The sequence below is a fragment of the Stegodyphus dumicola genome, chromosome 3, assembly GCF_044657685.1.
Source record: "Stegodyphus dumicola isolate Sdum_Otavi_A_Nest chromosome 3, ASM4465768v1".
NCBI lineage: Eukaryota > Metazoa > Arthropoda > Arachnida > Araneae > Eresidae > Stegodyphus > Stegodyphus dumicola.
Window position 1 is genome coordinate 115,216,331 of NC_140770.1, and position 101,295 is coordinate 115,317,625.

Below are 101,295 nucleotides of genomic sequence, written 5' to 3' on the forward strand. Positions count from 1 at the left end.
TCTCTTCTATAATTGAAACAAAAATACAAAGTAAATTGATTCGAGTTCCATTGAACTTTATAGTAAAAAAAATAATATTGGCTTTTATAAAATATGGGTAACCCGTTTGTCCCCTTAAAATTAACTGGAGTCTTATAAACCTCCCTTTCTTTTATAAATTGTCTACCTATTTCAGTTATTTGACAGGCCTGTGGACCACGGACTTTTATGAATTTATTAATGTGGCTCTCGGGCATGATAGAGAACACCTAGTATAGGACATAGTTTGAGTATGAAAAACACCTAGTATAGGACATAGTTTGTCAGAAATTGCTTTGGGTGAGACATTATCATTCAAAACGCTTATGTTGGGGATTCGAAAGGCTTTGCATTTCCCTGAAGTTATTTCAAACGTTTTGTGCACGAGAGCCTCGTAAATTCTAACTCTGGCATTATAACAAACGTCGTTGAAGTAACAGCACATATTCGCGAGTGGCACTCATAATTATGTTCTCAACTTCATGCGGTGACATTGTGAAGTATGCGTTATATACTCGTATAATGAATTTCCGTCGAAATTTACGCATCATCTAATAGTTCAAAAATGAATGCATTTCATGTCCTTCATAATTAATTTTATTATTAATTGCATTTATAGTATTCTAGTTATCATAGAATTGATACTGTAATGGTTAACCATTTTAAATGATAAACTACAGACTTTTTATTATTGCATTGATATCTTCATTTTGCTAATGCCTATATATGGATAGTCCCATTGTTTTCATGTTGTGTATGCACATATGAAATTGAATTCTACTGCTTGGGTCGAATTAATTTATTTAAATAAATATGCTTTATTTTAAATTTTACGTTATACTAAAAGATCCATTAAATGTGTTGTTTTGAAATGTATTCTTCGCAGCCCAATCTGGAAAAGTATCAAGATTGAACACGAAGCTGCCTATGGAATTAATCATGAGAATTTGGATGATGCAGCACATAATATTCATTATTATACCCGGTTTAATCTGTAAAAGATAAAAAAATGTGTTATTTCAATATGATAAATCATACATACTCTCTCTAAATATCCTAAAATTTTAAATTTAATGAGGTTCTAATTATATAAAAAGAAACTTCTCAGAATTTAACAAAACTCTTTTAATATGATAGCTTCACATTAAATTAAACCCTTTCCCTAATTTCACAACGCCCAATCAAAAGTGACTTAAATAAAAGTAACTTAAAAGCAGTAAAAATCGTATTGAAGCCAAAATTATAATGAAGCAAGCATAAAATCAAACTAAAAGAAAGAAAATTGTTAAAAATTATTAATTGTTTTTATATTTTTTAATGGGATATCGTCTCAAAATGAATGAATCATAAGCGTTAATGTAATGTCTCATTTATGAAATTCCCATTTATCTGACAACTTTTTCTGTTAAACTGTAAAAATTTATTTGCATTGTTTCTTAAACCTAAATTTGAATTGATTCATTATATCAACTAAAAGCATTAATATAAATATATTTTATCAGCAGAAAGTGTAATGTTTCCTATGCTTCTCCGCATATTATAAACATTAGTTTATTCATCTGTTTTAATATTCCATTGGATAATAACAGTAATTTGATTACTTGTACAGGAAATAGTTTCTAAAATTCTATTTCTAAAAATAATTCCAAATACTCAAGATCTTCCTGAATAAATTTCTTGCAGTTCCAAGCAACTTCGTTTGCTATTGAGTTCTTATTAATTACAGTTATTCAGTTAGAGTACCAGGGACCGGACCAAAATGTTGCCAAATGGTTGCCAAGTTTGGCGACTTTTGGATTTTTCTTCTCGCCAAATTTGGTGAGAAAGATTAATTTCCAATACCGTAAGCAGCTTGGTGATATCTTGCCAATTTATTGAGATAAGTCATTTACCTCAATGTAAAATAACATTAAATAACAATTCGTTTTTTAAAGCATTTCGTGCTACATTACGCAAAAGATTCTACAGTTTCACATACAATTTCACTAAAATTATTTACATATATCTAAATTCACAAAAGTAAAATATAAATTATTAATCAGTTTCGAAATGCTTCAATATAATAGACAGTTCACATTTTTGTTATGTCTGCGTCGTTAATGTAATCCCATCTTCATAATGATTCATATTCAAATTTAGGCTTGAAGAACAAACTGCGGTGTCAATTTTTAATAAAAGTAACCCGATTTCCTTCAGTTCTAGCCCTGCGGTTGAAACTGACGGACAGCTGTAAAACTGCGTAATACGGGAATTTGACACTATGAGCTTTATTATATTGAGACAATATTCCAATCAGAAAATTAAGCATAGAAATTAGGCTAAATAATTTATATCTGAAGATTTTTCTTATTTTAAAATCTCTATTAATGATTCATTCTCTATAACTGACCTCAGCAATTAAATTTATTCGCAATGTTTTAATGGAAAATAGGTCGAAACTTTTCTAAATGTAAACTTTTATGAATACTTCATAATACCTATCTTGTCTTAATACGAAATTCTTTTAGTAAAATATTAAGGCAATATGCTATTAAACCCTCAGTTTTATCACTGCCCTTTCCATGGCTGATAATAAATTTAAAACAAAATAACTTCCAATTGCTACCTTTCGTTAAACTTGGAAGTTTAGTCATCTGTTCAAAATACTCATTAAAGAAATAGTAGGAATAAATTTTGTATTTTTATTATTTCGTTGATTGAATGCTTTAAACAGACGAATAAACGAATTTAACAAAGTAGATATGAAAACTATTTCTGAAACCTGATTAATCAACATATTCTTTTGCTACAATTTATGTTTTAAAATCAATATGCTGAATATTTTGATTATTAATAACTAGACATTAATTCCCAAATTAGGTTATATTCATGCTATATGTAAATGAACATACCATTTCAACAGTTTTCATATGCCCGGTTTCAAATACTATGGCGTTAGGTCCTCCAGCAACTGGCAACATGAAAGCGTACGAAGAAGATATAGTGACAGGTAACATCAGATACAGGGGATGAATACGAAAGGCAACAGCCTAAAATGTGAGAATATTTATGTAAACTTTTAAATCATATTTTTAAGAAGTAACGTACAATTTTTATTATTATGCAGAGGTCATATATTTCAATAAATTTACCTTGTATTTAAATGTTGAAAAAATTACCTGTAAACAATGACTTATATAAATACGAGGAAATTTCCGTAGAAAGGGACTCACGAAAGCATCTGTGCAGTGGGAAAGAGTGTTTTATTTTTCGGCTACATAAAATCAACATAGTTTATGTGATTACATTAAACTCTTATATGAATTTAATAATCTTAATGCTGATTTTAAATTCATCAGATTTTATGAATTTAGATAGATTAGAATTGTAATTATTTACTTATAAACATATGCATTTTTATTTATGCGTCGAAGATAAATTTAACAAATAAGAGAAAGAGATTAAGTTGCCTTAGTTTAATCTGACGTTTTGTCCCACTTAGAAAATTCTCTTTGGAATCTTAAAAAGTTTTCATAATTTCTTTATTTTTAGTTTAAATCAAAGTAAGTTATTCTAAACATGTTAGAACTATTTGAAATAAATGTTAGTCGGAATATTTAATATTTAGCTATCAATATATTTCCATAACAATGTAGCAAAGAAAAATGTTTTGCAGGTACATAACTTTAGAATAGAAGTACAGATAGAAAGTAAAAATTAAGTTTTCTCCCTTTGCGATATAATTATTTGTAAAGTTATTTAGGTTAATTAACCAGTTATTTTATGTTTTGATCTGTACTGTCACTTCTCCCTTCCGTTTTCCGGCCAGAACGCAAATTAGTTCATGTGTATTTAAAATGAAGTTTTTAAACTGGAAGACGCAGCCTGTTCTGTTGGTTTTAGACTTTGCGATAAATCGCTTAACATCTACCAAGAGTTTGGTCACCATTGAATGATCGCAAAATACACCAAACATCATACATTATTATTGTTTATGTACGTTTTTATGAAATTTAATAAGCAAAATTTAAAATTTATTAAAAATATATTTTGTTTTGTTAGCAAAATGTCTCCATTTGACTTATCAAAAATTGAGTTATCAGTTGTTTTTAGATCGTGCATTCGGCCCACATGTAATTTGGGTTTGAGACCACAGAGTTAAATGATTGATTAATTTTAAATATACATGTTTAAATCTGCATATCAACATAGATAATGAACAACATATTACTGAAAGTAAAAATGAGATTTTCCGTTCAGCGTGAGCATAAGGTTAATTATCAGTAATAATAATAATGCCAAATTATTATTTTCTGCACGGGAAAACTGCTCTTGAATAAGAGTCGAGTATAACAATGGAGTATTTTCTTCTAACACAAAGTAACTGAAAACCTCATTACTTATTTCAACTGCAGTAATTTTAAACTTTTGCATTTGAATAGAGTATTATTCTTAGAATAACAGAAGGTAAAAATATTACCATCTCGTTGACAACAGGTAGCAAGATCGTTGTGACAGTTGAATTGCTGATGACTTCTGTGAGAACAGTTGTGCATACACAAAGGATTACCAGTACTGTAAGAGGAGAAAGAAAGGATAGTTGAATCATTTGGTCACCAAGCCATTTAGATAAGCCGGACTCCTAAACAAAATTAGGCATGTTTATTTCATATATATATATATAATTATATTTTCCATAATAAATTTAAATTTCAGCAAAATAAATTTCACCATGTTTTTAAACTATTATTTCCCTTTGTATAAAGGATTTAAGTCCCACTTCGTCCACTCAAAATATTAACGGGCGATAGTTTGGAAGATCTAGATATTTAGAAGATTTTCCTTTAGAAACTTCAATTCTTTCATTTTGGTGATTATATTCCCTCCTTCCACCGTGCCTTTGTGGTATAACGGTATTACACTCGGCGCATATTCGAGAGGTCCAGGCTTGAATGCAGGAGAGGCCACTGCATATTTTTCACATCTCCTGCTACAACCCCCCCTAATTACTTTACAGTGGCGCCCAAATTAAAAGGTGGTGGACAATAATTCGTCACCACTAAGATTTGGCGATTGGATCTTCTAATCCTCAGCCGCCAGTTAAAAGGGGGAGTATATAAAGTATTTTCTCCCTCCTTCCAGCATGCCTTCTTGGTGTAACGGTAGCACACTCGACACGTATTTGAGAGGTTCACGTTCGAGTCCTGGCGATGGCATTACATATTTTTCACGTCTACTGCTTCGAAACCCCTTTGATTATCAATGGTTATAAAAAGCCATATTCATATTTTAATAGTTTTATATCATACAATAAGATTATAGCATCATTGCGTATGAACACATGGAAAGATGTCTCAAGTGCAGAATGTACAAAATAGCTTGATTTATTGAGCGCGAATGCCGGAGTTGGCGAGGTGTTACTCATAGTATCACGTAAACATTCCGTTTAAGGAATGTTAAAGGATCAATGCTTGGTGTGGATTCTGGATGAAAGAGTTCACCAGGTAGAAGGAGTGTTGCACCATAGACCATTTCGGTACAGATACTATAGATGCCTTTTTTAAATGATGTACGCGCGAGCAAGACAAGAAGTAACACTTCTGTTCAATATATGCCATTGTGAGAGTTCAGAGATCAGAGCTTGAAACAATAGAGCTTGTTTCAGGGGTGAAATCGTTCCACTATCCCATTTCCAGATGGAGGTAAAGTGTTGTTCAGATATGGCGAATGTCAAGAAGAGAGGTGACTGCTGAGAACAAATGAGATTGAAATTGTCGGCCTTGGTCGGTAGTAATAGTAGTAGGCATACAAAATCATGAAATCCCTTGGAAGATGAATGCCCGAGCTACGGTTTCAGCAAAGGAATTTTGAATAGGAATTGCTTTGGGCCATCGTGTGAAACGGTCGATGCAGGTAAGAAGATAAGTATAACTATTTGAAAGAGGCAATGGGCCTGCAAGATCTATGTGTATGCGATAAAAACGCTTTGATGTAAGGTTAAATTGTTGAATAGGACTATGAGTATGGCGAGAGATTTTATAGCGTTGACATCGAATACATGAACGAGTCGAATCTGTGATGTCTTTGTTTATTGCTGGCTATACAAATCTGAAATAAGCTTTTTGGTGGCACGAATTCCAGGATGTGCCAAATTGTGTAAAGCACTGAACACTTGACGTCGAAAATTGACAGGGGTATAAGGACGTACCTTATTGTTGCGTGTGTAACATTAAATTTTAAATGTTGGATCAATGTAGAGTGGGTCTAACTCAAGGGAGGTTTGTGGATTTGATATCAGGCTCTTGAGTTCCTCATGATGCAAGCGGGATTTTGAAATTTCAGAAAACTCTGGAGCGGTGAGTTGCGTATCCTAGATAAAGTGTTAGCAACACAATTATCAGTACCAGAGATGTCTGATGTCTGTACAAAACTGAGCAATAAAATCCAACTGACGAAGCTGATGATAGGAGCATGAATCAGTTTTTTATAAATGCAAAGATTAATGGTCGATGTCAGTGAAAATGATGAAGTCATGCCCTTCCAAAGTTTGTCGGAAGTATTTAATAGCACAATACGTAGCAAGAAACTGTCTGTCGCATGTGTTGTATTTCCTTTTAACAGTGATAAGTTTCCTTCAGAAGAATGCCATTAGACAAAGTTCTTTAGTCGTGCATGCCTGAAGCACAGCTCTTATGGCCGTGTCAGATGCATCTACCATAATAGAGAACTGATTATTAGGTGAATGATAAGACAGTGCGGCTGCATTTGCCACATCATTTTTGCATTGTACAAATGCAGCAGATGCTAATTCAGTTCGCGGGACAGCTCGGTTATCATTTTTTTGCTATCCTTCAGAAATTCATAGAGAAGTGCTTATATTTTTGCAGCATTTGGTAGAAAGCGTCTGTAGAAATTAAGCATTGCAAGGAAACGCCTCAGTTCGGAGAAGGGTTTTGGTTGAGGCAGGTCATTGATTGCTTTGCCGTTTTCAGGTAGAGGTTTTACGCCATCCGGAGTAATAAGATATCTAAGAAAAGAAACTGAGGACTGGCCTAGTACACATTTGAATGGGTTTAGTTTTAATCTGTGAGCTTGAAGGCGGGTGAAAATCTGATGCAGATGTTGTAGATGTTCTGCCGCGTCTTTAGATGCAAGCAGGATATAATCAAATTAAGGAATACAGAAGTAGAAGTCTAGACCAAAAAATACTTGGTGTATGAATCGCTGGAATGCTTGGCCAGCATTACGAAGGCCGAATGACATATGCAAGTACTCATAGAGCCCAAATGGTGTGATCATAGCAGTCTTGGGAACGTCTGCAGTATAAACAAGGATTTGATGATATGCTTTTGCAAGATCGAAAGTAGAAAATATGTGTTTACAATGAAAGAGCTAAGTTCAGTCTTGTACATGTGGTACAGGATATCTGTTGGGGACAGTATTAAGGCGACGGTATTCCTCGCAAGGCCGCCAGTTCGGTCGCGGACACTTAGCCGACAACCACTTAGCCGACAGGACACTTAACCGACACCAGTTAGCCGACGAGACATTTAGCCGACAGGGACACTTAGCCGACATGGACACTTAGTCGACAGGAAATTTAGCCGACAAGGACACTTAGCCGACATGACATTTAGCCGACAGAACATTTAACCGACACGAACACTTAGCCGACAGGACATTTAGCCGACAAGGACACTTAACCCACAGGTCATTTAGCCGAAATGGACAGTTAGCCGACAAGACACTTAGCCGAAAGGACATTTAGCAGACAGGACATTTAGCTACGGAACACTTAACTGTCAACACATTTAGTTGACAGAACACAAAGCCGACAGTAACTTTTAGCTGACACGCACCCAATAATTATTCAAACTTACTATCAATTACAAAATTTCTCGACTTCTCCATAAGTTCAATATTTAAGTTATTTTTTCATTATCAGTAAAATTCATTTTTCGATTCTTAAAGATCTTATATATACTTTTAATTATTGTGTTAATTTAGCATTGTTTGATATGTATCCTTGGATCTCATAAGAAATAGACCAACCCAAATGGGTTTTCTCCCTTGCCTTGGCGTATTGCCGGTTGTCACCTTGACCACATCCGAAGGAGTAGGGACTACTTGCAGAAACTTAACAATAGTTGGCTATTGCAGCGCGTACAATTTTCAAGAAAAAGCTGGTGATAGCGCCTCATTTCACAAATTAAAATTTTTAGATATTTTTATTTTTGAAACTGAGATTGATTTTTAAAAATTTAGCATATTTATCAGGCATAATTAATGTTCTAAATAATTATAAAGCTGTTGCATGCTTTCAGGTCTGGGTATTTTTTTAACTTTTCCTATGCTGTAAGGAAATTCGTAGCTCCTTCTATTAAAAAATAATATTTTAAATCAGAATTAATAGAAAAATTCAAACAAATAATTTTCTCTTACAATTTTTATGCTTTTTATTGGTGTAAATAAGTAAAAATTACTAAAATAAAAAAAATGTATTTTTGAAAGTTTTTGCTTAAAATTCTTATTTGTACTGCTTTTTTAAAATTATATCTGAATATTATAGCATAATATTCTACAAAGAAGTTTTATTTCAATAATATTTCATAATACATCATAGTCATTAACACTTCTAACACTTTAATAATTTTTATGCATATACTCTAATGTTAAAAATTGTATTTAATTGTAATAATTAATTGTACTAGTATTTTATAGTGATTATTTTTTTATTTATGTCTAGTTCTGCATAAGTTTTCTTATTTATTGTTAATTTATTTTATTAGCCCAAAGCGGCGGCAGCTCAGAAAAGCTATTAGTTTCGAAACGACATTTTGCTTTGTTTCACTATAAATGTTCGTTTCACTTTGCAAACTGTTGCCACCAAATATTATCGACCTATATTATATTGTTACAGATTTGGTATTTAAAAAGCTCATGTTAGTAAACCTATAAATTAAATTGTTTTATTTCCCGTGCAGTGCAGCGCGTGACGAATAGCGCCGACAGGTCATTTAGCCCGTGGCGGCTAAGTGTTCGTGTCGGCTAAATGTCCTGTCGGCTAAATGTCCTGTCGGCTAACTAGTGTCGGTTAAGTGTCACGGACCCGTTTCGCACAACGTGTTCCTGCGATCACTAGTTTGACGCCTAACAAATTGATATTTATATAATCATGTCAATATGATTTTCAGTTTTAGTGGTTTTATATTAAAAATTATTTGTGTAAAAAACGAAAATAATAATAAAATAAATTCACAAAATGCTTACAAAAATTCGTATTCATACGACAGTTTCACCGACTCAACTCATGCGCAGAAACACTTAACGCAATTAGGAAAGCTAAGCCGGAAAGTTAAAAATACAAGAGCACGTGCATTTAACATTTAATAAATAAATATCTCTTTTTGATTTCGAGAAAGTTCCAGAAAATTCTCGCGCGCGATTTAAAATCTTATAAAAGGAGGAAATCCTCTTAGTTCGTTGGGATGTTAGTTAGTTTCTTGTTGTTTTAAGAGTTTGTTTAGAAAACTGCTCTTGTTGATTGTAGCGAATTCGCGGATTAGCTTTCTTTCGGTGTTTCGAATTAAGTTCTCTTGAACGTTTGAGTAGTTAAAAGATAACTACTGTGAGATATTGTAATACTGCACGAATATCTCAGAAAATTTAAGCATTTTTGTTGTGATAATAATAAATTTTGTTCATTTTTCATCGGACTTCTGCATTCATTTCATAACGAACCCGTACGCACGCAACAATATTTAAAGAAATTAAATAATGAAGAATCTGCATGAATGAATGCATGTTTTTCTCGCACTGTGGAAAAAAATAACAGAATTTAGAACCATACAATTTTGAATAACGTAATCCTCCACCCGAACATGGGCACGTGGAAGGCCTAATTTCGAATTTGTTTTATCCATTTCATATTTTGTAACTTTAACGAAGTTTTGATTAACAAACTCAACGAATTCAAAGCAAGCAATGGCAACCCTGTACAGAAAATAACATTTTTATCTCCAGCGCGGAAATTCTAAAGATATGTCATTTTCAAATATTTTGTGATATTGTTCTTGAATTGAATTTTATGTGGTTTACTTGCGAAGAACATGATGTTTAATAAATAAAAGTAACACGCAAAACGATACAAAAACGCTCCTTCCGGCGTAATATAAAATTATATTGCTGAGTGCTTCCAGAGTTTATCTTTTTTCCTTCATTAAACTCAAAAACGTTTATGCTCCGAATTTTATGAATTACTAAAATAAATAGTCATGTTGTAATGTTAATAATTAATGATCATATAATCAAATAAATGATCGTCTTGTTATCTTATAATAATTTTAAAAACTACTGCCTGAAAATGCTCATAAAATCAAAGAAAATTATCAGATCTTGTTTAATTCTACGTTATTTGTTTCAAAGAATCGTATGCTATCAGCATTATTTAATTTTACTTTATTTATACACAAAAATAAGTTCATAAGTTTTGCGTTTAGAATTTTTACCGTTTTACTAAAGTAAAGAAATTTATACAAGAATTACGCTTGCAAAACACGTGCAAAATGCAGTAAAAAGTGCTTTTATGAGATATATTAAATCTTGTTTGCAAAAATTGCGACTTTCATAATCCCATCACTTATACAACGCATCACATTTAATAATTAAAAACAGTTATGTGATACAAACGCCATAGGTTTCCGCGTTAAAGCAAGCCAGATCGTCCCTAGTCTTTCTTGCGGACATGTGGGCGACACACGTTCCGCCCACTGGGTTAGTCTATCTCTTGTAAGGTCCATGTATGTATCGTACCGTTTGCTGTATATTGGCGAAATTGATAAAGCGCTGAAATTTCTCGTCAGGGAATATGATTGAAATTTCGAAATGAAAAAAAAAAACTTTTTAGCTAAGTACGGCGGTCACTTAATTACATTTTAATGTGAGATCTTCAAAAAATTATTCATAAAGCTTCTTCATTTAATTAAGACACAATAACACGCCGAATAAATACTAATTCAGAAGTCACACAACAAAAGTCAGCGTTATACCTACAAAATTTTCACAGGACTAGTTTCGATGGTTTTACCGAACCATCATCTTCAGCTGCAAAACCGCAAATGAACAAGATAGGAAATAATGATTAGATAAGATAAGAAAGCCTGGACAAGAATAAGCAAGTGGCGCCATCTGTTGGCGAAACCAGAACTAAAACATAATTTCTCTAAAAGCCGAAGGCAAATTTGGATTGGAATTAGGATCGTTAACTAGAACAGAAAGATTTTTATGAATGTGAAATGCCTCTAGAAAATCCAGTTCTCCAATGGAAGATGTTTTTTGAATAATTTTGGCAGCAGAAAAATTGAAAGTGTGATTTTCGGACCAACAATGTTGAGCAACAGAAGACTTCTGTGTTTCCTTTTTTCTAACATATGCCTCATGTTCTTTGACGCGAAATTTTAAGGCTCTCCTAGTTTGGCCAATGTAAATTAAACCACACTGGCAAGGAATCCTATAAATACCCCAGGAATTCATATCCGGAATGGGGTCCTTGAGTATAGAAGTTGGAATTTTATTGATGGGAGAATAAACAACCCGAAAGTTAAACTTCTGCAAAATATGTGCAACTTTATAGCTAATTGATGGAAAGAAGGGAATGAAAACAGAATTTTTATAATCTCCTAAAATAAGAGTGTGGCTTTTAGTGTGTTGAGATGAGAATTTTTTAACTGCTTGATTAATAATGTTGGGTGAAAAGCCCCTGTCAATAGCTATTGCTTTTAAATAATTTAGTTCTTCATCAAGGGCTAGTTTGGAGGAGCAAACTTGAAGAGCACGGAAAACATAGGAATAAAATGAAGCTAACTTTTGTTTAGTCGGATGACATGATTTAAAGTGTGGTGGAAGGCAAACCGATGAAGGTTTACGGTAAACTGTAGTACTGAAGTTGGATCTGTTACGTGTGACCAGAATGTCGAGAAACGGAAGAGAATTGCAAGTCTCAAGTTCAAAAGTGAACTGAATAGCAGGATCAATAGAATTCATTGTTGAAAGAACTTTATTTAAATCATCTTTATTACCTTCAAACAGGGTAAAAGTATCGTCTACGTAGCGGAACCATGCCGGGAAGTTTAAAGTTTCAAACAATTTTGATTCATAATAATGCATGTAGATATCAGCCAGGATGGGACTGAGGGGGCTTCCCATGGCTAATCCCTCAGTTTGCTTGTAATATTTATTTTGGAAAACAAAATGTGTTTGTTTCAAACAGAGTTGAGTGAGAGAAATTAGCTCATCAATTTCGATGCAAGAGAAATGAAATTCGCGAAGTCTGGTTTCTAGACATCTTAATGCACCTTCCACTGGGACATTGGTGAATAATGATTTTACATCAAAAGAAACCATGAGTAAATTACTAGAAGAAATGTTTTTAACCTTTTTTACAAACTCTATTGAATTTTTTATGGTGTAAATGTTATTGTCTAAGAGAGTGGAAAATCTAGAAACTAAATATTTAGCTAAAGGATACGAGGCAGTACCTAAATTTGATACAATAGGGAGGAAAGGAATACCACTTTTATGAATTTTGGGAAGAGCATATAATCTGGCACAATTCGCAACAGATGGGATAAGCGAATGTTTTAAGTTGCTTGAAATGATTTGCGAAGATTTGATCGCAGTTTTTATTTTGGATAAGTCCGAAGGTGAAGGATCTTTAGGGATCGGATTATATGGTCCTTCGTTTAAGAGTTTAGTGACACCATCGATGTAAGTGTTCTTATCCATGACGACTATCTGGCCACCTTTGTCAGCCTTTGAAATGATAATATCCGGGTTAGAATGAATTTCGCGCATTGTAGCTCTTTCTCTCGCAGTTAGATTTCGTTTCAAAGGTTTATTATTGAATTTCACATTATGAGCGATAAGATGCCTAATCATTTCTTTCTGTGAATCTGAAACTTTACTGAACTTGAAAGCTTTTTCGATAGGAGCCAAAATCTTTGGAATCGAGGGTTTACAGGTTTGTGAGAAGTTAAAATTATATTTTAGAATTCTCTCTTGTTCTTCTGAAAGACTAACATTAGAAATATTAACTATTGGCTTGATGTTTACAATGAGAAGATTTTTTGAACTACTTGAACTGGAAGACCGTAAAAGAAGTTTTTCGAATTTAACTGCAAGGGTGTTTTTATGAAGGTTAACTGCATTCTCCGTTCTAGACCAAGACTTTTGTTCAAGGGCAGTGAATTTTGGATATGATTTAGCGAGTTCCAGATGAAGCTTATAGAGTTCATGTTCAATTTTGGACAATTGTTGACGTGTATCCCTTATCACGGACCGAAGTAAGGCAAGCTTGCAATTTAACAGAATTCTTGAAACGCGACTCGAAGGTTTTTGATTAGATTTGATTTGAATAAAATTAGGGATCAATTTTTTACATTTACATTTAAGTAAAAAGTCAAGATGATTCAGGAATTTTTGCCGTTTCAGGCGTAATTTAGTGAAACGATTAACGGATGAAGGCATGATAAACAATGCAGAAAATCAAACCAAATTAACTGAGCAATAATAAAGTACACACAAAACAGGAGAAAAATCCCTCGCTGAAATGAATAGAAAACAAAACGTTTGTAAGCAAAATGCATGAAATCAGACAAGCAAAGCACAATATCCAAATGTACAAAACATAAACACTTGAAAATTGCAAAAATGTACTCACCGAAACTCCTACAATCACAAAATGGCGGCCACACCACGTGCAAAAAAGAAAGCAAAATGTAAGCCTGTTTGGGGCTTCTATAATTAAGACACAATAACACGCCGAATAAATACTAATTCAGAAGTCAAACAACAAAAATCATTTTTGCGGTTTTGCAGCTGAAGATGATGGTTCGGTAAAACCATCGAAACTAGTCCTGTGAAAATTTTGTAGGTATAACGCTGATTTTTGTTGTTTGACTTCTGAATTAGTATTTATTCGGCGTGTTATTGTGTCTTAATTATAAGACTTCGCGAATTTCATTTCTCTTGCATCGAAATTGATGAGCTAATTTCTCTCACTCTGTTTGAAACAAACATATTTTGTTTTCCAAAATAAATATTACAAGCAAACTGAGGGATTAGCCATGGGAAGCCCCCTCAGTCCCATCCTGGCTGATATCTACATGCATTATTATGAATCAAAATTGTTTGAAACTTTAAACTTCCCGGCATGGTTCCGCTACGTAGACGATACTTTTACCCTGTTTGAAGGTAATAAAGATGATTTAAATAAAGTTCTTTCAACAATGAATTCTATTGATCCTGCTATTCAGTTCACTTTTGAACTTGAGACTTGCAATTCTCTTCCGTTTCTCGACATTCTGGTCACACGTAACAGATCCAACTTCAGTACTACAGTTTACCGTAAACCTTCATCGGTTTGCCTTCCACCACACTTTAAATCATGTCATCCGACTAAACAAAAGTTAGCTTCATTTTATTCCTATGTTTTCCGTGCTCTTCAAGTTTGCTCCTCCAAACTAGCCCTTGATGAAGAACTAAATTATTTAAAAGCAATAGCTATTGACAGGGGCTTTTCACCCAACATTATTAATCAAGCAGTTAAAAAATTCTCATCTCAACACACTAAAAGGCACACTCTTGTTTTAACAGATTATAAAAATTCTGTTGTCATTCCCTTCTTTCCATCAATTAGCTATAAAGTTGCACAAATTTTGCCGAAATTCAACTTTCGAGTTGTTTATTCTCCCTTCAATAAAATTCTGAGTTCCATACTCAAGGACTCCATTCCGGATATGATTTCCTGGGGTATTGAAAGGATTCCTTGCCAGTGTGCTTTAATTTACATTGGCCAAACTAAGAGAGCCTTAAAATTTCGCGTCAAGGAACATGAGGCATATGTTAGAAAAAAGGAAACACAGAAGTCTTCTGTTGCTCAACATTGTTGGTCTGAAAATCACACTTTCAATTTTTCTGCTGCCAAAATTATTCAAAAAACATCTTCCCATGGAGAACTGGATTTTCTAGAGGCATTTCACATTCATAAAAATCTTTCTATTCTAGTTAACGATCCTAATTCCAATCCAAATTTGCCTTCGGCCTTTAAAGAAATTATGTTTTAGTTTCGGTTTCACCAACAGATGGCGCTACTTGCTTATTCTTGTCTTGGCTTTCTTATCTTATCTAATCATTATTTCCTATCTTGTTCATTTGCGGTTTTGCAGCTGAGGATGGTGGTTCGGTAAAACCATCGAAACTAGTCCTGTGAAAATTTTGTAAATATAACGCTGATTTTTGTTGTTTGACTTCTGAATTAGTATTCCTTAAGGTTTTGTTTTATTCATTTTCGAGAAATTTCATCTCTTTTTTAATTTGGCCAATGTACACCAAACAGCACGATACATATCACACAATGCTAAATTAACACAATAATTAGCATTATATGAGATCTTTAAGATTTGAAAAACGAATTTTACTGATAAGTGAAAAAATAACTTAAATATTGAACTTATGGAGTAGTGAGAAATTTTGTGATTGATAGTTTAAATAATTTTGGTGTACGTGTCAGTTAAAAGCCACTGTCGGCTTAGTAACCTGTTGACTAAATGTCTTGACAGTTAAGTGTCCCGTATCTAAATTTCCTGACGGCTAACTCTCTGTGTCGGCCAAATGTCCTGTCGGCTAACTGACCGTGTCGGCTAAATGTCCTGTCGGCTAACTGTCCGTGTCGGCTAAATGTCCTGTCGGCTAAGTGTCCTTGTCGGCTAAATGTCTTGTCGGCTAACTGTCCGTGTCGGCTAAGTGTCCGTGGCGGCTAAATGTCCTGTCAGCTAACTGGTGTCGGTTAAGTGTCCCGTCGGCTAAGTGGTTGTCGGCTAATTGTCACGGACCCCCGCCAGTCACCATTTGACTTTTCTGCCATGTGTAGGGATTGTTCCAGGTGCTTTTGGATGGACGAATGGTCTTTGCGCTAACATGAACTGAAATTATTTGCAGGCAGCTGGAAAGAGGAAGGCACAGGAAGAGGAAGGTTTGGAAGATACAGGAGAGCCGTGTGTTTCAGTATGATGAAACACTTCAGAATGAGGAGTGTGCTGACAAAGCTGCGATGTATTTGAAATGCCGAGGAATTTCGCTAATCACTGATCGAACTGTGCCGAGACAACAGTTGTGCTCATAGGTACACTTGCTATGCGAGAGACTTGACCCTTTGATGTAAGCTTGGTTGTAGCATCAATTAAAGAATTATTTCTGACATCCGCTAAGAGGTGGAAATGGATCAAGAAATAAATTCGAATGATTAGTTGTGTGACACCTGCTATAACAAAAAGCCAATCGAAAGTTCGGCGCAATTAAAAATCAAGGGTTATGAGTTTGATACCGTAGGTAGCAAATCGAGTACCATTAGCTGCATAGAGCACAAGTTTATTAAAACAAATAGCTTGCAAATAGCTCCAAAATGCTTTGGAAAATGAACAGCATGAGACTACGTCTTTAACCGAAGTTGTCCAGATGATTAACAAATGTAAAAAAAATACTTGTCATGTTTGGAGAAAATTACCCATCACAAAAGGCTATTCATAAGCGCTCCAAAAAAGGCTGTTTATATTCATCATTTTATTCATTTCTTCAAGATTCTGAAAATGTGTTAGGTGATTAAGATTCAGATCAGTTTTGGTAACTGCTAATACCGCGAACTCAGATGGAGGAACAGCTGCGCGCATACTCACTTTGCTGCCACCTGTCCCATACTTATAGGGACAGACTCTAAAGAGATCTCTCATACCCATGGCTGAACCTTTCGACTGGGGGTCACCACTGCCGGGGACCAGAGACTATCATGGGCGCAGCGCAAGGTCCTGGTCAGTTGAAAATAATTCTTACACTTGCGGGAATTCTGGAGCAAGAGTATGAATGCATGAAATAGGATCGTAAAATTCAATTAGAATCACGACACAATATGAACAGCTATTCATGAGGAGCTGTGACACAGGAAAGATTGTACATGATGCCAAAATCGTTTAATTCATAAAATGATCTTTGAATACATTACAACATTTATTGCAGTATCGACTAATTTGACCTACCTTTCCGGATTACGATAAATACATATGGTAGTAAGTTTTTACTTAACTAAAATTTTTGCAACTAAAACCCCATTTCAAGCAGCATTCTCATCTCATCTGTCATCCGACGTGTCATCGAACGTGGTTATAAAGCTTAACATTTAATGTAAAGGAGCTTAAAATCCATTATGGATCCAAAATGCTGCAAAAGGTTTACTTGTAAATAATGTAAACTAATGAAAAATAACGTGCTGCGTTTTTACAAGTTCGTCATCTAGTTAGATAAAACCTAATAATATAGGAAATTTTAATCACATTGCATTAAATTTACGAACAATTTAATTTGAATCACATTCACCATTTTGTGCAATACGAAACCCAGACTTTACTCAGAAAATAGTAATAAATTTTTGCACTTCAAAATGCCATACAAGGCATTATTTTTAATTCCCTTAATCAAAATTACTGTGTGACTTACTTGAGTACCATGAGCAAGAGCATATCCTCCTCCAAGTAGGAGGACTAGACCCCAAGGAAGTTTCTTTTGCACAGCTGACCAGACGAGTAGCGGTGGACTAATGTGGGGCTGCCAAGGTTCCGCGGGTAGAAAGAAAAGAAAGAATAATATCCCTATTACAGGGACTGCATCGCCGATTCGTCTGCAAATAAAAGATTAAGTTCTTGAAGGAAATTTATTTCAATTAGGAATTTTTATGAAGATTTTCTTAAAAGGGTTCGTTGCATACTTTGGAGCCTATGGAAACAGAAGGGCTGACAATTTTGATAAAAAGGAGTGCTAGCATAGTCCTCATTAAAGTCTTTGTTTATGCATCGGATCTCTTACTGGATGAATCAAAGATTGGAAAGCCTTAATCTACTTGTAGAAGGTTAAAAGCATCAAGGTGGCCATCTGAAAAGTGATCATCATGAATCTTGTAAAATATTTTATATTTTAATGGGGTAAGGAGTATATGATTCATAAAATTCAAATTCCTCTGCAAAAAGGACCTTATATATTTATTATTATTCGCAGGAGTGATGACCTATGAAGTTGACGATCTGTCTTCAGGTAGCTCAGCAATATTTTCCTGGTACTCACGCTTTAGAAACAACTTGAATTTATCCCTCTGGGGAGTAAAAAACTCTTCTTTATTGTTCATAAGATTCACAATATATATATCCTAACAAATCTAATATTACTTGCAGGGTTGTAGCTTCTTTATTAAAAACGTCCATTAAAACTTAATGGCTGTATCACTAATACTACAGTTGAAAAAATCATAAAACAGTCATAGCAAACCATAAAATATTCATTGTACATATTTTGTGCCTGATCTCATGAAGACTTCTAGGTGCAGAACTTCCATCCACTAAAATACGAATTTCCTGCATATCTCTACTATCATAAGAATCTATTAATAACTTCTTTCTGGAAAAGCTAAAATTTCTTACGTTTCATCATAAACATGCCTTTAACAGAGTTCTGTATTGAAACTTAAGTAAAGAACCTGAATGGCTTCCTTTGGCCCACTGCCGGACACAGCAATATCTCTTAAGATATGCTTATTATATGTCGTCCTGGCTTTCGAGGAATTCGATGGTATACTTGCCTCGCAACATACAGAAAGGTGTAGGCGGATGTAAAAGGAACATGACTGTAAAGATGTTTTGGGGAAACCTACTATTGTATTTAATTAAATTAATGGACAAAATTTAAAATTAATGGACTGATATGAATTAAATCAGAAAAAAATTATCAAGCAAAGATTGGTCATTACATTATTTATTTCGAAATAAAGCACAATGTTTTGAAGAATGAAATCTGGAGTCTTAAATCAGGAAAAGCATTCTGTTTGTTAAAGTAAGTATTTTAAATATATATGTAAGTGGGGAATATTCTTTCTACAAGTCCAATATTTTTAAATGGAGGTAAAATATTTTAATTCATTGCCAGTGTTTTCTTTATTATCTTCTTGAAATACAATAAGAGGTAATCTAACCTTTTGTAAGGACATTTTTTCAAGCATCAATCAGTCGAAAGCTACTTTAAGCTATTTTAAGAATTAAACAGAAAACTAATAGGGAAAATTGAAAAAGGGGTAATACCCTTTTATTCAGTGATAAATTTAAACTTTTAAAAATATTTCTATTTTCTAGCAGTATTTATTACAGTTTTTGTTGTTTCCAATCATTACTGATAATTTTTTCTAGTGCCCCTTATTAAATCGTCACCTAACCGCAGGGACACGCGTACTAGAATTTGGGAACCACTGGTTTAGAGGTTCGCTATAGATTTATAAAGTAATATTAAGTGTGTAAAAAATGGGATGTGGTTCAAATACTGTTCCGTTATATTCGGGAGTTCATTAGAAACCAAGTTCACTACAACGGTTTATTATTATTATAAGGAAAAACAATTTCCTTGTGCACCACAAAGTCTCACACGAGGCCTACAAAGTGTAAATAAAGGAAAACACATCAATTTTAATTAATACGAATAAATCAATCATATATTATTTCAAAATAAAATTTAAAAAATAAAATACAAATAAAAGTATTTACAGTATTTAAAATAATAGCTGACAAAGTCATTAAAAGCAAGGCAGAGAAATAAATTCATGACATTTCGGTGCCAATTCATTCCAATTAATTTGAATCTACATTTCAATGAATTTCTTACATAATTAAGAAAAGAGCAATCAAAAAGTAAGCGGAAGACACTTTGCTGAAAGCTGAGATCACAACAGCACAAACTGGAATAAGTCAGCTTAAACCGTTCAAGATAAACATTAAACTTTCCATGTCCGGACAAAAAATGCGCAACGTTAAAAGTGAGCAAGACGTCCTTATTTTTCAGTCTTTCAAAGATAGCTGGAAAGACCCTTTCTTTAATATCTTCCTTACCAAAAGTGATATAATCCATTTTTCCATTGTTCAATCATTTTAGCTTTGAATATTTTTTTAAAGTACGATTTTGGGTTATTTACACAAAGCTTGATGTATTTTCTAGTTGCATTCTTGGCAAGCCAATCTTCTCTCTCGTTTCCATACATCCCAGAGTTCCCAAGAAAAAATGTAAGAAACACTGAAAAATCCTTCTCCAGTAGATCCGACAGGGAATGCTCTCTATTAACAATAATATCGTTACATAATGAGGTATTTTTAGGAATTCCAGGGAAGAGAGGGAATCAGTGCATATTAAGTAGCTGGAAACATGTCTGTCCTGGATATGCATCCATTTAATTACAAAACTAATGAAGAGAAGTTCATAAAGCAGTACATTCATTTCTAATACGAAATTGCTGGAGCTTAATTTCAACACTATCCTCATAGATGACATAAGGAAAACCAACTCTGCCATAAGTTCTACTACCATCCGTATAGCACACAACTGCGAATGAATTTTGATCAATACCAATGCTATCTAAAATTTGTATTAGTTGTCATACAGAAGGATGAGAAAGAGCAGACAAAGGCATTAAACAATAAAAATAAAAACTGGAACAATTCGACAGGCTATCCTTGTAACCTATGCATTGCAGAATAAATATATCCAACGGGAAAAATCCGGCAAGAGCGAAAACAGCATTATAACTGATGTTCAATAACTCTTGATCACTCGCAGAAGAATTCGCCTCTGAACACGCTTTACAGCCGCATAAAATGAAGGTAACAATACTTTGTTTATAAATAATTGCCCTAAATTAGATTTGATGCCGAAACTATCACATGCAATGCTATGCAATCCACCCTGGAATCTCTCATATTTGTTAGAAATGTAGGAAATATGCTTTTCCTAGTTAAATTTGCTGCTCAGCAAGACGCCTGAATACTTAATGCCATTCCTTTATTCTTGAATTCCATCTTAAGGGTATATTATTAAAACGAGCTACTACCGATCTAAGTAGTATTTATTCTACCAATGAGCATCGTTTTAGATTTTGTTAAATTTCAACCTATAATTTGTCAGCCACTGACAAATTAAATTTAAAACATCTTGGACAAGGTAAAAAACATTATGTAACTCCTTTACCTGAATAAAACAAATCACCAGAAAAGGCGATAACTTCGCTACTGAAAAGATTAGCAAGTTTCCGCAGGAGATCGTTGATAATGATAACCACAAGCCTTGGATCGGAAAACGAACCTTGCGGACATCCATGAGTACGTCCTACATTGATGAGGTAGACGAATTCTTGGGGTGCCACTCACAGAAGGCAAGGCAATCCTACCCTTTAACAAATCAGTAACAGCATTAAACAGATTATGAGGTATTTTCATTTTCTTCAATAAATTGAGAATGGCAGGCAACCATGCATTATCAAAGGCTCCTGCAATATCAAGAGAAATTAAAATAGTATGCAAACCTCTAGTCTTGCTCCTGTGTACAATGCTGCCTAAATGTACTATAGCGAGCTTTGAATGCCATTAATTATTGAAGTTTAGAACCTCTTAGGTTTTAAATCTTTGAAAGCTCTTTCATTTTTCTTGCATTAACTGAGTGGCGTATATTTTAAAACATGCTTCCAAATAATGGGCAGAATAAATACCTATTCAAATATTTTATATTGGAATAAAAGAAATTCAATTTTAAGTTATATAATAAGGGACGACAGCGTTATTATGTGTTAACAGCAAAGTCTGATAAAAATGCATTTAAATTATGATTACTTATTAAAAACCCTTAAACGTTTTTCTTCTTATTCTTTTTTTAATCTCAATATAAAATAATTTATCGCACAGAAGATATAATGTTTAAGGGAGCCTACTGCGGTACCGAAGGGTCCGGGTTCGAATCCCGGATAAGATATGGATGTTTGTAAATGTATAGCGTCCATGCAGCATGGGGGCATTCTAAATATGCGGTGAGCCGAAAGTCCTCACGTGTGGTTTGCTGTAAGAGAAGAGGGGTGGAAGATCCCTGTACACCTTCCCGGAGGGCTCTTTCTCAAACTTTGGGTGGAAAAATAGAAGTCCAACCTCTCTTTGGAGTAGACCGTAGCAACCATTATTCCATGTAATATGGACACGACAACAACAACAAGGAATAAATTTTATATCAAAAGAGCTCGATTTCAAAAATACAATTTTGTTTAAATAGTGATAATGGTATAGACACAAACGTTTGTGCGTATACTCTAGTATAGTCATAAAACGTTATTGTTTAAATGTGTTGACAAGAAAAAGATTAAAATTGCAAATAGTTATGAAACAGACTTCTAATAAAGAGCCATGAAATTAATCCGTAAAACTTGAACTTACGTATCAGAAGCTAGATGCTCAGCCCAGCCAGTCATGAACTTCGGTTCCCTGAAAATCCACAGAAACACCAAAACGATGAAAAGGAAGAAAACAGCTCCTTCATGAAACCTGCCAAGCATAACGAAAAGTAATTATTGGCTTAACTTTTAAAACTCAGTAATTGTCTAAGTTAACCTTTTATTGTTACGCTCAAATGACTTATCTTCATGTAATACATGTTGATAATACACCAGGCAATCATAATTACAGCACCCATAGAATGCTATTCGCAGATGTGTTAACAGTTCTAAATTAAAACAAATTTCATAGGTTTACTTTGTAAGTTAAACAAAAACGGTATTCACGAAGGAAAATTAATTCTACTATTACACATTAATAAACATTTTATATCATTAAATTAAGACCTGTTTAAGCTATCATATGGATACTATGTCATTCCACTTATTATATCAGAGTTCTTAAATATCTTCATTACCTATTCGTATCATTCAGTCCACTAATCCCGAAGCTATTCAAGAAGAAAATTCTTATTGCTTCCCTTTCAGCTTGCGCTTTTCTGTTATTTTTAAGCATCTCAGAATGCAGTGCTTCAAAATGTTTATTGTTTCCAGTTCGGGTGTTGACAAAATAGAAATTATTGCTATTTAAAAAAATATTTATTTCGTGCCTTGTGCGCAGGCGATCCAATGAAATAAATATGCAATTATGTTTTGAGTAATTAAGAATTTTGTTTATTAAATGAGTATACAAGTCTCCATATGACATTTCTTACGACGAAATTATCATATTATTTTTTACCACTTGATTTTCCCATTTTGAATAACTTATTTTAGATATCAGATTTAGTGCTAAACACTTAATTTTGGAGGAACTATTCTTGTTGTAGTAATACTATATCTGCTTAAAATTATTTTAACTATTAAATCGAAATCTGAATTCCAAGTTCAGATTGCAGTTTATATTTATAACTTTTAAAATGTTAAAATACTTTTATTTAATTTTTTCAAAAAACTTTTATAGAAAACTTTTCTACGTTTCTACGGGGTAAATTAACCTTGCATTGCTTGTCCTCAATCCATAACAGAGAAATTATCCACAGAAGCTGTGTACATTGGTTAGCGAATAATCGCGTGGTACATAATTATTAACATGCAAGATAAAACTCAAAGTTAAAAATGTTCGATAAACTTTATTAGACACGACTTGTAAGTACTACAACTAAAATAAAAACAAGCTATGCGATTTCTCGTCAACTTAAGAATAATAACTGCTTACAGGTACACAAAAAATGAAACACAATTAAGCATCTGCACACTAAAGCACACTTAGTGTTGGCTTTGTTACTGTTCTTGTTATTTGTTCCTGCCAAAATAGACAGAGCAACAGTCTGAAGCCTGTACCAGTTTCAGCTCAGTCGAGGAGACGGGCCCTAAGTCTGTATGTAAGAGAGGAAGTCTTTAAGTCAGCTGGTCGTTCGGTGCTACCTGCCCGGTTGGATCATGAGTAGTAACCTGGTTCGTATATTTTATGTCTCCAGAACCGGGGCTATCAGAGTACAGACCTCAGACAGTAGTATAGTTGGCGTAGTTTTATAGAGTAACAGAATGAACAGCTCCTGCTACCCCCGTACACACATTAAGGGGTCATCTATACCAATGGTTTCAAAGGTGATGCAGACACAAGAAATGAATAGTGCATTCTGAATGACAAACATAATAAGCACATGGGTGAGAAAACTCAACCATAAGGACTCTTTCTTTCAAGTGGAACTAACTGTCCTGAGAGCGGCATCTCTGATGTTCTTATACATCAATACGGGACTCTGTATCAAGCCTGAAAGCAGTTCATGGACAATCAATGCAGAAATCACATCGTGATACATATTCCAACATTTCTGCTCTCTTTGCTTCACAACCTGAAACAGAAGTTACAGCAGATGTCTGTTCTTTATTGGAATTTTCAGCTGTGAAACAACGAATAAGGTGCCAAATTAAAAGCAACAGATACTAACATAAGCATTCTCATATAAAACTGCCAGCTACTTATATAAAATTAATGTCAAATTAAATCTTTATCTTAATCGATCTGGTTTCGCGAAGAGTGACATTTATATAGGAGTTTTTAAAAGACGCATACTTTTTCCCCCTTTTTATGTATGTGCGCTGGCGTATTCTTCCTAAACCATTTATTTATGAGTAAATGAACGGTATTGGTGACCATATTGCTATGTATTTGATTGCCGTTTTGAGAGTTGTTATGTGCGGGCAGTTAATGTTAACAAAAATAGGCCTCCAGTGTATTGCATTAAAGCCTGCACTTACCAGCCTCTCACCATCACAAGGGGAAAGGGGAGTAAACTGATTTTGTTTTTAGCGTCAGCTAAATTGCGTGTTGAGCAGGAAGGGGCAAAAGCCGATCCGCGACCAAATACAGCCTTTTTTAATTGCTTAAATCAGCCCGTTATGAAATTCTGTCAAACGGTATTTTCATCTCTTTTCTACTGTATTTTTAGGCAAACAAATGAAACCAGCAACATGAATGCGTATCTATTGTTACAGTGTATATGAGCTTAACTTATATTAACAATAAACCTAAGCTGAGAACATTAGACAAGCTAGATGACATGAGCAACCTCCGAAGTTCAATAAATTTAACAGCTGTAATTTGGAAATTAAACAATGAAATTTAATATATCTTATCAAGAAACGGAGCTAAGGAATAAATGCAATCCGTTTCTTATCAAGAAACGGAGCTAAGGAATAAATGCAATCCGTTTCTTATCAAGAAACGGAGCTAAGGAATAAATGCATTTTGCCCCTAAAATTTGTATTTAAAAATGATGCAGAAGCTCAGATTCAGTTAGAACTGACTGATTTGCAATCGCATAGTTTGTTAAAAAAAGTTTCCATCAAGCGAAATAAGTGTTTTTTATATTTCCCTGAATACGGATAAATTCAAAAATATTTCATATTATGTTACACATTATTTAGTTTTATTTGGATCGATATATTTATCTGAAAGAACATTTTCGTTAATGAAATACACGAAAAACAAGTTTCGGTCCGAAATTACTAATCAAAATTTATATTCGGTAAAATTGCTACAAGTGAGTTAGAACATAATTTGATTAAAATAATCGCAAAAGAGCCTTCGAGATATCGTATATGTATTAACAACTGTTTTCAAAACGCAGTGTTTGTAATAAAAGTTAAAATGCGAATAAAACTATTAATTTATGAACCTTAAGTGCCCAGTGTTTTTGTTTCCTGGTTTAGCAACAAAAAATTATTTACGAATTGGTTGTTGGTCTGGAAGAACGAACTGATTTCATTCATATTGAAATATTTTTTAGACATTTTCTTTTCAGGTGTGCACAGAACTTACAAATTTTGCTTTAGCCACAGCCTCTTACTATATATATAAAATGTGATAATTGGTGTTTAATGAATCATGGATGCCTTTTCTTTCGTCCTAGTCCTTGAAATTTACACATACGTTTTATTTTCCATTAGTTGATCTGCTTGCAAGGCCGTCGTGATGCTATGTTCAGCCGTGAAACTTATTTAAAATTAAAATAATGAAATGAAATGCATAAACGGTATTTTAAATTGTAATGCTTTAAATTTCTTCCGTGAAAAGGTGTTCTCCTCATCGCGTCCTGGCAAGCAATAGGGATACAGCTAAAGATCGCCATCCAAGCACCATTACACCTTCCGACGGCTTTAATCGCATAATATACTATAAAAAACCTTTTCGGCCCGCAGTTAGAAATACTTGCCCACCCTGTGCGAGAGAGTTGCTGCGTCAGCAAGATACTTTTAGTCAATGTCAGTACTTCCAATAACACAAAATGAGCAAATTTTCCAAATAATAACACTATGTTTTATCTCTAATTAAATACCATAAAATACCTTTAAATACCATAAATTACCATCCAGCTTCTTAGAGTACTGCATCAAGTTCTTCTATAATGGTATATCTTTAGCGTAAAAGCTTCAGAATTAATTCCCTCTGTGTATAATTTACAATAGTGCATAATCTGTGTATCTGAATCTATAGTTTTGTACAGCAAACCTGCATAACTGTTTGGACATTGCAATCGCAACATGCATCCATATATATAGTGTAGTTTTAATTAAATGTACACTATTTAGATCTACGTAGAACCTTTCCTGATAGGCCTACTTCGTTGAAATACGGTATATACGTTTATGGACCATGGGGTAAAGAAAATTGCAATAAAAGTACTAATTTAAATTTCGACCACAAAGAAAGAAGGGGGACGCATGAAGAACAAAAACACACATTGTAAACATAAAACTTCAATTAATCATAACACTTTTTTCAGTGTGCATTCCATTTGCGTTAACGACACACTCAAAGCGCATTATATCGCGTTCAAAAGTAGTGCGAAGGGTTTCTCGATCAATTGCAACAACATGAGGTGTTATGCTTGCTTTCAGTTCAGGCATAGGCCGTATGTTTCCTCCATAGACACGATCTTTCAGGAATCTCCACAGCCAGTCATAGAGATTCAAATCCATGAGAATCCAGAGAATGAGGAGACCAGAGAGTCGAAAAACTTCTCGAAATTGCCGCATCATCTTCAAGGTGGGCCCGAAAGTAACTTCATTGACTTTACCCGGTGGACCAGCTTCCTGTCGATGGCAAAAAGAGAGAAGTAAAAGCCAGTACAAAAAACAGTTATATACCATTTCAGGCTTTCTCCGTATGGAGTACTTTCAGAAACCGTCTAATTTCAGCCTTTTTAATGAGGAATAGGTAACAGAAGTTATCTATTCCTTATTAAAAGGAAAATAGGATGCTAATATATCCCATTTCAACCTTTCCGTTTAATGAAAGCCGAACCCGAAAATGTGATCAGATATGATGTAACAGTGAAATGTATGTGAAACTATGTTATAATGAAATTTTGTCCTCTAGACTTCATGTTTAGTCAATGCCTAGATGGAGTATTAAGCGTAGCGATATCACAGCTAAAATAATTTGAGATTTCTACCCTTTGAATGAAAACGAAAGGTGAGAACATTTGAGGAATATACTAGCAATAAATCTAACTTAAAAGTGCAGGGCTCGAACGACTGACCTTCAAAGACACTCATGAAAATCGTATGTAATGTATCATATTTCTTTATAAAATAGATTCATTTTTTTTATTGACAAATTTTTTAAAAATGTGTGTTTCATACTAAACGAGACTGTTGAGCCATGTATAGGGAAATAATTTTTTTAAGACCACTCGCCAAAACGGTTGCTATTCAAATTGAAGACGATGTCCTTTTTTTTACGGATGAAATAAATATTTTCAGTCCTCCTTAAAAAATTCTTTTTTTTCGATTTTTCTTGTTTCTCGTTCAATTTTTTTTGAAATATTTAAAACATGAAAATTTCTGCTTCTAAAGAAAGTAGTAATAGGGTTTTCTCGCTGACAGATATTCAATAACCGAGAAGCAGATCAGAATTAATGTGAAGTAAATAAGCCAGTTTGGCATGCACAGCTCAAGGCTATTTCGTACTTTTTTTTTTTTTTTTTTCAAAATGTGTGTTCGCAATATTCAAAATGGCGGAAAAAGTAAACTTTAATTTTTTAGCCTATTTTTTTTTAAAGAAGGAATTCTTTATTTACAAATAATACTGAAATGCCACAGATCTTGATGCCATCTCCAAAAAGCCTGAAGCGGGACATCATACAAGAGACGAGCGACTTTCAAGGCAATATTGCAGGAGAAAAAAAAAGTTTACATTTTAGCTTAAGTATGCCGCTTGCCATACAATTTGCATAAATGGTCTGAAGGAGTTTCGTGATAAAACAAGGAACACTGTAAAAACGTTAACCTAATGTTAACTGTTAATGAAGCTTGAGGTACTAAACAAAGGTCTAAAGTTTCCCAGATTGAAATTTTTGTTGAAAGGAAAGACATTTACTTTTTACAAAATCTATTCATTCGACTGTTTTGAGAAAACAAGAAACAGTATCTTAGAATCGGTTCCTTTATATGTTTCTTCGTTATACGCAATCAAAATCAGTCTTACAACATATATTAATAATACGAGAACTGAATTTTTTAAGTACGAATTCTAATTTTCCTCAGGGTTTTGCTCATTCTGGGAATTTTTTGCTGTTGGTCATCCCTTTTCAATTTTTCCCTGTTGGTTTTTAGTGGTAGTCATCTTGTCCTTAAAATTAAACTTTAAATTAAAAAAATAGAAAGGGGGAAAATGTTGATATCGAACTACAATGAAATGGCAGCATTTAAATTTCAAATTGAAACTGATATCTATTTCAAAATAAAGTAGAAGTGATATATAGGAAGTGAGGACATTGTTAATTCTTTTTCAAGTTTACATTTTGATTTTAATAAAAAATATTGAAGCAATTTGAATCACTTTTAATGTATTTGTTTAAATCTGCCTGCAATTTCCTTACAACCTTTTGATAGGGGTGTTTAGCTGTATTAGCGTAATGTAATGGTTTCGATTAAGGTTAGAATCCAGAATAAAATATGAAGGATCGTACCTATGTAATGATTTTTGCAATTAGGGTACTTAAAATCTTTGATATGAAAACATTTCGAAAGGTTTGTGGTACATAAAATGAGTATGAAACCCTTAGATTCTGTCTTGTAGTTTCATCCCGATCAAAATTGGGATGAAGCTAGAGAGTTGTTTGCTCATCATTGTGTTGACATAGACGATTGCATGGCATCCTTGTATTACTTTATATCGTTAATAATATTATCTACATTTTACTTCAAATTTTAAGAAACTTTAAGCAATGAACACTAAGCGTATAAGGTTTTCATTCAATCAAATAATTATCTCGTTATTTTTGTTGTTCTATACTTCTATTTTTCGTCAATTTCTATCAGAATGAAAAATAGTTTAAAGTATAAATAAGTGTAAAGTTTTAAAGTTTATCGCAGAGCAACAGGCAGATTAAGCTTACTGTTCCCTCAGACTTATAAATCTGTTGTTTTCACTAGCTTGCCACCAAAGATTCTCTTGCTTGAATCTCAACGTTAAGGTTTAAAAAACAGCTTTAGGGTTTAGAAAGCCAAGCAATGATTAGAGAAAGGCAAGCAATGATTTGAGTCAAACTAGGCTTAAATTGTGAATGCATCCAATTTAGTTTGAAATCTGTGTTCAGGTGTTTGTTTTTCTACACACGATATAGTAAAACTGTTAATTTGAAATAGTATAGTCACCGGGTTGACTTGTTAATATACTATATTTTACTTTGACTTGACTGTGGTTGTGATGCTTCTGATTAGGAAGTCAGACGTCTGAAATAAATGAAAATTCGTCTTTTAGTTTGCTTAGTTAGTATTTTAAGTTTAATAGCCTAACCGTAAAAGCGACATTGCTTTGAATAAATGTGATCGGAAATAAATTTCATTGCTCTGGTATTCCACTTTCACAGTATTTTTGATCAGATAATTTTTTTTTAACAAACAGTGTACAGCGACAGACATTAAAATTTTAAGATTCAGTTTTTTCAGAGATTTCCTTTATCTGAAGAGAAAGTTTTTTTCTCACCGAATAGGTCGCAGCGAAAGAGAAAATTTCGAACATCAGTAGGTAGAGACCGTTAGGGTTTGGAGCTGGAAACATGAGAAATTAATTGTTATCTCTCCAGAATTCAAACTACGAATCTTTCACTGGTTAGCTGGTGGTGCTAACCACTTAAATAATGAAACCATGCACGGTGAATGCGATAATTGCTTGGAAGTGTATAGAAGGAAATGAGTATTTATAACAAAAGATAAGAGATCTCGTTTCCTTTTAAATCGTTTTTACCGCTTTGCTGAGAAATTCCGTCCTGCGTAAACTTACGTAATAGCTCCAAGTTCATTGTATCTAGAGGTAATAACTTTCCGTATCCGTTGGCGATCGTCTTCACTTTGCTTCCACCTGTAAATATGAAAAAAAAAAAAAAAACCGCCCGTTTGAACTTTTGAAACAAAAGTAAAACTAATTTCAAAAAGAAAAAATTAAGCAAAAGGTTTATAATATATCAAATTTTAAAATATGAAAAAGTCTGATTATTCTATTTTAATACCTTATTTCATGAATAATGGATGTTAAAAGATATATAGTTTATTTAAAAACGCGGAAGATGGAGGGAGAGGGGATAGAGGACCGAAAGTTATTCATCAGACTTGCTATTTGAAGTTAGATGTATCTTTCATATAAAACGATATCATAAATTTCTTTAAGGTTGAGAATTATTATCTTGCTCACTTTCTAGATAATATTTCGTATATGACATAATAAATTTACTTAAATATCATGAATAAAGGTAGGAGTTTAATACATAAAGCACAGCAAGTAAATTTATGGTTTGTAATTAAGGATAACAATATATTAGGGCAAACAGCGGCCGAACGGTAAAAGCCGCTGGATACGGGAAGGTTGGTCTGAAATTGAAATTCGAGTCGAATTCGACTGCATGGACGTTTCGTGGTTTTCCCCTTGTGCAACATGGATGCAGCATGGCTCTGGCTTTTCAAGCCCATTGTGCCTGATCATGTCATGAATTGTAAAATCTTTTAATAATTTAAAATGTTACTTATTACAAAATTTGACAAAGACACTTTCGTGACGATATTATAAATATTTGTTTGATTCAGGCTTCAAAATATTTTTAAAAAAATGTTTGATTTGAGAACCGTTCAAGACCTTCAAGAAATTCATCTTTATTAGATGCATCAGATGAGGAAGATGAGGATATCAAAAATGAAGACTTTGATGGCGAAAGCTATATTGATTCCGAAGATGGCGTAGAGGAACGTGAAGAGGGATCAGAGACAGAACAATAGGAAAGCGAAGAAGACTACACTGAAGAAAATACTGGCTTTTATTTGGGACAAAGTTAGACCACAACACTCCAGTAATTTTGGTTTCAGTAGTGATGGTAATGTTTTGGGTCCTACGTTTCAAGAAATAACAAAAATGTCCTTCTTGTATCATCATTGCATGATGACCGATCTATTGATCTTTCTACTGCAAAAAACAGAAACCAGAAATAATCAGTTTCTACAATGAAACCAAATTAGGAGTAGATATTGTAGATAAAATGTGCGGTTCATATAACATGTCTCACAATGTAAAACGGTGGCCCATTGGTAATCTTTTTACAGTGTTAAACACTTCAATTAATTCTCACATCATACATGTAGGTAATGGATAAACAGCTCTTAAAAGGAGATTGTTCATAAAAGAACTGCCTAATAAACTTGTGCTTGGACAACTTGCTCAGCGAAGTCTGAAGTCTATTAGGATGCCACTACACCTACAACAAAAATTAAAGAGATACGCTCCCAACCAAGCACATCAAACTCAAAATTACTATGAGCCACAGATATCTCCAAAAAGATGCAAATGTGAAACATGCTATTTGGAGACTCGTGAGAAAACTTTAAGCTAACATCAGTCCAAAAAGTGTCACACAGCGCAACCTGCCTGTCATATGCTGTTTTCCTGTGTCAGCCGTGCTATAAGACAGAAGTAGAAGCACAAATATCTCTTAATAAATCAGATGAATGCTAGATTATACTTATATTCTAGTTTTAATTAAATTTAAATCTATAATTAGTCTTGTACAATAACTTTATAAAGTTATTTTGCAAAATTTTTTTAATATAAATAGTTTCCTTTTAAGACCACAAAAATTGTTTCATTCTCCCTTAAGTATTTTTATAACTTGTGGTAGTTTAATAACAATGGATGGAGTTTGATTTTTTAATAAAAAAAACTTTTTACGTATAAAAAAGTTTAGTACATCAAGAAGTGCCTCTCAGGCGCAATGCGCCCTGCGCCCGAACGTGTTCCGAAACATATTGCACCCGACGCAGTGTTAACCTTTTCAGCAACACAACACCAAGGGTTAACTGAAAGTCATACAAATATTATAATATGTCATTGTAAATTTTACTGTGTATTTTTGAAAGTCATCTAAAGTAGGAAAATCGTCAAATTTATTCTTCTGTAAACGGAGAAATCCAGAATATCAACTTATATCAACCAGAATATCGTTTTAACCACGCAGTTTCATTCGTTGCATCAAAGAGAGAGTGTTGCTTCTTATTATTATAAATTTATTTCGTTAAGCTTAGTAAATATATGTACTAAATTAGCAACACTCTTTAATCAAATAAGATTTGCTAAAAATTTCAAGAAATTTTATCCAGGTAGTTTGATGAAAAGAAAAGGAATAACTCACTACGCAGTATAATGTCGACGATGTTTTCCTCTGGGTAGCCTTCTTACTTCAGCGTACAATAAAAGTGCAGTATGGGGGCTAACCATTTCATTGGTTAACCATTCATTTCAACCATTCAAATATTATGGACTGCAGGAGTCAAGATTTTACGAAGTTGATTATTTTTACATCTGTAGCCCAAATACTTCTTAAATATATAAATTATCATTACTGTTATTATTACTATCGTAATTATTATCCGTCTGCTGAAAAAATAGTGAATTTTTTGTTGTACTTGTAGCTATTTCAAAATGAGCAACAGAGTTCTCTTCACCTTGCTCACCACTGCTTGTGCATTATCTGTTATAGTATGTGTACATTGATACCCTTGTTCTCCAAGTTTATCAAGTTTGGTTTTATAAATATAACTATTAATGCAATTAAATATATCTTCTCTTTCTTGGTGGTAATGGCAAAAAAGTAAACCAACATCTTAATTGCTAAGCACGCTGTTTTAAACCACATTGTTTTATATTTAATCTTTTAACTTTATTCAACAGATGTTTTAAATTGAGTTAAATACATTCAATTAGACAAAGTTTATAATTAGACAATGTTTTATAATTCTCTTAACTACAAAACAAATAACATATCTCTTTTATAATTTTTCCAAGAACCCTTAGTGATAGTTTGTGGAAGATTAGTGCTCCCCTGAACACAGTTTGAGATACACTGCATTAGACTGCTTAAATTAATTGAGTGAATTTTCCCGCAAAACGTGAATGAAATATTTGGTTGTTTTAATCAAATATTAAGATGTTTAAATGCAGTAAGAAAGTAGATTATTAAAAATGTAAAGCTGATGAAATGTATCATTAAAATTATATAATTTTATTTCAGTAGTAAATTTTATTCCATGTAGACATTATTTTTTTTTTCTTAGTGTGCGGGTTAATACACTGACAGATAGAAAGGAAGGGTGCTTGTAAAATAAAGCCATGCTTATATGTAACTTACTAAGTATTGCAATTTTTAGAATATAACTAGTTTAGACCAGTTTTATGAAATAATTTTAGGGTAATGGATATTTTTAGAACTCAAAAGAAGGTTAATAAAGGAAAGAGAAATTTTAGGATAGCAATAATTTAGACTAACAATCATTTGTTGCTTTTTTGATGACGTATAGTTTTCAGATAATCACAGTCATAAGAAACAGGATATTATTTACAAACCAGCATGGCACGTAAAGTAGTTGCAGAATTGTCCAACCAATAAAAACACATATTATCATGCCCGGCACGTTGTACAGCATCCAGCTGGCATAAGTGATCTCAGAACTCTCAGGATGTGTTCTGAAAATTGAGTAAAAATTTCAGTAATGTTTTTAGCGATAGGAATCAATGTAATAAATGATAAAAGCAAATAAAGACACTTAGTTTCATCTTTAAACGGCAGAACGGTTACCAAATATAATCTTGCAAAATGTTTGGTATAAAAAAAGATAACAGAATATGTGAAAAAAATAGAAGATAATTACAAGAGTAAACTCTAGGAAAAAAAATAATCATAGAAAATTTTTTAATCGTATCTTTATTGGATTTTTATTTGTTTAAATGCATTTTTTATTTAAATGCATATTGTAGTTTTAAGAATAAAACTTACAAAGTAAAAACTTAAATTACACTCAATAAGAAAAAGTATACCTAGCTATATAAGGTTCACCACCTAAAAAAAAGCAGACTTCCCAAAACTTTGGCTGAAGTAGACAGAAATCATGAAAACGCCACCAAACCTCTTTACAGCGAGAAACTGCAGAAGAAACTGAAGCCCCCCCCCTCCCGCAGAAGCAAGAGAAGCTTTGGACTGGCTTAACGACCGGAAAGTTAATAGTTTCCTTAAAACTATTATTTCGCAAATAGAAAAGATAAGATCGGCAAAGACGACAGCAGAAAAATTATCAGCAGGTTTCCAAGCTGCGATGACGCTAATGAAGATTGCAGAATCAGATGATTAAGTTGCTGATCGAGGAACTTGGTAATGGGACTTCGAATGACTACCTTGCCCCTACCACGACGGCCTACTAATGCAAAGACCTTCCAACGTTTAACATCTCACATAGATCGTATGCTCTGCATACTTGTATTTTTCGCCTTCGGGTGGGGACATGTAAATTTACATGTCCTTATTTTACTCACAACCGCGAACTGCCGTTCTTGATACGGCAACTTAGATCGATCAGGTTTAAACTTTTAGAAGTTGATGCCTGTAACGAAAGTAAAGCATAAGCGTAAGGGGAAAAAAAACTTTCCTGTTTAGAGCTATAGGCATGTTGGCCTGCTAAGAACGATCATTCCTCGTGTATAATGCGTTAGAGCATTTTCCTGTAAAAAATTCTGAAATTATGGGACTAAATATATCCAAGCCCCATATTCTCAAGATATGCAACTGTTAAGGTTTTCATCTTAATAAAATTCATTGTTAAAACTTGAGTTTGAAGTTCTTTCCAACCCCTTGTCACAACCTAATATTTGCGTAGCGGCTTTGGACACTACACCACAATATAAAGAACTAAACACTTATCGATCTTACGCTGATTTATTTTCAGTTCACTACTTGATGTTGAAAATGGCCCATTCATCATGAGATACGATTTGTTCAACTTATCGAATTGCTAATTTGCGTATGAAATGTATAGCTTCAGTAATAACATTATTTAGTTCTGAATTTTTTTTTTTTTTTTTTTTTTTTTACATGTGGTCAAAAATCTAAGAAGCAAGAATTTAAGGTCAAGCCGAATATTTTTTTGTTCTGACGAAAAGGTACCTACGTCATATCACCCTCGAAATCCATGGAAATTTATTCAGAACCTACGCCAAGCTTTTTTCTATTAAGGCCTAATTTTCTGACTTATATTAACTTGTTTTCTTTTCATCTGTACGTACGTATGTACGTAAAAATGTACATATGAACAACGAAATGTAAATAAAACCAAGGCATTATCAAAATTTCAATTAGTATTTCAAAATGAAATAATTAGCATTGTATATAAAGAAACTCAGAATGCATGGCAGAGACCGGCAACATGGAGGTTCCCCCAGTAGGCGTATTTTCTCCCTCCTTTCTCTATTCCTTCGTGGTGTAACGATAGCACACTTGGCGTGTATTGGAAAGGTCCAGGTTCGAATCCCTGCCAGAGAATTGCACATTTTTTACATCTCCTTCTTCAAAATAATATAATGTCTCTTGAACGGCGCCCGAAATAAAAGGTGGTTGATGATGATTCTTCACCACGAGGATTTGGCGACTGGCCCTCTAATGCTCAGTCGCGTTCTCGAAGAGGAGATATATAAGGTATTTTCTCCTTCCATTCTGCATGCCTTCATGGTGCAACGGTAGCACAATCGGCGCGTATTCGAGAGGTCCAGGTTCGAATCCCGTAGAGGGCATTGCTCATTTTTCGTGTTTACTACTTCAAAAATCCTAATGACTCTACAGGAGAAAGTTTAGAACGCTATACGTGCCGTGGATTCCTTGCTGAGCTGAACTGAGCTGGCGAGGAGCACTGTGACTTATGATGGATGTTGTGCTAGAACAGAAGCGCGACAAAGAAAAACCTGTAAATCCATAGGCGAAGTTTGGTGCTCCGTCCACTTTCCCTATCCCTGTTTTCTTTTCCGATTAGAGAACTGACATTGCTGCAGCAGCGCCAAATGCAAGACAGAAATGAAGAGAAAGATTACACTAGCCAGACAGCTACGAAAAGTTTGACAAAGGAAAGAAATTGAAAGCTGTGTGATAGCATTGTTGATATGAAGGAAAAAAAATAACATTCGACTGGGATAAAATAAAATCTTTGCATTGTAAAATTAATTTAGGATTTATTATAATTATTACCGCCTTCGTTTTGAGGTTATCTTCAGAAATAAGATCCTCGGCGGACACTAGTTTTGCTCATTCAGATATTGAAGAATTTGAAAAAGCAATTTCTACTTACTCTTCAAGGAATCCTTTCAATATCATATTAGGTGATGTCCCAGTAATTGTGCCGGTTCCTCCACAATTTGCGGAGTATGCAACACTTAGAAGCAGGGCTGAGCGTAAAACTTCATGTGTAACTTTCGATTCTGCAGTAGAGGACAAAATATTACAGCGAAATATAACAACTAATTTAAATTTAAATATTGCTTCTTCTACAAGATTCTTGAAAGAAGAAGATACACATTTCTTTATCTTAAATACTTATCTTAAAGACGGTATCAGGAGAACCGTTTGTGTGATTCTCGAAATATCAGTCAAAAAGGACATATAAATACGAAAGAAGTATATTTTAACAGTAGTGTCATAATACTATTATTATATTAATATTATACCCCTGCTATTATAAAATTTAATTTTACCATCCAGTTTTTCTTTGTTCAAAATCTTACCTATATTCTAAAAAAATTAAAATATTTCGTAAGTGATGTTAAACATTTTTTTTTAATATCATCAGTATCAAATTTTTAACACAGTAAAGAATTTTCTGAATTCTGGTAAACGAATGCATCTAAAATTTTTTTGTGGGGAGGGGAGGGGGGAATAAGCAAAAGTAAAACTTGCTGTTAAATTATTTACGTGTTTTTAATTTTTCATTCATTTATGTAAAATTTAGAAATAATACAGTATAGCACATAATTTGAGAAGCTGTTAAATTAATTTAAATGAATCACACCATGGTGATTATCTTATAATTTTCCGAAAATATATAGCCTATAAATATTACTAAAAAGGGTTTATAATCTGTATATGGAGCTACTGTTCATTATTTACATTGTTCACTTACATCTATTCTAATAAATTCTACGTTTTTAAAAATAATTATAAATAAATTTCATGCACGCAAGGAAATTTTTTCTTATAATATACAACCTAATTTTAGTTGGTTTCTTTGTGTGAACAGAAGAATTATTAATTTGGCTTCCAGAAATTAAAGACACAATGCAAAGCAGTTTCCGAAAGCATAGTTGAACTTGAGCGACTGAAAATCGCTGTGGTTACAGATGATAGCATGCTATAGCCAATCACAATGGATTGCCCAAACGTACTGTTACGAATTTTGTACATATATAAATAATTTTAGTGAAGTAATGTGTGAAATTGTTGTATTTTTTTACATAATGTAAACACGAAAAGCCGAGAGAATTGATGCTCTGCAGGAAAAATAAGAATACAAGGGCAAGTCTTTTTAAAATTGAGTAAATAGCTACCTCGGTAATTCGGCAAGAAATCGCGAAACTTGGAGACCATTCGGCGACAGTTTGGTCAGGTTCCTGTATAACTGTGATGGGTATTATAAGTAAATAACTATAATTACTCTCTATATATAACTGTAATCGTATTCGGCCCTCATATGTTTTCCAGTAATTTCGAGAAACAGAAAATACTGGATAACTCTCGGCGGCCGGATGAAAACTATATGACACGAGAGCATTAAATCTTCAGTTGTTGTTAGCTGTTAGGTTCAGCCTAATTTCGGAGTATTTGAATATCTCTGTGTAAGCTTCCTCTTTAGATGCGCTTTGCATTGCGTTGTGTTTAGTAGTTTGAAATGTAACTACTGAATGTATTCTATGACGCTGTGAAGAAATGTACGCCTATTTTTGTTGGAAGTTTTAGCGTTGTTAAGGGTTTCTTTTGGTAAAATAAATTTTAGCAAGCTGTCATCAATTCTGTGTGCATTCGAACTATTACGAGCCTGTACGCACGCAGCAATACATTAATTAGGCATTAATTATTAATTGTTTCTGGTTTCTTAATTCGGAAATTCTTATTTACTATTTAAATTTTATACGGTATTTTTTTTTAATCCCATCTGAACGGATTATAACTTGATGATTTATAAAATGATTAAATTTGTTTTAAAATAGATTTGTACTATATTGCATTATTAGTTTTTTAATTTTTTTAAAATAATTTTTTTTTTAAAATTCGGATACAGCCAAGAATTTGAGAGGACTCTTTACAGTACTTGAAATACTCTCATGTCACAGATACAGACTAACAAACATCCAAACCTTTTCTAGTATTCGAACCTGGGTTCAATGATACAGAAGCCAACATTGCTAATCACGCCGCCCAGACGGTATGGTGGTTAGAGCAGCCTGACTGCGATACCGAAGGGCTCGGGTTCGCATCCCTGAGAAGGCATGGATGTAACATTGTCTGTCCTTTCATAGGAGGCAAAAGTTTCCCACCTATTAGGTACCTCCATAATAAAGAGACCACCACTTCTGGCTACTTAAGAGTGGCCAATGGCGGCGTAGGCAAGTGCCTACCATTGGAGAGAGAAAAAAACCTTGCTAACCACTATGTTGATTAAAGCAGCTATTTTAACGTTTGTTAAAGAAAAATAATTCAAAACTACGCAGTGGCATTCAATAAATATTTAAACGTTCTCAAAAACAGAGTAAAATTATTGATTTTTTCCAGAAGTAAACATATGCAACATGCACGAAAAATGATAGTTTGAATTGTGGGTGATTTTTAGGTGTCCGTGACCTGCTTCTCCGGCATTTGGCCCTAAAAATCGAGAGTATACTGTAATTGCAGAATTTGTTTTACCGTGGACGATTAGTTTTGTCTGTACGTGCTTCTATTTAATATTTCGTACGAGAACTCTGTTTTATTCTAACAACCGATTCATATTTACCGACTTAATCTTGTGCTCAGTAGTGAGTGCTACAGTTACCTTATTAGTGACATCTACTAGTTAATTTAAATTTGCATGATAAAATCAATTATGAATGTAAACTTATAAAGATTCTTTATGCATACATTTTTTATATATGTCTACCATGCATCCGTTTACTTATAATCGTAAATTTTCGAAATCATAAGGGGAATTATGAACCATCCAATATTTTAACTTTCGTACTTTATTTATTACTTTTGGTTATATAACTCTTTGACTGAAATCCATAAGAATGATTTTTGAGTTAACTATTAAACATATAATTACAGTTATTTTATTTTATGAAATATTATTCTTTATGAAAACAGTTATTTTTACAGTTATTTTATTTTATGAAAACTTTATTTGTTTTTTTATTTTAAATCCTTACCTTTCAGTACATATAATACAGAGGGCCTTATGATGTTTTCGTACAGCTACTTTGTAAATAGAAAGCACTGTATTATTTTTATTAATTTCTAAAACTGCCTAGCTTTCTTCTTAATATAATTAAATTCTGAGCGAAAAATGTAAATCCTACTTGCTGAAGGCCCAGCACTGAAGAAGATTGTTAAACACTGGTACTTGAGTACAAAACCCGAAGGGCTGTGTGATTTTTCTCTTTCGTATGCTCATAAAGCTTAGTAATTTTCTTAGCTATCATGAACTGGGACAAAACAACTTTAGATTGACCGACAGCAAATTATCGCTGAGTCTAAAAGCTAACGACACAGACTGAAGAAAGTTTTAAAACAAACCTTTTTATTCAATCACAATCAAAACTGGAACATAAATTTACGACTCATGCTTACAATTCAGCCAACCACTAGTAGTGATGTAATTTAAACTAACAGTAAGTTCAAATTTAAAATAAGTTAGTAGTAGCAATTATACAATTCAATTTAACGCGAAGCTGGTTAAAAACTCTAACCGGCGTAGATATTCAAATATCGGCAATTATAATGCAAGGCCCAAGACTTCAAATCTTATCTAGCGGGAAGCTAGTAAAGTGCTCTCAAGAGGCAGAACACGTTCTGCCTTACAATATGAAAGCCTCATCTTAATTTTATGCGAGCTAATTTGCATTCTGCCGAGAAACCGAAAGGAGAAGTGACAGTAAAAATATAAAACATAAAATAAATACTTAGATTAAGACAATAGACCGTTACATGCTACAGTTTCTCTTAAAACGTCCTGCATGAAATTATAAGATATTTCTCCCGCCTTCTTAGCATGCCTTCGTATTGTAGTGGTCAGCACGCTCGGCGTGTATTCGAGAGGTCCGTGGTTCGATTCCCGGCAAAGGCATTGTTCATTTTTCAAGTCTCCTGTTTCCAAAAAATACCTAATGCCTCTACAGCGGCGCCCCAAGTCAAAAGTTGGTAAATGATAATTCTCCATCCCCAGGATTTGGCGATTGGATCCCCTAATCCCCTAATCCCCAGTCGCCCTTTAAAAGGGGGAATATATAAGATATTTCTCCTGCCTTCTTAGCATGCTTTCGTAGTGTAGTGGTCAGCACTCTCGGTGCGTATTCGAAAGGCTCGTGGTTCGAGTCCCAGCGAAAGCGTTGCTCATTTATCATCTCTCCTGCTTCAAAATACCTAATTTCTCTACAAAATCTCCATGAATTTTCGAGAGGGTATCATCCGCGTGGCGGGGAAGGGCGTTAATTCGGTGGACTTACATTTTAGTTGCTAAAATTTTCAGCATTTCGACTACTGAAATAAATTGAAAGAAGGGGAAAAAAGTCAACATAAAAATAAATAAAATATAAATTTTAAATTGCTAACCACTATGCTGATTAAATTCAAGATAAATACTTCTTACAAAAAGTATTTATCTTGAATAAAGTTGCAAAATTTAATTCAGCTTTTCAACGTTTTTCATAAAAGAAATAATAACATTTAGCTGAAATGATGTAGGATAAATCACATCTTACCAGATCATGGTGACAGCCATAGTCACGAAATTAAATAACATACTACCTGGGACATGAAACAGAACAATAAGAAGCTTATAATCTACTTTTACGAGATGCGTAACTCAGTGCAAAAATACAAGGTCAGTAATTCAAAATTGCATGCTGTCTATGAAATTCAAGGTAATCCGAAAAAAGCGAGCGTGTTGAATTATAAAGACTGTTTTTACAAATAACATTTTCCAAAGCATTTCGTGTATACGATGAGGATATATAGAAATTTTCCTCCTTTTTCAGATAACATTAATTTTTTGACACGCAGTTGATTTTGAAACAGCTCTAGAAAATGCTACAAAATATCACAGAATTATTCACACCCTGCTGTCATTAAATCAAAACAGGTGCAATCCTAAAATTTTTATTACATTAAAGCATATATATTTCTTATATATATATCCTTTCATGCATTTTATTTTAATTTGCAACGTTTCTTTATTGGCCCTTACCTTAAAGATTAAACTTTAAACACTTAAAAATCAAAAATAAAGCTACATTGAAAACTCATTTTTGATCTCTAAATTTGATAAAAGGTCATTTGTCTTTCTCGATAATATTAAAAAACTTTACATATCATTTACAAAAATTTTACATATCATTAAAATGAAATTTTTAACGTAAAACGTTTATATGTATGTCTGATATTGCAATACATGCGCTAAACAAATTTATGCAAGTAATTTATCTTGATCAGAAAATTATTCAATTCACAGTGTCAGGTATGATTATATTAGGAACTGAATGCTGTTTATAATGCATTTTAATATCAAATGAGCTCCATAGTAAACTTCCTTCTTCATAGAATATCAATTTCTTCGTCTGTTTTCTTTGTTCCTGTCGTCTGATTAGCAATACAGTGAATTCTGAATATATATTAGAAAGTATCAAAATATGAATCTTTCTTATTAATTTAGATGTACAATCTACTTGGACTATGAGGTCACTGTACATAGAGAAGCTAAATATATATTTTATAGTTTATAAAGTGAGCAGCATATTTGAGAGAAAGAAGCGTTTTATATATTTCTTTCGTCATCTGCTTTAGTTATATTACCTTCTTGAGTTATATTAGTGAATTAAACAGCTTTGACTCAGGTGGTAGTTGCACCTCATATTACATCGTGGTTTAAAATTTGTATATATTGGGAATTAACTTCTTAGGATTGTTTGATATATTATTTTAACCTTAATCATAAAATGACGAAAATTCAGTGATTATTTGAGTTAAAATTTGCTGCATTTTTACTTATCATTGGCGGAGGGAATAAAGCTGCTGAAAATTGACAGTGCAATAGCTTTCGAATTCCGATGAATGGACTATTACATGAGTATTTCAGTCATCAGTCTCCCGTACATCACTTCTAAAAGAAATCAGTATTTCCGAAAAATGTTAATGAACATCAGTTTCTAAACCGACCACTTCTGCAAAGGACCAAACTTGTCTGGTAAAATGGATACCCTTTTAGAGAAGTTTCACTGAATTAATCTTAATATAATTTTGTTGTTGTGACTTATCTCACTTATCAGATAGTAACAACAGAACAAGTCCACGAAATTCATCGTGGTAAGGAGTGCAGAATTGGGCCTGTCGTTGTCAAGAGCCTTGAGCACCAAACAGGTGACGGTACAAATTTGTTCAGTTCCGCTCGCCAGGTTTGAAGGAATGCATCCCGGGGAACGAGTCTGAGGGTCTCTCACCCCTCTTACCCCCTACCATTAACCTCTCGAGAGGACTTTCGGCTCGCCATATATTTAGAGTGTTCCCATGCTGCTCAGCCACTATACATTTACAAACATCTATGCCTTCTTCGAGATTCGAACCCGGTTCTTTTGGTACGGCAGTAACCACTATCCCGGTTAGGCGACATTAATTTTGATAAAAATACTATCACATATATAATCATGAATGTCTATAAATTCAATGGACAAAAATTTAAAAATTGAGACTTTTATCAGTGACATTGTTCAAATATCTCTGTTTCATTCAATATTTTTACAAATATTTGCATGTTGTCTAAGTTTTGATTTATTCTATATCACCACTATCCTAGAACGCATACTATTGGAAACAACATTACTTTTATTTTATTGCTTTTATAAAATCCATAGACAACCGAAAAATAAATTTGAAGACGTCTTAGATGTTTAAATGTTTTAAAAACAAAAAATTAAATAAATATGGCTCTTAAAGTAGTTCAAAGTACTGAGTTATCTAGCTTTAGCATCAAAGAATAAGTTAATATCGACAAAGTTCTCTTTTAAATATTCGCAATTTCAAGCAATTTTGCGGTCGAATGAGATGCAGGCGCCATTTTCAAAAATCAAGATATTGGAATTATATTACAATTCCAATGAACGAATCTTCTTCGGTGAAGCATAATCAGTGACATTTCTGGTTCACTGCTTCCGTTAGAAAAGCTTCAGCCATTTTGCAAAAATCTAGTTTCTCATGAAGGTGCTGTCAGCTTTAAACAAATTCTCTGCTTCTGACAAATGTGCTTGCACGTAATGGGCAGATATGGTGAAGTTATAAGGTATTTCTCCTGCCTTCCTAACGTTCCTTTGTGGTGTAGCGGTTCTGCATGCTGGGCCGGTATTCCAGAAATCCGTGGTTCGATTGCCGGCGAAGGCGGTTGCTAATTTTTCCTCTTGCCTGCTTCCAAAAAGTACCTCATATCTCGTACAAACAAAGTGATTTTCCATAACGATGTCGAGGATTTATTTTAACCTTCGCTTAATTAATGCGAACGAAAATCGGATTTTTATGACGATTTCCCAACATAAATGCGTATGCACTCCTATGAGAGTTGATGTTTTCAAGTTAGATGCTGATCTTCATAGAGATGCAGGCACACTTATGCCGGGTCACTTTTAAGAATCTTTAAGAACAGCGATCAACCTACATCAAGGAACAGACATCTCTATGACGGCGCATCATTAAGAAGCAGTGGGCACCAAATACCGGCCTAAAGATTGTACAAGGATCAGTTAAGCGCCATCTATAAAAAGGACAAAAGGCAGGAGGTAAACTGTTGAAGAACTCTCAGATGGCAAATCGATTATGATAAATTTAGTAGAAAAATTAAGTCTTAACGATGTTGATTAATGATAGAATAGAAATGACAAAATGTTTATTTTTTCCCCTTTTAGAAGTAAAAGTCTTTTTAGTTAATGTAAAATTGTGAGATTTTATGTTAATAAACCGAGAGGATGACCGAGATGATGATTAATTTTAACTTTCTTCGGCTCTCATCAAATCATTAGTTGGATTATTAAAGGATGCAAATTAGTGATTGTATATAACTGCTAAGTTCTTGAGTTCGAGAGACAGCCTTTAAATGCTATCGCTGAATCACTGTTATTTTTTTCCTCTTACTGGAATTAGCCTGAATCAGCAAATTATTATTTGAATTAGCTATTGCCTGAATTACTTGAATTGGCTTTTATAATTTCTTCATGAAAGATCGAGCCCAAGATGACGAGTAAATGAAAAGTTTTATTTTAAACCTTTTTTGAGTTTGTATATATTCTACTTAGCACTTACGACGCAATCATATGTCGTCTTACTGGTTTCAAGAGCTAATATTTAGAGTAGCGTGCAAAATTAATGATTTTTACTGTTATCCTCACCACATACCAAGCTGGTGCTTGAAATTCATCCAGCCTACCTTACATAAAAGTGCTAAATAACGGTTAGGTTTTGCCATTCATTAAAAAGTGGGATAAAAATATACAGAAGTTAGTGGAAATACGATCCGTTAAAGGAAATAAAAAAATAACTAAATAGATGAAATTTTAAGAATTGTTATTTGATAAAGAAAATCTGCAAATGACATAATACACGTGCTGTCCACGTGTGCCTTCATCATCATTGTATTTTCATACCATTTCTGTTGAGATTCTTGTATTTCTCTGCTTATGAGAAAGCAGAGATAAAAGAGTTAATTATTAGCATCTAATATATACTGGAAGTTACGTTTGCTCATACTGTGAATTTGTTCATGTTGGCAGCTCGCTCAAATTCCTGTTTCTCATCTACTTATTGTTATTACTTTATATGAATGTAATTAGTATTACCTTTCCAGATAAAAGAGGGGCAAAAGTGCTTTTTATTTTGCATTATCCAGACAAAATAAATAATAATAATTCCGAGAGAAATGTATTTTATAATTAATACGTATTTTCTATACTTATCGTGAATGCTTATAAATTCAACAGATTTTAGAGGCAACAGTTAAATTTAAATATCTTACAAATGCGAAATTATGAAAAATGTATTCATGTATAAAAGATTAAATTCGTACAACTCATTTAGCCATTTAGCATCTAATATAATGTTAAATTTGTTACAAAACTAAATGGAAAATTTAAATTCCTATAAAATCCTTAAGCTTACTGTTGTACTTCTTTTCTAAGAGATACAAACATCAAAATACAAAATTTATAGATAATTGTTATTTCAGAAAGCATGTTTTATGCATTTGAAAAGAGATTTTTATTTAAAAGAGTAGCAGGGTTCTTGCAAGTGTTGAAATCTTTTTCCTACTATTTAAGTGTTGAAGATATCACATTCAAAATGTCCTTGATATGCACTACTGCATATCAAAGCCAAGCAGTTTACGTTTTTGTAATTCAAGTCATGCAATTTACTTTCTTGAAGCTATAATAGTAGGATTCAGAGTAGTAATTATGGAATCTTTTATATATCAAATTGATTTCGTAGTTGTAAAATTTGTTTAGCTATTTCAATCAAAATACGTATAGGTGTTTTATTTTTAAAAATACCTTTAAACAGGGCTGTATACATCACTGCGACCTTCACGTCTACTGTGGTTTATTTTTATTTGTCAAGACAATAATTATTTTTTTTATTCCTAGAAAAGATGAGAGAAACGCTTTTAAATACGTAAAAAAGACAAGTTTAGTTTTAAGCAATGTAATTTTAATGTGATTTTATGATGAAATACCTAATTTATTCTTCAATAAGTGTTACAAAGTATGAGACTAGCCAGTATCATTTATGGCCTTTAGGAAGGCTTCTTCCTTAATTTTAAATAAATTATAATACGTATTTAAGCCATAACATAATTAAATATATCACATTGATAGTTAAAGAAAAACTAAAACCAATATTTAGAATATTTTAGTAGGCTGGAGATTTTAATAACACTTATTATGGTGGTTACTCATCAATGAGTACTTTTAAATTTCGAACTAATTACCAAACAGATTCCTAGAATTAATCATAAAAATAAATGATTCTTTAGCTAAAAAAGCGCTGGTAAGAGCAAGATGTTTATTTATATATGCAGAAGATTCGAAATTACTATAAAGTATAGTGTTCGTAATTCGATATATTATATTTACCTGTTTTAATTGGTGCTACATCATCACATTCCAAACTCGATTTCAATTCTAACATCACAGCTTCAACAATTGGCACCATCATGGCTGTGGTGGCTGTGTTACTAATCCACATAGAAAGGAACATTGTAGTCGACATAAATCCGAACATTAACCTGAAAATATCTGATAATATCAGTTCTTGAACTTGTAAGGTTAAACTTAATTGATTCTGAAACACACACTTTGTTTAATCTTCCTGTGCTACAGATGGCTTATCCCTCTTCTAACTTAAAGTCTAGTCATCAACTACTTTTTCATCTTAGTAAGTGGATGTAGATGCTTATATCCTGCGCCAAATTTACATCGATGATAATTAAAAATCTGTTTTTTGTTACTATGATATTTGATTTTAGTGATCATAAGTTTTTCATACATTTTACCAAGAGCAGAAGAAAGATCAGCAGAAAAGACTAACGATGTATAACGTGAACTATTATAAGTTATTGAATGTTTAAAGAAAAATTCATACTATGCCTTAAATGCTATTTTAATTATCCTGTAAAGCAAGCCATCTGATACTTTCTTCCTAAGAAATAGATACAAGTTTAATTTTGCCCCTTCTGAAAAGAAGATAGTTATTATAGTGAGTTACTTTAAGATATGCACTTCAAGGCCGCTCTCTGTCCCATTCGCGATCATAATTCGTGTCGTTATCCCGCACATTAATTATTTTATCCACGCTATTTGACACTGTAGTTCAAGTCTTCCTTCATTCGCGTTCTTTTCAGGAACCGAACGGAAATAAAGTGGAGGAAAAATTAGGCGAGTCGACCTTTATCTGCAGCTGTTGTTCCCATGGTTCCAAGTCAAATCTTGAAGTTCCCGTTTTAACAGAACAGTAACAGACTATAGCATTGCATGCAATAGAAGCTGAGTGCATTTCCTTTTGCTCTAAAAATTGTTTTCAGCATGTATATTATACGAAGAAAATGCAGTCTAAAACTTAAGTAAGTATATTGGATGTGAAATGTCATCTGTATAAATTTCAGTGTTATCTGGATTCAATTCAGTAGGAATAATTAATTTTTCTGTAGCTAAGTTGTTAACTCACAAAGAAGTGATATCTTCACAAGATTCAATTTATATAAAAATGATGATTAACCAACAGACGCCACTGTCCCGAAATATGAAATGGGCAGAAAATTCCATGCGAATCCTACATTTTAGGGGAGGTTTATACGCTATTTTCGTTCTAAATTGTTTAAATAACAAGCTAAATCAAGGACACAGGTGTGACTTGAAATTACATGTTAAATCAACATTGTAGCAATGAAGTTCTTTTACAATCACAAGGACTATCTCATTTCGAACTTCAAGCCTCAGTGATGCGATATATTAGTTAGAATGAAGAAATATATTACACCTTTACATGGAAACTAATCATTTGTATATACCATTTAACATTTCTCAATAGGAGACAGAAGAAACTGAATTGCACCCTGGCAGAGATTTGAACTACAGATCTTTCAATGTTAACCAGAATGATAATGTTAGCTTAGTTTGAACTCTATTGTAGAGATTATTAGATATTAAGCCATCGTCGAGCATCGAACCGTAGAACTTCCAGTGTTCACAGGATGTGCTAACTACTAACAGCATGACAGCATGGCACAAAAAACGAGATAATTTCTTGTGTATTTAGGTCAGATTCATTTATAAACTGTTGTTGTTGTGACTTATCTCACTTGTCTGACGCTAACATCAGAACAAGCTCACGAAATTCATCGTGGCAAGGGCTGCAAGACTGCTGCTCTTGTTGCCGAAAACCTTGAGCACAGCACAGGTGACAATACGACTTTGCTCCCTTCCGCCCCCAATTTTGATAGAGAGTACCCCGGGTGGACGGGTCCGAGGTTCACCCACTCCTCTTCCGCTACCATCAACCTTTCGAGAGGACTTTCGGCTCCCTGTATATTTAGAGTGCCCCCTTGCCGTACAGATAATATACATTTATAAACATCTATGCCTTATCCGGAATTCAAACCCGGGCGCTATGGTACGGCATTCAGCGTCTCTAGCCACAATCCCGGTTGGAAGGCATTTATAATCTTCTTAAATAAAGGTATGAAAAGACTTGTTTCATCATTTTGTTTTAGAGAAGCTGTTTAAGGTCAAGTGGCATAGTCCTCTTTTCCAGTTTGAAAAATTACAAGCGGAATTCAAGGGGTCTTTCTTCACGTTAGTGGTCATGATGTTCACATCTTCAGCAGATAGTGCTTTTTATCCGCCACCATACCCAATAATTAATTTTGATTTTTTTTTTGATTCGGAAAGTTAAAAGGTTTTTCAAACCTTTAAATCACCTTGCATAATCCATGTCAAGGTAAAATATGTGGCATTATAGTTCAATTGTTTAATGCTGTTACACATTTTTTACCTTCATATTCACAAATTTACAAAAACAGTGTAATCTAATTAAATCTGTTCACTGCATTATATAAAGTTCTATGCCTAACGGCTATGTCTAAATTCTACAAATTTTTATCCCTCTGTTCTATAGACAATTTATGCAGAACAAAGAATTATGTAAATCATATCAAATAAAAGCCAGGTCATTGTGATAAGGTTTTTATGTAAAAGCATACTCAGAACAGCGATTCTATTAAATTTTTCACTTTATACAGTAGCTGTTACATATGAAAAATTTACTAAAACCGGTAACCTTTCGAGCGCCTACAAATCATGGGCTGGTCTTTCATCACTTATGAGCCACAGTACCTGCCTATGGTTGTGGGCAGGGCATGCTGTTTTGTCCTGCCGATAGCCACAGGTAGGCTCATAATACACTTACTCATAATTTCAATCGTGGTGATGGATTCATATATCTGAACGCTAATTGAAATATACAGCCGCAGATATATCCTTGAAGCTTTGCTCTCATCTTTTCGTCTTCATAATGACGGTGTAGTTACATTATTCTATTATATTGGAGAACGAAGAGGATCATATAATCAGACGAATTTATTTATTTAATATATTCCGTGGATGCCTAATCATACGCATGCAAAGAATTATTTTTCATCTGGCTGTATTGTATGCGCAGAGAAAGAAAGAATGCTATACTTCACAAGGTCCGTAATTTCCGTTGTTATAGCAGACATTATAATTTCAAGAATATAATATATTTCATTTATGTAACACCCAAACTTCATTTACACAGTTTTCAGATTCGTCTGACATAAATTCAGTTTAACATTTGTAGATTGAGTACAGCATCATTTTACATTAGACTACTTTTGTCACACTTTGTCTCTGTTTTGATACCAAAGATTGAGACACAAACCGTTTGTTGAATATGTGCATCATCGGGTGTGAGTTCTTCCAAAGGAAGGCCTAAACCATATTAATTTTGAAGATCTACATTTGAGATGTGATATGTACAATTAAAAGTTTTTTATTTGTCTTGACTGATGCTGTGATAGGTCTCATATTTAAAAATTCCCATTTAAGTTATTTTCGATCAAGAACGAAACGGCCTCTTGCAGACGTCATATGTAGCAGAAAATTCAGAGAGTTACCTAATACTTTACATAAAGCAAGCATTACCTAATACCTTACATAAGTAATAAGGTACCTTACATACTCATAACTCACATAAAATAATGTTAATAACCTTTATATACATATTTATGATTCCTTAGCCTTTTGTACGCTTTTACAATATGCTCTCTATTTCAATTACAGCTATGATATATGGCATAGATACAATATTATAATCCCACATTTTTGTTTAATATGTTATATTATATTAATATGCTTGTAAATATGGTAATGATTCTTATTTTAAAATTAGGTTTCTTTCTGTTTTTGCTTTTTGTTAATTTTTAATAAATAAAGTATCTATTAATAACCTCTACTCTGGAACGTAACCTCTACTTTTCTGCATTTAATATCATCATCTGAGTGCTTGGCAGCTTACTATTATGAAGTTAGTAAACACAGTACTGCTGCAATGTTGGTAAATTACATTTTATAAAAAAATAACTGCACATAGACTTTGGATCGCTATCTGGTATTGTAAAGGCACTTAAAAGTCGAAATTTACCATTTAGTGTCTGAACCAACTGCCATCAAAACTTTCAGAGCTATCCTCTCGTGTAAATTACAGTGTTCTACAGCAACAGCTACGGCTAAACCTCCCAGGAACATCATCAGTACCTCCTAAAATACAAATATTTGATTTAAAAGTTTTAATCTACATTACGGAAAAAATTGCTTAAATAATTATTTTCTAATGTAATTAGTACTGTTTTGTGACAAGTAGTATAATATGCTTCCGACTGGCATTTAAAATTTCAAATTTTCGTTCTCTCTCACTTCTAGATGATTTTTATTATGTTTTTTTTTAACCTTCTGTGAAATTCAAACACAGTTAGTTAAAGAGAATAACGAAATATATTTGAATGATGGAGTAAGGAGGAAAGTCGTAGGAAGACTAGAATCAAGAAATTCTCAAACAGAGACTTGAATGTAACTCACAGCAGACTGCGCGACTAATGGAGATAACTTAAGGATAGCAGATCCGCAGAAAGACAGACTTGGGCAAAGTCGTCCAAGGGCCATGACGGCCAGTGAAGATCGATATTTAACATTTTCATCGATGCGTAATATGAGTGCAACAGCATTTCAGCTTTCCTGAAACCTCCATGCAATTACAGGAAGCCAATTTTCAAGGGTTATTGTTTTCAAAAGGCTACATAACAAAAGTCTGTCTGTTGTTTCAGAAGGCTGCATAACAAAAGCAAACATAAATGTTTGTGTCTAGCTTCCATCCTAGATAAGATATCTCCTTAAAACATTCTCTTCACAGATGAGTCCTTAGTTAACCTAATTACAGAATCTTCACTTACATTCATTTGAAGAAAACTAAGGACATGATATCTCTCCTCCAACATCAGAGAAGGGAACCAGTATGATAGCGAAGGTTTCATGGCCGTCTAGCAAAGGCACCATGCTAGACGGGAGCACAGAACTTTTTGATAAAAGAATTTTTTTGATAGAAGCTCTATGACTGCTGAGAACTACAGGGAAGAGATCTTAGAGCATTGCCAGACTCTTTAGATAGGACGATTTCAACTTATCTTCGCATTTCCAGACCCTCCAGGATCTGAAAACAACGTTGTTGTAACAGTGAGTACCATAAACTTACGTATAAATCGACTTATAGACTACCTTGTTTACAGTACGAAGTCACTGGCAGTTTATGCATTTACGATGTGCTAACTAACAATGTGGAGCTGTATGCCTGTTAGAGGGCAACAAATTCCTTATACTCATCCTTTTTTTCCTATCTTGCAACCCAGTGTTTCAGACCTTCCTATGCCGATGAGCCTTAAGCATGATCACACGTATGACTAGGACTGTTTTTATTACTATTATTACCATATTTTCTCGCGTACTTTTTCATCTAAAGTTTTAACGGTAGGTTTTGAAACTTTTGAAAACATCTGCGTAATTTTCTCTTCCTAAATGCGTTTAGAAAACAAGCTCCCTTAAATTTTAAAACGGATTCGTCTGCGTGGTAATTGTTTTCGTCTTCAACGACAAACTCTCGTAAACTACTTGCGAACGTCATGCGAGCCTTTTTTTTCTAACTGTTGAACTTCTTAGTAGCCTATTACAAAATCCGACCAATCGCAGTTAAGCAAACACGAACTGACTTTCAATCTACGATTTCGCTGAGTCAGTTGCATATTCCCCTTCTCGAGTTATATATGGATGATTTGAGGTCTAAGATGTAGCACAGACAACAATAACAGAGGGCAAGATTCACGTTTTAGGTAATTAGAAATTAAAATATCGTATTAGATATTAAACATTAATATTACTATGCATTCTTATCAAAATGTAGGTTTCTCTTAAAGAAATAATAATAGATATTTATATATTAGGCTAAACTAAAGTTTATATTTTTTAAGTTAAGAAGAAATATTTAAGTTTCTGAGTTATATTTTGAAAACAGATTTTGAGCACAATTCTTACCTTCATGTAATCCCCACAAACTTGAGAAGCACTGAGGATTCCGAATAATGGCATTAAGAGAACAGGCAGCAGGGCAGTAATTGTTAGGTGGACTGGCTCTAGCATCCAAAATACGGACATTAACAGGATGATATAGGCACATTTTGCCTCCTGAAATAAAGCAGACTTATTTTAGAAAGTGAATAAGTTGCTCTTCTCTTGATTCTGAAAGTTTATCAACGCTGACATACAGGAAGTTATGATGCATGTATATTAAGTGAAAATGTAATTCGTATCAATATTTACTCGAGCAACCAAAAGTTGTATTGTTTATCCGATTATGGCAAAGCACATTAATGGTTTGTTTATTTAAAGGAAAGAATGCCTTCGTAGAGGATGTGCTTATTAAAACTCACTAATATTTACGTTACTTAAGCGGAAAGCAGTGAGAGCCGGATCTCTTGCCAGAGCTGAAGATCACTTTGCCATACAAGAAGTTGACCGGGATGTAGAACTATTTCGTGCACCAACCATCCAAATTATCAGATTATCAGAACCCAGGAGTGTCTGTCCCTATGGGATCAGGTTTCCTTTGGGACTGATCAGAATCTGAAGAAACAAAGCGGTTTTATGCAGAGAAGTTATGAATTGATTTCAAATCTGAGCCTAAATTTCGAGGCTGAACGTTTCTTATTACCTAATGAAAACAAGAGTTTCTGCATCCACCTCATACTAATCAAGACGTGACCGAGAGTAATGAAAACGTGCTCAAAGCTTTGACATACAAAAATATACATTCTTGCTACCAGGAAGAAGAATAGTTGCGAGTGTATACTGATGGTTCCAGAATGGGCCGATCTCACTAATGTCGGTGCAGGTGTTTATTGTGAGTTATTTTTCTTTATACTTATCCATTGGCTCATATGCAACTGCTCTAGATGGTTAAATTGAAGCCATTCCACCCGAGCCATCCTATAACTACAGACTCGTCTGGGGTGTTTTTTAAAGGTGGTCTCCTTATGAGATCCCATAGCCGCCCTTCAAATTATTGACTCGTAGAGTGATTCCCGCTTTTTAGTTATCGACTGCTGTTTCGATAGTCTTAAATGGCTGTCAAGTAACGACAAATGGGTTGTACTTCAATGGATTCTTGCCCATTGTAGAGTTCACGGTAATTAGGTCGCTGATTTCTTGGATAAGAAGGGTGCTGATTCCTTCAAACATCCCAGTTTGGTCTTCCCTACAACTTCATTAAGTCAGTTGTTAGGAAAGCCTTCAGAGACTTCTTTTTCCAAGAATTCGTAGAGAGAAATAGAGATAAATCATGGTTTACACAAATTCTTGAAGTACCCGAATGACCTAAAAAGAAATCTGTAGTATTGTTCCTCATATATCTGGTCATGACTGCGTTCGTAAGCACCTATAATGCATCAGTTACGCTTCTAACTCTCTTTGCCTCTTATGTAATATTAAGGAAGACATGAACGTGCCACATTTCCTCAAATGTCCTGCCCTTCTTCGTATTTCGATTTGGGAGCACTGAGTTTATAGATATGCTGATGTCAATTTTCTTGTCTTTGTTTTGTGTTTTATTTAATGTTCAGTTGTCTTGTTATGTGCTATTAGAAATTTAAAAAGAAATCTGATGTGTGCACCACATGACTTCCTTCTACGTAATATTAAATTATACGCATTTTTTCTTGCATTTCATTTAAACTTATTGGATTGAATTAAATCTACTTCGTCGGTAGCACATAAACCACAATAGAATAAATGCACTCTTTAAAATTCACTGTATTTGTTTACCATAGCGACACTCTGGACCTAGGTTCACTTAACAGCGCTACATTTCAATCATTTTTTAACTATGTCTATGTCATAACATAATTAAGAGGCAATCGGCCTAGTGCGGCCCTTACCAATATATTATAAGTAGGGTGTCTTTAATGATGAGTTGAATCCAGTAAGATGGAACGTACTTTTTGCACCTAGTGCAGAATCTCTAGAAGAGAAGTAAACGTGGGCCCACGATGTGAGGATCTGCAGCTTGAGGATTTCTGCCGCTCGACTATGCTTGTCTTGAGAGAAGCTGCGAATTAATCAGGCAAAGTTTCTGCATATTTGATTTAGCTGATTTAATTCTCTGAACTATTGTGGTTATTGGTTTTATGAGATAAAGGGTTTTCTGATCTTTGAAAATGTTAATGATTTCTGCTAAATTTTCCTGTGAATTTTTCTGCTTAACTTTGTCACTGTAAAGGGTTTTAGGCATTTCTTGATTAGTTTGGCCTGAAGCTTGAATGAATTGGGAAAGTCATCTTTAGTGGGAATTTCTGGTGGTTTTTCTATCTTATATCTTGGGTGGTTATCTTATGTCTCTTTCTTGTGGTACCTTACAACCACGATAAGAAGAAATGTGATTTTCGTGACAGTAAATGCAAGCTGGTTTTTCATCTAGTTTTAATTTACAAGTATTGGATCTATGATTTCGTCCATACTTACAGCACCTGACCTTTTTAAAGCAGCTATTTTGGAAGTGCCCGAGCTCCTGGCAATTGAAACATTGATTGGGTGTTTTCTGGGCTGATATTTTTCTATTGTGATAATGAATCCGAACCTATTGTTTAATTGATGAATTTTCTCTCCTGCAAAATTTCTTTTTAGTTCAAGGAAAAATATAGGTAAACGGATAATTTGGTCTTCTGCTTTCTTCGTGAATTGCTTTACTTTAATTATATTGAAGCTTCTGAGGTCTAAGTCTGCGTGAATTGCTTGCTCTGTGTAGGATCTTGGGATATTCTTAAGTATAACTTTAATTGAAGAGGCTGAGGAAATTTGGTACGCATGAAAACTAATCTGTGCTTTTTGGAATTTATCAACTGAAGCTTTATAATCGGCTTCGGTGGTAGTGTAAAGGAAAATCTGTCTGGCTTTGATTGTAACTTCAAATTCGTTTTTACATATTTCTCTGAGCATTTTGTCTATTTCAAGCCAATCAACATCGTTTTCTGGAATGACTAATGGGGGAATTTTTGTTTTATTTTCTGCGTTATTCTGTGTTGTAGTCATTTGCGTTTCATCTGTAACTTCCATAACTTCGTTATTTTCGTTAAGAGTTTCAGATTTGTTATTTTGCGGAATATCTGGTGGTGGGATAGACACGGAATTTTTCGCTGTTTTCTTTAGAGTTTGCCAATCCTTCTGATTTATTTTTTTATCATCTGTTTTAGAATTTGCGAGCTTCGGGGTGTTCTGAATGCTTGCTAAAATGAACTGATGTTGTTGAAATTTTTCTTGTAACTTTGAACGCATTTCTATCACTGGTGGGGAGGTTAATGTCTTCATAGACTCAATACAGTTTAATTTATCGGCGATTTCGTTTTCTAATTTGAGTAAGAGATCTTTTGGGTTAGTCGGAAAATGAGTATTAAGATATTCTTGCGAGATAGCTTCTGTTAAATTAGGAAAAACGTTTCTGTGTTTGTTAACTACTGCTTCAAAATTTGAAGGGGAGGGTTTGAATTTCTTTAGTATTATTGGCTATTTTCTTAGGACTTCCTGCGGGCTTCTTTTCTTTTCTCTGGGATTTGCTTTTATTAGTAGAAATTAGAGTAGAAATTATACTTTGAAGCGCCGGGTCATATGAAGCCATTACAGGCATCTCTTTGGATGTAGTCGATTTTCTTGAATAATTCGAATAAGTAGAATCATTATAGCTATCATAATCGCTGAAAGTAGCAGGTCAAGGAATTTTGCCTCTATCTGGTGGTTCGCTATTATTGACCATATCGAGATGAAAAAGCAAAAATAATATTTACCGAAAATCAAGAAGAGCAGTCGTCATCGCAAGAGAGAAACTCACGTCTCATCCATGTCATTTTTAACTCAGAATCATTTACTCAGAATGCACAAAATATATATCATCTTAAGAATTATCTGATCGTTGCCACATGTTCTATTCAAATACTATAATAAATCTAAAACGATGTATAAAAGAAATTAAGCAAAGAACAGCAGCAAAAACAAAAACAAAAAAAATAAACAATTTTTCACAGACGATTCAGTCTTTCTCTATCAATTAGTTCAGTTCTCACTTCGCGACGAGGCAAAAGTACATAAAAACTCAAAATGTTTCTATTGCAAATTATGAAGTAAATCTTAAACACTTATTTCCTTAAATAAATTCCAGAATGGATTAAGCATGATTTAATTCGCAATAATAAAAAAGGCATTATCTTTGTTATTACGAAGCTCACTTTCTCTAGATTGGCAGCAAATCTACTATTATGTTGTTTCAAATTTAAACAAGCAATGGCCGACATGACAAAAATTATTAGGCTTTGTGGCACTTAAATAACTTTTAAATTGTTGATAATTCTAAAAATATTGCATACAGATTTACTAAAGGCATAAAAACCTTATTACAAACATATAAGAATAACGAAACTGAGATCACTGTGCCGAGTAACAGAGTGAATACATATATTTATGTACTTTTGGTGCGGCCGATTGCAACCAAAATACGAGGTGCACATCTACATGTTCTAGCAGTCCTATAACAAAATTTCAACGTTCTGAGGCTACTCGTTTTTGAGTTATGCGAGAAACATACGTACGTACTCACAGACGCCAAAAAAAATTCTCTTCAAAATTCATTTAAAATTAATTTTACAATTTGTTTGGGGGAAGTCCTTTTTTCTGTCCTTACCAACAGATGTCAAGCAAAAACATCGTTAAATTGCATTTGATAGCGGTGAAAATGAATATTTGCTTTGAAATATGACGCCTGAAATTTTTCGCGATTACAATACTTTCTTTTTATTTCGTACAAGGAAATAAAAAAAACTTAAGTACAAAACCGCTAAAATGCTCATGCACGTATCCATTTGCCGATATTTGAACACTAGTCGGACTACCAGTGTTAAGCGGTATTATCTATTCGACCACTTGGTGAGCCCAATAGCCAATATATCAGCTGTTTAAATAAAACGATTTCTGTGAAGGGATTTGTTAATGTTTTAAGTGAGAAGAGTACAGCGGTTATATTTAGAATTTAACAATATATTCATCTTTTCCAAGATAATTAATCAAAACTCTTCAATTTTATTTGTTTGCTTGGCCGAATATGGCACAGCTACGACCTGGGAGAGGCCTAAATGAATGGGTAAGTTATTTTACTGAGAAAAAGGGTAAGTTATTTTTACTTTTTAGGAATTGTGTTTCTAAAAATCTAAATAAAATTTAATGCTAAGTGGTACAGATAGAGTTAATAACACTATAAATTATAAAGGAGGTTCAACAAAGAAGATTACAATTTCTTGTTCCTTGAGCATTCTAGACTCGTATTTTCATTTTCATAAAGTATCTCAAAATAAAATAAAGAATATTATGATAAGCAGTTTCATAGATATGTGAGGGAGGATTTGGCAAACATAAAAATTCCTTTCATATGTGCCTTAGGAGTGAAAGAGAGGAGTGCTTTATGTACAAAAGCTTACTACTCAGACTTATGTGAGTGAAAAAAAAAAGCATATTACAAGCATAATTGTAATTATCTCTGTCCATATATATATATTTTTGACATATGGTTAATATTTTACATATAATTCATCTAAAAATGCAATTTTCATTCAAATTCTGTAATAAAAAGTAGGTAACTGTGATGACTGTGAGTGATGTAACGAGAAATTACATGCGCGAAGTGCGAATTGCGAATTGCGAACTAAGTTTATATGTGCTTTTTTATTGTAAATGTACTCATTGTGTCGTGAATAAAAATTGGATAAAAGGGCAAAAGGCGAGAATCCTTGCTGCGTGTGACAGGTAAGCGAAATTTCTTTATTATTTGATTTGAATATTGAGTTTCAGAATTATTTAGCGAACGCGACAAAGAATGTATATGCGTATTTACAAAAACTTTTGGTGCTGATAATCTGGAAGAGGCCTTTAGATAAAGTAAATTGCGAATTGAATACTGAAAAACATATTTAGCGAATTGAATATTTTAAATTGTTATGATGGATATTGAAGCTTTAAAAAAGATTAGACCACCTGTCAGACGCGCAGCAACTGACACTATGAAATTGTTAGAAACTGAAATAAACAAACAGGAAAGATCAATTGATTTAATTGATGAACTTTTAGCGAAAATTTTAGATAAAGAAGCTAATTTAAAGTATCTTAATGAAGAAATTCTAAAACTGTGCAAAACGGAAGAAACAGAAAAAGAAATTGAAAAACGGCAAGAATTATAATGATAATATCATTACTTGGAAAATTAGCGCAAATAGAATCCTGAAAACGAAAGAAAGCGAAGTTGTTTGCGAAACTGAAAGAACGAATATTGTAGAAACCAGAAGTGAGCAGCAAAACACGGTAAAACTTCCTCGCTTGCAGATACCTCAATACGATGGCAATATATTAAGGTTTAACGAATTTTATTCTCAGTTTGAAGTAGCTATCCATAAAAATGTGAATCTTAGTAATGTAGAGAAGTTCAGTTATAAAAATCGTACTTAACAGACGAAGCTGAGGTTACTTAATAGAGGAAGCTGAGCTACGTAGTTTAGCATGAAGTTCTGAAAACTATGAAATTGCCTTGAACATATTAAAAGAACGCTTTGGTTGAAAAGATGTTATTATACATGCGCATATGGCAAGACTTTTAAAATTAAGTCCAGTACGAAAATCATATGACATTGTAGCGTTGCGTAGAACTCAAAATGTGAAACACATATTCAAGGATTAGAAAATAACGGAATTAATCCTAATAGTTACAGTTGTCTATTGTATCCCGTGTTGTTTAAATCTATACCCAAAGATTCGTCCTCAGAATTTTCTTGTAAAGCACATTCGGAAGATGAAAACAAAATATCTGATTTATTGGAAGTTTTAAAGATTGAAGTTCAGTGTCGTGAACATAACGAGTACTTAAGTAGAGACTTTAATTTAAACACTTCAGATTCGCGATTGGAAACTAAATTTAATCCTTTACAAAAACCTAATCAAAAGTATGGAAGATTTCATAAAACCAAAGTTTAATATAGGGGGAAAAATAAATTAAATTCGAACATTCCTACTACTTCTGCATTTATCGTTGATGTGAAAAAATGTATATTTTGTACAAAACCGAAAATAGATCACGATTCTACCTCTTGTCCTTTATCGGTAGAACAGAGAAAATTAATCCTTAGAAAATATGGTATGTGTTATTCCTGTCTTTCTAAGGGGCACGTACATAAGCAGTATAAAACGAAAACTACTTGTTGAATTTGTAAACGTTTTATGCATCACGAATTGATTTGCGATCAACCCAATGTTTATTCTTCTTCCCCCCACTCAGGAATCTCATCAGACCGTCGACGCGAATAAATTATATGTAGTGTCTTCCGTAGCATGTGTGAATGAATTAGATGATTGCGGCATACTACTTGAGACTTGCTCGGCAGTATTAATAGGCAGTAATAAAAGTAAAGAGATTAATATTTTGTTAGATAATGAGTCACAGAGATGTTTTTTGAAAAACGAATTAGCCGTAGAAATGAAACTACCCATAATTAGACAAGAAAGTCTAGCTGTTTACACTTTCGGCTCTAGAGTGCCAATCCAAAAAACGTATGAGCAGTTCGGTTTACACTTCGTAATTTATGTGATTCGGACAAGAAAATAACAATTGAAGCCCTTTTGACGGATTGTATTTCTGGTTTTTTTCGGATATTCATACAGGAGAAAAAGAGCGATTAAACAAACCTTTCTATTTGATTGATACTCTGTTTGGAAGGGTTGTTCAAGGTCGAATCCCTCCATCAAATTTAAATGCGAATCGGGATATTTCTATTATGAAAATTGAATGTTGCGCCCTATTAAATGAAAAACTAACGCAATTTTGGCAGTTAGATTCAATGGGGATAAATAATACTCACAGTGGAGATTTCAAATTTAATGAGGAATTTATTTCTCAATTCGAAAGTAATTTAAAATATGAAAATGGAATGTATACAACTAAATTATTCTGGGACGGTAAACCAGAAAACTTGTCTAACAACTTCGTGGAAGCAAAACGAAGATTTCGTAACTTAAGTGTAAAAACGAAAGAAAATTTTTGGGTTTATAATGAATATAAGAATATAGTTAAGGAGAAATTAAAACTGAATATCGTTGAAGAATATCCTTCCGGGTTAAAAGAGAATTCTTATTATATGCCTCATTCAGCTGTAGTAAGATCGGATAGGAACACTACGAAAGTCAGATTGTTTTTCGATGCATCGTCAAAAAGTAATGGGTGCATGTTTTTCGATGCATCGTCAAAAAGTAAATGGGTGCAAATCTCTTAATGAATGCTTTAATCCTGGGCCACCGTTGAATCCCAGAATTTTGAATGTAATTTTGCGATTTCGCGAATATGAATATGTATTCAACTGTGACATTCAGGAAGCATTTTTGACCATAGGAATAGCGGAAGAGGATAGAGACTATTTACGTTTTTTATGATTTTCAGATGAAAGCGATTCAAAAACTTATAAAATTTTTACGAATGACTCGCGTTCCCTTTGGAGTGACATCAAGCCCATTTATCCTTGCTGCGACTATTAAATACCACATTAGAAAATGTAATTTTGAACAAAGCGAAACTTGTGAAATGTTTGACTCGGCACTTTATGTAGGTGGTCTTTTTTACGGAGTAAATACGATAGAGAAAACTTTAGAACTTTCGCAGAGCGCTGTAAAAATTCTTAAAGATGAGAACATGAATTAAAGAAAATTTAATACTAATTCGGATGAGTTGAGAAATTTATGGAGTGAACGAGGTTTGTCTGATGTGACAGAAACTAAAGAACGTCCTTTGAAGGTTTTAGGCATAATATGGAACACCGAAGAAGGTACTTTGAAGTTAGATGTAAAACCTCTACTGGACATGATCTATGATAGGAAGAATTCAAAACGTAGTGTACTTCAGACAACTTCGAAGTTATTTGATCCTAAGGGAATGGCATCAGCTTTTACTGTTCTAATAAAATTATTAATGCAAGAAATATGGGAACTTGGTTTAGGATGGGATGATGAACTATGAACTGCCTTGAATAAAAAATGGGATAATTGGTGCTCTCAGATTTATCTGTTGAAAGATTTGACAATCGAAAGCAAATATTTCTCCATACTATGGAAGTTGGTGAAAGAATTAGAACTACACATATTTTCTGACGCTTCTCCTAAAGCTTTCGGAGCAGTTGCGTACTTCCGTTACGTGTCAAGTGATGATTATATTTATACAAGTTTTATCACTGCGAAATCTAGAATCACACCGCTTAAAAGGTTGACATTACCGAGGCTTGAACTTATGGGAGCTGTTATTGCTTCTAGACTTTTCTAATTTTTGAAAACAAATTTTAAATTTCCTGTGTCTAGGGCGTATGTGTGGACAGATTCCTTAATCGCTCTTCATTGGATTAAAGGGAAAGCTTCAAAATGGAAACCTTTTGTATCGAACTGTGTATCTGAAATCCAGTCTAAAACTGATCCTGCTGATTGGAATCACTGCAGTGGGCAGGATAATCCTGCAGATTTCATATCTCGAGGAGCTACCTTGGAATAGTTTTTGTCCAGTTCAATTTGGATGCAAGGTCCAGAATTGCTTAGGTGGAAAAAAAGGGATTGGCCAAAAGGCTCTAATTATGAAATTTGTCTAGAGATTTCTCCTGAAGTATATTGCGAAAAAAGAAGTAAACTGGAAGAAGTATCGTCTTTTGTGTGCGAAGTTCAATCGAATTTGACATACTTAATGGATTTGAATAGATATAGTAGTTTAAGAAAATTATATCGTGTTACTAGTTGGATACTACAATTTATATACAACCTTAAAATTGAAACTAAACAATGTGATGAACTAAGCACTGAAGAAACTAACGAGGCTGAAATTATCTGGACAAAAACTGTTCAAAGTGAAGCTTTTGCGGAAGAGCTGATCTCTTCGAGACAAGGTAAAACAATTTCTAAGACTTCCTCTATTCTAGAACTGAATCCCTTTCTTAATAAGGACGGGATAATGCATGTTGGTGGAAAACTTCAGAAGTCAATACTTTCTTACCTTCAAAGACATCCAATTATTGTGCCCACAAAACATGACTTTGTGAATTTATTAGTGTCGGATGCACGCAGCAAAGTGTTTCACGGTGGAATTTCTGAAACTTTGATAGAAATACGCGAAAGATACTGGATAATTAAAGGAAGACAAACTCTTAAAAATATCTAAAATGTATTCTGCGCAAACGATTTAATTCTTCTTCTGGTGTACAAGTTAACGCTCCTGTACCAGTAAATAGAAGAAAAGAGTTACCTCCTTTTTCTGTAAAAAGTAGGTATAGATTTTGGTGGACCACCTTATACCAAAGACAATGATGAGAAAAACTACACCGTGTTGTTTACTTGTGGAGTAACGCGAGCGCTTCATTTAGAGTTTGTTGGCAGCATGACCACCGAAACATTTCTTCTTGCTTTTCGACGATTCATTTCTCGTCGAGGTCTGTGTTCTAAGGTTTTGATGGACAATGCCAAAACTTTCAAACGATCAGAACTTGAACTTAAAAACTTGTGGACTGTCATTAGTCATCCAACAGTAAAAGACTTTTACGCCTCCCACAAAATCCAGTGATGCTACATAGCTGAGAAAGCTGCTTGGTGGGGTAGCTTCTATAAAAGATTAATTAAATCTGTAAAACTTGCTTTAAGAAAAACTCTGAGAAAAACTACATTATCTCGAGATGAGATAAAGAATTGAAATTGAAGGTGTGCTTAACTCTCGTCCTTTAACTTATGTTTATTCTGCATTACAGGAACCTATGCCTCTAACTCCAACTCATATGCTATTGGGGCGAAGAGTGAATAGTTTGCCTCCTGCCAGGCTTCATTTCAATTCTAATTTAGTTAATAGGAAAATGCTAATTAAAAGATTTAATTATCGAGAAAGATTGGTAAGTATGTTTTGGAATAAATGGAAAAATGAATACTTATTAATGCTGAGATCTGTTCATTGTGTTAGACCTTCAGATAAAATTACTGAATTTAAAGTTAATGGTATTGTATTAATTCATGATGAAAAGCTACCTAGAGATTTTTTAGAAACTAGAAAGAGTTGTAACAGTATTTCCTGGCAGAGATGGAAAAGTAAGGTCTTGTGAAATTAAATCAGGTACATCAGTTATTAAAATACCCAAGCAGCTTTTATATAATCTTGAAATCAGAGAATAAATTTAATTGTTTATTATATGTTTATTAACATACATGTGATGAAAGTTTTAATGTGCAATTTAACATCTGTATTATATTTTATTGCAAGTAACTTTACACATTGTTTAAAGATGAATGATTTGTTTATATAGTAAATAGGTGTAGTTTCTTTAATATGTGAATTGATTGAACTTTACATTGCAAGAGTTTCCTTTGTTAAATTTGTATAATTGAATATGTTTGAATGAACCCCTGGTCATTCGGGGGGCAGTCTGTAGAAACTGTATTTGAACTAGATGGCGTTGTGTGCGCCTGAATTCCTTTGAGTAGTTCAGAACTTTGATGACTGTGAGTGATGTAACAAAAAATTACATTAAGTGCAGATTGCTAACTAAGTTTATATGTTCTTTTTCATTGTAAATATATTTATCGTGTCGTCAATAAAAATTGGATAAAATAACAAAAGGCGGGAATCCTTGCGGCGTCTGACAGGTAAACGAAATTTCTTTATTATTTGATTTGAATATTGAGTTTTAGAATTTTTTAGCGAACGCGACAAAGAATGTATAGGCGTATTTACACTCCTGTTGGATGAATGGAAAAGAGCAGTTGTCTTTTACTAATAAGTAAAATAATCAAATCATTACAGCCATAATACAAAACAATGGCCACTGGATGCAGCAACGACGCAGGCTGTGTCTTCTTTCAAGTCTTTCACTGCATAAAAAGCTCCCACAAAAACCCCTCTCTTTTGTTTTGTTAAGCGCCTTAACGGAAATACCTTGGAATGGGGTAATTTAGGACGCTCCTTGTGTCCGGAAACCGCATTAGGGGATTTTCCGCAATAACTTTCTTCAAAGTTCTAACTGACAATTAGTGTCTGAACAAAACAGGAAGTTCTTCTCATTAAGCAAATGTATATCAGAGGTGTGCATATTGTCACAGCCCTTCTCCTTCTCGAGGGAGTTCAGAACTCCAATTCCTCGTACCCTTTTCCACAGCAGGTTCTCAAGGAGTAAACACTAATTAATAAATATTAACACTAATATTTTTCCTCACAACGCTGGGTTAAGTATCAAGGATAACACAACAAGAACTTATATTGAGGCCAGTAAATAAACACATAAATAACATAATAAAAAGAACTAATCTTAATCATTCACATACAATAAAGAACGTACAGTTTTCTGAAATATGTAATATACAATATACATTCCTAAGTCTAATATTAATTATATATCTAGCCCGGCTGAAAAGGGAAACCTTGCAGATATTTTAATTTTCAGTTTGTGATAATCTCTCAAAGGTAACCCCACACCTGGTCCAGAACTACTACACTTGACCTCAAAATGAATATGCACATTTAATTTGGCATCAACATTATTAAAAACTACTTCATTACAAGTTGGATTTACATCATTCATGAAGTAGCTATATTTACTCCCTTTTGACCCCTCAGTATAAGGCACTAACTAGATAAATGATGAATTGGGGATTCTTCTACTTTCCCTGGTAAATTTACACTACTCAGTGTCTTGGGCAATTCTCTTATAGAATTTTTAGGCATTTGCAAACCTACCGAGTCTGGTTGGTACGAAACATCATTTGGCATATCTACAGTTTCTTGCTCGTGCCGAACCGAAATAAACTTTTCCCAAAGAGTTACTTTGATCGTCTAACGCAGGTCTAAAGAAGGTTTTACAACGTCACTTTTCTTTTGTAGATTTTATTTGTAGATCAGCTAACTGAGTCTTGTCTAGTGTAAGTTCGTTCACCTCTGATTCAGGCAGGGAGAAATTGGCCTTCTCCATCCCTTTTGTTGGGGACAAAATGTTGCTTCCGATAAAGCGGGGAGAATTTTCGCCTGAGGGTTTGCGTTCAGACTCTTGCTGATAACTTCCCCAGATTTCGTTCATTAACTGACGGAGTTTCGGAGCTCGAGTACCCACCGTGTTTACCTGAAAAGACAGTCTATCAAGTTGATCTGCTTCTAATTTTGCTGCGGCTCGATTTCTTAGGACATATCGCCCCTTGTTTAACTCATTACGAATGACCGCTGCCTTTGTTATTATTCGTCCAAACACCCCTTCTATTTTTACCTATGCTAAAGGTAAACAAATTGAAGCGGCATCAAACGGTTGTTTTACGCAGATAGTTTCACCCGCCAACATTGAAGGAGTGATGTATTTGTTGCATATTATGTCAATGCATGATCCGGTATCTCTCAAAGCTGGGAGATCAAAACCGTTCACTTTAGCCATCGTTAGGTACACGGATAACCAATCTTCTTCAATCTCCTGGACTCTATTTACAACAACTGGTGATTTTAAATCCCTTTTAACTTCCGGGAATTTAGGCCTTAAGTGTTCGGTTAATCCACATGTATAACACTTAAGTGGTCTTCTTATATCAAATTGACGCTCATTCTGATTTCGGAGATTTTCTTTTTTTCAGAGGCATATTTAACTTCCCCTCCAGACAGGTGATACTTTTTCTCTTGAATTTGAATGATTTTTATTGCCCCTCTGTGACTCCGAACTATGAACAGAAGAGACCTTCTGGTGTTCACGTATATTTTCATACTCTTTTAGCATCTCTCCTATTTTTATCTGGAGTCGTTATCTTCGACCATTCGTCAATAAAATGCTGCCGCACTTCGACATTTACACGATGCTTCATTTGGTCTGTTATCATGAGAACTTTTAAAAGTTCACAATCTGTAACTTCCAAACCTTCAATCCATTCTTCAAAATAATTCCTTAATTCAAAATCAAAATCTCTCGAAGTGGTTTGTGTGTTTTTCTGGGATTCTGTAAATTTGATGCGAAATTTTTCTTGACTAAACTTGAACCTTTTAAGCAATATCCCCTTTACGTAAGCGTAGTCATAAGCCTGCAGCTCTGGTTCTCGCATAATCAGCTGAACTATGTCAGTTGGCAAAATTGTCAATAAAACAGAAACCCATTTTGATTGGTGAAAATTCACACGTTTTACTTGGCTTTCAAACATGACTAGATACAAACTAATGTCGTTCTCTTCAGGATCAAATTTTGGAATCATTTTTTTAGATCGTAACGGCTTGTCTTAAGTCCATTTTCTTCATTCCCGCCATTTACAGATTCATTTCCGTTAGCGACTAGTAGTCTTAACTTCAATAATTCAAACTCCATTTCTTCTCTCTTAATTCTATCTTATCTCTCTTCTTCTTCTCTCCTAATTCTTTCTTGCCTCTCTTCTTCTTCTCTCCTACTTCTATCCTGCCTCTCTGAAGGGATATTTTCTAGCAGGCCTTTCACTAATACCTCCTCATAGGATTCATTTCCCATAATCAGCTGTCTTAGATCCAATATCCTAAGTTTAGGGCTAACTTTTTTCTCTAACTCTTCAGCCAAGGTTTTGAGGTCCTCTTTCCTAACTTTTGCTAAGAATGCCATGATATAAGCCAAAATTATGATAGCAACCTAACAATTTTACCTTCCTCACACTACCTATATATAAGATTGCATTAAACAAATATCATTTTCACAAAGAGAGAGTTAAATTGAACCCTTAATTTTTTTCACTAAGCCATTCTTTAGATCTAAACACAAATGCAAAACAATTTACACCATAATATGCACATTATGATTTGTTACTTGAAAGCTTCAGATTACAAATACTGTTAAAGTTTTACAAACTTAAAATTTAGTTGCGTTAACTCAAAGGCTTATGATAATACTGTATACATTCATCAAAATTTTAAATATGTTAAAATATGCATTCAAAAGTACAATAAATTAAACAACACATATCCACATACTCATAATTAAACATTGATTTCTCACACGCAGTTAAAATAAGATACTGGGGATTTCTAGCTTCCCCTTTTACCAGTTCAACAGAGAACCAAAAAGAAATGTTCAGTTCTTAAAATAAAATTCTACACCTTAGTGAAAATATTAACATTTAAAACATTCAATTTTCTAAGCTCAATAACAGCACAACGTTTAACCTTTCAGATATCTATGAACACAGATTCAAACCTAAAATTTATGCTTCTTAATATAAAAATAAACCAAAGTTTATTTTTATAAAAACTAGTTAAACCTTTCTTTAAGTTTTACAGAAAACATTATCGACTGAATAGTTAATTTTCCAGAAATACTTAAATTAAACTACGTCACTGCCTCAATATAAAAATTTTGCCAAAGTACTTACCCGCCTGGATTTGTAGAAACATATCAGAGACCTGGCATTGTTGACACTTATATCATACTTGTAGATACTTATACCACAGCTATATCAATTTTAGCACTACACTATAATTTCACAATAATCTGATGATCCTCGGACTAGACTGTCCCACTCACTTCTCTGCACTAAATTTTCTCGGACACAAGACGATCGCACAAATTATAAAAATTTCTGACGATATTTGGACACAGCCGACATTCAGTAGATCGAAAATCTTTATCCAACGAAATGGCGTCCGTAACTTTTTCCGTGGATTTGCTAATCCATCTGCTTCGAAGAGATGTAATCACTTTAACCGGACTGTCGTCCGTAACCTTTTTGTGGATTTTCTAATCACATCTGCTTAAAGAATAACAGCATTCGCTTTTTCGAACTGATGTTCATAACTTTTCGTGGATTTCTAATCACACCTGCTTAACGAATAACTGTAATCATTCTTCGAGCTGAAATTCAGAACCTGATGGTCTGTAATATCTGCAAAACACTGATGATGCTCAGAAAATGACTGTTCCACAAACTTTAGATGAATTTTCAGAGCCTGACGGTCTGTAATCTCTGCATGGATTTTCTTATCCAACCGCTGCCACCAATTTAATAAGGCTGTAACGTCTGAACACCAGTGTTGAATGAAAGGAAAAGAGCAGTTGTCTTTAAAATGTTTATTTAAAAACTTAATAAGAATTTCTTGAATACTGATAAGTAAAATAATAAAATCATTACAGCCATAATACAAAACAATGGCCGCTGGATGCGGCAACGACGCGGGTTGCGTCTTCTTTCAAGTCTTTCACTACATAAAAAACTCACACAAAAACCCCTCTCTTTCGTTTTGTTAACGTCTTTTCGGAAATGCCTTAGGATGGGGTCAATTACTACATCCTTTGTGTCCGGAAACCGCACCAGGGAATTTTCGCAACACCTTTTCTCAAAGTTCTAACTGACAATTTGTCTCTGAACAAAACAGGAAGTTCTTCTCATTTAGCAAATGTGCATGTTGTCACAGTGGGTATATATATATATATATATATATATAGGATTGGTGCAGCCGATTGCAACAAAAAACGAGGTACTCAACTACATGTTATAGCACTCCCATATACAAAATTTCAACGTTCTACGGCTACTCGTTCTTGAGTTATGCGAGGTACATACATTCAATTTTTTTCTTGACGTCTTAAGTACAAAAAATCTTTTCGGAATTCATTTTAAATCCATTTCACATTCCGTTTGGGGAAAACAATACTTTATTCTGTCCGTATGTACAGATGTCATACAAAAACATAGTTCAAATAGTTTCGAGAGAAGTTAGAATGGATATGTTCGCTACTACTTATTCCTTTACTTCGTACAAGGAAGTAAGAAGCCATTCTTTTGGTTATAATTTGAGTCTTTTTTCCATAATCTTATAAATTATTTACATTTTCTTCTTTAAAGTATATTATTTGGATGGCATTCTCTTACATTCATTTCAAGATATTTTTTATTTACTGTTTCTATTTCGTTTGCAGCTTAAGTGCTGTAGATACGGTTTTCCTACGCAAGATATTCACTTGTTCACACATTGTGTGCAACATTTGTATACATGTTGTAACACATGTTTCACTTTGGTACAACACATTTTACAATATTACAACACATGACTCGTGTTGTTACATTTCTCTACACGCTGTGAACAACATGTTGTACACAACATGTTCAAGCAACATCCCGCATGACTTACTATGTTCAGCTCATCGTGATTAACTAATCGGATATAAATGTTGCTAATTTAATGGACACTGCATTACAAGTATAGCATAACCAGCTAGTGATAAAATCATCTACTGCACTTAAATATTCAAATTAGTAGGATTTCCGCTTGCTGGACATAAGGATTATTCATATGAGTTGGAGGGATAAATAGCAATTTATATTACTCAACGATGAAGCATAACTTTCTCGCAGACATCTATGTCTTGTTTCAACTTCCGAAAGCGACAAGCTGAAATATTTATTCTCATGTACTGCATACCGGATCTTAGCTTGTATTCATAGAGTAAAGAGCAATTAATTATCATCTTTATGCATTTTGTGCTTAAGTAGGGCCAGTGACAGAAGTTCCGCAACTTATCACCTTACCCCACCATTCAAAATTTGACATTTCTTGAAAACTTCCATGCTGACTATGAGCCTGTATGAATGTATTCTTACAACAAATACCTTTCAAAATTGGAAACTTTTGTTCTTTCAATATCCATAAATTCTCAGAAATCATTATTTGAACATATTTTAACACCACCAGAATTTTCAGAACTGAAAATAGGAAAATTCCATTGTACCATTGATGGGATTCAAAACACGGGTCTTCCTACTGCTGGTTGGAAGTGCTAACCACTTAACTCACGAGAGCACGCACGAAGGAATACGGTAATTCATTATATGTTCAAAACATTAAACCTTAAACAATTTACAACATGCTAAACGAAAACGTCTTATATGCCACTTTCTATACACGAAATTTGAAGTTTTGAAACTTTCATTTTTGCGCCTTTCCTTTTGAAGAAAACTTTTCTTTTTTGTTGAGAGAGGTGATGTTTTCCTCTCCGATTCAGAGTGCCATTCAGTTCCTCTCCGATTCAGTTGCTCCCAGAGGCTGTCAGAAATAGGAATGATAAATTTCCTATTTCAGGTGCATTAATAGTTTTTTTTTTTTTTTGTTTCATTTCATTTTTTTGTTTCAGATTTATGTATTTATTGCAATTACTTGAAATTATGCCTTTTTTTTTTTTTTTTTTTTTTTTCACAACAAGCGTTGTTTCACTTTTGAAATTGTTGTCACCAAATATTATCGCTCTGTATTAAATTTAAAGATATTAAATAATAAAGAATGAATGAATGTATGTATTTTTCTAGCATTGTAAAAAGCAACGGTACATAGAGGCATCAGATTTTGAATAACGTAACCCGCCACCTAAATATGGGCACCTGGAAGCTCAAATTTTGAATTTCGAATTTGTTTTTTTTTTTTTTTGTCTGTTTCATATATTGTAAAACTTTAACGAAATTTTGATTAAAAAGCTCAACGATTTCAAAGCGAGCAATGGCAACACTCTAAGAAATAAAAAACATTTTTATCTCCAGCGTGCGAGACTGTCTATCGGAAATAATAAAGATATATTGTTCTTAAATATTTTTAGTCCACATTAGCCAAATGCTCTCGAAGTATGTATGTGTGTGTAAATGAAATAAAACCCCTTTGGGCGTAATATGAAATCTGGAAGCTTTCAGATTTTTTTTTAATAACAGAAATGAAAAACTAGTACGTTTTCTACTCATTGGCTAATGTGCTATGCTAAAGATGATCGTAATTGCATGAGAGTAATAAAAACTATTCTTTAATGAACACTCCAGAAAGAAAATATATTTTACAGTCAAGTAACTGTAGTAACTTGAAGATGTGCCCATCTTCAAGAAGAGAATCTCTGAAAACGTTTTACCCCACCCTAAAATGATAAACAATAATATGTTATGGTTATGGTAGAAATACTAAATCTTTGGTTCATACACTAGAAATAATAAGCAACTGCTATATTAAGAATAAGGAATCATTATCTGGAGTTTATATACTCTTGAGTTCATTCAAGTGGCCTGCCTTTCTGATCGCATTATTTTCAACTGCAAAAATATTTTCATGAAGGTTGCCATTAAGTAGGAGTTTATAGTTGAAATCTATAGATCTTTCTCTACCAATTAAATTATGTGACAATATTTTAAGATAATTACAGCAAATTCGTGACAAGGCAAAAAAAGTTTTCAGAGCAATTTATTCAGAATCGGCCACAAAACTGAATATAGAATCAGCCTTTATTTATTTCTGAAGCAAATAAATGCTGAAGAATTTAAAATGTCTCTTCCGGGACTGGCAAGCAAGCAAACATATCGTTTTAATAATATAATTGAATTTACCGAACTCTATTTTCGAATATCTATTTTTAATCAACACTTGGATGGTGTAAACTTGCACTTAAAATGTTTTATTAAACATAAAAAAATTATGTGTAGAAATTATTTTATTAAATTCTTTGAATATTTTAATTTTCCAAAACAATAAATTCCATTTCCAATCTGAAAATCAAGGAAAACTCGAACTACCTTTAAATATAGAGTTTTCTGATTTGTAGTATTTTAATATTGGAAATTCAAACGTTGAGTAACTTTGGCATAGATAATTACATCAAGCGCTCTGTATTAAATTTAATACATCTGCAACAGAATCATTAGAAGCCTGGATAAAGAGATGTTTCCTAATATAACCATAGGTTTGAAAATACTGATAACAACGAAAGTTATCACTTAAAATGCGGAAAGATCATTTGCTACGCTAAAATGTCTATGAAGTTATTTACGAAAGAGTGTATACGAAACGCGTTTAAATATATTCGCAGTATGCATGTAAAGATATACATATAAAAATGTTTTAAGAATTCGTAAAAAACTGAACATTAATGTATGATTTTGCATTAATTAAAAATTTGTTTTTAGGCAAATATCTTTGGGCTGGTTAAATAATGCAAATATTTTTGTTGATCGATACATTATAACATTTTATCGTTATGATAAAAAAAGTTGCATAAGGATAGTTTTGAAATTATGATGGTTACTGCATTCCTACAAATTAAAAAAAAAGTAAAGGTAGAAAAAGAAAAAGGTACACCACTGACTACCCTAAAATCATCTGATACGTAGCATATCATTATCTAAATTTCGACACGAAAATTTTTACATGCTTAAATCCTAAAATCACTTGCAGGTTTATTAAAAATTATAAGGGGCTTAAAAATTATAGTTATAACCTGGAAAGGTTAATTTTAATAATTCTAAATTCCTGGTAATTATAGTTTGCAATAGATGACTGTAAACTACATATAACCGTAGCTTTATGTTTTCATATGTGCAAAAATTTTTTCTATTACTTGCGATAATTCAATTACTAATGAAATTTGAGATAATTAATTCAATTTGAGACCAACAAATTCAATTTTAGGTAATTAATGTTTGGCTACATATAAATGAAAAGCAAAACAATTCTGAAATCGGCATGAATATGAAATTATATTATCTCCTTTTAGACTTAGAAGTTAAATAGATTAATTAAGACATGCTAAATTTTCAAAAATCTCTAGAGCCGCCATGAATGGTGGCCAAGTGCTACAAAATTGCATTCAAATTTTTCTGGTTGAGGTAACTTATAAGCGAAAAAATATTCCGAAGAATTAATTAAATGTCCTTAATTGAAAATGCATGTAATAAATTATAAACTCACAGGACCAAACAATACAAATTAAATTAAACTCTCCTGTGAAATTGAAAATTAGGTAATTTTACTTAATTTCAATTTCAAGTGAAGCTATCGTGTATAAAATACGGCATTCGAATTTCTTTCGAGATCATTGTTTTCGAAGTCTTTAAGGAAAGTAACAAATGAAGGTAATTAACTAAAACCTTTAAAAAGATAACATTTCAAAATTACTGATAAAGCGTGTATTAAATTAACATGTGATTTTGTTATTTTATTGCATGTTAAAGCTAAACAGAGTTTTAAAGGTGAGAATATTACCATTAATGATTATTATAAAAATTTATCCTTTAATACTAGGTAAATATGCAAATGTCAAATTTAAAGTTACACAAAAGTTTTTTTTAGATTGACATAGCTTTTAAAGAAAACTTTATCAACTTTTAAAGCAACCAATTTGTACCATTACCCTAGAAATACATAAGTTAAAATCCTAAATTTGAAACTGTTTTATCTAATTTTATCTAAATGTACTTGTTTAGTGTTCAAGAATTACAATTTCTGTGATGCATTTTAATTTTCATAAAATAAATTCTTCAGCTGTAGAAGAAATTTACTTTTAGCTAAAACCTAGGAAAAATATCACTTACCTTGAAAGGTGATGCTGCGAGCGGTAATAATACGACAGAAACTGTGATACACACAATTAACTTAATTTTATGAGCAGACCATGGTTTCATTTTCTTAAGCGATCGAAGGCTTGTGCTCCGCCTGTAGCTTGTATCAAATGACGTCAATAAGTTTGACTAATAAATCTGTCAGCTTAGATGTATTTATTGACAGATAGCGACCTTAATGTTGGATAAAATGATCAGTGATAATAAGCGCATAGCTGCAAGACTGGAAAACATACTTACTCCTAATATCAGTTTCATTCATCTAAAAAAAACTGAGTGTTTTGTAACTCTAAGGGTATCTGCGATCTGAAATTTATACAATAGTACGATTTGAAAAGACTAGAAGATTTTATGTTGCTGAATAAAATTTGCTGAATTTGTCAAATCATACTGATAAATTTTGATTTGAAATTTTGATTACGATTTGAAAAGACTAGAAGATTTTATGTTGCTGAATAAAATTTGCTGAATTTGTCAAATCATACTGATAAAATGTAAAGTGTTAGCTGTGAAACAATCTAAGATTTTGTTTTCGTAATCGTAGCAAGAGTTTTTTTGCTGTCATCTGTAGTGGTTTGCAGAGTAACAAGAATGCGTATTTTTACTTAACAGAAAATAAAATACGTAGGCTGACACAAATGTTTTAAGAGTGATTCTTTTAATTGGAAGAGAAACGCCTCAATGTAAAATTTTAAATTAGGCAAGAAAAGCATTGGTATTATTTTGAATAAACATTGGAATTCAGAGTGCATTTGTTTAGAGTAAATAAACCTAGCTCCTTCTTCAAGAGCAAAATATTTTGCAAAAATGGAAGGAGCAGCTGTCATATTATATAGAAACAATACACGAGGGCTAACTAGAAACGAACGAAGCAGACTTTTATTCAAAATCTACGCTGAATTAAAATTACATATTGCTTAATTTTAAAACTGATAACTCTTAATTCAGAATCTGATGATGATACAGGAGCTGCGCTTAGTTTCAAAGCAGGCTAACTCGTATTGAATTACGATTTTTACCGCGTTTCATGAACTATACAGAAACATGAAAGAGATTGTTTTGCGATATCCTTTTTAGCGTTACTGCCTGGCATTTTTCTCATCCTTACTTGAGGAAAGATCTCATTTTGTTCAGTTGTATTTTTAATATTGGGAATGGTCAGGAATCCTTTAGGAGGTACAGGTACAAGCGCGCGGGACACCAGAATTTCATCTTTGGTTGTATAGGTACGTTCAAGCGTACTAACTGTGCAGCTCCACCCCAGTTTTGGTGGAGGCAGTCCGAAAATCTTTTTTAGCCTGAAGTCTCGTTAGGTGAAGGTTGTGCTACACGATGTTTGTGAGCAACGCAGATTATTTTCCACCTCTTAATGAGGGCGACAGTGCAGATGACCGTGCAGTGAACCTCAATAATCTTCTTGGAGTGACTTTGACTCGAGAAAACGTTTTAAACTTGAAGGATGAATTTGAAGAACTTCAAGCCGAAGAAGAAATCTACAAATTCACTCTAAACAAGCTAAAAGATCTGCTAAACCGAGAATCAGCGATACTGACATCGAAGGGATTATTAAAAAAAGCAGTAAAAGTTTTTAATTATTTAGAATTTGCTAATTTTAACCTTAGATCCGGTCCCGAACTAATTCTTAAACTATCCCTATCTTTAACACTAACCCTAACATTAAACGAAAAATTTCAGACTCAGAAGATACCAACCACAGCTCAAAAACTACTAGTAACAACCAGACGGTTGTTACTAGTAGTTAATTGCTAACTCAAAAACTTCCTATTACACGTAAATTTTCAAATCTGCAAATGCATTTGAACCCCTCAGTGTTGAAACTAACTTTTATGTGGAAGACTTGCTTCATAATCAAGTTAATGTTCAGTAATCAATAATACGGCTTCAATTAGCTAGTATTCCTCGTATAATGGTTAAACCACCTTACAATAACATATACACTGACTACTAGGAACATATCTCAACCTTAGCAGGCACAAAACTATTAGGCCGTCTAGATGGAGCACTGATAAAATGTCTTCCACGTACTGATGCTGACCGCCACAAACTGTACTTTCTATTGAGAAATAAATTGAACAGTATGTAATAAATTCTAGAAAGGTTCAAGGTAGAAATCTGCTATTATTTTCATTCATTGCAAGTCCTTGCCTTAATCAGCCAGACAAACATTGCGAATAATCATAGTTTGGAACATTTCCACCTCTTCTTCGCCACTTTCAAGCTAAATTTCGAGTAACCGTGATGATGGCGATCCCAGTTCTGTTTGGTATCATCCCAAGATAAAACTTCAAGGAACGCATACCCTTCTGCCTTTATAATGAAACGACCCAGACAATTTAAAGATTTTAATACTCTTTATAAAAAGAAATTAACAATTCCAAACTTCCATGCTTTGTGAGGAGTTATTTGGTGTGGAATAAGTTTCCTTAACTTGAATACCGATCAAGTGGCAAAATAATTCTTACTTCTCTTTTAAATTTTAAGGCTACTTTTATGAAGCTACGGTGGTCCAGTGTTTTTTATGAGAACTAATCCTCTCTTCAAAGGCACCGACGTAAAGAGGTGAAAGTTAGTACTTGGATGTCAAGTGTTAAATCGCATCCTCTTTAACTTTTCATTTCCTTGCATTATGATACCTGTGCAGTTCTGTTACCTAAGTGCAATACCATACGACTTTTCCTTTATAATGATATAGTGCAGATATGAATTTTAAGTGCTTTTTCGTAAATATTAAATGTGTGTATTAATCTGACCGTTTTTTAGAATGATTTGATATTTAAATATCTCCAACGCTGATTGCAGAAATTCTATATCACCTTCCGCAGTCTCATCGGTTAGGAATTATCCCTTTTGACCTTGAACACTGTTGAAATTATCTTTTTAAAGTACTTTAGCTTCTATGCATTTTATCAATACCAGTTGCATATTCTGGTATAATTCTAACGATTTGATCATACGTTTGTCAAAAGGTTCTGAAATGCAAAGTAAAATCTTCTAATATTGAAATTTTTTAAACTTATAACTACCTGATACAATTTGATAAAAAAAATCTCATTTTAATTCTTTTCTTGAGCGATTCTTTTATTTAATTGGGATGATAAAGTATACTTATTTGGAGCATTTTTCATATTTTAGTTAGGTTATTAATAGGTAATGGCAAAAGCCCTCCCTCCCGAGGAGAAACATCATTTGAAATTATATTCAGATAGGATGTCGCCTGGGTACTCATTCCATTTGGAGCACAGAAAATTTTATCAAGTCTTCCATTTCCTTGCTAATACCCATTTTTGCTCTGGTAACTGAAATGACATAAAATGCATAATTTACACGACATGAAAATACCTTATATATTCCCCGTTTTAAAGAGCGACTGGGGATTAGGGGACTCAGTCGCCAAATCCTGGTGGTGAAGAATCACCATCCATCATCTTTTAGTTCTGGCGTCACTGTAGAGCCATTAGATTATTTTGAAGCGAGAGACATGAAAAATGTGCAATGCTCTCGTCGGGACTCGAACCTGGATCTCTTGAATGCGCACCGAGTGTGCTAACCGTTACACCACATGTAACCTTCATGCAGAAAGGAGGTAGAAAATACCGTATAAACGTCTATCCGGCTATGGACAACATTTAATTTGGAGCTCTATTTATAAGTCAATTCTAATGAAATCTTAAATAATGCAATTTAAAATTTTTAGTTAATAATAAAAAATTCGAAAACTAATACAATACTAACTATAAAATGAAATTGTTTCAGGAATAAATAAAAATACATAAAAAAGATCTACATAAAAAAGATACTTACTAATCAGTCTTTAAAAAATTTTAAATTTCCGTTTCTGGATTTTTATTTTAGAAAATTGATCAATGTATCTTCAATAAATTTAAACTAGTTTTAAAACGGAGAAAGATATCTTTCCACTTGCAATACTAACTGCACAGCCAAGTAACTTTCTAACAATATTTCGGTAACAGGGAATAAAAATGCAGTGTTGTTATTTTTATGAACTTATATAGGGTTACAACTGATCTGATAATGCTGTTTTAGTCTAATAACTCTAACAGACGTGAAGCGAATTATCTTATTATCGCTATGTCTGAGAACAAGGATAAAGATTTGCGAAGGTTAAAAATAACCTTTTTATTTAAACAGAATATTTAGAATACAAATTCACTCTCTTGTGCTAGAATATAATCACAAATCGTGGTGATGCAGCTAAACAGAATAATCCAAATTAAATAGGTCTTGAATAGTAGTCAAGGATTACAAAATTAAATACTACTAGAAAATAGCTCACTAACTCTACTGAAGCTTCAGAATTAAAGCATCGGCAGAGACAGAACGCAAAGCTGAAATGATTACAACTATCAGAGCTAACAGGAAGCTAACAATGTAACTCGCAAACGATACAAGAAACACGCTATGTCTTAAAATTCAATAATCTCATTTTAAATTCTGATTACTCGGTTGCATTCTGGTGAGGAATACGGAAAGGAGAAGTTGTAGTAAAGATCTTACTTATAATTTCTTTACTATCTTAAAATAAAGATTCCCTTCAAACTGATGCTGATCGTTCAGGCTTCGCAAATTTGGTTTTTGTGCCATTAATTAAATTCTCTTACCTCCCGTTTTACATCAGCTGTCTTCGAAAAGAACGAGCAGTGGAATGTGAACATATATGTATAAAAAGCGCATTCCGAGTTATCATGAATACCTATCTCACATACACTATATACTAGGTATTATTTAAAAATAATAAAAATATTTTATAATGTTAAAGATTTATTAAAATATTTTTATTACTAAAGTTTATTATCAAATATTTTTTGCATATATATATTTATTAATAGTAATTAATAAATTAAATGTACGAAAAATAAGTTACTTTCCCCCTTTCTGAAGCCTAGGTTAGACATTTCTCTTGCTTACTGGTTAATCAGATAGAGTGCTTAGTATCTATTTATCGACCTGGCGAAATGTGTATTTGAATCTTCGACATAATTTTAATATAATCATTGTAACATGATTCAATTCAGTAACTGCTATAAAATGTTTATTATAAAGCTGAATTAGTAGTTTAGATTATCTCCGCGTTACTAAAATTACGGATGCTCCGACAAAGCTTGCTTAAGTTTCCATGAGATTCTGCTCAGGCGCAATGTCATTAAACATTGCACTATATCGTGAATATGAGCCAGTTTCCCTTAGAATTCATCTCTAAGAATTCATCCCTTTTTTTTAGAAAACCAGTTCGTATACTTTGTATTAATCTTCTTCTTTTAGATATCCTTTCGTAGAGAATTTCTCCAATAACCAAATAACAGATACAAGAATGAAGTATAATCGCTGTCTCCTCTAAATTTTGTTTTCCTCAAATAAAAAGGCATGCAAAAATTTTTCACCTTCTTCTTCTGTTAAAAAGGGAAAGTGGAAAATGCAGAAATTAAGAAAGCTCTGGTTCCCTGTATTTGTAAGCATCATGTATGAAATCTTGACATATATCTTGTAATAGGTTACTTCTTTGCTTATGTAAATCTCAATACTGATTATGTGGCATCCAGGCCGTAACTAACGTTAAGTGTATAAGCCTCACGCGTTTTATAATGATTAATTGTCTGACTCAATATTCCAATATTCTGAAGTGACGTCTGGGGTATAGCTCAGCAAATGCTTCTTCAACTTCTTGACCCAATATCCAACTTCTTCTGGTGATTGTGAAAATCAACGGATCTATCTCACCTTTTGAATATACTCATGCTGGAATCCATGATGTGAGTACCCATGACAAGACATCTATAATAGGTACAGAAGCCACTCTGTTGATATGTACTCGCGGATTATCTTGCTGAAATAATTCGCATTAAATGACAACCTTGATGGATTATAATTTGCAAAATCATTTCAACTGTTACCATAATAGTTATCTGACATACTGTTCTTTTAAAATACTGCAGCCCTTCAAAACCCATAAGATATAGCACATCTAACATTTTGCGTTGAGCTAAATATGCATCTGAAACTTGTGAAGTAAGTAGTACACATCATTTTGGCAGCCAAGCACGAAGCCTAATTGCGTGCATACGAAGAAAACCAATGTTATCGGGTAGGTTTATATGCGAAGACCTCTGTCCATTTCTCAGTATGAAGAGATAGCACGAGAACTCGCAATTATTGACGTGGATTATGGTAATCTTGTTTTACATTTGTTAGTCAGAGAAGAGTTGAACGTGGACAAGGGCATATTGCATGTTCGTTTGATCTATCATTCTACTGGTATTAGCATGTTTCCCTGGCCCCTTTTCAGTAGGTCTACAGTGATGTGACAAACCAGCCGTAGAAAGGTTCATGAGCAGTCTTTCATATACATTCAATTCCATAAATTAAGGATAATTCGGAGTCACGCGGATATCGAACTCTAAAATAAATATATCACCTGTAAAATCACTACACACATCTTCAAGAATCATATGCAAATTTCAGGAAGTAACCAGATGACACCGATAGTACGTTACAATGACGAGAGTGTAAGAGAGTGATATATAAGGAAACCAGGCAAAGAAGTAAAATTATTCGCAGGCGCTTTATAAGCATTTCAGTGCAATAACCGAATAGTTATGACACAAAGAACGCATTTGGATGATTTTTTACGTGGTAGAATTATCGGCCGTCTGGAATGTGGGCGTACCCAACTGGAAGTATTAGAAGAACTTGGAATCGCCCAGAGTGTCATCTCCAGGCTTTGACAACGATTCCAAGATGATGGTAATGTGAGTAGACGTTACAGCACAGATCGCCCCAGAGTTACAACGCCGAATGAAGACCGGTATTTGGCAGTTACTGCTAAAAGAAACAGGCGGAGCACAGCCTTAGACCTGTCTCTTCAGCTCTCTGCAGCCACTGGTACGACAATTTCAAGGCAGATCGTGTACAGATGCTTAGGGCAGATTGGTCTATTGCTCGTAGACCTGTCAGATGCGTTCAACGTACTGCAACTCTCTGTCGCTTGCGGTTATCCTGGAGTAGAGAGCATGCATTGTGGACACCGCAAGAGTGGGCTTGTGTGATGTTTTCCGACGAGTCTAGGTTTATCTTGCAGTCTGATTCTCGCCGGACTTTCATATGGAGAGCTCCAGGTACCCGTTACCACCAAGAAAACATCATTGAACGACACCGTTACGGTGGTGCAGGAGTGCTCATTTGGGGTGGAATTATTCTGGGTTACAGAACTGACCTGCATGTTCAAATTGGAACCATGACAAGCCAAATCTATCGGGACGTCATTCTGGAACAACATGTACGTTTGTTTCAGGGCGCCATGGGCGCACAATCTGTGTTTATGGATGACAACGCCCATCCTCACCGTGCAAACATCATAACCGAATGCCTTCAATTGGAGGATATCACCCGTATGGACTGGCCAGCATTCTCACCGGACTTGAATCCAGTAGAGCACGTGTGGGACATGCTTGGCCGACGAGTTGCAGTCCATCAACCTCCTCCTACATGTGTACCGGAACTTCGGAGAGCATTGCTTTTTGAGTTGTGTAATATCCCCCAAGATCAGATCGATAATTTGATACTCAGCATGCCTAGGCGTTGTACGGACTGTATTGCATCGTCTGGGAGACATACAATGTATTAACAATCATACCAACCATGTAATATTGGTTTTTTGTAAATAGTTCTTTTTTGTAATTTGCTCCAGGGAGAAAAAAATCGCTAATTTTTTTAATAATATCAAACATATAGCATCTTTTTTTGCTCTTTATCTTTTGTTTAATAAATAAGCTTTAAAAATAAGTCAAATTTGTTTTGCTTCTAACTCTTCCTTTTCCTGATTTTGCATTATCCTTAATTTATGGACATGAGTGTAGTATCAGCTGATGCTTACGCTATCAACGCATCGAAGTACTCAAGATGAGTGTCCAGTGTATTGAAATTTTGCACTAATGCCTTTGCTATTTATTAAGTATACTATATGACTAAAATATAAAATTCCTTTGATAAAAGATCATATATCTGCAAGTACGCAGTGTTTGATAACATTCGATGGTGCCATCACTTTCTTCAAAATATCTTGCGTGTTTACTTATTTGTATGTTTCGTTCTAGATTTTCTATACGTGGAATATATTTTGGTTCACTTACGGCTGAAAGAACAGGTGCATTACTTTTGATGGTGTGTGTGTGTGTATGGTCTGTATTAGACAGATTTATCTAATTTGCCTTCATAATCTGTTAATACACTCTGTCACAAAAAATACATGCATCCAAAGAAATCGAGCCACAATTACGAAACTCGATAGAAATATCGAAAGGCAAATGATCGATAGGCAAATGATTTGAATTTCGACGCCAATGAGACAAGGGTAAGCTCGCTATGCGTATATGAGATGTGCAGCTGGGAGAGTTTAAAATCATAATTGCTCGTACCGTAGGGCTATTCAAACGAATCTGTCGACTTGAATAAACGGTATTGTGACTAGAGATGCATATGAGATGTACGGCGGCAGTACGAACTGCCGTCGGACTTTGAGAAGGGGCGTATATTAGGCCTCCGAAAAGTAGGTTGGTCGAACAGGCATATCAGCCAACCAGCTCGGTCGGAGCGAAATGGTAGTTGCTTGATGTTGGTGACAATGGATCACGAAAGGGATAGTCTACCGTCGCGGTGGGTCAGGGCTTCCCAGAAACACAAATGAGCGTGAAGATCGCGTAATCATAAAGCGGCCACTTCAGCATCAACAACATTGCTAGTATCGATTTGACGCCATTTACCACCTTCCAGGTATTCGGTGGTATCACAGAAAATCATTCGGAGACAACTGGCCGACGATTGGTATATGCTGCCGACGTACGTCCATTATGACGCCTACCACTGACCCCACAGCATAGGCAGGGGCGACTGGATTTTTGCCGTAATCGGACGAGTGCGACCGACTGGAGGCGTGTGATCTTCAGCGATGAAGCATGTTTGGCATGAAGAGTGATGAAGCATGAAGCGATGAAGCATGAAGAGTGGGCTTGTGTGATGTTTTCCGACGAGTCTAGGTTTATCTTGCAGTCTGATTCTCGCCGGACTTTCATATGGAGAGCTCCAGGTACCCGTTACCACCAAGAAAACATCATTGAACGACACCGTTACGGTGGTGCAGGAGTGCTCATTTGGGGTGGAATTATTCTGGGTTACAGAACTGACCTGCATGTTCAAATTGGAACCATGACAAGCCAAATCTATCGGGACGTCATTCTGGAACAACATGTACGTTTGTTTCAGGGCGCCATGGGCGCACAATCTGTGTTTATGGATGACAACGCCCATCCTCACCGTGCAAACATCATAACCGAATGCCTTCAATTGGAGGATATCACCCGTATGGACTGGCCAGCATTCTCACCGGACTTGAATCCAGTAGAGCACGTGTGGGACATGCTTGGCCGACGAGTTGCAGTCCATCAACCTCCTCCTACATGTGTACCGGAACTTCGGAGAGCATTGCTTTTTGAGTTGTGTAATATCCCCCAAGATCAGATCGATAATTTGATACTCAGCATGCCTAGGCGTTGTACGGACTGTATTGCATCGTCTGGGAGACATACAATGTATTAACAATCATACCAACCATGTAATATTGGTTTTTTGTAAATAGTTCTTTTTTGTAATTTGCTCCAGGGAGAAAAAAATCGCTAATTTTTTTAATAATATCAAACATATAGCATCTTTTTTTGCTCTTTATCTTTTGTTTAATAAATAAGCTTTAAAAATAAGTCAAATTTGTTTTGCTTCTAACTCTTCCTTTTCCTGATTTTGCATTATCCTTAATTTATGGACATGAGTGTAGTATCAGCTGATGCTTACGCTATCAACGCATCGAAGTACTCAAGATGAGTGTCCAGTGTATTGAAATTTTGCACTAATGCCTTTGCTATTTATTAAGTATACTATATGACTAAAATATAAAATTCCTTTGATAAAAGATCATATATCTGCAAGTACGCAGTGTTTGATAACATTCGATGGTGCCATCACTTTCTTCAAAATATCTTGCGTGTTTACTTATTTGTATGTTTCGTTCTAGATTTTCTATACGTGGAATATATTTTGGTTCACTTACGGCTGAAAGAACAGGTGCATTACTTTTGATGGTGTGTGTGTGTGTATGGTCTGTATTAGACAGATTTATCTAATTTGCCTTCATAATCTGTTAATACACTCTGTCACAAAAAATACATGCATCCAAAGAAATCGAGCCACAATTACGAAACTCGATAGAAATATCGAAAGGCAAATGATCGATAGGCAAATGATTTGAATTTCGACGCCAATGAGACAAGGGTAAGCTCGCTATGCGTATATGAGATGTGCAGCTGGGAGAGTTTAAAATCATAATTGCTCGTACCGTAGGGCTATTCAAACGAATCTGTCGACTTGAATAAACGGTATTGTGACTAGAGATGCATATGAGATGTACGGCGGCAGTACGAACTGCCGTCGGACTTTGAGAAGGGGCGTATATTAGGCCTCCGAAAAGTAGGTTGGTCGAACAGGCATATCAGCCAACCAGCTCGGTCGGAGCGAAATGGTAGTTGCTTGATGTTGGTGACAATGGATCACGAAAGGGATAGTCTACCGTCGCGGTGGGTCAGGGCTTCCCAGAAACACAAATGAGCGTGAAGATCGCGTAATCATAAAGCGGCCACTTCAGCATCAACAACATTGCTAGTATCGATTTGACGCCATTTACCACCTTCCAGGTATTCGGTGGTATCACAGAAAATCATTCGGAGACAACTGGCCGACGATTGGTATATGCTGCCGACGTACGTCCATTATGACGCCTACCACTGACCCCACAGCATAGGCAGGGGCGACTGGATTTTTGCCGTAATCGGACGAGTGCGACCGACTGGAGGCGTGTGATCTTCAGCGATGAAGCATGTTTCAGTTTCAGTGCTGATGATCAACGTGCACGCGTGTGGAAGCAGCCAAGCCAGCGGTCCAATCCGGCGTTTGTTGTCGAACGGCATACGACGATTACACAAGGTGTGGCAGTGTGGGGAGTGATTTTCTGGAACCCACGATCACCTATGGTCTTCTTTCAAGGTACTATGAGGGCTCGCAGCTACGTAGACGACATTTTAACGCCAGTTGCCTATGCTATCAAGTTCTCAAGTGCCATTTATCAGCGAGACAACGCTCGTACACATACTGCGTGACTTTCCCAATAATGTCATCAAGGACATAAGTATTCCGTGGCTTACCAGGTCACCTGACCTCTCGCTAATAGTGCAAGGTTGGGACATGCTTGGAAGGCAACTGCAGCCGACCTGAAGTATCGGTGAATTAACTGCCCAGTCGCAAAGATTTTGGCATAATCTGCCGTAGGTGTCATAGGTAACCTACCTGATTTGATGCTACGCTCTCTTCGGTTTCTATAGCTGGCAGAGGTGACTATACTACTTACTGATTTGTAAACTTTTTTATGCCATAGCTTTTAAATAAAAAACGATCTTTAGTTCTGAATTGGTAATCACTTCTTTATCTTTGCGTACACAACATACATGTAAAGTTTCCTGATAGTAGTTCGTTTCTTTCTGGATGCATATATTTTTTGTGACAGAGTGTAATTACCCTCAATAATAATCTTGTTTTAATGGATTTGATAAACAAATTTTAAGCAATGTTTAGACTTATCTGCCTATATATATTATTTTCAGGTCTATCCGTTGGGAAGAAGTTTACTAAGCAATCTCAAAGAAATTGTGCACAAGACCCTTGGCGTCGTCTGCATTTTGATAGATCTCTTTGTCATGCGACGTGCATTTCTCCTGTATTAAATAGTTTAGGTGTGGAGTTCGGCAACAGAAGATTGAACGAAAAATGAAAGGAAGTAAGTAGAGAGCGAACATGGTAAATTGAAGGCTTTCTAAAACGAAACTTCCGATTTCAGATTCATTGAGGAATTGTTTTTCCATTGTGCTGTACTCTCATTCATATGCAATTGAGTGTAAATAAATTTAATTGTTCAAATGTTGTGAAAATTTGAATCTAGAACCACCCCATAGGTGCCACGGCACTCTTGCCTGTAGTTTGAAAGTTTTCGATACTGTTTCTTTTCAGAAGCATCATCCAGACCCATATGTCATAGAAATCGAGAACAAAATCTCAGATTCAAAGGAAGAGTATATGTAGAAAATCTTCTACTTCTATGCATAAAACGAATTTCTTATTCGTAAAACGTATTTTATTCATAAAACTTATTTTTTCCTAGCAGTATAAATAACTGTTTTCCAGGCTAGAATTTTTGTTCGAATTCTTTCCCTTTTATTTTTCAAAGAAATGTCACTACACTGTATTAAAATAAACTGAATTTAAACAGTGTTTAAAAAGATATCAAGGATACCTTTCTGAAGTTAATTATGAAGCATACAGATGCGTGACACCTATTTCGTCAGACCTATTCAAAATATAAGTATCAATTGAAGGTTAAAGTAGAAAAAAATCTTCCTTATTTGGAAAGAGATTTATTCAGCATATTTTACCGTCATTCAATTTTCTGCTTTTCGCAAATACTAATAGCGTGCTTCCCGGGAAAGCTTATTTTCACTCTTTTTCTTTATCTTTGAAGAAATATATTTCGCAATTTGAGTTTTCCTTTGCTCTTCAGTTCAATTTCTTTTCTCTTCTATAAATTCTGTCTCGAAATGTGACACTGCCATGAGAACTATTTAAAATATTTTTAATGCTGTTTTATTATTTGTTCTAAATACTGTGAAATATTAGAATACTGAGGTATAGTTTGGAGAAAAGGAACAATAACTGTAAGTTCATTCATTTGGTTAATATTATAGCTAAAAAATGACAAAGTACGATGAATTTCAAAAAAGACTTTTACATAATGTACCGTTTACATAATGTAACATATCTACCGTTTAATTAGAAACTTTGAATTTATGAACAGAATCTTTTACGTCGTTGAACGCTCTTTATTGTCGGGTTATTATCACGATATCCTAAAATATCTTTATACTACAGTTTTAATTCCATCATCATGCTGATAAAATTATGAGCATAACGCGCCAATCGTTAATCATACCCAGAACTTCCATAGAAATACTTTCTTTCAAATATAAATATGATTTAATTGCATCATACTTTTTGTCAGGAAATTTTTCTTTAATCACGCAAAAAAATGTTGCAGAAAACCAGTGAAGGCTAATAACTAGCAAATTCCAAACGAAAATAAAATGGATCTCCATGTCATGGTTGTCTGATTCAAGCAGCAAAAATTGTCCTTGCTGAAGTTATTTCCAAATCTGTTTGATCACAGTGGAGAAAATTATAATCTTAATAACTAAGAATGCTTATAATAGCTGAATATGCTACTCTGTTGATAGATGGAAACATATCATGTTGTTAGGTATATCATATTTGGGCTTTTACTGGAAAGCGAAGCCAATGCTTCATAAGCAGCATGAAGGCTTCCATGACGTGTATGTTCACGTTGCTAGTTCAAGAATTTAAAGGAACTCCCCATTCAAGATAATGGCAGGGTCTAATGTTCTGGATGTGAGCATTCGGTATGACATTTGGGTTGAAGTGACTATATACGTAAAACGTACCTCACTGATATTACAGAAGAAGCAAAGCGAATAATTTAGCAGAAAAGTAAGTTTTAATTATGAATTTTCATTTGTTAACTATATCTCTTTTTAATAAACTAACTTACAACCTTTCACTGTTTCCTATCACTTATTCCAATTAGATATATGTACTTGCAAATGCATGTTCGTTTCCCAGTCTTTTGTAATTGCTATCTTAGGTCTACAGTTGCCTTTCTGATTCATTGTTATTGCTTCTTCTACATTTACTGCTATGGTCAAAAAAGGTTTTACTTTATTGATTCTGCATCTTAAGCAATGTGATAGCATTTCATTAGGCTAAACATAGTAAAATAATTTTAAAACCGATAACAAAACAACCGTACTTACATTTAAATCAATATGAAATACAAAAGAAATGCGGCAAAGTTTACAACATAAAATACAAAATAAATATATAATATTTAAAATTAGGCCAAAACAAAAGGCAGCTTAAAATGGGCGAAGACTTCGAACAACATTCTATGGACTTTAAGCGTCATCAGACTTAGCTCCTAATCCTTCAGAAGTAGAAAAATGTTTCCATCATTTTCAGAAGCAAAGAGAATCTCTTTTCTTCAAATTTTCTTTCTCCTGAATTAAACAGTCATTTATCTAATTGTCCTCGAAATCGATAAAATTTCCAACAGAATTTACCCTTTTTTAAAGCTGCTTTTTTGCTTAATTTTAAATTTTACTTCATTTTTATTATTTATTCTGTACATTTTATATATATTCTTTACGACAAATTCCGTTAGACATTTATAAAATACAACAAATTCCATTAGACATTTATAAAATACATGTAATGTGTTAATCACAGCCGTGTTTAGACATAACTAGCTATATAACATCTCTTGCTTGGCTGCTTCTGTTAAGAATGAAATGTGTCATCACCAAAATTGTAGGGTGCAGATTAGTCCCATTGTGATGAGCGATGCCATCAACAAGTAATAAGGAGATATTTGGATTATCAAGTGATTTTGTGATTATTTAAAAGTTCTTCACACATTCTACTATGTAATTGATATTTTCAATGATGTTTTGTGACTGGAATATAATGTCTGCCCTGGTGAAACACTCATCTCACATCAAATTACTGCAAGAAGCTAAATTATATCATCACATATATACAAACACTGCTGGCCATAAAAATTCCAACACCATAAAGGAAAGTAAATACAAAAAAAAAAAAAAAAAAAAAAAAAAACAAATAAATAAAAGATATTTATCGCACGTAAACAGTGTGGTATGAAGACAAAATTATTAAATTTGTAAGCATTTTGGAGGTTTACAGGACTGCGAAATTAGTAGAAACAGCTGCTACCATGGCAGCTAAAACGGCCCTTACCCTATTAGGCATGGAGACAGACTGGGCTTGGATGACAGAAATGGGCAACTCATTCCATGCAGCTTCAAGTCTATGCCGTACTTCAGCTCTGTCGTTTGGCGTACCAGATTCGCCGTCTCTCTCTATGCTATATATCAAGGCAAGACCCGGCTGATAGTCCACGCTGCTGCAAGCGTCAATGCACCTTACGAGCTGATACTAGGCGTGCTGTAAACATGTCCATTTCCTGACTAATGGTCGTGATATGGTCGTTCGGTTTTACAGGGCTGACCTCATAATATCTCTGTCCTCTCTCATGTTAGTCATGGGATGGCGTTGAGATCCTGTATGCCGTTCAGTATGACCCTCAGCAATCCATTGATACCATATTCGCCTGATTATGACTCCATATTCTCCAACGTTCCATATTCGCCATATTGATTCCATATTCGCTAACCTTAAAGTACGTTCCGAATGCGAAATCCACTATACAACTTTTCTGTTATGCAGCGCTTCAGATATCGTTTCTCCCTCCTGCGTCGTCTAAATGCGCTGAAATACTAATCATTATTCTTCCTTTGATTTTGACGTTCGTCAGATCATTCCTTTCCGGTGTCGCAATTTTAATGTGCATCATATATATATATATATATGGGGCAAAGAGGTATATACAGTACCTACACGTAGAAAGATAGACATAGAAAGGTATTAGCTTAAGACATAGAAAGATATTAGCATAACATATAATGCGGCAGACATGGACAAGTTGCCTGGTGAATTCGCAAATATTCTGTCATCAGTATAGAAGCATCTTATTTTGGACCATACATATTTCATCCGGAAAACATAGGACGCTTAGTGTAGCCCATGGACAGATACGTTGCGTTACAACTCGCTAGAAATATAAGGTATCTGCGTAAGCACTCTTTTGCAGAAAAATGCTTTGGGGATGCTGTGATAAGAATTGTAACGAAACTGGCACAGAATATACTCAAAAGTTGTGCTGCGGTAAAAATGATACTGAGGGAATGAATAAGCATGGGTGGCGAAAAGCCGGCCGCGTGCCGAGGTCGGCCCCTTTGATTCCTTGGCCCATTATGAAATTCTGTCCAAAGGCATTTAAATTTTTTCCAGGCTAATTTGTAGGCCAAATAAATACCGAAATCAGCAAGACAAGTGCGAAGCTAGCAGGAAATTTAAGTTGAGAACACTAGATATGCTAGAAACGTGTGAATTCGCCGAAAAGTATAATTGAATCCTTTCTAGCAGCTTTAATTTATAAATTAAGCAATGTGTTGTTGTGAGATAATTATTGGGAGTAATTAAGCAATATATCATTGCGAGATAAAAAGACTCATCAGAAAAGAGAGCTTAGAACACGTCACCCTTCAATTTTTATTTTAAAATAAAATTCTACACATGTTAATCATTTGATAACTAATTGGAGCGGAGTCCATTTTTTGCGAAACTGCAAATTGCCAATAACCCAACCATATTCTTTCTTTCTCTAAGTAAATTTAAATAAGAAAAGCACTCAAATAATCAATTAATCCCGATCTGAAGAAAGGATAGCTACATCATACATCCAGGGAAAAAAAACTGATTAAATTACTAGTCAAGTTCGGGAAACAATTGCCAAATGTATCCGCCCATTGAAGGAATGAGGCATTCGCAAGTGGTTGTTGCGTAAGGATTATTTAGAAAGCTACGATTTTGTTGTCTTTAGATTGATACAAACAATTCTATGAATGCACAATGTGCTTTCTCGCTCTAGTCTTCAGATTTTTATGCGCATTATATTTGAGTGCGCCAAACTCTATGAATAGTGCATATTTTTCACGGATAAGTTTCAAGAATTTAATTATAGTCGCTAAAATGAATTAGCACAAAGAAGGAAAACTGATTTGGAATGCCCGAATCTTAATGATGCATGGGTAGCAAAGTATTTATTTACAAATATAAATAATTAATAATTTTTTTAATTGCGAAGAGATAATTGCTGTATTGAAAGAATATGTCTTAAACAGGCATTTTTCAACAAAGCATATGAAATATGAATTATTTTTGGAAAAAACTGCAAAATATTGCAGAGAACTTGAACTTGCAAAGGAAACAAAGTATCCGTAATGTTGAAAGGGATATTCCTCTCTCCCATCGCTTCCTGACAAACAGGGTGCCGGAAAATCAAGGACGCCAATGCATCTTGCGATGGTGCTTGCTTGTGTCACAACACAAGCATTTTTCTTCTGTTTCCGCACAAGCACGATCACACCTTGCAACGGTCGTCCTGCATTGCGTCAAAATAGATCTTTTTGGCCCGTGGTTAAAAGCATTTGCCCACCCCTGATCAAGAGTGTCAGGCTATTAAACGAAATAGATCGCCAGACCTTTCGCATACATATAGCTTTCCTATAGATGAACTACTAAAGAGCTAAGTTGCTTCTTACAAGTGGTAGTAGCCCTCTGTTGCACATCATCTGCAAATGACATGTTGAGAATTTAATTAGTCTTTTGCTTTGTCTTCTCTTCTTTTCTCTCCATTTTACGCGTCAAATCTTTCAATTTTTTCTCAAGATATTTTTAATTTAGGTAATCATTCATCAGTTTTAATGAGTGGAATTTTTAATCAGTTTTGGATACTGAGATAGCATCGGGGCGGGATTTTAAAAGGATATTGCGGCAGAACTTTGGACCCGCAATCCCGACGACATTAGATGGACCACTCCCCGACCTCGACCTCGAGGTTTAAACCTTGACACTTATGCTTGCAGTAATGTTCTCTTTATTTACCAGTTATCAAACAGAGTTGTGTTTTTACAGCGAAGTTTTTGAAAATAATATGAATGAAAAAGAAGAGTGTAAGTCGGAACAATTTTAAAATATACTTGTATAAAATGGAATATTCCAGAATTTTAATAAAACGTGTTAAATTATAAATGTTAAAAAATTTGATAAACGAACGCCGTAGCCCTTGTACTACCGTGAAATGGATTATAACATATTTTGAGAGTTAGTACGTTTTGGTTGCTTCCTAAACTAGTTCAGTTTCATACTACAGTGAGAATAAGTTTAAAAAATTATGACGATTAATTTTATATTATATAACTCTGTATCTAAAATTTCTTAAATCAGAAATGAATGCCGTAAAATTCCAATTTTATAGACGGCAGTTAATCTGTTCTCTTGTCGTTTTTCTAACCGAGGTAGTTATTACTGTGTAAATGGAAATTTTATGAAAATAAGTATTTATTAATTTATTTATTTATTCCAAAAATGCTCATTGCTTCAAAGAATATAAAAACGTAATGCTATTAAAGTCATTATTCTTCATTCTTCATTATTCTTAAATTATTAACTCAGTTTAGACGATTGTTACGATACATAGACTAGTCTATTATATTCGTTAAATAGACGTCTTGTAAACATTATGTCAGGTAACCCTTATTCAATAAATTTATTTCAATGTTTTATTTTACTTCAATATTTACGTCTTTAAGAGAAGAAAAAAAAAATTTCTATTTAATTCTGCCTGAGAAGTATATTTTATATTTAGTTTTAAGGAAACAAAATATTTTACTTTTTAAATTTTAACAAAATAAAACCTGATTTATAAAAAATTAAACTTTTAAGAAATGGATTGTGGTCTTAGTTTTGCAATGGATTGGGGTTCTAGTTAGTCTGGATACCTAAACATTTACTACACTGTGAAATAATTGGTTTATTTAATTATGGCTGAGCACTTGAGGGCTATCTGCCTAATGGGAAGGATGCCTTCTTGAAAGACTTTCTAAAGGAAGAGGGCTCGTATACCTGGTACACATGGCGAAAACCACGAAAACGCCTATGCAGCCTGCCTTTTCGCCGGGATTCGACCCCGATCCAAATTACCCCTGTTCAGTGACTTTACCACTCGGTCGCTGATGGTCTCACGCTGTAAACTAGCAACTGTTTGATGTGAAAATAATTTCTATACTTTCACATCATCGTTTTACAGATAAAATTAATTAATTCTATCTTATGGTAAGGAATTATATTATTATGAAGTCCGTAATATAATTTTAAATTCACTTCTATTTGAGGAAAACTACACTGCATCTAACGTCCTTACAAGTGCAAGCAATAAAATTCCTTTTATGTTTTCTAAGTGGAGTAAAGTAGCAATTATCAAAACAGAATTGAGAAATTAATCAATTTACACACATTTCACGATCGGTTAGTGTGATCATGAATCTATGATTAACTTTTTAAATCTCGAAAACATACCGAGGTATCAAAAAACGTTTTACTCAATATTCACATGACGGTAACAGTTATATTTTCCTTGAAAGGTAACAAAATAGAACACAAAAAATATAATTTAAATTATGTATTTAATTTGAATAAACGAAAGCTATACGAAAAAAATGCTCTTAATACAGCATTCATAATAGCATGCAATAAAACCTTATAAAGAAAAACAATTTGACATTTTTTATGAAGTTTTTAACTCCCAGCTAAAAAAGCTTTCGTTAAGCTTCACTCATCGGGGGGGGGGGGAGCACCGAGTGCATCAAAAACAACTGAAAGTTTCTGATATCTTAAATTTTGTTGTATTGTATCCAAGGTTTAAATATTCTGATGAAGTAACATAAATTATATTAACCTCCAGTTAAATACATCGAAAAATCCCAAGTGTGAAATTTTCAGTAAAGTTTCATGCCACATAATTCGTGAGTGATAATCAGGTCGTGTCACAAATTTCTTCAGACAATATTTTTCCGTTTATGGGCTTTCGTCAGGAATTGTTATTAGGATTTTAAAATATTCCAAAAATCACAAAACTCTTAATTTATAAATTAAAAATACATACATATACCAAAGAAAAAATTTCACAAAATGAAAAATATTTTTTAAAATTTAACTAATTATAAATAATACTTTTTCAAAAGAAAGCACAGAAAAGATTTCATCTAGTGACTTTAAGTGACAATTTCAGTGACCTTAAGTCAACGAGTTAACCCCTCGGAAAGCTTGAAAAAAGAATGAAGAAAAAATGGTTTCTTATCATCCGTGATTCGTATTCGATCAAAATTAGTTAAGTTTTTACATTCGGCGTATTTTAATTACCACGAAAGCTTTAACGAGATATTTTATACATTAATAATACATAATTTTATGTTGGTATTTCATATCAATGCTAAATAACTTACTAGGCGTAAAACTCTTTTTATAATTTTCATCATGGAGTATTTGCTGTTCCTTACTTAGATTGAAACTTTCTTTTAGCTTTAGAATTCACCATTAACCTACTTACTATTTAAATCAATGCCAAATATCCTACTGGGTAAAAGGTTAAAAAATTGAATGATATTTGATTCAAATAAAATTTTTAAAATATATATATATTCCATGTAACACATGGTTTGAGGAAATGTTGAAGGTACTAAAACAAACAAAATTCAAAATAATTTGCATAAATTTGCAGGACTAGTTTCGAAAGTTAAGTAGAACATTCTTCTTCAGCTGCCGAAATGAAACTGACGAAGAAGAAGCATGTGCTCACGTGATAATAATAGCTAAATTATTCAAAAACTTTCCAGCAAGGAGCGAAGTTAGTGGAGCCATTAGTTTGTGTGAAAGATGATAAAAAGTGAAAACAAGTATGAAATATAATTTCTTTGAAACCTATAGGTAAAGATGGATTAGAATGGGTATCATAAAGTAAAAGATTTTTATGAATGTGAAAAGCCTCTAGGGAATCTAATTCGCAACAGGAAGACGGTTTTTGAATAATTTTGGCTGCTTTTGAATAATTCTGTGTGATGGAAAATGGAATTTGTTTGACCGGCGATGTTGGGCAATAGAGGATTTATGCGTTTCTTTTTTCCTAACATATTTCCTCATACTCCTTAATATTTCAAGCCTTTCTTATTTTGACTGATGTATATTAAGCCACACTAATGATGGAATATTGTATCTAACGCAGAAGTTCATATTCGGAATGTGATCTTTAAGTATTGAAATTTTTTATTTAGAGCTTTCTCGAATTTTTTTTTTTTTTTTGTTAATTGTTATCGCTTGAGCAGATGGTTCTACTTCTCTGGTCTTCTACAAATCTGGTTTTGAATGTTAATACATTACAGACCTGAAAGCTTATGCTGGTTACACTGATCTTTTTGCCCGAGCATCTTAATTCTTCTGTGTAATTTTTTATTTAACAAGCGTCTGAGGAATTATAAAGTAGCGCTTCTTAAATGACATAATTTTCCAGAAATATTACAAATCGTATACAAAATATACTGCAGAGATTCTCTCATGCGACATTCTTCCTATATCTGGATGATGTTATAATATACTGGAGTTAATTTTTAGAGATTATATGAAGGCTTAAACAATAAGAGCGATAAAAGAATTAAGAGAAGCCAATTTAATTCTGAACCCTTCAAATATAAACTTTCGCGGTGGCAGATAATTACCGTGTGCATGCTATCGTTCTGAAAAGAGACCTCAAAATCTTATGAAAGCTATTCTCGATTGATATTAGCCTGAAGATATTCAATATCTGAGGAGATTTCCCGGCTTTCTACTTATTATCTCATGGCTGTCAGCGGCTTCTTTCCTAAGATTACAAACACTTTACAAGATTACAAAAATAAAACAAAACTTCTCACAGAGAGAAAGTATACCGATACTTTAAAAATATTTGCGGTCATTCTAAGCTGAATTTCTACGCTGATTTATCTTCAGCTTGAGTAATGAATTTATTCTTAATGCAGTTCCCGACAATAACAAAGAGGAAGCAGTTCTTTCTAAAGAATGAAACGTCATTAAAATGTGTTCGGAATTTAATAATAAATATACTTCCCGGGTAAGGAACATCTGGCATTGTTAAGGCTGTCGAGCGTTTAGATTATAATCTCTACGACCTTAAATTCTTACTGTAGAAAAATCACTGGGCTGATGAATTTTTGCTGCTAATTTTGAGTTTCGGAACTCCTGATGGATTGAAATATTGTAGGAATGTAACATGAATATACTCTAAGACATAAAAAATCTTAACTTGGGAATGATGCTTTTTCGAGAAAATTATGCATAGAAAATGTAAAAATTTCTTTATAGGTAAAGAATAATATAGGTTTGAAGTCGCTGCTAGCAATTTAATACACAGGTCTGTAGAGACATTAGGTATATTTTTGGAAGCAGGAAAGATGAAAAATAGCAAATCGCCTTCGCCGGTAACCGAACCACGGACCTCTGGAATACCGGCCCAGCGTGCAGAACCACTACACCACGAAGGGACGCTAGGAAGGCGGGAGAAATACCTTATATACTCCCCCTTTATAAAGGGCGACTGACGTTTTTGAGGTAAACAATCTCCAAATCCTGGGTGGGGAGAGTCATCAACCACAACCCTTTTAGTTCGAGAGTCACTGTAGAGACATTAAGTATATTTTTGGAAGCAAGAGAATTGAAAAATTAGCAACCGCCTTCGCCGGGAATCGAACCACGGACCTCTGGAATACCGGCCCAACGTGCAGAACCACTACACTCCGAAGGCACGCTAGGAAGGCGGGAGAAATACCTTATATATTCCCATTTTTAAAGAGCGACTGGGATTTTAGGAGACCCAATCGCCAAATCTCCAATGGATGTTGAGAATCCTCATCCATTACCCTTTTAGTTCGGGTGCCAACGTAGAGACATTAGGTTAATTGGAAAAGCCGGAGAGATGAAAAATTAGCACTCGCCTTCGCCGGAAATAGAACCACGGACCTCTGAAATACCCGCTCAGTGTGCTGACCACTACACCACGAAGGCACGCTAGGAAGGCGGGAGAAATACCTTATAAGTCCATGTTTAATACTCGATTTTATTATAAAAATATTAAGACATACAACAGTTTTACGATTGCAAATAGCTCTTATAGAACAGATGTAAGAGAACTACGTTAAAATTAAGTTTAAATATGACAGGATATTTCTTTCGACCAGTTTTCGCAAAATATGAAACGACTATAGGGGGAAATTCCGAAAAATTGTGGTAACTACTGCGTGGGGGGAGGTCACTTCTTCAGATAGCGAATTGGATTTTCTATCACATTAATAACTAAGAGGATTAGAAATCAGTTAGTTTCTGGATTACTTATTCCTTTCATCATTACCCTATAAAAAAATTATTACGTTAGGTTAAGTTATTCGCATATGGCAAAGCTCACGAAAGGTATTTGTCTAAGAGGAGAGATACCTTCGAAGATGACATTTTACAGAATGTCTATGAAAAATACAAAAAGAAAAGGAAAATTACACCGTATTCACTTCACGCATAAGAAAAGTCAAGAAAACCATTTATATAGTCAGACCACCTGCCCCAATTCAAACTACCAGTATTCAGCGATCTTAGCCACTAGGCCGCTAGTGCAGCTATTTAGTCGCTGCGTTTCTGAACTAAAGTACTTAATTTAAGCTAGGGAGTTTGCTTCCGTTTTTCGAAGTACGAATAGTAAAGTTGTAAAGTATATCCTAATTTTAAAACAGTTATTTAAGTTTATACGACTTTCCTATCTCTTCTAGTTTCAGCTTACATTTCCTTACCATAATGAGGTTTTAGAATCGCGTTAAATGAAAATGAGAAGGAATAGTATAGAAGTTCCACTGACTTCGAGAGAGAGAATTAGGATTCTTTACTAACGTGTGTTTGCCTTTTGGCTACGTCTCTCTAAGCTGTTACTACACTCGGCCGTATTGCGTGTCCTTGATAGCTTCGCTAGATAATTTAATATTGCGGGCCAACTAGTCTACAAATTGTGTTAGCTTCGGCTAAATATCTTTAGTTAGTCATTAGTTAAGTTTTTATTTCTTGCACTTTTGAGTTTAAGCCCAAGTGGAGGCTTTGTTGTACGTCCTGAGAAAGGGAACCTCTTGTAAAACAGTATTTTCAACAATAAAGGGCAACTAACCCTTCTTGAGTTTACGTTTCTATTTTTGGACTCAAGCGAATATGCGCTTAGTAGTTCACTAGGTTCTTCAACACTTAGTTAATAGATAAAAGTAAGGATTCCTTACAAAGTTATTTGTTTATGTAGCATTTCGGCTCACGAGCGGACGAGAGTTAATATTGCTGAATATTGTTTGTTTGACCTGAGTTCAAGTTCCAGTGAACGAGTTGGCCATCTGAGAGTTTGCATATTTTATCCCATGTGTAACACGAATAAGAATAAAATTTCCTTAAAAAGTCCTCCACGAAGCATCTGTACCTCTTGGATACTCTTAAACACGTCACCTTTTAAAGTATGCGAGCTTTTTAAATTTCCATTCCATGTCAATATTTTGTTACTATCAGATAATTCATTAAGGGATTATAAACGAGGTCTGGAAAATTACCATCATGTGCAGGCAAAAATATTGCACGATTTTCACTTGAATGATTGATTGCAAATCCATAGTTTCAGCATAAGAAATTATTCATTAATAGTTTATCATCACATTACGACGGCTTTGGCTACCGTTTAGTAAAAATATGTAGACTCATAGGTTACATCAATGCAGGAAAGTGAAAAAAGTGCACAGTCTTCGCACGGATTCGATCCCCAGACCTTCTGAATACGCATCGAGCGTGCTTCCAGTTACAGTACGAAGGCGTGCGGCAAGGAGGAAAGAAATACATAATATACTCTCCTTGTTAAAGGGCGACTAGGGCTTAGGGAACCGAACCGCCAAATCCTGGTGGTGACGAATTATTGGCCCCCTACCATTTAGTTCGGAGGCCATATGTAAAGCCACTTAGATTTCTTTCGAAGTTAGGAAACTGAAGAAATTTTCATTGTCTTAGACGGGATTCGAGCTCAGGACATCCCAAATACGCGTCGAGCATGCTTCTAGCTATACCACGAAGACGTGCGGAAAAGAGGGAGAAAATACCTTATAGTAAATGTATGAAGTTTTCTCAAAAGCTGCACAGCAAAAGAATGCCGGGAAGTGCTTAACTAATTAAGAAAATATTTACACTTAGGAAAATATTTCGTTTAACTAAATCAATCGGAAGAAAGGGAGAAAGAACCTTTATACAGTTAAAATAGCCGTTTATAGGGTTCCGACGCAAATTGCAAAACGAAAATAATAGTCCTTCAGGGACAAAGCCCCCTTTGGACTAAAAAAAAGTTAGGACGACATTATTTACAAGTCCTGATTTCAAACTACCATTTGTAAGAATGCTATAAAATTTGAAAATGTTTTTCTGATGAAATTTGAAATTTTATATAGATTCTAAATCACCTCATTTTTCTTCTGCTATATGTGGTTTAAGTCAGATAAATATGAGAATTTTAGACAACACTGATTTACGCATTACAGACCTGAATGTCTATTAAAGTAGATAAGAAACAAATTATTCAGTGGAGCTTTCTTCGTCCAAAATCCATATGAAAACTTTAATTCCGTATTTGTTTTTTAAATGATTGTAATTGTTGGGGTAAAATTAACCCATTTATGACTTAAACCAAGAGCAGAGTTTACATTTTATTGCAATTCTTGTTAACCTAAGAGGTGATTAAAGATTCAAGATACGGTTATGTTCGACTTTCAGATCAAATCGCTTTTAGTTTCAGTGTCTGATAACATCTTGCTTCAATTCTGTAATCCATTAAATTTCTCCTTTCCCAATAATTCTTTAAATTTACTTTTGAATTCTTTCCCCAGAACTAATATTCGGTTTGTGGTTTTGTCCGATGTTTATGGAAATTGAAAAGATGTTTAAACAGACTTTTCTTCCCACCGTCTCCTAATATGTTAACACTGCAAATAGGTGTTCTAAGAAAAATGATTTTGTATTATCTAAGATATTATACGTTAGCATTGCGTAAATAAAGCAGACCTTAAATAATACACACAATAACATCATAAAAGATTTGTCGGTTTTAATGACGCTAAACTCACATAAAGGTTTTTTATTTGACGTAATAATAAGTTATATTTTATTGATCTATTTTTTCTCCTCTATACAATCTGTAAACTTTTACTGTGTTTATTAACTTTAATATTAGTTTTATTGCTTAATTGCTTCATTGTTAGTTGTTTCAGTTGTTACTTCAGCGTATTGACGTTCAGTAATGACGGTCACTTCCTCATTAACTAAATGGTAGGAGATAAACCAAGTAGTAGTATATTAATCGAGTTTTGCTTTTAAAAAACGTTAACATTGGTTATTGAAGAATATAGAAAATTACTATCACAAAACGTCACGTAATATAAAATGGTCTACGGAAAACAGAAAAAGTCAAAATACTAAGGAAAACAGTAATGATATTAGATGATGTCATAATGAGTACAACTTACTTTTCATTCATATGAAATTATGTTTATTCTTCCATTATTTAGAGTGTTTTCTTTTCATTTTGAATATTGAATTAATTTGCATAACCAAATGAACTCATTTTGCAGATTAAACTGGTTGAGAACGAAGGCAGATTATTGACTTTTTTTTTTTTTCTTCTATTCTTCTTTTTTATGTTTTTAACCGTAGTTTTGAGTTATCTGTAGGTGTCGATTCTGATATTGCCCTAGTAAATAAAAAATAAACGGTAACTAAAAATCATCCCAGCTATAGACTTAAACTTGGGAAATGTTTTCTTTCTATGAATTTAAGCATCTCCGGAAAAGTTGCAATATTTTCACTGAGGGCTACGATCTATATTTAATATAAAGTTTCTTATACTGCATAGCATTTCTCTTTTTTGTATCGAATTCCGTAAGGATTTGAAAATACGCGATTATTCAGAATAAAACGCTACTAAAGGAATCCGTGCTATTAACTATCATATATACATATATTAAAGAGTTTCTTGGAATGGGTAAAAACCAGTCTGATAAATTTTGGTACCATGTTGAAGTGTACTATTTGAGCTACTAAAGCAGAAATTTTTAATTTTTTACTACTTTTTTAAAGATAGAAATTGTAAATATTAATCGCATTCTCTTTTGAGTGCTCTTATAGTCAGGGTGGTTGTCTTATCTAGCTAGTATCGGAGGGTCCGTGGATCGCGTTCCAGGGAGGGTAACAGTTGGGTTATTCCATTTCCTGCTCCCAGACCTAAAAATCTCTACAAAGGGGCGAGCTAAAATGTGATAGTGATAATTCGTCCTGATTTCGTCCACAAGATCTCGTGCCTTCCCTAATCGCTTTAGATCTATAGTTCGAATTCCAGCACTTGAACAGTTGATTTTTCTGTTTTTCCTGTTTATATATATATATATATATATATATATATATGTTTTTCGGCGCCTTGTAATACATATTATTGCAAATTACTTGTTGTCAATTTATT

General features: G+C 33.9%; 1 protein-coding gene across 3 annotated transcripts; it reads right to left on the reverse strand.

Annotated features, from left to right (window-relative positions):
* Positions 1-802: 802 nt before the first annotated feature.
* On the reverse strand, positions 803-77,949 carry LOC118198769 (Na(+)/citrate cotransporter-like). 3 transcript variants are annotated; one of them, XM_035370532.2, is made up of 12 exons: positions 77,832-77,949; positions 52,623-52,772; positions 50,686-50,801; positions 46,602-46,753; positions 36,542-36,671; positions 33,780-33,899; positions 30,180-30,257; positions 22,326-22,433; positions 17,542-17,722; positions 4,478-4,639; positions 2,910-3,047; positions 803-1,010 (listed from the first exon to the last, which is right to left on the reverse strand). In XM_035370532.2, exons 2-12 carry the CDS (start codon positions 52,740-52,742, stop codon positions 849-851), a joined length of 1,467 nt encoding a protein of 488 aa, XP_035226423.1. In that variant the 5' UTR covers positions 52,743-52,772; positions 77,832-77,949; the 3' UTR covers positions 803-848. The 3 variants fall into 3 exon arrangements, with proteins under 3 accessions (XP_035226423.1, XP_035226420.1, XP_035226421.1); XM_035370529.2 differs by lacking the exon at positions 77,832-77,949 and adding an exon at positions 73,983-74,138; XM_035370530.2 differs by lacking the exons at positions 30,180-30,257; positions 77,832-77,949 and adding an exon at positions 73,983-74,138.
* Between the last annotated feature and the right edge of the window lie 23,346 nt (positions 77,950-101,295).

Excerpts from the sequence above, each read along its gene's own strand:
- LOC118198769 (XM_035370529.2), bottom strand. The coding sequence starts at position 74,072 with ATGAAACCATGGTCTGCTCATAAAATTAAGTTAATTGTGTGTATCACA. Across the intron at positions 17,723-22,325 it reads GAGCATCTAGCTTCTGATAC|ACGAATCGGCGATGCAGTCC; the intron begins GTAAGTTCAAGT and ends TTTTATTTGCAG. Across the intron at positions 1,011-2,909 it reads ATATGAAAACTGTTGAAATG|ATTAAACCGGGTATAATAAT; the intron begins GTATGTTCATTT and ends TATCTTTTACAG.